This window comes from Pelophylax lessonae (assembly GCF_965119305.1).
Source record: "Pelophylax lessonae genome assembly, chromosome: 1".
In the NCBI taxonomy this organism is placed as follows: Eukaryota; Metazoa; Chordata; class Amphibia; order Anura; family Ranidae; genus Pelophylax; species Pelophylax lessonae.
This window is the reverse complement of record NC_138768.1, coordinates 810678223-810822401: the sequence shown is the minus strand read 5'-3', so window position 1 is coordinate 810822401 and position 144179 is coordinate 810678223. Positions and strand designations below refer to the sequence as shown.

At 43.9% G+C, this 144179-nt stretch overlaps 1 protein-coding gene across 1 annotated transcript; it reads right to left on the bottom strand.

Moving 5' to 3' along the window:
• Positions 1–62987: 62987 nt before the first annotated feature.
• On the bottom strand, positions 62988–119730 carry NELFA (negative elongation factor complex member A). Its single transcript, XM_082261781.1, has 11 exons — positions 119146–119730; positions 81999–82170; positions 81750–81911; positions 71211–71300; positions 69981–70111; positions 69780–69849; positions 69023–69111; positions 68736–68847; positions 66629–66894; positions 65645–65744; positions 62988–63619 (listed from the first exon to the last, which is right to left on the bottom strand). The coding sequence occupies exons 1-11, from the start codon at positions 119353–119355 to the stop codon at positions 63435–63437; spliced, it is 1587 nt and encodes a 528-aa protein (XP_082117907.1). The 5' UTR covers positions 119356–119730; the 3' UTR covers positions 62988–63434.
• Between the last annotated feature and the right edge of the window lie 24449 nt (positions 119731–144179).

Genomic DNA, 144179 nt, shown 5'->3' with positions numbered 1-144179 from the left:
TATACACACACTCATCATAGGTTGAACTGGATGGATTGGTGTCTTTTTTCAACCTCACTAACTATGTAACTATATGTAAGTGTGCAGGCTGTAGCTAACCTTGACCAGAAACGGTGGCCTCCAATATCCAGAACAGTGGGGGAGCCCTGCAGTTTACTTCAATAAATCTGTGCAAAGAGACGGAAGGCAATGAAGACGAAGCGATAGCTGGATATTAAAGCAACTAGCAATTTCAGAAGGAGCTTAAAGCGGAGTTCCACCCAAAAGTGGAACTTCCGCTTTAGGTGGTTCTAACCCCCTGACATGCCACATTTGGCATGTCGTCATTTTTTTTGGGGGGGAGCGGGTACCTAGTTTTGACAGGTACCCGCTCCTACTTCCGCTCGGAGCGCCGCGGCGCCCTCAGCGGAAGTTCTCCTCTCCCCCTCCCTCCCTGCAATCTTCTGGGACATGTCAGAGGTCCCAGAAGATTGCCGGCCAATCATGACGCGTAGCGCAACTCGCGCATGTGCAGTGCGTACCCGGCTGTGAAGCCGTAAACTGTCACAGCCGGGTGCCCACACCAGTGATGCCGGCGCCACAGAGCAGAGAGGGAGAAGAGCGAGGCTTCGGGCGGCCGCATCGCTGGACCGTTGGACAGGTGAGTGTGTGAGGCTGGAACTCCGCTTTAAGCAATAGTGGTCCACATATTTCATTTAAAGTGAACCTGTTCTTTGGCCATCAAGAGCAAAGCAACAGGTGTACTTTAATGCCACCCTTCCCAGCAGCACGTCCTTACCCTCCCCCCCATTTTTTTTACTGGAATGTGCACATGATTTGGAGTCAGGATTGAAACCTGCATAGGTCGGAGGACTGTCTTTCTATCCCCATGGAACAGTGCTGGATGTTTGAGTGGCCAGGCTGTTGTGTGGGAGGAATGGAAGACAAATTTTGCTCCATACCTAAAAGTAACGGGGAGGTAAAGTGGAGGCAAAGTAAAGGGAAGATAGGTTTAAGCTGCATTAAAGCTGAATTCCAAGAATTCAGCTACTTTGTAAAAACTTCAGGCACACCATTAGTTAAGTCTAAGGAGGTGCCTGCCACTTCGCAGACTTATCTCTATTATTCACATCTGAAAGGTTTATTGTTCTCCAGGAAGATAGCTTCCTTATAGCTGCAATGCTGCTCACTTTGGTCTCAGTTCCTTCAACAGTAGAGTCGCTAAAACTGCTATGCCTGCTATTCCCCTCCTTCTGTCCATTCACAGAAGCCTTTGTATTATGTGAGCTCATTCACAAAATACAAAAAGACTTCTGTGAATGGGTAGCAGAGTTAAGGGACAGGCATAGCAGCTCTAGTTCTCTTTGCACACAGCCAGAATGAGTTTAGGGGGCATTTAAAGAGGTTTAATTATGATATATGCTGGGAATTGTGTTTCAATAAAATGTAAAATAAGTAAAAATAAAAAGTATAGTGTGCTGGAGTCTTGAAGTTCTACAGAAGAAGAACAGTCTCTCTTTTTTTCAGGCCCTGTTCACATTTAGCAGGAATGCGTGTTCTTGCTCGTGACTTTTTTTATGCACGCTTTACACGTGTTTCTGCATGTTGCGCATAGGGCAGGCCATTCACTTGAATGAGCTTCCCTATGCCAGTTTGTTGCACATTAGAAGCTCATGTACTAAATTTTGGCACTGAGCCAGGCAATGTTTTTTTAATTTTGTTACGAGAATGAGATAGTAGGATCAACCATAAACCATTCAATAAGCCCCAGTGCAAGGGCCATTTGACTCCATAGTGTGCAATCGGGTAATAGGTCAATATCAAAATAGACCTTGCAAAAATGAAAAACTGTTTTAGGTTAAGTACATAGTCAGTTCAGGTCCGCAGTGAATAGAGCAGTGGGCAAAAATAATGTACTGTATATCAAAGGTAGGTAGAACCAGTATCAAGGAAACTAAACAGACCAACCAGTCCAAGTCAACAAAAATGGCACAAGGCCGCATTCTTTTGGGGTACTTTCGGGGGCTAACGTCTTAGCTAGCCTTTTCCAAATAAAGAGTCTCAGTAATACTGAGTGTAGGTCAGTAAGAACGAACTGTATGTTGTGTTCTTTAGGATGCACGTCAAAGAGTCTTTTAAAAATATCCCCACTCCCTGCTGACACCACCAATTGTAAGGTCCACATCCTTATCGGAACTCCAATCTCATTGTGTGGCCCCGTGTCCTCTTACACTCTCTGAGAATGAATTGTTTTTTTTCCTACGCTGGGATCACCATTGAGATGTTTGTAAATCGTTACCATGTCCCCTCTCGAGCGTCTCTTCTCCATCGAGAATACATTTTGTGCTTGCAGTCGTTCCTTGAGGTGCTCCAGTCCCCTTATTAATTTTGTTGCACTTTATCGGGGCCTGGCTGTCTCTTCTGGATTTTTACAGCCTGATGATGCACTGCAGTGAATAAGCAATGTACTGTAGATGACCCCAAAGCTCCCTGGATAGACTGATATGAAAGTATCCCAGGCTGCAGGCATTTTCACCTTGCTAAGAAAGGAGGAAATTCCCTTTTTTTTTTTAAAAGGTATTTGTTTTAGGTTGGGAAGCATCTACAGAGACCAGTGCATTGTTCCATCAAGTTGTTTTCAAGCTGTAATGGCTCATATATAATTCATTGCTGCATGTTTTTAGGGCCGTTTTACAAGACTCGGCTGACAGATGAACAACACTTGCTGAAGGTTGGTTACGTAACAGAAGTATAAATAGCTGCATTAGATATGCCGCCAGTATAAGGCCTTTTCTTTATTCCATAATGTCTTCCTGGCTGAAGGTTTTTTTTATTAATTGCACAGAGAAGCTGGCAGTGCGCCATTCCCAGGAAACAGACATAAAAGGCAATCTGTAATGACTGTGGCATCAAGTAGGTAGCAGCTTTCATCACAACCAAACACCCCCGTGATAGTCACCCTTCCATATATATGGCCAGAACCAGTAAAACATCACTTGTAATAAAGCTAAAATGTTGAACTATGTAGCTAAGAGATGGAGTCAAAGAATATCCTGGAAGTTTCAATGCACCACTGTTCTGTTTTATAAAAAGAAAAAGAAAAACGCATGCAACAACACCACATTTGAATTCTTACAAAATCCTAAATTTTAGGATGTGTAAATGGCAGACCATTACAGCTGTATTAAAAATGGAAAACTTCCTATCAAATAGTTACCATAATCTTCCTTTCCTAATGGGGAGGCGGGGTTAACTCAGCATATGTATGAGTTAACCCCGCCTCCCCTCCAGTCCTATAGAACTATAGGACCCCACTCTCATAAATTTTTGCCCAGAGCCAGAGGCTGCTTTCTGTACCTAACCTACTCATGACACTGGGAGGGAACTCCTGCTGCCATGGAGTCTATCAGGAAAGGAAAAATTACGGTAAGTATTTGATAGGAAATTTTCAGTTTTCCTGACAGACTCCATGGCAGCATACGTATGGGAAATAACAAGCCATAGACACCATGGGCAAGCAATGCTGAACCAAAGGCTCTAATTTGTACCGTCAACAGACAGGACCTTCAACCCAAAATTAATAGAGGATAGAGAAGCAGGCTCTACACAATAATGAGCCATAAATGGATTGATTGAGAACCACATGGCCGCCCTACAGATTACATTGGGAACCACATGCTGCAAAGCCGCCCAAGATGTAGACACACTTCTGGTCAAGTGAGCTGTCACCGCCTCCAAATGAGCCAAGCCCTTAGCTCTGAGAGCCTGTCCAATGACCTAGACCAGGGATCCTCAAACTACGGCCCTCCAGCTGTTGCGGAACTACACATCCCATGAGGCATTGTATAACTCATTCACAGACATGACTGAACATGATGGGAATTGTAGTTCCTGAACAACTGGAGGGCCATAGTTTGAAGACCCCTGACCTAGACAATCCATAACACATTCATCCAAGATGAGACATGTTTACCTTGTTCTTTCTGGCAAAAAGTATAAACAGGTGTTTTGAAAGCCTAAAGAAAGCTGTAGCTTGTAGATATGACTTCACAGTATCTGAGCAACAGTGATGAGCCGAACACCCCCCTGTTCGGTTCGCACCAGAACACCATGAACAGGGGAAAAGTTAATTCGAACAATCAAACTCCATTGAAGTCTATGGGACTCGAACGTCAAAAACCAAAAGTCCTCATTTTAAAGGTTTAAATGCAAGTTATTGCCCAAAAAAGTGTATGGGGGTCCGGGTACTGACCTGGGGGGACATGTACCACTGCAAACATTTTTTTTTATAAACGGTCGTTTTTAAAGGAGCAGTGATTTTAATGATGCTTCAAGTGAAACTATAAAAATGAAAAATCCCTTTCAATATCATGCCTGGGGGGTCCCCTTAATGTTCCTGTAAAGTAGCACATTTGTGCCACGTATGTAGCATTTTGCAGCAATACTGACATTTCTAAAGGAAACAATGTAATTTAAACTTGCTCGTGGCTGTAATGTATTGTCAGCTCCAGATAACAAAAATGGAAAAAAAACAGCGTGGGGTCCTCCCTAGTCCATACCAGCCCCTTCGGGACTGGTATGGATTTTAACCACTTTACCACCGGAGGATTTTGCTGTCTTACGTCCAGGCCACTTTTTGCGATTCGGCACTGTGCAAATTTAACTGACAATTGTGCGGTCGTGCAATGCCATACCCAAACGAAATACATCCTTTTTTTCCCCACAAACAGAGCTTTCTTTTGGTGGTATTTGATCACCTGTGCGATTTTTACTTTTTGCGCTATAAGCCAAAAAAGAGCGTAAATTTTGAAAAAATAACAATATTTTTCACATTTTTTTTACATGAAATTCCCCCCCCCCCCCCCCCCAAAAAATGTAAAAATCAAATTTTTAAAAAATTTTTGGCCAATTTGTTTTCTGCTACCTATGTTTGGTAAAAAAAAAATCGCAATAAGCGTATTTTGATTGGTTTGCGCAAAAGTTATTGCGTTTACTAACTAAGGGAAAGATTTCTGTCATTTTTGGTGTTTTTTTTTAACGAGTAATGGCGGCGATCTGCGATTTTTTTTGCGGGACTGCGACATTGCGGCAGACAGATTGGACCCCTGACTGACGTTATTGACGCTTTTGGGGGTACCAGTGACATTACTACAGTAATCAGTGCTATAAATATGCACTGTTACTGTAAAAATGACACTGGCAGGGAAGGGGTTAATTTTATTGGAGAGGGAGGGGTTAATGTATGCCTGGTTCTTACTAACGTGTGTGGGGGGAGGTGACTGAGTGACACAGGAACAGATCGCATGTTCAGCTCTGCTTAACCCTGCAATCTGTCACTGTCTGTCACTTAGGAGATCCCCCCGCTTTGTTTACACAAGCGGGCGGATCTCCAAACTCGATTCCCCGACGATCGGGGAAGAGCAGCGGCGATCGCCGCTGCTCCTCCCCTGGCCCGACTCCCGCTGTGACTGAGAACAGCGGGAGCGAGCCTTCGGTGGCGCGCGGGCGCCGCCCACAAGGGGAGGAGTCCAGCGACGTAGGTCTACGTTGCTGGACGGGAACGAGCCACTGAGCCGCAGTAGAGGGCCTTTGGTGTTGGTGGTGCCTAAACACCGTAACCCCTCACAGTTACTCTTGCTGGGCACAGGGACAGGTCCTGCTGTTAAAATCTTTTTTCCAAAATATCTTTATTGAAAAATCTTTTTTCCAAAATATCTTTATTGAGAATCAAAAAGGTAACATACAGCAAATTCATAAGAATAATGAGTTTGCAACAACAGAGGTAAAGAAAAACAAGAAGGTATGCGTATGGTGAAACAAAACTCGATTCCTGAACGGGAGTATCATAACTTGGACATGGGTGAGAAGAATCAAGTTATAGTGAATTCCATGTGAAGGCAGAAGTTGCTTATTGGGTGCACAGACGTTGAATTAGCTATATGAGAAATCTCTCGGTGGTGGGGGAGTTCTGCCGGATATCTGCCCCCAGCCCCAGGATAGAGCATTAATATGTCTTATTGTGGGGGAAGGGATGGGGGGAGAGGCTGCCGTTAAAAATTAGATACGAAATTTAAATTGAATGAACTTGTCATACAGGTGCAGAAAAATTGGGCCTTTGGTGTTGGTGGTGCCTGAACACCGTAACCCCTCACAGTTACTCTTGCTGGGCACAGAGACAGGCCCTGCCATTAAAAATTAGATATGAAATTGAAATCGCATGAACTTGTCATACAGGTGCAGAAAAATTGGGCCTTTGGTGTTGGTGGTGCCTGAACACCGTAACCCCTCAGAGTTACTCTTGCTGGGTACAGGGACAGGGACTGCTGTAAAAAACTACATACAACATTTTAATTGTATGCACCTGTCATACAAGTGCAGAAAAAGTAGGCCTTGGGCATTGGTAGTGACCTAAACCAAAAACATTTTTGGAAGCTAGCAGAATCAAGATTGAGGAAAAGAATAGGCATCATATGCGGTCTTCAAGGGATAGCAGACCCCTAGAAAATTCAATCAGTTACATCAGCATTAGGGGCTTGATAACAGCTGTTGATCTTGTTGGACTTATTCATTTTGATAAAAGTCAGCTGGTCAACAGAGTCTGTGGACAGACGCACTCTTTTGTCCATCACAAAACCTCCAGCAGCACTGAATGTCCGTTCAGAAAACACGCTGGAAGCAGGCCAGGACAGGACAGGCTCTATTGCATATTGAGCAAGTTCTGGCCAGTGTTCCATCCTCAAGACCCAGTAACCCAGTGGATGCTCAGTTGGAAAGGTCTCCAAATCTGTTCTTGCCTCTAGATAATCCTGCACCCTATGATGGAGACGCTGCCAATGGTTTGCTTAAACCTAACAGCCCTGGGTGCTGAGGACTAAAGAACTGTTTAAAGCAGGGGTCCTCATGCTACGGCCCGCGGGCCGCATGCGGCCCGCCAGGGTCCTGAACCTGGCCCGCCGGCCGGGATGTATCATTAATGTTTTTTTCTTAATCACCTAATTAGAGCCAGAGGCTCTAATAGGCTTCAGAAAAGGGTGGACCCAGGGGGGCAGAGAAGTGCGCCCTAGCCCACCCATTTGTGTGACAATAGCGAATGAAAATTCGCTATTGTCACACGGATCCTCCTCCCGGCCAATCAGGAAGCGGGTCTCGGAAAGGAGAACCCATGCCATTGAGCGAGGAGGAGGCGGGAGGACTCGAGGAGACACGGGAGATTGATGAGAAGCCGCCGCTGCAGGTAAGTGCACTGACTGGTCTCTCTGAATTGAAGGGGGCACGGTCCGCTGGTCTCTCTGCATTGAATGGGGGCACGCTGGTCTCTCTGCATTGAATGGGGGCACGCTGGTCTCTCTGCATTGAATGGGGGCACGCTGGTCTCTCTGCATTGAATGAGGGCACGCTGGTCTCTCTGCATTGAATGTGGGCACGCTGGTCTCTCTGCATTGAATGAGGGCACGCTGGTCTCTCTGCATTGAATGAGGGCACGCTGGTCTCTCTGCATTGAATGAGGGCACGCTGGTCTCTCGGCATTGAATGAGAGCACGCTGGTCTCTCTGCATTGAATGGGGGCATGCTGGTCTCTCTGCATTGAAGGGGGCACGTTGGTCTCTCTGCATTGAAAGGGGGCACACTGGTCTCTCTGCATTAAAAGGGGGCGCGCTGTGGTCACTCTGCATTAATGGGGCACGCTGTGGTCACTCTGCATTGATGGGAGCACGCTGTGGTCACTCTGCATTGATGGGAGCACGCTGTGGTCACTCTGCATTGATGGGGGCACACTGTGGTCACTCTGCATTGAATGTGGGCAAGCTGGTCTCTCTGCATTGAATGAGGGCATGCTGGTCACTCTGCATTGAATGAGGGCACGCTGGTCTCTCTGCATTGAATGAGGGCACGCTGGTCTCTCTGCATTAAATGGGGGCACGCTGGTCTCTCTGCATTAAATGGGGGCACGCTGGTCTCTCTGCATTGAATGGGGGCACGCTGTGGTCACTCTGCATTGATGGGGGCACGCTGTGGTCACTCTGCATTGATGGGGGCACGCTGTAGTCAATCTGCATTGATGGGGGCACGCTGCGGTCATTCTGCATTGAAGGGGGCACACTATACCTTGCTTACTGAAGGCCCCTTTCACACTTTTGTGATCTCAAAGTCACGCAATTTTTTACAGCATTTTTTGCCGCAAAGCAATGCCTATTACATTTTTCTGTTTGCGCCCCCCCAAACATTTTGAGCACCACCCGCCACTATGTAAACACAGGTATAATAAAATATTTACTCACTTTTGTGAGATACTGTGTGTGTGTGTGTATATATATATATATATATATATATATATATATATATATTGATATTGATATTGATTTTGATATATTGATATCAATATATGGTCTATACTGAAACGAACAATAGTGACTGAATGGCCTGATATATACTCAAGTGTCCTATACATCTATAGAGATATCAATGTATGGTCTATACAGAACCGATCGATAGATACTGAATGGCCTGATATATACTCAAGTGGCCTATATACAGTATCTCAGAAAAATGAGTACACCCCTCACATTTTTGTAAATATTTTATTCTATCTTTTCATATGACAACACTGAAGAAATGACACTTTGCTACAATGTAAAGTAGTGAGTGTACAGCTTGTATACCAGTGTAAATTTGCTGTCCCTTCAAAATAACTCAACACACAGCCATTATTCTCTAAACCGCTGGCAACAAAAGTGAGTACACCCCTAAATGAAAATGTCCAAATTGGGCCCAATTAGCAATTTTTCCCTCCCCAATGTCATGTGACTCGTTAGTGTTACAAGGTATCAGGTGTGAATGGGGAGCAGGTGTGTTAAATTTGGTGTTATCGCTCTCACTCTCATACTGGTCACTGGAAGTTCAACATGGCACCTCATGGCAAAGAACTCTCTGAGCCTAGGCTATAAGAAGATTGCCAAGACCCTGAAACTGAGCTGCAACATGGTGGACACAACCTAAACCCTATTGAGCATCTGTGGGGCATCCTCAAACAGAAGGTGGAAGAGAGCAAGGTTTCTAACATCCACCAACTTCATGATGTTGCCATGGAGGAGTGGAGGAGGACTCCAGTGGCAACCGGTGAAGCTCTGATGAACTCCATGCCCAAGAGGGTTAGGGCAGTGCAGGAAAATAATAGTGGCCACACAAAATATTGACAGTTTGGGCCCAATTTGGAGATTTTCACTTAGAGGTGTACCTACTTTTGTTGCCAGCGGTTTAGACATTAATGGCTGTGTGTTGAGTTATTTTGCAGGGACAGCAAATTTACAGTTATACAAGCTGTACACTCACTACTTTACATTGTAACAAAGTGTAATTTCTTCAGTGTTGTCACATGAAAAGATATAATAAAATATTTACAAAAATGTGGGGAGTTTACTCAATTTTGTGAGATACTGTAATACATACATTTCTCAATTACCCATGTATCCCTTAAAGCGCTTGTTACTCTAAAAAAAAAAAAGAAAAAATGGTTCCTGTTCCTTTAAACACTTCTGGACCGGAAGGTTTTACCCCCTTAATGACCAGGCCATTTTTTGATATATGGCACTGCGTTACTTTAACTGACAATTGCACGGTCGTGCAACGCTGTATCCAAATAAAATTTGTTTTCTGCGCTATAAACCAAAAAAAAAAAAAAAAGCAAAAAAAAAAAATATTTTTAACTTTCTGCTATATAAAACATTCCCAAGAAAAATTAAAAATCAAATTTTTTTCATAATTTTAGGTCAATTTGTTTTCTGCTACATATTTTTGGTAAAAAAAATCCCAATAAGAGTATATTGATTGGTTTGCGCAAACGTTATCGCGTCTACAAAGTAGGAGAAAGATTTATGTCATTTTTTTTTTTTTACTAGTAATGGTGGATATCAGCGAATTTTAGCGTGACCTTTCTGCTTTCTGCTATATAGAACATTCCCAAGAAAAATTAAAAATCTAATTTTTTTCATAATTTTAGGTCAATTTGTTTTCTGCTACATATTTTTGGTAAAAAAAATCCCAATAAGAGTATATTGATTTGTTTGCACAAACGTTATCGCGTCTACAAAGTAGGAGAAAGATTTGTAATTTTTTTTTTTTTTACTAGTAATGGTGGATATCAGCGAATTTTAGCGTGACCGCGACATTGCGGCGCACAGATCGGACACCTAACTTACATTTTTTGACACTTTTGGGGGAACTAGTGACATTACTACAGTAATCAGTGCTAAAAATATGCACCGTTACTGTACTAATGACACTAGCAGGGAAGGCGATAAACACCAGGGGCGATCAAAGGGTTAAATGTGTCCCTAGGGGGTGCTTTCTAACTGTGTGTGGGATGGGCTTGCTGCATGAACACCGAGATCTGGGTTTCTAAAAAGGAGGAACACAGATTCCCTGTGTTCATAACTGACAGAACACTGGTCTGCCATGTTTACAACGTCAGACTGCCGTTCTGTTTCCATGGGGAGCGATCGCGGATGCCTGGCGGCAAGTGGGTCCTGCCGGACCCAATGATTGGCTCCCCCTGTGGCCCTCTAGCGGTCCTGCGAAGCGACGTACATGTACATCATTTCACGGGACAGAGCCGACCTACCGCAATAAAACTACGGTGGCAGGTCGGTAAGTGGTTAAAGCATGTCACCTGAAATACCTGGCTGATCCTGCCTGGTTCTGCCCTCCCCCCTGTAATCTGACCACGGTTTATCATGGCTGCTGAGTCCTGACACCGTGGTCAGTTTATGTGCCGCCATCATCCGCAGCTCTCCTGTTTTTCCTTTGTCTGTTACCCCCCCCCCCCCACCTGTGTGCTCTGTGTTAGTGCCCCCTCCCCTCCTGCTGCTGAAATTACATTTATTCTTTTCATAAATCCGCTGTGTCTTGTTATGCTTTGTGCTCCTGTCTCTGTGATTTATTAAACAAATGCCTATACCTGATTTCAGAGCGCTGCTCAGTGCTCACGTGATCGGCGCTCTGAAATCAGGTATAGACAACATTTTTTTTACTTAAACATAGATACAGGAGCACACAGGGCCGCTGATAGGGGGGGACCACCGGTCCTTCTGTAGGGGGCCCTGGCCCTGTCACTTATCAGGGGGGCCCGGCCGGCAGCTTCAGACTTCATGTAGAATGTGACTGTGTACAGTCAGTTAGTGTACATAATATACTGTTCCCTGCCAGAGTCCTGGGTATTCATATTCCCTGCTGGGCTGAGGGGGGGCCCCATCTGTTCACCTCTAGAGCCGGGAGATCGCTGCAGCCTCTGGGGACTATTTTTTCATTTTCGGGCGTCCCCACGGACTTGCACACACTTTCTTGTAATGTGAGGAAGTCCCGGCTCTGTAAGTCCCCGCTGCTGGCCTGCACACTGCCTGACTCCTTTAGCAAGTAAGTGCTGAGGGAACCAGGCAGAAGAGTGCTGGCAGGCTAGGGGCAGCTAGCTGGAGCCTGGAACTGGAAACGATCCGTGCAGGGCAGGCACACAGATGAGTCCTTGTGTGATCTCCACTCAGCAGCTTGTCCAGCAGTGCAGACACAGAGGGATCTGGCATAAGTCACACAGGAAAGGTACAGTCTCATGACATGACACAGCACACACCTTTCCCCATACCCTGGTATATTGCCTATTTTAATATATATATTATATTATATATATTTATATAGCAGGGAGCAGCCAAATATGGTCATCATTATCATCATGATGACAGTCACACTCACACAGTACAGGTGCTTTGAGCCACGTACTGTGTGATTATCATGATGACAATGAAGATCATCATTGAAGAAAGAACAGTGAAATGCATAGATTTTTTTTTTTTTTTTTTAAAGGGTATGTTTATTAAACTTTTGTAGACATTGCAGCAACAACAAACACTCAGGCTCGGTTCACACTTGTGCGATGCAGGAAGGCTGCGAATTTGCAGCCTGTTCCCGCATCGCATCCGCGCATCTGGCAGTTCACACTGCCATATGCGATACGCAGGGGGTGTCAATTAAATGTTAACGACACCCCCAGTTTGATCGCATATCGCAGTGCGATCTGACAGTACGCACAGAATCGGATCGCACAAGTGTGAACCACTGTGCGATCCGATCCTGATGCTGCTGAAAAAAAGGGTCATGTGCGAGTTTGGTGCGGATACAGTGCGAATTCAGCCATACAAAGTGTATGGCTGAATTCGCATCTGCACATCAGATCACATGTAAAGAAGGAGCAGTGCGCTCCAAATTACATGCGATCTCCGCAGCCGCAATAATGTGAACCGGGACTTAGTAAGTGGTAAAACAAAGCTTGCAAAACAGGGCAGTGCACCGAGGCGCAGCTCAGACAAATACAAACAAAAGAAAGAAAGAAGAGAGATCCATTTATCCATGACAACAATGCTTAATGAAAGACCAAAATGGTCCAGCCGGCCATATATGGTTCGAATCCCCGGCAGGTGCTGCAGGAACCAGCCGAGATTCAAACCATCTATGGACAGGCTGATTGTACCCAAGTTGATCCACTTGATAGACTTGCATACAACCAGCCTGTCAGATTTCACATGCAATTATTGCTAGCAGCTAGCAAGTAATCATTGTGTTCTCCTAAAGGGGACCAGGTGGCAGAATCATTGTTTTCTCCTGACTATGGTTGCAGGAAATAAAATCGCATTATCTATGGCCTGCGTTAGGCCCCTATCACATTGGATGGACTCCGCTTTGTTCAGCGGAGGATCTCTCTACTGATCAGAGCAGAGTGGGCAGATGACAGGTCCATGTCCACTCAGTTTATGCAGAGCAGACATGGACAGAGCCCACTCTACTCTATGGGCAGTGGGGTGTAAATGGACTCCATTGTCTATTTACACCCGACCACCTAGATGGAGCAGGACAGACCCCCTTAGGGTTTTTTTATCGGACCAGATCAGAGGTAGGCAAGTGTAAACAGACACAAGTAGGTTTACATCCGCTGCTCCATAGAGGTAAATTGAGGGTCTGATTGGGTCCACCCAGGGCTGCCAATAAAGGGGGTACCATCGGGCCTCCTGTAAAGTTACTTATCAGGGGGGCCTGACCGTCAGCTTCCGACTTTGTTTCGAAGATAACTATCCCTGGAAGACAAAGCTGCATTTTTTTAAGGCAGGTGGGCGGGGTCATGGGTGGGGTAAGGGGCGGGCTTTTGGGGGCCCCATCAGATAGACTGTACGGGGCCCCGTGATTTCTAACAGCTGCCCTGGGAGCACATAGTATAACAAGACACAGGGGATTATATAAAGATATCACAGTGGGTTAACAACCCCTTTAAGCCCCATCCCCCTATATATTTTCCAGTTTTCTTTTCCTCCTTTTTTTTTTTTTTTTAATATAGAGAGAAAAAGGAAGAAAAAAAAAAAGTACACCACACTGCCCATTTACATCTAACCAGGGTTTCCACATTTATTTGTATTTCTTTAAATGTCCTTTCTTTGTATATACAAACTTCTCCTTCAATATCGTATCAATAACAACCTTTACCGACTCTATACTACTCAGAGGAGCTTGTGCCAACCATCTCTGTGCAATCAACTTCCTTGCTTGAAATTGGCACCTTGACATTGCTATCTGTTTATTGCCTGTCCCCACATTCCTTTCCACATAACCCAAAAACCAAATTATTGGTATCAAGGACCTCCCTCCAATACTTATACAGTTTTGGGCATCTCCAAACCATATTGATAAGGTCCCCCATTGGGTCTCCACACCTTGGGCACTTAGCATCAGGCCTTTGTCCAAATATAAACAACTTCTGAGGAGTATATTATGCTCTATGCACTAAAAATAATTATGAGATTGTTTGTGAGGGGGAGACTGAGACTGCCAGCCCTAGTTCTAATATACAGTGCATTTCCACTGGTCCTCTGTTATATTCCTTTGGTTCTACTCCCACTTTTTCTTACTAGGGAGATCTCCACTGCCTTCTATCGCCGCTTTGCAGCTATTCCCAAAAATATCAGATATCAATCCTCTAGAGGCACTTGCATGAATTATTTTACTGAGAAGAGATATCTTACTCCACTCCAACATCTTTTCTTTAAACTGTGCACCCACGGCATGTCTAATTTGCAAATACTTGCACAAGGACTGATTTGGAATGGCATACTCATCTCTTAACACTTGAAATGACTTCAAAGTCCTATTACCATATTTGATCAAGACGGTGAATGCCACACCTTTTCCATTCCTTGATCTTTCCTATTGCATATAGTTCTTGCAAATTTTTATTATCCACACTTTAGTGTCAACGTAGGACATAAAAAACAAAAAACAAAAACATTCTGCCTTTATGGCTTCTACTGTTGTATTATGACACGTACTGGATAACATCATACCCTCCCTGGATTCACCTCCTACTGACAGATTACATCCCCATAGATGTTGCAGCTGTGCTGCTAAAAAACAGCTCCATGAATGTGGTAACGCTACAGCCCCCTCCTCTTTTGGTAACTAGTATACGTTAACATTATCTAGATAAACCTTTCTTCCATATTAACTCTCTAACAACAGTATCTATTTTTTGAAACCACTGTTTGGGTACCCAAATTGAAGTTGTGCAGCACATACAAACATTGTGGCATCCATATCATCTTTATTAAGTTACAGCGTCCTGCTACCAATATGGGGAGTCCGCCCCAAATTATTCATTTCTGCCTAAATCTAGTTATCAATAGGGCTATATTATTGATGATATATTGTCTGGGATCCCTTGTTACATAAATCCCCAAATACTACCTCTAGCTGAGAAATCCCAGAGGACAAAGGACTTTCCAGGGGTTCTACTGGCAAAAGTACAGATTTTTCCCAGTTTATGCCCAATCTGGAGAACTGCCCAAAATCCTTTATTATATTCATCACTGCCGTCAAAGAGTGTGCATCTCCTAAAAATAGTAATACAGCATCTGCGTATAACGCAATTTTTTCCTGTCCCCTTGCCCTCTGAAATCACCGTACATTCAAGGAAGAGCTAACAGTCACAGCTAATGGTTCCATTGCGAGGGCGAAAAGAAGGGGCGACAAGGGGCACCCCTTTCTCGTCCCCCTCACTAATGGAAACATCTCAGAACTCTCACTATTTATTTTCACTTTTGCTTTTTGTATCTCGTACAACAGCCTCACTCAATTAAAGAAAAAATAAAGGGCCAAACTGGAACTACGCCAAGACCTGCCAAAAGTAACGCTATTCTAGGGCAGGATAGACCTTGACCCTTCATTAACCATAGAAATCTGTAAATTTAGATATAACCGCCTTATGTTTACACTAGTTTCTGTATAACTTTTTTTAATAGCCAACACCTATGCTAAAAATTTTACGTCTGTACAGAATAGGGAAATTGGCCTATACGAAGATGCTTTAAGCAAATCTTTTCCCTCCCTGGGCAAAATTATAATATTAGATTCTTTCATGGACTCAGGTATTCTTCCCTTCCCACCGCCGCCCAGTCAAATACCTTTAGCAGCTCTGCAAGTAGCATCTTCCCATAGTATTTATATATCTCTGCCAACAGGCCATCTAGCCCTGGAGATTTCTGATTTGCCATTTCCACCACCGCTATTTGCAGCTCTTCCAAGGTCATAGGGGAATCCAATCCTTCTCCCACATTTCCCCTTCTACATCCTCCTGCATTAAACTATACAGTCCCTCATAATATTTTCTGAACGTAACCTCAATCTTATTTGTGTGTGTAGTGACTCTGCCTGTATCTGTCATAATAGCGGGTATTATAGTAGGGGATGAGTTTACTCTGACCAGTAGGGCCAGCATATGTCCCACACTCTCACTCTCCCCGAAAAAGCGCTGTTTCTTTAATAACCGCTTATTCTCTGCTTTCATTAAGACAATTTTTATACTCCTGTTGCTTATCTGACCAGTCTGAAAGCACCATAGGGTTTGGGTTATTTATATATTGTTTTTCTTCTACTATCACTTCTAATATCACCTTCTCGCTAATGGACACCTCCCAATCCTCAAGGCCCGTACACACGTACCGATCGTCGGCATACAAACGTCGGTGGACGAAGGATCTGCCGATTGTACGCGTGTTAGTATGGTGCCTCCAACAGATGTCTGCGCACAATCCGCGGACAAAAGTCTTTCTTGCAAACATGAAAATTTTTGTATGCCGACACCAGAACGGACGATTGTTCGCCTGTCAGTACACAATTCGGCCGACACACAGCTACAAATCCCAACACGCATGATCAAACCAAATGAGTTCCCGGAAGAATTTTCTCTAGTAAACTCAACATTTTATTCAGAAAGAACTTTCGGCTCGCGGAAGTCCAAGAAATAGGTGAAATGCGGAGCACATGCTCATCTTGATAAATGTGAGAAGAAGGAAGATGCTGCTCATAATGCCATACTTTTCTAATAAAAAGGCATGTGTTCTGTTATGATGAAGATAATGTTTGTCTATTCTATCTGTTCTATCAAATTTTATAATTAAATAATTTGAACTCTTCACCATTATTTTTGTATTTTCACACCAAAGATCTAACTATTGATATGACCCTTTATTCTTGTATGAATTAATGTCTAAAACATATTTTTCAGGTTATGCACAATATTAAACATGTTAACAAATTCAGATAGGCCATTTTGTATTTTCAATTTCTTTATTTTTTGGATCTCAGCAAAAAAAACCAAAGCAAACATCAATACTTTCCGTATAATAAACTAAACATAAAAAAGGTCCATTTGGACAAAATTAAACTAGAAACTGGCAAACAGGGGTAAAATAAATAATAGGGGGTTACAAAAATTAAAGTTGCTGGTAACTGTAATCAGGTTGCCATGAGGGCAGGTTTGGATCCTGCTGGCCATATTGCCACTGGCCATGTGGCATTTGGCGAGGTGGTGGTGTTGTGGAGGTGGAGGTGGAGGTGGAGGGCACGGGTGCTCCTGGCATGCATGGCTGTGCTCAGTAAGTATGCCGTTTTCAGCCTTTTGCAGCACATCAAGAATAATTTTTCTGGCATACTGACACTGCCTGAGGTCCACCTTATCTAAAATTTTGGCAGTCATATTCCCGAAGGACTCATTTGCCTCCGGTTTCCTACGGAGGGCTATGGTGGCCTCCTGTATGAATTCATCTGTGATGTCGTCGATGTGTTTCCTCTTTTGCCTCCGTTTGGCAGGAGGAGGTGGTGGTGGAAAGAGTTCCGCAGGCTCCTCAGGCTCCTCAGGCTCCACAGGCTCCCCAGGCTCCTGGCTGCAACCTGGCTCCTCCTCAGTGACACTTCCCTGTTGATGAAATGAACAATTGATTAGAATGTTATAGTGTATATAAAAATGCATGTTTGTTATATTATTGTGAACAAATAGCAGACTTTACATACAGTGGCGTATCTAGGGTCTCCAGTGCCCTTGTTGAGGAGCTGTATTTGGCAACAACCCCCCCCCCCCCCAAGATCAATGTAAAACTGTAACCCACCCCCCCAAAAAAAAATTAAAGGGCATTAAAAGTTTCTAATTTGCCCCTTGTTTGCCCAGTGTAGAGCTCTGTAGTGGGCAATCATTGTCTCAGGTGTGAAAAAGAAAGAGAGGGTTGAGAGATAGAGAGAGGGAGAGAAAGAGGGGGTGTGAGAGAGAGAGGGGCCTGAACTTGCAGAGGGCTTGATGTAGGGCATTGAGGGTGAAGCAGTGCAGGGAAACAGGAATAAGGAAGCCACCTGCCTTGCTGACCCAGAGTGAGAGACCAGAGACATGGAAGCAAGGATGGATGGATCATTTGCAGGAGCTGTTAGTTTTGTATTAAAAAAGGTTGAGCCAGAGGAATGCTGAGGCTACAGCACTGTTTGTAAGACCGGAGGTGTGCTGGGGATGCAGTGAGAGGCAGTCTCAGTCTCCTGGTCTTTTGGCTCAGCTGCTCTCAATGTTTTACACCTGCATGAAGCAGCTCTCAATGTTTTACACCTGCATGAATCCACCTGCAAACTGGGGGTTCTGGGGTGTGCAGGCTGAGTGGATTGTTAAAATAAACAATAAAACAATGCCAATGTTTTTGTGACCCACCCCCCTTGGCCTGCGCCCCTGGCGGTTGCCTGTCATGCCAACCCCTTGCTATGCCCGTTTACATAAAGGGTCAATTATGGTTTAGCTTATAATTTTGTTACATGATTACATTTTAGCAGACAATATATTGTGAAATGCCATACCTGAGTAAAACTCTCCTCCAGGAAATCCTCATCCTGGCTTGGATCTACAGACACTGAGCCCTCTGCCGAAGTAGAAGGCAGTGTTGAAATTGACGGCCTGGATTCCATGGTGTCTGCCAGGAATCGCATGTTATCATAGTACCACAGCCGTGGTACATATACATTCCGTGCCCCTGCTCCAGACTGGGTGGAATCTTCAATTTTTTTTAACTCCCGCCTGTAGGCAGTGCGAATACTGTTTATTTTTTTGCGTATATACTCAAAATTTGCCCCAGGACAGACGGGCTTGTAGAAGGCCACCAAATGTTCCATGGCCTGTTTTCTGAGTTTTCTATTTTTATAATCTGCGGACTTGACTTGCCACAAACACGGCAGTTGCCTGAACTCATCAATGAAGCTGATGAGAAAGTTGTGGGTGGTGAAATTGTCCACCATATTGCAGGACAGTATATGCCTGCAAGACACAAAACAACACAAAACATATTAAAATAGCATGTATTTTGGCACATAATAAAGATATTCCTAATAAAAGCTGTATAGGGCCCAAAACACACACTTTCTATTAAAAGAGTCGTACCTTTGTTTGTGGGGAAAAGTCGTGATTCGCCGCTCGATCGTGCACCAACTCTCGATATGTCCGCTAGCGAATCGTCGGCCGAACGATCTGGCGTCCTTTAAATACAGCGCAGGCGTCAACTCCTCCTCCAGTGGCGGGCTTGTGCAGGGGTGTGTACGTGCCGAAGATCAGGCCTACATGCGGCACTCACACCTGAGGCAGTGGAATAATCATTGTTTAATTAGGAACCATGTCTCAACAATCTGGGAGCTCAATTAGTGGGGGCCGAAGTGATTGGGCCACCCGAAAATCAAGGGCTACACCCATGTCAAAGCCAGAAATGGTGGAGATGGTCTCCATTTTAGAAAAAATGGATTACGATGGAAAGTTGGCAAATTACGATCGGCCCAATGCCAGGAAAGATGGCATCATGGACAAGGTGGTGGCCTGTTTGGTCAAAAAATTCGGTGTCGAGCGATCGAAAGATCAGATTCGGAAACGGTGGTCTGACCTCAAACACCGTGAGCAGGATCAGCTTTCCCAAATCCATCGGATTTTGAAAAAAAGTAAGTTTTATTTTTTTATTTTTTTTTAATCATGCAATATGTTTTTTATAATTTTGTGTATGTTGTATTAACATGTCTAGATTATAATGTCTATGTAAAAAGTTAGATTACTCATTTTAGTTGTCATGTCGTGATTTGATCGATCTATTGTTGATGTTTTAGTATATGACATTAAAAGTCAGGAAGCCATAGTTAAAAATATATGTATTGTGTTGCAACGAACGTTCTTTCCTGCACGAATCTTCTCAGCAAACATTCCTATTAATCACAGATTATTATTCAAACCTTTAAATAGGAGAAAAACGTAAACTCCGTGCCAAACTATGGGAAAGGAGGAGGAGAGGTTTGGCAGCTCCATCGGCAGTTGTGGAAGAAGAGGAGGACATGGGCCCAGATGGTGGCACAGATTCCACTAAAGGTAATTGGTTCCTATGCACTGTCAAACATTAATGTACCATATTTTTCGTAGATAACCATGTACATGTCTTCATATTTGTTACTAAAAGAGCTATCAAGCAGGGCACCATGTCCTAACAAATGTACCTCTTGTGACTTTTATGATATAGCCAATGTTTTGTATTATGTAGATGAAGACATTATGCCTGAGGTGATTCTGGTGGAGCCTACAAGTGACCAGACACCAGAACAACAAGAAGGTTGGTAGTCACAGATTTTTGTGTAGTGGGATCATAGAAATATGTGTATTTGCAATGATTGTTTAACCTTATATTCTTGTATTCCCTTACAAATTTACATTGCAGATGTTGCGTCATGCCAGGATGTGGCATCCCCAGCCAGGTCTGAACCAATATCTCCTGGCAACTTGCCAAGCAGCATGGAAGCCACTTCAGAAACTGTGGAGGAACCAGGACCAAGTGTCCAAGAGCCAATTGTGTGCCCACGTAGGTTTTTTCAGAATGATTTTTATCAGTGTTATTTTTAGCCTCCAATTTACAACACTAGTTCCCTATGGGAGCCTCTTTATTTGAATGGAAGTCGCACCGTAAGTCGGATCAGGATGCTCTGACTTGCGGGGCCACTTGCGTTGTGAAGATTTTTGAGGGGGAACTACACCAAAAAATTGAAGAACCCACCGTGGGTGTCCCCCCAAGTTCACAACCAGGCCTTTTGTGTGTGGTATTGAGTTTGAGGGTATGCCCACAACAAAAAGACAGCGTGGGTTACCCCCAAAACCCCTACCAGACCCTTATACAAGCATGCAGCTTGTCAGGCCAGGAAAGAGAACGAGCAAGCGGACCAAACACCCCCTGGACCACAGCAGGACACATGCCCTCAACATGGGGGGGTTTTGTTGCTTTGGGCCAGGGGGCCTCTGCACCGCACACCCAAAAGCACCTTACTCCCATGTAGAGGAGGACAAGAGCCTCATCCCCACAACCCTGTCTGGTGGTTTTGGGGGGTCATGCGGCCAGGGGGTTCCTAGGACTTTGGAAGCAACCTTTAACAAATGGTGGCCCCCAGATCCCAGACCCCAATCACTATGTGAATGGGTATGGGGTACATAGTACCCCTACACATTAACCACATAAATGGAAGTGTATGTGAATAACGACAGGAGACGTTTATGAAATGTTCTTAAAGATCTTCGTCCGGTCTTCTCCACTCTGCTCTTTGGATCTTCTCCTCTCCAGTCTTCTGCTGTCCAATCTTCTGCTCTTATGTTGTCTGCTCTTTTGCCCTAGGCTCTTCTTCTTCCTCCTGTCCTCCTCCAATGCTGTTGCCGTGCATTCTGCCCGTCTCTGGTCTCTGCATCTTAATATATATACATTACAACCATGCCCTCACAATGACGTCATCATGCGTTCACACCCCTAATGAATATATAGTAAGCTCAGGAGACCGGCAGAATCATCAGCAACAGCATTGGAGGAGGTCAGGAGGAAGATGAAGAGCCTAGGGCAAAAGAGCATAAGAACAGGGTAGGTATTAACTCGAGAGGAATTTAAAGATTACCTGCACACCAAATGTTTCTATATTATGACCTCATGTAGGTGATTCACATTGACTCCGTTGTATTTTATTTTCCAGATCATGTATTACATAGTTGCACATTGGCCAAATTGACCCGTGAGGCTCTTCAATGCTGCTCAGACCTCGAGCAAATAAAAGAGACTGCAACGGCATTGCAAGGAAAGATGCGTGATTTTGTGGACATGCTTGCCAAATTTAAAAAAAAATTAATTTTAAATTTTTTACTGTTTGTTTTGGGATGTTCCTATTTTTATATCATATTTTATGCCAGTTTTATGACACTCAGATGTTAAAGAGTGTACCCAAGTTTGGGAAAAGCACTTTCCAACACCCTAACCCTAACCCTAACCCTAACCCTAACCCTAACCCTGTGAATGTTTGATACTAAAATATTTTTACATTCAACAATGTGTGTTCAATTCTTTATTAGACTTTCGTTGGGGGGTCGAGGTCTAAAGCTGTGTAAAGAAGCACTAAATGTATGATGGCTGTCCTATTCACATATTTACATGTTAATGAAAGCATTTGGGACACTGCCATATGCAAGTTGCTGGAGGTGTCAATGAAATGTTAAAGATACCCCCAGTTTTAACGCATATCACAGTGCGATCTGACATTTCACACAGGATCGGATCACACAAGTTTGAACGACTGTGCGATCCTATCCTGATGCGGCTGAATAAATGCATCATGTGCGACTTTTGTGCGAGTGCAGTGCAAATTGAGCCATACAAACTGTATAGCTGATTTTCGCATGAACATCTGATCGCATGTAATAAAGGAGCAGTGCGCTACGATATTACATGCCATCAGATGTGCAGTGTGAATTGAGACATACACTTTGTATGGCTACATTCGCACTGAACACGCATACAAGTCGCACATGACCCTTTATTTCTGATGTATCTGGATTGGATCGCACAGTGCTTAACACTTGTGGAATACAATCCTGTGGAAAAAGTAAGTGGCGGGTCACCCTTATGCAATGCTGGAAGGCTGCAAAGTCGCAGACTTCCCGCATCGCATAAGTGTGACTCAACACTCAAGGTACTAGCAGTCCTAGGATTCAATATGGCATTGATATTGCCAGTAGCAATCAGTGTAGGGAGATCAGTGTAATCTATAGTGTATTGCTTGTTCGTTGCTCTAGTTCACTTTCCATTACCTATATATATATAACACTTTGAGATGAACAATGATCAAGTTTCACATAACACTGACATATCCTAACATTGGTGGGCAGTGAGAAGGATGTCATAAATGAACACAACATAACAGGTGTAGGTACTTTGTTAATACCCTAATGTATTATCTGAAATATATAGTATGGGCAACTTCTGGACAATGAACACCAATATAAGGTGACATTAGATGAACCTTGGGTGTGACCTAGTTCTCAATGTGACAGGGTTTGTGTACATTTTGTGGGGTGCAGAAGGCCCTTGTATTTACACCACTGGCTAAAAAATAACACATGGCCATCATCACTTTGGATCAGCTGGTGAGAGACTACAGTCAAGAAACACACTGATGAATGTATTAACCCTTCCAAAGTCACACATATATAACACATGATTAACCCAAATAATTGTGTTTGGCATATGTGCCCAAATGATTATAATCCACAATACAGAATCATTGCAATTTTTGTTTAATGTGTTGAAAAATAATATATCTCTGACATTTATCTTGTGTGTCCAATCTTTAACAAGATTAATGTGTTTGTGACAGTGATTGCTGCCAGGACACAGCTCCTCTCCCCACGAAATAGTCCAGATATTCCTGGCGGATCTGACGGGCCCTGTGTGATGCCAATGCTGACCGTCCAACTTCCATTGACGGCATGGACTCCACTTGGTTAGAAGGTTGGGCCTCTCCACTTGTACCTGGCATAGCAGGGTCAGTATCCAGTTGCTGCAATACATAATTTTGTGCATTCCTGCGTAGGAAGTTGTGCAAAATGCAGCAACACAAGACCACATTATCCACTTTGTACAGTGCCAGGTTTATGGACGTCAGGAATATCCGGAACCGGTTGGCCATTATCCCGAAGGCATTCTCCACAACTCTGCGAGCTCTGGACAACCGGTAGTTGTAAATCCTTTGGTCTGGGGTGAGGTTCCTCTGAGGGTAGGGCTTCATGAGATGCTCCCCAAGCGCAAAAGCCTCATCTGCGATAAACACAAAGCTCATACCCTCAACAGTTTGCTCCCTGGATGGCAGGTTCAGAGTGCCGTTCTTTAGACGACGAGCGAACTCCGTCTGATCAATAACTCCCCCATCCGAATTGCGGCCATTTTTGCCAATATCCAAAAAAATAAACTCATAGTTTGCATTAACTATGGCTAGCATGACTATACTAAAAAAACCTTTATAATTATAATAAAATGTGCCGGAATTCGGAGGGGGAACAATGCGGACGTGCTTCCCATCAATAGCACCCCCACAATTGGGAAAATTCCACTTCTCCAGAAATTGATCAGAAATCTCCAGCCATTGCTCTGCGTTTGAAGGAAACTGTGGGGAAAAAATATAAAAAAATAAAAAAAATAAAATTAGTGCTTGAGCACATCACATTATTAATTACACACACAGTTGTCTGTTAAATGCTTATGCAACTTGCTAAAAAAATATACAACAGGAAGGCAAAGGTTTGGATATGGGGATGTAACATCTACATACATTTATTTTCAACCTCCTATTGTTCTTATATTGTAAAGGGCCATACACACTAGAAGATTCTCTGAAGACTTTTTCGTGCAGATTTACCTTTTCTATGTAGTGCAAGGGCCTACCAGATTGCATAGGATTTGAAAGTGTTTGTTGGACCTCATATTATTTGGTTTTGGTAAATCGGAAGGATAAATTGTTCTGACAATCTTCTAGTGTGTATGGCCCATTATACTCACCAGCTAGAGCTGAGATTTACAAACTACGGCCCTCCAGCTGTTGCAGAACTACACATCCCATGAGGCCTTGTAATTCTCTGACATTCACAGACATGACTAGGCATGATGGAAATTGAAGTTCGTGAACAACTGGTGGGCCATAGTTTGAAGACCTCTGAACTTGAGCTTTGGTATATGCTGACTTTGAGATTTAGCATGTGGGTGGGGGATGGGTAAGTAAAACTGGGCATTTATACATCAATAAGGGCTTGTGGTCAGTGAAGGTTTTAACATCATTACATAAACATACAGAATCATAGGTGGGAATGGATGGACTGATGTATTTTAGATAAATCATTAACTAGGTACTAAAACATTGGCCAAGGAATAATTGTTTGAGGGAAAGCAATAAAATGACCCAAATTCAAAATACTGTTAACAGGCAATGCGTTTAGGGACACATAGGAGAGAATGGTGGGGTGGTTAGTGGGTAATTTTACAAATGGTTAAAGATAATCTACATCTTTACTACTATGTGCATGCGGACAGAGGGTAGTTTACAAATAATGGCCTGTGTCAATTGCTGTACATCCAAAAACATCATAATTCGGGTGAAACTAGTAATACATGTAATGTAATGTAAAAAATCAAACATACCTTGATATAGTCCTTCTGCAAGACCTTGATGATGGCAGAGCAGGTCTCAGGGATGATGATACCAAGTGCTTGGGGGGAGATGCCTGTGGTGAACTTCAGATCCTGCAGGCTTCTCCCTGTTGCAAGATACCTCAACGTCGCAATTAACCTTTGCTCAGGAGTAATTGCAAGCCGCATACAAGTATCCTGCTTCAGAATATAGGGGGACACCAGGGCAAGAAGACGGTAAAAGATGGGATCCGTCATCCTCAAATAATTCCTGAAGTCATCAGGATTATTTTCCTGGAGCTCCCTCAGCAAGGACATATGAGAAAATTGATCACGGTTAAGCAACCAATTTTTCGTCCAGGAGGTCCGCTTCTTCTTCCTATTGCTCGTACGTCGTCTCAGAGCCAAAACTCCAACACTAACGACAGCAACGGACGAATTCACGGTCGCCATAATAAATTCTCGAACGATGTCTCGGAAAATAGCGAAATGTCGTCAACCAAACAAATGCTACCGAAATCAGCGCGAGATGCCCAGAAGGGTCACGGCCAAACACTCACTTCCTCTTTTGTAGCGGCGAACGTGCGTGGAACGTAGTGACGTCATTTTCTGTCGGAAGACAAATGTCCTGGGCAAGTTTAGAGCACTTTTCAACAGACAAACAACAAACACACCAGCCGCGAACATTTGTAGGACGTTCTGTCGGCCGACGATCGGTACGTGTGTACGGGGCTTTAGTCTGCCTCTTGATTTTTCACACTTTTTGTATTAATACTCCCTGAAGAAATGCTATTAGGGTATCCCATATCACCCCAGTGGGGGGGGGGGGGGGCTGTACCAGTATTCATTTCAAAGAATTCTCTCAAGGATCCTAATACCCCTTCCCTCTCCCCCACCACCTCCAACCAAAAAGGATTTATTTTCCACTCTCCTGTGAGACGAATTCCCACTTGGGACACAGACGTCACCAATGGAGAATAGTCGGAGAGACCCTTGGGCATATAATTTATATTCCTTACCAGTCGCAATGCCTCCACATTACTCAGAACCATATCAATCCTGGAGAGTGTGGAATGAGTTCTTGAAAAACCGGAGTATTGTTGCACTTTTGGATTTCTTAGTCTCCATATATCCAACAGCCCCACCTCCCCAAATATTTGTGATATCAGGCCGTCAAATACAGTGCCTTGCGAAAGTATTCAGCCCCCTTGAACTTTTCGACCTTTTGCCACATTTCAGGCTTCAAACATAAAGATATAAAACTTTAATTTTTTGTGAAGAATCAACAACAAGTGGGACACAATCATGAAGTGGAACGAAATTTATTGGATATTTCAAACTTTTTTAACACATAAAAAACTGAAAAATTGGGCGTGCAAATTTATTCAGCCCCCTTAAGTTAATACTTTGTAGCGCCACCTTTTGCTGCGATTACAGCTGTAAGTCGCTTGGGGTATGTCTCTATCAGTTTTGCACATCGAGAGACTGAAATTTTTGCCCATTCCTCCTTGCAAAACAGCTCGAGCTCAGTGAGGTTGGATGGAGAGCGTTTGTGAACAGCAGTTTTCAGTTCTTTCCACAGATTCACGATTGGATTCAGGTCTGGACTTTGACTTGGCCATTCTAACACCTGGATATGTTTATTTGTGAACCATTCCATTGTAGATTTTGCTTTATGTTTTGGATCATTGTCTTGTTGGAAGACAAATCTCTGTCCCAGTCTCAGGTCTTTTGCAGACTCCATCAGGTTTTCTTCCAGAATGGTCCTGTATTTGGCTCCATCCATCTTCCCATCAATTTTAACCATCTTCCCTGTCCCTGCTGAAGAAAAGCAGGCCCAAACCATGACGCTGCCACCACCATGTTTGACAGTGGGGATGGTGTGTTCAGGGTGATGAGCTGTGTTGCTTTTACGCCAAACATAACGTTTTGCTTTGTTGCCAAAAAGTTCGATTTTGGTTTCATCTGACCAGAGCACCTTCTTCCACATGTTTGGTGTGTCTCCCAGGTGGCTTGTGGCAAACTTTAAAAGACTCTTTTAATGGATATCTTTAAGAAATGCTATAAGTAAGGTGCAGTTAGTACTGTGTCAATACACAAGACGAATCACACTCAGCAGCGCTATACCCAAAGCAATCCACTCTGAGTATCCAAAAAAATATATTAAAATTAAACAACCATCATATCAATGCAAGCATCCAAGTGATATACACAGAACAGTCTCTATTAATCCCCAGTGCAGTCTTTACTGGCAGAGTAACATGGAGTCCTTGATAACAAATCAAATGTATTGTGGTACTTCAATCAAGTTGGAAAAGGATGGATCCACCACCACACCTCCAGTGCTCCCCTCTAGATTTAACACTCACCAGATCAACAAAGATCAGAAGCCTCTATATCACTGCCTCTCGGTTGTCTCTCCAAACCACTGGTTATAAGATAACGATCACTGCACGCTGTAGCTTCCTGTTTCCTTTGCTCAGACTCTCCAATAGCATGTGATCCAATTGACCAATGGGAAAAGACAAGAGTAGGGCTTGGATAGTGTGATATTGTTTAAACTTTTATTGCTCAATACCAATACATCCCCCCCCCCAGTTTAAAAATGCTTACATTCAAGTAAATGATATTCAGCGTATAAACTAGTGGAATACCGCCAGTATGCTGCCCAATCCCGCCGCTACGTCCGCTCCCCGCAGATCTCCAACCTCTCCTGTGGAGGACTCGGCTTCACGGTAAGGACATCCGGCTTCTGGCGTCTCCACGGTAGCGGCGTGCTGGCGTTCTGACGCGTTTCATCATAAGCGACTTCAACAGAGGACGTCAGCACGCTCCCCTGACGTTCAATTTATCCTCCCCCGAGTCCGGCCTCCCAGACTCGATAGGCAGGTATACATGTCAGGGCGGCGCCTCGCAGCATCCATCCCGGCATGTAATCAGATCAGCGGCACTGTGATGTACGACCACATACACTGCAATATCCACATGCGATCTTCGTTTTTTTCATGATTCATTTTTTCACAATTTGTTTATTCAGGCATACTCCTGCATGGTACCACACATGCATCCATGCCATTATACGAACCAATTAGTACTTAATAGCTTATACGCTCAATAAATACATAAGACAAATCAGATAAATACACAATAATTCCAATTATTGCACCAATATCTAAAATTCACATTAAATGAATTAATCATAATATTATAAATACCTACGCTAAAAAAAATCCTAAAAATGCATGATAAAATAGATACTAAAATTACTATCCTGTGAGTATGCACTTGCCGACAAGCCTTGCATCGTCTACAAGTGAATACTCACTATAGAGGGCTTACATCCTTCACATCAAATGCAAATGGGAGATCATTTGAGATCAAGGAATTAATTTCCTGCCTGTCAACCCCTGACATGTATACCTGCCTATCGAGTCTGGGAGGCCGGACTCGGGGGAGGATAAATTGAACGTCAGGGGAGCGTGCTGACGTCCTCTGTTGAAGTCGCTTAAGATGAAACGCGTCAGAACGCCAGCACACCGCTACCGTGGAGACGCCAGAAGTCGGATGTCCTTACCGTGAAGCCGAGTCCTCCACAGCAGAGGTTGGAGATCTGCGGGGAGCGGACGTAACGGTGGGATTGGGCAGCATACTGGCGGTATTCCACTAGTTTATACGCTGAATATCATTTACTTAAATGTAAGCATTTTTAAACTGGGGGGGGGGGGGAAGTATTGGTATTGAGCAATAAAAGTTTAAACGATATCACACTATCCGAGCCCTACTCTTGTCTTTTCCCATTGGTCAATTGGATCACATGCTATTGGAGAGTCTGAGCAAAGGAAACGGGAAGCTACAGCGTGCAGTGATCGTTATCTTATAACCAGTGGTTTGGAGAGACAACCGAGAGGCAGTGATATAGAGGCTTCTGATCTTTGTTGATCTGGTGAGTGTTAAATCTAGAGGGGGGAACTGGAGGTGTGGTGGTGGATCCATCCTTTTCCAAGTTGATTGAAGTACCACAATACATTCGATCTGTTATCATGGACTCCATGTTACTCTGCCAGTAAAGACTGCACTGGGGATTAATAGAGACTGTTCTGTGTATATCACGTGGACGCTTGCATTCATATGATGGTTGTTTAATTTTAATATATTTTTTTGGATACTCAGAGTGGATTGCTTTGAGTATAGTGCTGCTGAGTGTGATTTGTCTTGTGTATTGACACAGTACTAACTGCACCTTACTTATAGCTATTGTTCATTTACAGCGGCTGCTGATCAGATGTATATTTATTTATTGTTTTATATATTTATAGATTTATTGTTGCACCTTCATTGTGTTGCACATAAGTATCTGAAGAGGGTACTTATTATTTCACAGTGACCACCAGCGCTGGGCGTGTGTTTGACAGATATTGCATCATCAACCACAATTTTTACAATCTTTAAGAAATGGCTTTCTTCTTGCCACCCTTCCATAAAGGCCAGATTTGTGCAGTATACGACTGATTGTTGTCCTATGGACAGAGTCTCCCACCTCAGCTGTAGATCTCTGCAGTTCATCCAGAGTGATCATGGGCCTCTTGGCTGCATCTCTGATCAGTCTTCTCCTTGTATGAGCTGAAAGTTTGGAGGGACGGCCAGGTCTTCATAGATTTGCAGTGGTCTGATACTCCTTCCATTTCAATATTATCACTTGCACAGTGCTCCTTGGGATGTTTAAAGCTTGGGAAATCTTTTTGTATCCAAATCCGGCTTTAAACTTCTCCACAACAGTATCTAGGACCTGCCTGGTGTGTTCCTTATTCTTCATGATGCTCTCTGCGCTTTAAACGGACCTCTGAGACTATCACAGTGCAGGTGCATTTATACGGAGACTTGATTACACACAGGTGGATTCTCTTTATCATCATTAGTCATTTAGGTCAACATTGGCTCATTCAGAGATCTTCACTGAACTTCTGGAGAGAGTTTGCTGCACTGAAAGTAAAGGGGCTGAATAATTTTGCACGACAATTTTTCAGTTTTTTATTTGCTAACAAAGTTTGAAATCCAATAAATTTTGTTCCACTTCATGATTGTGTCCCACTTGTTGATGATTCTTCACAAAAATTACAGTTTTATATCTTTATGTTTGAAGCCTGAAATGTGGCAAAAAGTCAAGGGGGCCGAATACTTTCGCAAGGCACTGTACGTTATCTGCCAGTGTACCCAGTGGGAACCTGTCCACTCTCCTATCCATAACCATATTAAAATCTCCCATTACTATTACCAGGATCTCAAGTTTATCTGATATGAATTTCATCAAATGATATAAAACTTCTGCCTTAAATAGTGGATATATATATATATATATATATATATATATATATATATATATATATAGGCCAAAACGCATAACCTACTTTCAATAGAACAATAGAAAAAGATATATGGGCCTTTCTCATTGATAATATTGATATTGAATATCACCCCTGATCCCACCAAGATGCTCACTCCCCTAGAATATGAGTTGTAGACCAAATGGTATTGGATCTGGAAATTCCTACATCTCAACTGAAAAACTGTATCCTTAGAAAGGTGTGTCTCCTGTGGGCAGAATACCTCTGTATTATACGATTTCACTGTAGAAAAGACAGCCATTCTCTTTAAAGGGTCCCCCTGACATTCCAGGAGCATATATTTAACACTTTAGGCTGCATAAAAAAAAAAAAATCCTCTTCTTTATATGTGCCATCCATCACATTAATAGACCCCCCTACCAAAATACAAACTTCTGTCCTCCCTGTCATAAAACCTCTATCTTCACTCTGCTTATTCTTCTTACTATGCATGTATCTCTGTGATAAAAAGAGAAAACCCCTAAAATTTGTGTACCTAATATAATGTAATATTTTTGTAAATAATAAACCTGGAAAAACAAAACACCCCCACACCCACCCCCATCACATTTTTGTGTCCCAGATGGCCAGCAGAATTGCCTCGATTCTGCCCACGATCCCAAATCACGGCAAATTGCGGGACCCCCGTGGGATTCCAATCATTTCCAATAGCACCCCAAACGCAGCGCGATTTTCCTGCAATTGTTACCCGACGAATCGTGGTAAAATAGTGCAAATAGAATCGCGGGACATCTGTCATCCAAAAGAAGTACAAGAACTTCTTTTGGGCGACAGGCATCCTGCAATTCTATTTGCGCGATTTTACCACAAATCATCAGGTGACAATCGCGGCTAGATCATGCCACGTTTGGGGTGCCATTGGAAGCGAAGGGAATCGGGTGTCCTCCGATTTGCTGTGATTCGGGATTGCTGGCAGATTTGCGGCAATTCTGCCCATGATACGGGACTCCAAGATATGTACGGAGCCTTACTGACAAAAGACAATCTTCCTACAAAAAAAACAAACCATCCACTCCTTCTCTGCTCCTCATTAGGCCTATACAAGAGGCATCTAAAGTGGTCATTCTATTTAACCAAAGTGAGATATACAGTACATTTCCTTAGTGCATAAATTCCCAAACATTTAACTGATCTAACAAAACGAAAGAAAAGAAAAAACAAAACTAAAAAAGAAAAAACAAAACTAAAAAAGAAAAAAAATATTTAAACACAAGAGGAAAAACACAACCATTGTTCCCCTATCCCATATGTCGGTCCCCGCTCCCTACTCCCAATCCAAACCAAAAATGAGACTATTAAAAGTAAAAAGATTAATCAATTATGTAGCCTAAGTGCCACACATGTTCTCAATATATACATTTTTAATTTGTCCACTCTTTTCTAATTTTTTTCAAGCCACGCCACCACCTCTGCTGGGTCTCCCCCAGGCCCACTACTCGCAACCGTGAAGGATAAAGCATGGCGTATGTCACCTTTAATTGTTGTAGTTTGCGTTTGACTACTATAAACAGCCCTCTTTTTATAAAGTTCTGGACAAAATCCTGGAAACATGGAAATTCTAGCTCTGTTGTAAATTATATCTTTGATCTCTCTGACCTTTCGGAGTATGGTAGCCTTGTCCTTATAATAAATCATTTTTAATAGAATGGACCTGGGCTGACCCCCTGATAGTGGCGGTCTAGAGCAGGGTTTCTCAACTCCGGTCCTCAGGGCACACTAACAGGCCAGATTTTAAGTATTACCTTGGGGAGATGCAGACTAGAATACTGCAATCACTAAGCAGCAAATTATATCACCTGTGATGTATTTCTGTTTTCTTGCAAACCTGGCTTGTTAGTGTGCCCTGAGGAGCGGAGTTGAGAAACACTGGTCTAGAGGGTACTCTATGTGCTCTCTTAATTGAAAAAAACGTTGAAAAGAGTCCTTTCCAAAAATCTCTTTAAGCCAGTTCTTTAAGAATTCTATAGGACTAGAACCTTCCCATTGCCCTGGGAGGCCCACATTACTCATACAGTATTGTTCCTGTACAATTTTCCATGTCCTCAATCTTAAACACATATGTATTCACTTTTTCTTTAATTATCTTTATCTCTTGTTTCATTGGGTTCATATCATCCTCCACTGCACTGATTCTCCCCTCTAGAGCTGTTGTCCATTCTCAAACTTTTTGTAAATCATGTCTCAAAAACATTTCAAATAAACAGGACATACATGTATTGATTGTTTGCAGGACTTCTTTCAGGGATGGTTCTATTTCTGTCTGTGTACTTTCTGTCAAAGCACCAATTTCAGCTTGATCCATCCCTACTGCGGTCATCCCTTGTCCATGGTTCTTCCTTGCTAGGGATTCCCCTGCCTGGACCTTGGCTTGTTGCTGTTGTGTGGATTGCACTCCCTTCACAGGTGTATTAGTAGGTGCATGTGCATACCGTTCCAATTTGGCCACCACCTGGCTTCCCTTGTCTTTACCGGAATGCTGTGGCTGTGTGGTGGTGCCATTATGCTGCGCCAATTTCTCTCCCTTTTTCAGTGTCATGAGGCCATGTCCCCTGTGGGCTCCGGTGTGCCACAGTACCGCTGTGGCATCCTGATGCTTAGAGGGTTCCAGGACCACCCCTGCAGCTCCTCGATATTCCAAGGGCGCTCACCAGCCCTCCCCTCCAGGCAAGGGCCACGGGTCCCATGCGCTCTGAGGAATCCAACCAGCTCTCCTCTAGGTCACTCCTCTGATCCTCCTCTCCTCACACAGAGACACAGATACACAGAGGCTGGATGCCTACGATACTCTGCCCAGCAGACACTCTCACTGATGGCTGGGGCTCTCACCACCAAGGCTTACAGCCGATACAATTTTAGGAGTAGGAGTAGGAGCAGAGCTACACACATCTGCTCACCTCAGCATCTGACCACACCCCCGATAGAGACGTCTTTAACGCAGACAGACGTAGCCCATTCCACTCCAATTCCCGAGAGGGAATCAAGAAAAAGAAGGGGATCCCATTTGGGAAAACCTCCACTTAGTCTGAGGTCTGACCCGAGTTGCTCCTTTGAAGAATTGTGGGACCTGGATACACTGGAGAAGGCCGATAAGGCCGACACTTGTACTCTGGGGAAGCTGATCGATAGGGCCATGTCTAAATTGGACTGGAGGAAGTCCAGAATATTTTGAACTTCTGGATCATTACATGACCCGGCAGCAGAAGACATGTATTGCACGAACTTCAACCAGATTCTCCCATAAACTTTGTGCTCACTCTTCTAGTATTTATGAGAGTAGATGACTCTGGAGGAGCAGCCAAAGGCCTCGAATCTCCCCCTCTCAATAACCAGACCATCAGACATAACCATGCTGGACATGGATGTAGAATTGCACCCTGTGACAGAAGGTCTAGCCTGAGGAGAAGGGGCACTGGGTTCAGGTAGCTGAGCTGTACTTGCAAGGGGAACCATTGCCTGTTTGGCCAATAAGACATCACTGCCACTACTTCCACAACTTCAGTTCTGAGTCCTCACAGAAACCGGAGGATAACTAGAGCTGGAGCAAACGCACAGGTCCCACTAAATTTTCAATAATTGGTAAGGAAATCTTTCCCGAGGGCATGGAGATACCAGCCCCATAAATACTACTTCTCAAGCTTATTGCGTGGGGAGGCAAACAGATCAACTTCTGGACTGACTCCCACGGACATCCCAAATCCTCCACATGGAGAAACCATTAGTTGTTGTCCAATTGGACTCTGAAAAGAAAGTTCACTAGAATATGCAGGACTCCGGGGACATAAGCTGCTGAGATGTCAGCTAGATTCTTCTGAGCGCAAGACATAATTGGCTCCACTTCCTGTAATAGAGAAAAGCCTGCAAGTCCCACTTGTCTCTATTTTTAGGAGACCGCCATAGTGTTGTCTAGCCTAAGAAAATTGACGCTACCTTTGTCATAGTGAAATGCTTGTAGGGTGCAGAAGGCTGACCGTAGCTACAGAATGTTCAACACAATCTTGTGAAAAAAGTGAAAGCCCCACCTGCCTTGAGCTATGCCCGACAGGCAGTAAGCCCCCCAATCCCATATTGCTGGCAACAGATGTGATTGTGAGTCAAGAAATTGGGGCAATGGAATGGAAATTGAGTATGTTTCTCCGTTGTAGCAACCAGGGGACTCTCTTCTCATAAGTGAGGTTTATGTAGATGACCTGAATTCTGTTTCCTGGCTCCCACTGCTGAAGAAACCCCTTCTGGAAGGGCCACATCCTCTGGAGCGTCCACAGAACCATCAGTCCTGTAGACACCAAAGTGCCGATAATTTCAGACACGGAGAGGCTTGCAGGTGGGAAGAAGACAGGGTCCGGAGTAATCTGTTCCAGATCACCAGGATCGAGAGGCAAAGCAATGGTCCTCTCAATTATATGGAACTGAGACCTAAGGAACATAAGAGACTGAGTGGGATCCAGGTGGCTCTTTTCCAAATTCAGCAGCCAGCCAGATTCGAGCATTGAAAAAGACCTGAGCTCTGTGCACCACCAGCTGCCCTTCTGTCTTCGGACAGTAGGAGAAGAACATCCAAGTAATGATGCATGCGTATGACCCTTGTTCTGATAAAGACTGTAACAACTTTGAGAAACACGCAGGGCGATGTTAAAAGCCTGAATGGTAGACAAGTGACCTGGAGCTGGTTTTGACCTACAGCAAACTGAAGGAACTTGCAGAAGTCTTCTACAATGGGCACATGAAAGTAAGCATCTTTAGGCCTATGGAAACAAGCCAGTTGCCTGGCTGAACCCCCTATGAATTGGTGACAATGTCTCCATCTTGACTTCTCCTTTTTGATGACAATTGTTTTAGGTACGTGAGGTCTATAACCAACCTCCACAAGCCATTCTTCTCCATGACCATAAAGAGGGCGAGTACATACTCTGAAAAAACTTGCATTCTGGGACTGGCAAAGCAGCACTTTGTGACACCAGTGACTTTACATTATAGAAGAGTATATGCTTCTTTTCCTTGGAGTGACCCAGATCCGTGGAAATAAATCGGAGATAGAGGAGTTCTGAAGGACCATGCGTGTCCTGAAGAGACCGCTTTGACAGTCCAATAGTCTGGGATTGAGGCCTAAACTCAGTAGCTTCTTGAGCTACCCGAGGTCAGATTTTTAGCGGAATTCTGAAGGGATATCTGGCCCCTTTACCAGCTCTTCCTAAAATCCCTACCTGGCCTGTAAAAACGTGCGACCCTCTCATGCTCTGAACTTTACTGTATCCTCTTCTAGCCTAGCAGGTTCCGGTACTGAGGCAAAAAACCCTGACTTGCCATATGCAGCTTGAGCTATCATGCTAAGCAGCTTGTTGCCAAAAGATGAAGCTCCCTCTAAACAGATCTTACACCATGTCGGTTAGAGGCGGGATCAGCAAGCCAAGGCCACAGCCATAATGCTCACTTCGCCATAACTAACGGGAGCATAAGCTGCGCCACTATGCGGATGATATCAATTGAAGCCTCACAATGGAAATCCAATGCCAGCTTCGGCTCCTAAACTAAAAAGTTTCTGGCCTCTTCATCTGAAAGTGCCCTTGAATACATCCACATTCTCCTTCCACATTTTCATTGCTTTAGACATGGCCGCGAGAGCCAGGGCCGACTTGCAGGCCATTCACTGCATCCAGTGAGTGACATACCTTGCTAGTCCACAAGGTTTAGGAGTGTGTCTATGGGAATGTTTGATCATTCTTCCAGAAGTGCATTTGTGAGGTTAGGCACTGATGTGGACGAGAATGCCTGGCTCTCAGTCTCCACTCTAATTTATCCCAAAGGTGTTCTATCGGGCTAAGGTCAGGACTCTGTGCAGGCCATTCAAGTTCCTCCACCCCAAACTCACTCATCCATGTCTTTATGGACCTTGCTTTGTGCACTGACGTTGGAACAGAAAGGGGCCATCCCCAAATTGTTCCCAATAAGTTGGGAGCATGAAATTGTCCAAAATGGCCAACCCAATATGGAACCCTATGGACTAAGACTGGGATGCCATTAAAGATTATGTGCTTGTGAAGAGTATAAAACTCCTGATTGACCAAGACACAGCAGCGGCGCCATTGGCTTCCGCTGCTGTTAATTAAAATCAGCCAATCAGGAGAGACAGGGATACACAGAGCTGCAGCTCAGGTTGAGTGCCCCCATAACAAGCTGCTTGCTGTGGGAGCACTAAACAGAAGGGAGGGGCCAGGAGTTCCAGCCAGGGACCCGAAAAGAGGAGGATCTGGGCTGTTCTGTGCAAAATCTTTACACAGACCAGGTAAGTATAACGTTTGTTATTTTAATAGAAAAAAAAAACAAGACTTTACAATCACTTTATTGTATTCTGGCTATTGGAATGCATTAACACTCAAATGCTAGACATGTCTAGCATTTAGCATTTTTTCTGCCTTGGTGTGCAAGTTCTTTCAAATTAAAGTATAACTAAAAGGCAAAACTTTTTTTTTTTTTGTTTTGTATAGAGTGGAGGATTGGAACCCCTGTCATGTTTTTATCACTGTCTGTGCCCGTTTTAAATAAAACTATTTGTTCTATTAACTTTGTTCAGTTATCATTGAAAGTGAAATTAAATGAAAATACCAAATTTTGTGTTATCTTGAGTAAATGAAATCGTACAATTTTTCTTTTTCAACTATGTATTTATATTTTTGAATATACAGAGCCTAGGCGAGGATTGTTCACCACTCTGCTTTGTAATGTTTATTCCTTATTCTTCAAAAAAAAGTTTATGGAAAACAGAAAATTAAATTGTCCACTGGGGACACTAGTTCTGGTGACCTGGGGTGCCCCAAGAGATTCTCTTAATTTTCAGGGATTTCTTCTCACTTCCTGTTTTGAAAATGGGACAGAAAGTGAAGGGAAATCTCTGCAATGGGACACAGATGCCAAAAGTAAAACTTACAGGGGTTACAACCCTCCCTTACTTGATTCGTCATTAATCACAGTTTTTTATTTGATGTATATATTTATTGGAAGACAATCTATTTCTATACTTCACGACATATTGATTGTAAGATATTTACAATAAATTTTGAATGTGTTTACAATGGTATGTTTAGCTTTTTGATTGCAGGGAGTAGAGGGCACTGCACATATTTTTTGTTTTAATTGTTCTAAGAGAACAAAGTCATTCAAAGACAGGTTCAGATGGTCTCTATTCATTTATTTTGTCCAATTAGCAAGTCTGGAAAATACTATAGATTTGGCAGCAACTGCCTGTTGCAGGGCTGGACTTGCTAGTGCAAAGAGGCCTTTAAGAAGGCTTCAAAACACCTATCAACAAAATCCTTAAAAGAAGGAAAACCAGGATTACGCTTGTCCTCATGTAGTGCACAACCAGTTTGCACGTGGATTGAAAAGCCTTTTTTGATTTTGCCACGTCAATCAGTGTGCTGACAGTGAAGGACATTTGGAAAGAAGCTGTAGCTTGTGAATTGTAAAATACAGGGGTTGAAAAATCCTCTGTGTCCCCATCACTTTTTTCTATTTGTTTCTAAAAGAAGCAGTGTAGCGGTTTGGCCCCAGGAAACTGGTTTTAAGAGTGCCAAAGTGAGTTCAGACATAGTGGCAGAAGCAGAGTAGAGGATCAGTGGCAGAATCAGAGTAGGGGAGCAGTAAGATCACGAGAGGTCAAATCTTATATTGATCAGGCTAGGACAGACAGTATGCAGAAATTTGTCTTAACCACTTTGGGAGGTAAAAAGACCAGGGAATTCTCACTGGAAAGTCCTAAGAGATACCAGATAAGCGACTTACAGTGTAGAAATGCTTTGCAAAGCTTACTTGCTTGTACTAGCAGATGCAGATCTAGAAGACTCTCCCAGTGGTGGATGCTACTCTTCACAGACTAGCCAGACATGTTATTCTGAGAATTCAGTGGTATTTAAAGATCCTATGGATCACCGCATAGATGGGGATCCTATGAAGCTCTACGTGACTCCAGGCCTACTCTGTTTTGACTTGACCTTTTTTTCTAAAATCTTAAAGACATGGATTGAAAACATAGAAAATGCTGTTAAATAAAAAAAAAAAAAAAAAAAAAAAAATGATTGTCACAGCATTGAACGAGGTGAAATTAGCTTCATATTTTTTGGCTGCATCCTCAGTATGGGCCATTCTATGACAGCAAAGCGAATGCTATTGCTTAGACACTGGGTCATGGATTCTTCTTCCAAACAAGCTTTGTGCTCAGTTCCATTTAATGGTTTATTTGGTAAACCGCTCAAAAGAAGCCATAAACAGGATTTTCTAGGGGAAAATTTGATCTTATTCCTCAGGGCAGGCGGAGCTGTCAGCAGCAGCATCTTTATGCAAACAGGAGGTATTAAAAAGGATTTTGAGACTCTGCAGTGCTTAAAGGATTGGTTTTCTCTCAATCTCAATGGACAGGAACCCAAGATCTTTCCTTTGGAATGTTAATGAAAAAGCAGAGCAATCCTTCAAGTCCTGAGAAAAATAATTCTAAAGGTAACAGGGCTCTGGCACCCCTAGCGGGTGCCAGATTGTCCCTGTTTCTCTTGCTTTGGACATAGGAGACTACAGAAGCTTGGGTGGTAGCGATAACAAACATACTGTATAGAGTTCTCCTTCCCACCTTCCCAGAATCAGTGGGTCGAACCATGGTTCTCAAGATTTAGGGAAAGAAAAAGGTTCTGAAATACTATTATTCCAGTGTCAGTATGTGAACAGACCCCAGGGTGCTAGTCCCAGATCTTTCTTGTAAAATTAAAGCCCCCAGGAGGTTTGAGGCAAATCCTTGACTTGAAGGATCTGAACGAGTTTATCTATGTCGACAGCTTTCATATGGAGTCCTTGTAAAAAATAATGGCAGTAGTGCAGAAAAAAAATTGGGCGATTTTGATGGATCTTGCAAATGCTTACCTTCACAAACCAACTGCTACCAGTTACCAGATATTTTTTTTGCATTTTCAGATCTTCAGTCAACACTGCCAGTTTACTTGGCTCCCTTTTGGATTATCCGCAGCCCTGCGATCATTTTCAAAGGTCTTTGCGTCAGTGATAGCCCTTCTCACTTAAGAGTATAACATTATCTAGACCAGGGGTTCTCAACTCCAGTCCTCAGGGCACACTAACAGGCCAGAATTTAGGTATTACCTTGTGGAGATGCAGACTAGAATACTGAAATCACTGAGCAGCAAATGGTATCACCTGTGATGTATTTCAGTTTTCTTGCAAACCTGGCCTGTTAGTGTGCCCTGAGGACCGGAGTTGAGAAACACTGATCTAGACAATGTTCTGGATTTAGAGAACTCCTGTCAGGACTTGTGTCAAACTGACAAGTTTTGGTTTGGTTGGCTGGTGAGCTACCACAAGAGTAAATGATCTCCACAGCAGAGAATGGAATATTTGGGCATCTGATTATTCAATAGGACTAAAGCGAGTTTTAACAAGGTGACAATTGAGATTATGTTCTCAGTAAGTCCCCTACTATGTGATAATTCAGGCAAATGAGTCACAGAAGATTGTATACTCCTGTATGATGACAGCAGGCTCCAGCTCGGTGGCATGAGGCACCTTTAAAAAACAGGCTTTCTTCAATGAGATTGCCCATTGCCGGACCAAAGCCGATGCACTCGAACAGACAGTATCTTCAACCAGATGGATTAAACTCTAACAGATGGTATCTTCAACTAATTTACAAGAAATGGGGAGTACCGGAAAAAAATGTATTCACTACCCTGGATCCCTGGAAAACGGAAAATTGTATACTCACCTTTCCGTAATTTTCCTTTCCTGGCGCATCTTCATGGCAGCACACACTGGGTTGCGACTCCGCCCCCTCACAACTGATAGGACTGGATAGCTATAAAAATCTAAAGAGGGACACCTCCCAGCATTCTCCGTAACTATCCTCTACAAAGAAAAAGGGAGGGTTATTTTGTGCTGCCATGAAGATGCGCCAGGAAAGGAAAATTACGGAAAGGGGAGTATACAATTTTCCATTTTCCTGTCGCATCATGGCAGCACACTGAGACATAACTCGCTTATGGGCGGGTGCTTGCAATATATTTATTATATTCACAAGAAATGGTTGAGTTAGCTTGAATAACAGCTTTTCCAAACTCGGCCGTAGTTAATTGTGCCGGGTCTACTCTGTAATGTGTCATGAATGTGGATCGGGATGACCAGGTTGCTGTCTTGCATATGGTCTCTAGAGATACTCTACAGCAGTGTTTCTCAACTCCGGTCCTCAGGGCACACTAACAGGCCAGATTTTAAGTATTACCTTGGGGAGATACAGACTAGAATACTGCAATCACTGAGCAGCAAATGATATCAGCTGTGATGTATTTCAGTTTTCTTGCAAACCTGGCATGTTAATGTGCCCTGAGGACCGGAGTTGAGAAACACTGCTCTACAGTACACTGCCCATGAGGTAGAGATTGCCCTGGTAGAGTGAGCCTTCAACCCTTCCGGTATTGGCAGGTGTTGGGTTAAGTACGCTTTCTTGATAGCCTTAATTATCCATGATGCTATCGTGCGTGACAATGCCACCTGGCCTTTCTTAATGCCGTGAGGGATAATAAATAGGCTTTCCGTCTTTCGTAATGTATCAGTAGCCGCTACATACGAAGTGATGGTTGTTTTAATGTCCAGAGGGTGTGGTTCCCCTTGGCTAGTAAGGATCTCAAGTAGACTTATTTCTGGGTTGAAGTGGAATGTAGATGCTACTTTGGGAATACATTTTTCCAAAGGTCTTAGTACCACTCTGTCTGGATAAATGATCAGATGCGGTTCTTTCGTCATGAGCGCTTGTAATTCGGACACCCTCTTTGCCGAAGTTATGGCAACTAGGAATGATACTTTTAGTGTTAAGTCCCGCAAGGAAATTGACACTGTAGGGAAAAAAGGAGATTTAGACAGAGCCTCTAGAACTATTGAGAAGTCCCATGTAGGAAAAGTTGGCTTCCTTGGTGGTTTAATTTTTAGGCATGCTTTTATAAACTGGATGACTAAAGGGTCCAAGGCCCACTTGGTTCCCGTCATAGCGGATAACGCCGAAACTTGGACCTTGATAGTGCTAGATGCTAGGCCTTTGTCTAACCCTGTCTGAAGAAACTCCAGGATTTGTGACACTGTAGGTGTGGCCGCATCCCATGACTGCTGCTGTGTCATGGGATGCGGCCACAAACTCTATTGTAGGTGTTATCAATCGATCTCTTCCTTGCTTGCTGCAATGTTGTTACTACCTTAAGGGAGCAACCTTGGTTTAGGAACCTTTCCCTTTCAACTTCCAAGCCATCGGGTGTAGCCTTTCTGGTGCTGGGTGCAGATATTTTCCTTGCGAGAGCAGATCCGGAGTTGTCGGGAGAGGCAATGGTTCTTCTATACTCAGCTGAAGGATGGTTGTGAACCATGGTCTTCGAGGCCAATAAGGTATTACCGCAATTACCATTGACGTTGATCTCGAGTCTGGCTAGGAATCTCGCTACTAGTGGGATTGGTGGGAAAATATACCCTAGACGGAAGCTCCAGTGTGCGTGCAGACAGTCTATCCCTGCTGCCGTTGGGTATGCAGCCCTCGAGAGGAACTTTGCACATTTGGTATTTATTGGGGTACCCCACTTCTGTGTCAGATGAGTAAAGGCTCGACTTGCTCAATGACCATTCGTTGTTCGAGAGAAATTTCCGGCTGAGGTTGTCGGCTAGCAGGTTCTGAGCTGCTGGAATATATACTGCCCTCAGATCTGCTAGATATATCTGTGCCCAATCCAGGATGAGACGTACTTCCTCCCTTGTTGATAATTATCGGTTGTAGCATTTCTGTGCCATTCCATTGTGCCAAAAAAGAGTTTTGAAATGTCCTTGTGTGCCATTGAGCCCATTGGACCATGGGGAAAGGTGGCTGACATGGAACCCAACGGGCTGAGACACGCCCTTACCGGTAGATAAGTGGTCGCTAACAACTTTTTCATCTTGCGTGTTAGGAGAGCTATTTTTTCTTGAGGGAGTTCCACACTGTTGGAGACAGTATCCAACTCTGCTCCTAGGAAAAACATTTTCTGAGTTGGTTTGAGGTTGCTCTTTCCCCAATTTATCAACCAACCGAACTGTAGGAGCGTGTGAATTAGAATCTCTCTATGTAAGAGGAGTGTCTGGTGGTTGTGGGCGAGGAGCAGAATGTCGTCCAGATAATGATGTATCCTCAAGCCCTTTTCCCTTAGATGGGCTACCATTGACAACAGGATTTTTGAAAAGGTTCTGGGTGCAGTCGATATTCTGAACGGTAAGCTTTCGGAATTGGAAATGATGTTGGATTATTGCGAAGCGAAGATATCTTTGAAATGCAGGGTGGATGGGGATGTGCAAAAAGGCGTAGAGTAAATCGACTAGCAGCATCCAATCTCCAACGCTTATCGTCAGCAAAATCGACTCCAGACTTTCCATCTTGAAGGATTCCACAATTATCTTGTTGTTGAGTTTTTTTAGGTCTAGAACAGGTCATAAATCTCCTGTCTTCTTTTTTTACTGAAAAGAGCAGAGAATAAAACCCTTTCTCTCTTTCGTCGTGAGAGACTTCTACGAATGCTTGTTTGTATAGTAATTCCTGGATTTGGTTGAGTGTCTTTTTGACAGAGAAGTCGGGAGTCTGGTGGTTTAGAAGTGATCCCTGGGTGTCTGATATTTGAATCAGATGTCCATCTGTAACCCATCTGGATCGTGGATAACGTCCACCGGTCTTTTATGTGACCAAGAGAGCTAAGAAAGAGAGTCTCCTGGTTCCTACAGCTGATTCATGTAATCTTTGACCCTTTATGGGTCTGTGGCTGAGGTGAGAGACCAATTTATCTGGTGGTGGGATATATGCACAGCGGTGTTGTGGAATTTTTTGTAGGATCTCTTCATCACTTTGCTGGAGCTCCCCTTTTTTTCACCTTATTATTGGACACTTATGGACTTATTTCACGGCATATTTTATATTATTTAATGGCACCATTATTATCACCTGCATCTAATATCTTGATTTAAGTATTTTTCTGGCGCAGCACTCTTCAAGCATTTTATGTGATCCGCCCAAACCTGCGTGAATAACCTCAGTCTGCCACTAGCTATCGCAGGCTGGGCGGGCGCACCTTCAAAAGGACTTCTGTTGATCCCCTGTGACAGAAGGTCTTGACTTTTGTAACCCTAAAAAAGAAGTTTGAGAGTTCCTCCAGTTACGGTTGAACTCCTTTCCCGGTCTGTAAGATCTCACCTCCCTATATTTTTCTGGAAGATTACGTCTAAAGGGTTGTGACCTTTGCCGTTTTGGTCTTCTGTCAGAGGGAATGAGGCCCGACTTGCCCCCTGTAACCTTTGAGATGGCTGAATAGAGTTTTGTTCCGAATAGATTTGTGCCATCATAAGGTATTTTGCACCAATTTGTTTTTGAGGCCACATCTGCAGCCCACGGTTTCAGCAATAAGGCTCTTCTTGCTATGACCGAGGTATGGTTCTTGATGAAGATCGTATGTCCACCGATGCTTCCGCTACGAAATCTCCCGCTAGGGTGAGTTCCTGAAGAGCGCTACCAATTTTTCCTTGCTCGGTCCCTGCTGAAAGTAGTTTCTCAACGTTGGCTGTCCAAATGGGTATTGCTTTCCCTACTGCTGCCAGAGCAATCGCTGGTCTGCAGGAGCCACCCGCTGAGGAGTAGGCTTTTTTGAATTCAAGGTCGATTTTACGATCAAACATATCTCTGAAGTTTACTGCGTCCTTAATTGTCAAAGTCACGTGCCTAGCTAGACGCATTAAGGATGCATCTACTACGGGTGCCGAGATCAGAGGATTCACATTGGGCTCTCTTAGTGGATATAGTTTCGCTAGTCTATTGTTAAGGCTATATTTCTTCTCTGTTTTCTACCACTCGTCTTTTATTAAATCCTTGAGTTCATCGATGAACGGAAAGGTCTCTGGTTCTTTCCTCAAATGCGGGAAGTACTTATGCAGTTTGTGGGCGGTCTCCTTTGACTCTTCCCAACCGATCGCCTCCTTTACTGATTTAGCAAATGGATCTACCAAGACAAAGTCGAACCCGGATGCTGTCTGAAATTCTCCCTCTTCGGAAGACTCTTTGGAGTTCGGGGGCTTAGTGATACCATTGCTGAGGTGCCCTGGATTGGTCTATCCGTTTCAGTGGCTGATACCTGCAAGATGGATTCTTTCATGGACTCCTTGATCATATTAGATACTTCTCTAGCATCTGCATCTTTCTCCCTGGTCGCTTCCTCGAAGCACGTGGGACACACTAGTTTGTCTGGAAGTGCTGTGGCTCCGCACAACCAGCAAGCTGTGGCTGGTGGATGGCGGCTAGAGGCATGTGATCGGTGGGCCGAAGATGTCTTCCTATGCGAGTGATGATGGAAGATCTTGACGGACTTCTCCTGGAGCGTCTGTGTCCTGAAGATGAGTGTCCCCTCCTTCTGGAGTTAAATGATCTAACAGATCTGATGGGGCTGCATAGAATGATATGGTATCTTTTAATATTCTTCACTACTTACCTAACATAGCGCCCCTTACCTTTCCGGCTGAGGATGGTCTGCTAGGGCAAAGGCCTCCATGGAGGGAGATAAAGTAATACCTGGGAAGGTTGAAACTATAGTAACCCCTATAGCATGTAATAGCAGAGCATAATAGTAACACAGCACAGGAAAGGCAAGTATAAGGATAAAAGGTTCCTACCAGTGGGATGGTGTGGTTGGAGGAGATAGGCAGGGTGCAGAGTAGTTGTAATGCTGTCCAGGGGAGTCCTGTCATTTTTTTCAGGTTGTTTCCTGGTTTAAATAAAGCGCCGCCCACGGAGAAAGTGACATCCCTTCCACACATGCCCAGAAGCGAGATGCAGCAGCCGGCGCCATCTTGGGTACTGGCAAAACGAGGATGTTTTCTGCATCACTTCCGGCTGCACATGCTCAGTACAGAAGCAGCGGCCATCTTGGATACCTGAGGCCATGGAACTACTAAGCTCAGCCAGACTGCTGGGTAAAAAAAAGGAAAAGGAGACCAAGTGAATAAATAAATAGGAAGAAAAGAGGGAGTGAGGAAATAAGAGAATGACTGGAGGTCGCTGCACTATCTCTAAGCCTATTTAAGGCTTGAATGGCACTAAGCATCAAAGGCTCCTGAGACCATCAGAGTGGGGTTCCCTCCATGAAGCTCTTGTTAGAGACTGTACAGGCAGGGACTTCCACCTAGGAGAGGCCAACCTGGCTGGGGTGAAGGCAGTAAGGGGGACTGGTCCAGTCCTTTGTTAATGAGGGAAAAAAAGGAGAATGCTGGGAGGTGTCCCTTTTTAGATTTTTATAGCTATCCAGTCCTATCAGTTGTGAGGGGGCGGAGTCACAACCCAGTGTGTGCTGCCATGATGCGACAGAAAAATGCTTTTCTTCCTGGGTTCCCCCCCATACCTGCTTTTTCAATCTCCAAGAAGTGGTCCAGGATGTCTTTTCAAACCAGAAGAATTTCACGCTGGCTTATATGTTTCCACCAACAGCACTGATTTTTAAACCTCTCCTGAAGATCAGCAGAGAGCCTTGGAGACCAATTGTCATGGTAATATTTTGGCTGAGGGGGCCTTGGTATACTCTGTTGAAGCAGAAGGTGATAGTACCTCCTTACTATCTACTGTGCAAGAAGACTCTTTTTCACAAACATTGGCAGCATCCAAATCCTCGCAGATTGAACCTGGCTGTATGGTTATTAAAAGACAGAGACTCCAGTCTGGCTTCTTCAGTGAGGGACACGATGCTTCAACCATAAAAACCTATCACCTGGTGTGGAAGAGGTTCTGTCCCTTGGCAAAAGAAAGGAATATCATTATATTAATTCTGAAAATGGCAGATATTCTAGACTTTCTACAAACAGCTTTAGACTTGGCTACAATACATTGAGGGAACAGTTCTCAGCATTGTCAGCTCCGAGCAGGGGTAGATGGGTCAAAGAGTTATTGGTGCAACTGTTTCTCTGTGCTGCCATGGGCCTCCTTGGAAGCCCCTTTTTTCTTCTTCAGGATTTACTGCTGGTGTTGGAGGTCCATGAGAGTCCTCCTTTTTATGTGCTGGAAATATAAAATGTTCAATAGAACATAACTTACAGCTGCATCGAGTAAAGGAAATAATTTTGTTTAGGACAACCTTGGTCCAAACAAACTATTTAAAGTCATAATATTCCCAAAATCAGGCTTCAGAGTGTTACTAAACCCAGTACCCTGCATTCATTGTAGTAGGTCTCCCACAGTACACAGCAGATAGAAAAGCAATTATTTAATTAAATACAAACTGCAAAACACATTTTCATATGAGCAGTTAATAGCAGTCTTGTGACTTCTATAAGTGTCTGGCTGAGCCCTGGTTAAAGCTTGTAGGAGGAGTTTTCATTCTCATCTGATGGGCCTATGGTACTGCATGACCCCTGAACCTCTGTCTGGACAGTGGTGATTGGCCCTGTGCTGATCACATGCACCCCCCCTCCCCAAAAAAAAAACCCTCTCCAACACCAGACTGAACATGCACAGAGTGCATCCAAGGCTCTGTTCTACCAGCAGATAGTTAAGGGATAGTAAATTAAGGGAAGGATCAGAGAAGACAGGATCAAACAGCCTATTTACACAATGCAGAGGATTAACGCTCAGGTTCCACAATGAGTATAACAAGCATGTTTTACTGAATATACAGACTGATTTTACGGTTGTGGGTTTAGGAACACTTTAAGCTTAGTAAAATTTTGGTGTAAAGGGTTTCTCATCCAAAATCTTTAAAAAAAAAAAAAAAAAAAAAAACAACAACAAATCTGACTGGAGTACACCTTTAAAGGCTGAAAGAACTATGGGATCAATTCACTAAGAGTAAAATAACAGCCAAAAAAATGCGATGAATCAGTTTTGAAAGTGCAATTTACTAAGAATTTTGCATTAAAAACCGAATGCTGTATTTGTTTGATTTAGCAGTAATTACTGCATCTTTTTCATGTGGTTATTTACCGCACTGAGCTTGTTGGATGCTGGCTGCCGAATCCTTAACGGATGACTTATGTTTCCTGCTGACAGGTGAATGTTAAAAAAAACAAAACACATGCAGACAATTAAAAAGCATGCAGCCGGGCAGGTAAGGAAAGACCCCTACAACCAAGGACCAGGGTTATGGGGATGAGGCCACCCCCCCCCCCCCATGTTGAGGGCACATAGCCTGTTATGTTTCAGGGGGGGTGTTCGGTCCTCCTTGCTCCTTTCTGACCTGCATGCTCGGATAAGGGCTGGCGTGTATTTTGAGGGGACCCCACGCCAAGTTTTTTTTTTTTTATTTTGGTGTGGGGTTCCCCTTAAAATCCATACCAGACCCAAAGGGAAAGGAAACCTACTGACAGCTGAGTCATCCATTGTAAAGGAGGCAGCAGCCAGCTTCCTGACCCGCTCCTTAGCATCTAGCTATTTGGCAAAAAATCCCAGATTTACTGACACATTTTTCATTTTGCGGGTAAATACTGCATAATCGTTACTTTTTTTTGTTGTGAATTGGACTTTATTAACCACATGCGATAATTTATGCAAATAGACTGTTATTGCATACGGTAAACATTTGTGAATTAACCCCTATACATTTGCTGCTTTACAGATCCACAAAATTTAAATGAAGCAGCTAATAAAAGAGCATTGTGGAGATAAAATAACATCCCTGAATATTTCTAGTGACTGACAGCATGTTATCTTTTAATATTTGGGCAATGCAAACTGACAATATAATGAAAAATACAGGTCCAGAGATCTGAGGTTATATGCAAATCTCAACTTTCCCTGTAAGGACTGAGCACATCCAACCCTAAGGTCACACCTCACATTAGGGAGCCAATCGGGAGAGCTTAGGATAAATAAAAGAGATGAGGTCAAGATTGGCTTTTGCAAAATGAGGATGTAAAACTTTAGCTTTCTCAAAAGAGGTCAACACCATCCACAAATAAATACTGTATGTAAAGGTTGCAAATTATCTGAAGACATAAAAAGAAGGCGGAAACATGGTAAACTGGCACGTTTCTGTCCAGTAAAAAAGACAATTTAGCTGTTCCTGTATTTCCTGTAATACACCTAAGTGACACTTTTTTTTTTTTTTGGAGTATGGGGGCTTTTCATATACTTTAGTTACGACACTTCAGAGGAATGAACAGAAACATTTTTGTTCCTTTAGGAATTCGGTTCACAAAATTGTGTACCACTGCTAGCAAGAGGCATCATATAGCACCGAGTTCACAAAGTGTCAGGAAACATGGTCCTAATTTCCCCTTTTAGGATGTAGACTTATGGGGGAAAAAGAAAGGAAAGTGAACTCAAACATATGCAAGAATAGAAACTCCTGCATACACTGCCAAAATCACAAATGCCTTATATGCCTCAGTATAACAGGAACATAAAAAAACAGAAGTTTTTGTTTACGCTTCCCCCTCCCCAGTTAACATTGTTTTATTACTTCTCCATCCTGCCACTAGATGGGTTTTTTTACCCCCACTTGACGGCAGCCTTCTCACCATGAGGGCCAGAGTATTTTTGGGTGGACATGTAGTTTTAAATGGACTTTACATACAAAACAATTCAAAGCCCAAGTTCAGCTAACACTGATTGGACACAAACAAAAACTGCTATCTTTAGGATACCAACACAGAATGTAATTGTTTTATTTTGCCCATTTTAAGTGTCTACATAATGTTGCTGAGTGTGCATTTAATCTTTCCATGCAAATAGGATTTTTGTACTCGCTGTAAATTCTTTAAGTCCATTGGGCGATAGACGAAATATTTACCCTTCGGCTTATAATGTTGCTAATAAGATTGGAGACTGGCAAATGATTGAAAAGAAAAAAAAAAAAAAAAACTGTAGGCCAGCCCAATATACATCCCTTACCCTCTTCTCTTGTCCCCCTCAGCATAGCCAATTTTCTGGCTGTGCTGGAAGTATAGCCTGCCTGTCCTTCAATGGCCAAGGCACCCCTTCAAAGCCATTCACTGGAGATAGAAGTGTACTGCTCTTTCTCCAGCCCTAGCTCTCTAATCCCCTTAAGCAGCCGAGAACAGAGGTCAAGTGATCACTTATAAAAAGAAAGTGTGTATATGTTTTGCCTTTAATTTCTATTTTAAATGGAATGGGATGTTTTAAAAAGGTAAGAGTTCACATATCCCTTAAAGGTAAATTTCCTTTAGTGAACTAGAATCAGGCAGAGCAAGTCTGTCCATCCAGTTGTTCATGTCTGGAATGGCAGACAAAGCTAGAACAAAGTCCTGCCCAGGGAAGGATGTGATCTACCTCCCGCCACCAGTGCATTGTCAAGCTGAATCTGGATTGGATGACCCCCTGTAAGGATAGTTCAACTTTGTAGGAACAGCCAAGTCACCCAAAGTTCAAAGATGTTGATTGGGAAATGAGATTCCAACAAACCATTCCCCTGTAGTGAAAGGGTGCCCAGGAATCCTCCCCATGCCCAACATGCTCAATTGGGAGCAGCGGTCCTATAGTGGAGCTATGATTGGAAGCCTTCAGAGCTGCCTTAAGAACACCATCTTTGGTCATACTCTCTGGTAAGCAGTATATCCTCATTGGGTGGTGGACTGTCGCATATAGGCGATTGACACACGGACAGTGGCAAGATTAATTATTTTTTTAGCAGTTTTTGCATCAGGATCTTCATCTTTTCTCTGTGGACTTTTACAGTCATAATATGGACTTTAGCACCATTGTTTATATTTATCATGGGCACTTTATAGTATATTAGATATTTATAATACACATATCTACTGGATTATTGTTTAACGCTGCACTTACACTATGCTGGCAGCCATCATGAGAATCCTCCAATAGACTAGAAGGAAGAACTAATTTCAAAACTGGAGTCCTGAGTCGTTAAGCTAGAGCACCAGTGTAGTACAAATCAGCCTGGGGAAAAGGCAGATGCAAAATGGAAGAATCGGTACAGCTTTAGGCGTTTTGAACAGTCCCACCAAGTAACAGACTGACCCTCTAGTTTTTGAGTGATGTGCACTAAATTATTAAGAGGTGAAAGGGTTTTCCTCAATTTAAGAGTAATAGCAAAAGTCTGCAACTCCTTGGGGGGGGGGGGGGGGGGGGAGTCTAGGCCCATCAAGTCAAAAGCATGAGCGTCACAGAATCTTAAGGCCCGTACACACGATACGAAAATCAGAAGTAAAATTTCATCCGACAAACGAGCTGCCGATTTTCGGATTGTTAGTATAGTGCTTTCGACAGCCGATTACAAATTTTTGGACGACAAAATCTGAATGTGCAGGCTATAAAATTTTTATCGTATGACAACATAACGTCCAATTTTCATTTAATTAGTACAGTTTGCCGCTAAGATCACAGGCAAATACTAGAATCTGCAGGATAGGGCACTAAAGCATGCTTGTGGCTTCTACAAAGTCAGCAAATTACTGGATCTGTTAGGTCATAAAGACTATGGTTTAAAAAAACAAACCTTAACAGCCAAAAGGGCACTGGAGTGCTACAAATCAGAGACAAACTTCTAGCAGTGATGGAGAGAAGAGTTTTGACAGAAGAAGAAGGAAAAAAAAAAAAACAAATTTAAGTGCTCATGGACACTGCAAAAAAAAAAAAAAAAAAAAAAACACAAACACAGCTTTAAGGCTACGTTCACATGTGGGCATAGCGGATCATGGGCAGAATCATCGCAGGCCGCCCAAAAAGGTACAGGAGCATCTTTTGGGCATCATTCATCCTGCGATTCTGTGTGCACGATGTTACCGCAATTCGGCAGGCAGAAATCGCAGCAACATCAAAGCGTTTGGGGTGCCATTGCAAAATCACAGGCATCCCGCGATTTGCAGTGATTCTGCCTTTGATTCCCCCTACGCCCACATGTGACCGTAGCCTTACAGGCATTTGAGCTTTTATTTCAGCGTGAAGAAGCTTGTACTTTCTTGGGCTCTTTTGAATGTTTTTATTGAACACCTTTGCACATGTGTTTTTCACAAACCCTCCCAATTCAGATTTACTTTTTCATCCACATTCCTGCATTTTTGGGCGCTAAGGAGCTTTCCAGCAAAAAAAAAAAAAAAAACAAGTTGGGGGGGTTCTGCCTGTAAACTCCTGAAAAAGGCAAAGTGTACATGGACACATTGGCTAACCGAGGAGGAGGTTCCAGGCAGAAAAAAAATGAATTTTTGTAAAATCTTACCTGTAAAATTCCTTTCTCTGAGTCCTCCGACAGTCGCAGCCTCCTCTAAGTCATCACTATTGGGTATTGACTTCCGCTCCGCAGGAGTAGCTAGGCATAAGACTTAGTCAAAAAGAACAAAGGCATTTGCATACACACACCCATGGGGGCTGTCCCACTAGGTCAATACCCCCCTGCAGTGACCACTCCCAACTCAGTTTGGTAGCACAGCAGTAGGAATTAAGACAACAACCCCAAAAGAGGGTTGGAGGACTCAGAGAAAGGAATTTTACAGGTAAGATTTTACAAAAATTCTGTTTTCTCTTACGTCCTCCGACAGTCGCCACCTCCTCTAAGTCATCACTATTGGGATGTCCCAAAGCAGTGTATACATGAGGGGTGGGAGACGCAACGTAGAAAAGGTAACGCAGTACCCACATCAGAGAAAGGAACCTTACACGCATAGTAAGAGAACCTTCTGGGCAACCGGAAAATGCTCAACAGGAGCAACAGCCCAGGAAAGCAAACACCAACAGCCAGGGACCCATAAAAAAAAAAACAAAAAAAACAAGGGTCCTTCATTGCACTGCCGCACTGAGAACTTTGGAGGCCAAAGGAGGCATCAGCTGATACCAGAAAATCTACCTTGTAGAATTTGGAAAAAGTGTGCACCGACGACCAAGTCGCAGCCTTGCACACCTGGGCCACCGAGGCCCGATGCCAATAGGCCCAGGACGCACTCACAGATCTGGTAGAGTGCGCTTTAACAGGGAAGGGTGGAACCCGTTCCTTCAAGGCATAAGCCTGTTCAATGGTCTGTCTGATCCATTTGGCAATAGTCGCTGCAGACACAGCCATGCCCTTCCGAGGTCCCTCAGGAAGGACAAAGAGGGAATCAGTTTTCCGAAAGGATACCGTAGACGGCAGGTAAGCCCTGATCGCCCTGACAACATCCAAGGAATGCAGAGCAACCTCCTTATGATGCTTAGGCTTCGTACAAAGCGAAGGAAGGACAATGTCCTCATTAATGTGGAACTCAGAGACCATCTTATTAATGTGGAACTCAGAGACCACCTTAGGAAGAAAGGAGGGATGCGGATGCAAAACCACCTTATCCTTGTGAATCACCAAGTACAGAGAACGGCAAGATAACGCTGCCAGTTCCGACACCCTGTGAGCCGAAGTGATCGCCACCAAGAAGGCAACCTTCTTAGACAGCAGAGGCAACGATATCTCCCAGATGTTTTCAAAGGGAGCACGCTGTAACACGGACAGAACCAAGTTCAAGTACCATGGAGGTAAGGGCTCCTTCCTGGGAGGAGCCAAATGTCGCACACCTTGAATGAAGGTGCGAACCAGGGAATGAGACGCCACAGGGCGTTGGAAAAGAATAGCCAGTGTGGCCAGCGCCAGGCACTGGTCCACCCCAGACTGGAGGAAGGTCAACACACTCGTCACCGGGTACGAGCGAGGGGAGAACCCCCCTAGACTCACACCAGGCGAAATAAGCCTTCCAGGTACGGTAATAGATCTTACCAGAGGAGGTTTTCCTAGCCTTGACAGGGGTAGGGATGACCTCAGGGGAGAGACCCCTGTCCCTCAGGACCTGGGTCTCAACAGCCAGGCCGTTAAAGCCAGCGACTGTAAAGGAGGATGGAAGATCGGACCCTGAGACAGTAGATCTTCCCGCATTGGCAGCCGCCACTGCCAGGTGAACAACGTCGGCGTACCAGGACCAGCGTGGCCAGTCCGGCGCCACCAGAATCACCAGGTGCGGTTCCGAGGCTAAGCTGCGGATGAACCTGGATAGCAACTGAAATCGGAGGAAAGGCATACATCAGACGATACTGATGCCAAGGGGCCACCAACGCATCCGAGGCGTCTGCCAGAGAATCTCGCATTCTTACCATGAACCCCTTTCCACCTTTTGGTTTAGCCGAGATGTGAACAGATCCATGTCCGGGGATCCCCTCTTCGCACACAGCATTTGGAAGACCTCCGGGTGCAGGGACCATTCCCCCTGGTCCAGGGTCTGGCGGCTCAGATAGTCAGCCTGCCAGTTCTCCACACCCAGAATGTGAACTGCTGAGATTGCCGGGACATGAGTCTCGGCCCAATACAGAATGTCGGTCACCTTTCGGGCCGCCCGGGCACTCCTGGTGCCCCCTTGGTGGTTGATGTAAGCCACCAAGGTAGCATTGTCCGTCTGTACCCAAACAGGACGGCCCCGATGTCGGTCCGACCACTGGAAGAGACAGTTTTATCGCTCGCAATTCCAGCACATTTATCGGGAGGGAGGACTCCTCCGACCAAGTGCCCTGGGTAGACAGGTTGCCCAGGACTCCACCCCAGCCCGACAGGCTGGCATCCGTGGTAATCACCGTCCACAACAACGGACGGAAGGACTTGCCTTCTGACACCGTCGGGGACTGGAGCCATCACAGAAGAGCCAATCTGGTCTGACGACTCAATGAGACACTCAGGTCCAGGGACTGAGGTAGGCGGTCCCACCTGGCCAGGATCTCCACCTGGAGAGCCCGCGTGTGAAACTGAGCAAAGGGTATCGCCTCGAAGGCCGACACCATCAACCCCAGGCCCCGCATACAGGTCCTGAGTGCCGAGGATGGATTGTCCCTGAGGGACCTGATCTCGTCCTGCAAGGTCCGGAGCTTGTCCTTCGGCAAGAACACCTTTGCCTGAGCAGAGTCCAGAATCATTCCCAGATAGGGAAGACAAACCGATGGAGACAACGTCGATTTCTGAACGTTGATGGTCCATCCGAACTCCTGTAGTATCTGCACCGTGGTGGACAGATCGCGCAGTAGGTCCTGGCTGACACTTGATCTCAGAAGGAGATCGTCCAGGTACCCCAAGACCGCACTGCCCTGTGCCCTTAACAGGCCCAGAACCGGCGCCAGCACTTTAGTAAACACCCTTGGAGCCAAAGCGAGACCGAAAGGTAACGCCACAAACTGATAGTGGTCCTCTGCGATAGCAAACCGAAGGTACCACCGATGACCCTCGAAAATGGGGATGTGCAGGTACGCATCTTTCAGATCTATCGAGGCCAGGAATTCCAGGGAGAGACTCCATACGGAACTTCAGAACGCGCACGATGCGGTTCATTGCTTTCAGGTCCAGAATAGGACGCACTTTGCCCTCCTTCCTGGGCACAGTGAACAGATTGGAATAAAATCCCCGAAACCTGTCCAGATGAGGCACCGGGACGATCACCCCCTGAGCAAGAAGGTCCTGCACCACTTGATGCAGGTCCTGCAGACACCCAGGAGGCAAATGAAGATTCGAGGGAAAAAAATATCTGTCCGCCTGCCGGGAAAGGAATTCGATTGACCCGCCGAGCCGGCATTGCCGGACTTCTGCTTGCCCTCCCAGGGCTTCTTCTGGCTGCCCTGGGCCTTGAAGGGCTTGCCCTTGGATTGGTTCAGAAAGGCACGAAAGGACCCCTGAGTGGATCAAGACGCAGAACCCCGCTTGCCACGAAAGGACTTGTTCTTTGGGTTCTGGGGCAGCAAAGTGCTCTTGCCCCCTGTGATGCCTTTCACCAGGGTATCCAGCACCTCGCCAAAAAGGCGAGAACCAGCATAGGGAAAATCAGCAACTGTTTCCCGCGAGGACTGGTCAGCCGACCAGCTCTTCAGCCAAATCAGTCGCCGGTTAAGTACCGAGACACTAGATAGGCGTGCTACTAAAGGGGCCTCATTTAAGGCCGCATCACACAAATACATGATTCCTTGGTGAATTTGATCCACCATATCCAGCCGGGCAGGTGGAACAGCATCAGACACGAGGTTGCACCTAAGCACCTTAGTCCAATCAGCCACCGCCTGAGCCGCGAAAACGGGTCTGAGCATCGAGCCCGCCACCGTATAGGAATGGCGGGCTAGAGACTCCAACCGCCGGTCCGTGGGATCCCGAAAAACCGGAGTATCCTCAGAAGGAACCAAGGTAGCCTTGTTTAGCACGGCCACAGTGTGATCCACCTGTGGAGGCACACACCATCGTAATTCAATAGCCGGTGCAAAGGGATAAAGCAATTTGAACCGACTAGGTACCAGGAAGGGACGTTTTAAAGTGCGCCACATTTCATTAACAGTGTAATGAAACTCAGCGGGGCAGGGAAAAACCTGCGCCAACTTGCGGGTCCTGTGTGTCCCAAATGAGGACACAATGCCCGGAGGACTGGGCTCATCCTCCAAATGCAGTGTTTCCTTAACAGAAACTATCAATTCATCCATGGTTGCACGCTCTTCGGGCGACCCCGGGGAAGAAGTATCAACCCCCTCCACCTCCGCCTCCCCCTCAGACCCCAGCGGGTCTAAGGATGAGCGAGACTCTGAAAAGGGCAAGCTCGCCGCAGCAGCCATATCACCATCTGAATCAGAGGAGAGAGACAATCTGGGCCTCTTCCTAGCAGCACGTTAAGCCATAAGCACCTCCATATTGGACACCAAGGTCACCACTACAGCGGCCAAATCAGGTCGCAGAGGGGCCACAGGAGAACTGGGGTCCCCCACCAGAGCTGGGGGGGAATTTGCTGTTCTGAGAATCCATTGCCCAAGATGAAACAGCGCAATAAATTTGGTACTGCCCATTTAAGACCGCTGCGGAGTGCGCAGCCCACCGCTACAGATACAGTGAGAAAAGACCCCAAACAGGAGAAGGAAAAACTGAGCCAGAAAGGACAATACAGAAGGTAATGAGAGAGATAGCCTACAGAGCCCCGCAGAGTGTTATCACCGATGTCGCTGCTTCAGAGGAAAAGGAAGTGCTGTCAGAGGAGGCTGAACTATAAGCTGCATGACTCAGGGAAAATGGCTGCCCCATAGGACTGAATAGAGGGCTCAGACAAAATGGCCGCCGAACATGCGGTCGTAACGATCGTTCTGCCGGCCCCGGATGGCGCCAAAACAGCATGTAGCATTGCCCATAGTGAAGCCAGACATGCTTGCCCATATCTAAAATGACGGACCGCGCGGTTTTACCTCGCTGCGGCCGCTACACACACAGTCTGCACCCCCACAAACACCGAAGTGACACAGGGAAAGGGGGCCCCAAAAAAACACACAGCACCGCAGCGCATGTACAAGCGATCCCCGCAGGGATCGCATCAGGGGGTCACACAGGCACAGACATGGGGACACACAGCAACACAGGACTGCCACCCCAGACAGAGGCCCCACACAGAAGTACTTACCTGTACCAGATGGCGTGGGGAGCCTCACAGAACGGAAAGCCGCAGTCCTCCTCTGACGGGGAATGCCATTAGCCAGGGACATTACACTGCAGTAACGCAGATGTGTCCAGTGAGGTAGCCACCTCACGGCTGCATTCCTGCTGCGAGCAGGGATGGGTCGTTCATAATGCCAGGACAAACCACGGCTGAACGCTCGATGGCGGGCTGGGGGTCAATCTGACCCTCTGCCATGGAGAACCAGGGCGGTCAGTCCGAATCCCAGCACCGCATGAATCCATCTTCTTCCGAAGAGTCGACTAAAAACTAAAGCTGACAAAATAAACAGCTAGTAAAGTAAGAAAAAACTGACATTTTCAAAAGAAAATCAAATAAAAAAAAAAAAAAAGATTAGATAGGCTGAGACTGTAGCCCCAGCACAGGGAAGACTAACTACTCCTGACGCTAGGCAGAAAGAAACTGAGTTGGGAGTGGTCACTGCAGGGGGGTATTGACCTAGTGGGACAGCCCCCATGGGTGTGTATATGCAAATGCCTTTGTTCTTTTTGACTAGGTATTATGCCTAGCTACTCCTGCGGAGCGGAAGTCAATACCCAATAGTGATGACTTAGAGGAGGCAGCGACTGTCGGAGGACGTAAGAGAAAAAATGAGTTAAAAAGCCTGTGGGAGCAGCTTCTTTGAGCTGCAGTATGCATGAGCCCCACAAAGAAAAACCATGAAGCTAGCAAAAGTTTTACAAAACAAAGCTGAACTAGGAATGCAATTATGCCAGGGTCCAATCATCCTGTAAGCAGCACTATAACCTGAAGGCTAAAAAGATTTGCCAAGTCCCCTAAAAGGGAAAAGGCTGGAAAGAATGTTGATCTTTCCCACAGGTTAAAAAACACACACACTTCTAAATGAGATCTAATAATGACAAACAAGAAATGTTGCCCAAAGAAACCAGATTTTTTTTTTTTGTTTATCCAGTTGCAAGTTACTTCTTTTACAATTCACATACCGTTTAAAAGGCATCACTCATGTCCAGACAAAAAAAAATGATGGAAATACCATAATAACTGTGTAAGGTTCTCCCCCTCCTCTAGCACCTCAGATGTTACCATTAACCTAGGTCTTGGTTGTACCACACTACTAAAGAGACATCTTGCAAATATTTTACAGCACAACTAAGCAACTGCAGCTGTGTCAGCACCCAATGGCCAGCACAGGGATACTCACACACTGCTCAATTAAAAAAAAAAAAAAATCCTGCACTTTTGCCATAGATTGAACAAATCAAGGTTGATGAGATACTTTACCAGCAAACATTAATACTTCAATATGCTTCTGTATGACCAAACCCACTTTCCCGCAAAAGTAAAAAATCCAAATTTGATTAGGAACTTTTCATGTAACAGGCTAGACTTGAACCAATTATGATGCCAGTTATACATGTATCAAAGTATATATATATATTTTTTTTTTTTTTTTTTTTAATAAAAAAGGGAACCAGCAAGGTTGTGTCTAATACACACAGGGAAATTTTCAAAAATTGGAGCAGAATCTGGAGTCACCGTGAATGGCAATCAGCCCCCTAGCTTTCTTTCCTTAACCACTTTCCCACGAATTGACGTACCTGTATGTCGGCTCAGAGAAGTGGTTGTACAGGGATGATGGCTGCGGCTGCAGGCAACAACCCGGTACCGTTCTTTAGAGCCGGTGTTCAGAAGATAACAGCCGATGCGGCTCAGGAGCTGCTTGACCGTTATCCCAGCGACCACCACTGGGAGTCCCGAACAAATCCGGATTCAGCTTGGTTTGGGTATTCGATACATTAACCCAGAAGCGGTGTCATGACGGCGCCACTTCCGGTTTACTCAGCGGTTAAAAAGGCACCAGATTTAAAAAAACTCAGTATTCAAAAATGCAGATTTCGGCATTTTGAATACTTTGCAGCGCAGTGGACCCCCGATCCCTCAATAAACAGCACCTGTCACTGCCTATTACTGTGACAAGGGATGTTTACATTGTTTGTAACAGCAATAAATGTGATCAGATTTAATAATCATAATAAAAAAAACAAAAAAAAACGCAAAAATAAGTTGCGCCCGCAAATGAAAACAGTGTTCAAACCACACGTGTATCGCTGCGATCGCCAGAGCAATAATTCTAAAAAAGACCTACGCTGTGAAGAACTTTACCGTAGTTTGTCGCCATTCCACGAGTGCACAATTTTAAACCATACCATGTTAGGTATCCATTTACTCACCATGACATCATCCTTTACAAATATACTGTTAAGCTTTTTTTAAATGCAGTGAAATTAATTTTTTCCAAAAAAAAATGCATTTGAAAGACCGCTGCACAAATGCCACGAGACAAAAAATATTGCAACGACCGCCATTTTATTCTCCAGAGTCTTTGTTAAAAAAAATATATATATTGGGGGTTCCAAGTAATTTTCTAGCTAAAAATACTGATTTTAACTTGGAAACGTGTCAGAAATAGTCTTGGTCCTCAAGTGGTTAAAGCAATATTAAACCCAAAACATAGTATTACAGCTTACCAATCATTGAAGATGAGGGCTGCATTAAATTTTTTTTTAGGCTTGTTCTGTGTTTTTACCTGGTGATCTGACCAGTAACCAATCTCTTGTATTAGAATGCAGCCACTCTGGATGAAGGAGCACAGGGAGACAGCAGGACCAGGTCTTTTTTCTCACACTTGCTATATATCTATCATTTTTTTATGTCAGTTTTTTCTCGCAGTCATTTTTCAAATGCAATTTTTTGGGAAAAAAAAATAACCTTTAATGAATTAAAAACCAAAAAATAATAATATATACCCCAATTTTTGGGTAGAATATGGAAGCTGACGTTACGCTGAGTAAAGAGATACCCTAACAGATCAGGCTTGAAAAATGTGCGCACTCGTGGAGTGCTGCCAAACTACAGTACCTAAAATTCTCCATAGATAACACCTTAAAGTCTACAGGCTACCAGTTTAGCCTTACAGAGATCTAGTGCTAGAATTATTGGTCTCGCTCCGAAATTTGTAGCGATACCTCACGTGGTGGTGCGAACACTGTTTGCATATGTGGGCATGACCTATGTATGCATGCACTACTGCATGCAAGCGCACAGGGGCACTTTAAAATTTGATTTTATTACTTTTTTACACTGTCCTTTTAAACAATTTTTTTTCCCCTTTTATTGCTAATCCCAAGGAATGTAAACATCCCCTTCTGATAACAATACATTCTGACAGGTCCTCTTTATAGAGAGATCTAGGGCTAAAGGACCCCAAATCTCTCCTCTTCCCCTAAAAGCAAAAAAAGCTTTTTTTTTCTTTTTAAATAAGTCCTCCTAGGGCATAGAGAGGAGTGGAAGCCATATTTTCTACGCTCATCTTTATGCCAAGCCACTGCATCGGTTTTCAGGTTTCCCAATAGGGGGGTGACCCAGTGGCGAATGCACCGCTCGGAGCGCTATTTATAAGACTGGCTACTGAGGGATACTGGGGTTATGACATGTAGCTGCACCCATAAGTCTGGTATTTCACGTCAAAATCATGATGTATTTTCCCAGTTAGGCACTCAGCAAGTGCTTAATCAGAGTGGGGAGGGGAGTGTTAGATGTACTAGCAGATTTAGATACACTAACACCACTATGAAGCCAAATTCCTGTTCACACTGCAGTTTTTTTGTTTGTTTTTATTATTACTATTAATCTTTTGGGATAAAGGTTTTACATGAATAAAAGCCGATCATTGTAAGCACCTGTCAGAGGTAAATGATTAGGCTCTACCCTGTAATGGATACGTTTGCAGGAGAGATTGCTCTATTGAAAAACAGGCTTACTAACCAGGTGAAAAGAAATAAAAGAAAGCCTAAAAAAAACGCAGCCATTCCATCTGTGAATTGGTAAGCTGCAATAAATTAAAGGCTTACTTTTGGTTTTAATACTGCTTTAACTGAACAAGAGGAAGTTAGAATCTCTATGGTTACAATGCACTGCTGCTCCAATTTTAGTAAACTCCCCCCAAAGTCTGAACAACTGCATGCCCTCTGTTCAGAACTGCAATGTTTCAGACAAGTTTGCAAAATGGGCAGGCTTCAATAAAGTTGGCTTTGTACTGGCCCCATGGCTGTAGAGGTGAATGCATTTTGGACCACTTATTTAAATAGGAAGCAGACTCCCCTGCAGTCTGCCTAGTTTGTAATTGTGTGCTAAAACCTTCTCTATCTGGGCAGAAGGGAGCATGAAAGACTGTGCAAAATAAGTACACTTTCAAGGGCTGCATATTTCCCTTATTTGTCCTTTTTAATCCTCACCAGTACACAGGATTTCAGTAGCAAGTGGCAGAATGCAGGCGAAGTCTATTTGCAGACTCCTAATCCAGCAAAATCCAGGAGCTGTTGCTTAGAATATCTCTGCTACCACATGGTGTTATCTCAACACCAAGATGATTTTTAGTGTCCTTTGTATTGTCATTATTGATTAGGATTACTGAGTTGTTTTTTTTTTTTTCCATTTTTAACAAGATTTTTGTAACTACCTTTGGACCGAACTGGGAAAGGTTAAAATGAATGGCAGGCGATGCCCGTTTATCCTGCCAGAAGTGAGCCAACTTCCTGTGCTTTACTGAAATCCCAAGCCATACCCAGTTCACTTTTGTAGACTATGGCAGGCCTGGATAAAAAATATCACCCAGAACCAGATTAAAAACATAGGAGCAATAGTTTAGAGTTTATCTATCAAAATTAAAAAAAAAAAGAAATATATTATAAGCTACACTTCTATATTACAAAGCCTGCAATATGGAAATAAATACCCTTTAGATGTGCAAATTTCACAGGAACACTATACAGATGTACGGATAAGTATATAGCTGATTATGCCCAGCACAGCTAATCGCATCTGCAGGAATGCCTTGTGTATGATCCAAGGTCACTGAGGCTCTGAATGCAGTACCAGGCAGCATGACCTCCCTGGGCCTGGCTGCTCCAAGCCTTCATTACTAAATCCAATCAAGCTCCCATAGAATCCACCAGCACCATTCTCTCCACTCACCACACTCACAAAAAGGCAAAAAATCCCTTGCTATGTGTCATATACAGGACACGGAAAGAGTTTGTGTGAGCCAATAGAGGGGGCTGATCTGTGCGTTTCTCAAGCTGGCCACACACTAGATTAAAACTAGAAGATTATTAGAAAACGTTTCAAGAAACATTTAAATTTCTTGTGGTCCAAAAGACACAGAATGGAACTTCCCAAACAAATTTCTAACAATGAATGGTTTCGTTAGAGAAAATTACAATTTTGAATTTGGCATGAATGTAAAGTACTTTCGAACGATATTCACTAAGCCATCATAAGGTACTGGATAAGAATTTTTGTATAGCCACCTAAACAAAGGATCATTCGTTCGCTTCATTTTGTAAAAAGTCTAAAATTCTGTCCCTCCCTTGTGCCTGTTTTGAGCAGAATTTCTGTATACATAAATTATACTGCTGACCCAGTCGCCAGGTTTCAATCAAAAAGGCAATCAGGACTTGGCTCAGCCCTGAACTACAGATTCCCCCTTATAAGTAAAAGAGGAGAAAGGAAAGTGTTCTGTTGTCCAAATCAGGAGCAAGCAGTCTAGAGGTTTCTTTATAAATACAGTTTAGTGATTGTTGCGCGCTGACGCCCCCCCCCCCCCCCCCGACAGAAATTGTGCTATTGACTGGATCACTAGGTAAAATTAAAAGGGGGGGGGGGAAGCCTGAAAAGAAAACAAATGCAGTCACCATATTCAAGGACTGGTAAATATTTTACATTTGTGTTCTTTGGTTTAGATACATCCAAATTCTCTAACCCTTACATACTCTGATGCTTCTTACATCCCTGCTTCATGCCTTTGTAGAATGTACTCTGAGCTGGGCATGCGTGGGGAGTCAAGTCATTCCAGGCCAGACAATCAATATAGCAGAAGAGGTCTGTACTCTGTATATAAAAGGTTACTGCCGGTGGGTGGATCGCCATCGGGGAATCGCTAGAAGGTGGAGAGTATAGATGTCTTTAGTTCTGCTTTAACAGTTCAGTCTGTGGCAGTTGAGGAAACTGATATGAACATACAGAAGCAGACCGATCAATCAAGATTCACTGGTGGAAATTTAATCGAACAAGGAGCAGGCAGAATCTGGAGCAGCTGTGCATGGAAACCTGTTAGCATCTATCGTCAGCTTTCAGTTAGGCTCTGAAAATGAAAGAAGCGGATTGGTTGCCAAGCACAGCTGCTCCAGACTCTGGCTGCTCTACTTTTGCTGAATTCCCCGCACTGTGCAGAGTTAAATTCTCTAATCTGCATGTGAACTGTTAACAGATTCGCTCAAATCTAAGTTACAGGAAAATTAAACCAAGATTAAACCAAGACCCTGATCTATATTCAATACTTTAGCAGACAAAAATTTACATTGCAAATACTGCAGATAAAAAAAAAAAAAAATGTAATGCTGAAAATTGTACACTGCCATTTCTCAAAACTTAGAAAATGAAGGTGGATCCACAGGATTTTCATGAGAAAAGGTGAAGACAACAAAACTGGGCAATTTGCTCCTGATTGTATAGCTAGTTTTAAAATTGGGGATACAAAAACTGAGCATTTTTCTGTGTCCGGACCCTGTTGAGTTTTCGGGAATAGATTAAGTGTAGTCACCACTGATATATCCCATCCTGGATTCTAGTCATGGCAGACAATGCGTCCATCCAGGGAGATGTCTGATTGTTGTACTGATGCCCATCTACAAGTCTGAGTTTTTGGTCCACAGTTCCAAGCCTGCAGTCTCTAAGAGACGTTCGTTAGGGGCTTGTATTTTTTTAGCTTGGTCCAATTTCCAGTAGAATAGTTCATTTCGAAAACCGTATCCACCATCATGGTGGTGCTGCCTGTGCCGTCTCCTTTCTGGATGACTTCGGTGTACTCACTGAGTTTGATCTGGATGACATCACCCTGCTCTGGGCATGGATTTTCTGCACAAACCAAGACATATATATTAGTAAGAAATTAAACAAGAGCCTGGAAACTAAAAACGTAATTCTTCTGCATTTAAACCTCAAAAACAGGTAGTCAATACAATTTTACAGATCCAATCCTTTCCTAGGTTAAATAAGGCCTTGCAGTTTCCCCTTCACATTTTAGATGGAATGGAGTTGGGAATGGTTAAGACTCCTGTTAGAGCTGCACGATTAATCGTATGAAAATCGCGATCTCGATTCACCCCCCCTGACGATCTAAACCTGACATATGCTCGATTCTTTGCATAGCTGAGGGAGCAGAGAAAACAGCTGTGGAAAACTCCCAGTAACTAAACAAAATGATTACATTGTATCGTTCCTCCTGCAAACTCCTATCAGCATTTAAGTCTCCCAGTAACTATAAACAAAAATGATTACATTGTATTTTTTCCTTCCCTCTGCCAGGGAGAAAGGAAGTTTAACCTCTTAAAGACTAGAACTTTTTCTGACACTTGTTGCTTGCAAGTTAAAATAATTTTTTTTTGCTAGAAAAGTACTTAGAACACCCAAACATTTTATATATTTTTTTAGCAGAGACCCTACAGAATAAAATGGCGATTGTTGTAATATTTTATGTCACACTGTATTTGCGCAGCAGTCTTTCAAACGCAATTAATAGACTTCAAAGAATAAAAAAAAAAAAACGTAACAGTAAAGTTACCAATTTTTTTTTTGTTACACAGAGAATCGTGATCTTTATTCCAAGCTAAAAAATCGTGATTCTCATTTTGGCCAGAATCGTGCAGCTCTAACTCCTGTCAGTTTATTTTTTTTGTGTCTCCATGGGGTGATGGTGTTTAGCTTCCAGTCCCATAGACACAGCAGGATGTTAGAGGAAAATGCTCTAAAACAAGGTTTTTTTTTTTTTTTTAACATGCATTAAAAGAAAACCCATGAGCAATTTCTAACTTTCTAAATAAACAGATGTTCTAAATAAATAGATGTTCTTTTAAAGGCTAAGTTCTCTAAGAAATAAATACACACTTTTTTCCCCAGGTAAAAAAAATGTGCTTTGATTTTTTTAAGCCTGTAAAGCATTTCACCAGTGATCAGCAGATCGCTAATGCCATGCAGGTCTCTTGTAGATCTGTCAGTATCTGCATGCCTGTACATTCCGCACGGGCAAGCAGATACACTGACGAAAAAAATGCTGAACCACCACAGCGTTCCACATAGACAGCTACAAGCCGACAGTCGCAGAGGATGTTTGGGATTGTACTTCATCCACACAGAGCTGTGCGAGTGAATGATGTGGCCTTGTGGGCGTTGTCAAAAAGGGACAGCTAGTTTGTACTGGGAACTTCTCCCTGTACTACAGTCACAGGAAGGAGGGGGGGGGGGGGGTTTGAAGATTGGGCAGCGGCTTCAGCATTGGGAACATGTTACATAGTCCACCCTAACACGGGGTGGACTATGTAACATGTTCCCAAAGATTAACTTATCCTTTAAAAAACAGGCACCATTAATTTATTTGCTAATCAAAAGATACCTCTTCTATATACCCTGGTTTTATTGTCATTAAAGCTGCGCAACATACATCACTTTGAATACATACATGCCATTTTCCATATTGTTAGTTTTTTTTTTTTTTTAGGCAATCCAAATGTAGGAAACAAAATGACTGAATGTCAGTTTTTAAAATATCCTTTTATTCTCAAAAAATCTATTTGTACACTGTTGAGATTTTCATAAGCACAAAACTGCAATATTAAAACAAATACATGAGAAGAAAAAAAAAACAAAAAACAACTGAAGCACAAGTGGGCAGATAAATAGCCATCAGTCTCAGGGCTAAGTACAACCTCCAGAGCCAAGTTTCACCCTTGCTTTGCCTGTATAATGACCGCACCTATACTTGTCACCAAGGTGCTTTCAATGGATAGGAAAACAGCAATCTGAGATGCCAAACAGGAGCAGTTTCCTGCAATATGATCTGCCATTCACCAAGACTGCTGGTATAAATAGGACTCTGGAACCTACCTCTTGATCCTGCCATAAATCCCAGTATTAGAGCCTTCTCTGGCCTTGTGAGCTTGTTTGCGGTCTTGAACATTTCTTGAGCGGCAAACATTTGTTCCCTCTGTCAATAAAAATGATTAAACAAACATCAGGTTGCAGCAAAAATCTGAATCACATTTTCATACAATTAAAATGAAAACAAACCCAGACAAATACAAAGAAGAATATGAATGCGAATCAAGCAAGAATAGTGGGGCCAGTCTGTAGTGTTTGCTTCGGGCATTGGATCCTGCCGTTAGGCACACATCTTGGCATGTTGAGCAATGTGTAATTATATATATATATATATATATATATATATATATATATATATATATATATATATATATATACATACATACATACATACACACACACACACACACACACACACACACACACACTGTATATACATACATACATACACAGGTCTAGGGCCATGGTCTATTTTTATAGTTCCGAGACCCTGACAGGTGAAGCCACGTCTTCCAGTAGGCCCAGCATTGTGGATAAGGTAAGACAGGATTTCCCTGTATGTTGGGACCAGTTCCTGGCTTTTAATCACACAATCTGCAGTGCTTCGCAAACTATGAAGTTTTACAAAGGATTGGTGAGTTTTTTGGGTTATATTGTTGCACTCTAGGGGTAACCCCTAGCAAGATTTTTGCCAGCCGCCAATCACCTGAAGGCAGACGTCATTAAAATGACTGTACAATTAAGTTAAGATAATTGCTTATGCCAAACTGTGTCCCACAACATCCGGTGCAAAAAACCTCTGCTCAAAAAAATAGTCCAGCTGTTATTTGCTAAAGATGAATATGCCATCTTCAGCGATCTTGCAGCCAACAGCACTAGAGAAAGCTCAGCGTTCTTGCAGCCAACAGCACTAGAGAAAGCTCTGAACCATCTCATGGAATGGGTTTTGTCAGCACAGATATTCTTAGATAAAGAAACAAAACAACTTACTGTAAGAGACAAGCTTTTCCTGGGCGGAGGCTGTGTCTGTGTGGTAGTGATCTGAGGTGCCTGTGCTGCAGGTGTTACCACCTGAGTTACAGCAGGTGTCAGTGGAGAGGTAGGGGTGGCTGCAGGAGTTGGTGTGGTGGCTGGAGTATTGGGGTTGCTGTGATACATCGGCGTCCGTTGTTTGAACTGTGTGGCAAGAGTGTTGTTGGGAGGTGCAGGTTCCTCTGCTTGTCTTGTGGTTTGTAATGCTTCCCGAACTGAACCAGCTGTGTAGATAGAAAGACAAATCAATTTAACCTCAAAACCAAACTGTGCATGTGCTTCCTTCCTATTCCCTATCGGACCATCTTGAGAAGTTTAGCAATGGTTTAATAAACTGGTCTACAGATACCAGAGAGTACCCATTGTCAGGCCATACAATGCCAACTACTGTCAACCTTGCCATACTATTACAGACCTGCCATTTTCCTAAACTCAGCCAACATTCTAAGACTCGAAAACCACATTAACCATCTCTTAATCTGAAGCACACAGGAATCATTTTAGTAATTAGATTGTCCACAAGTGGATTAAGGGGATTTGTGTCCATGGACAAATGCAACTCACTTCCACATGCACTTGGGATCAGTTTAAAGGCACTTCAGAGATCACTCATTTAGTTTAGGTTCACATCTATGCGGGCTGCGCTTGATGCATTTTTCAGGGACATTTTTAAACCCTTGTTTATGCATTTTTGCATGCAGTTAAATGCATTTTAAGTTTTGTTCCCCCACCTCTTAAACACACTGTAGATAGGTGTATATACTAAGTAATGGGCTGGTCGCCGCATCCTTAACTGATGAATCATCAGCTGCATGCTCTCAACACTGGGCGTGGTCATCTGGTGACATCAGCCGGAGAACCCACCCCTTGTGATGTCACATGCTGTCACGGGGCAGGTTCTCAGAGTGACATCACTGGATGGCGACGCCCCATGGCTATATAAGAAATGGCTGACAGCGGGACCTGACACAACGGAGGCAGCCAGCATCGGAAGAAGACCATGTTTTGTTATTTTTAGCAGGTTATCTGTGGCGGACAAAGAAGACATCACCGAAGAGCTAAGAGGGAGAGCAAAAACACCGGAGGGAGAAGACATAATTTTTAATAAAGGACTTGTCAAAAACAGTAGAAAAGAGGTTGGTGGCACTTCCTGGAATAAAAACACTTCATAAAAAGCAGCGACATGACACACATGGTGTACTGGTCAGCAAACGCGTTTCACACTCCTGTGCCAAATTCATTGCAGGTCGCCTCCAGTAAGCTCGTTCCCTATAAGCACAAGCTGACAGGTGTGATCAAAGAGATGGGGTCCCCACACACCAGCGATCCTCAACCCTGACAGCCCAAGTCAATTTGGAACAGCAATGTTTATAAAAACACTTAAAGAAAAAAAAAAAAAAAAAAAAAAAAAGGGGGACAAAATAAACCCATCAGAAGAAATACTAACAAATGACCCATACACTCCATGAAAAAAATGGCCCAATGCCATTTTTTTCCCGGCAATTTTTTTTTCACATTCCCCGCTGACAGCTGATGACTCATCGGTTAGGGTAGGGACCCGGCAGCTGGCTTCCCGGCCTGCTCCTTAGCAACCAGCTATATACAGTGTTTAAAAAGGGAAAAAAAAAAAAAAAAGAAGAATCAAAAATCTCATCACAAACACAACATTTGCATTTCTGGTTCGATTCCATTGAAGTCTATTACACGCAAAACGTGGGAAAAGAAGTCCCCAACCCTTTAAAAAAAAAAAAAAAAAACGCACCAGCTTCAAAAGCGCATTGATGTGAACGTGTACCATAGGAAACCATATTAAAAATGAACTGTGGTGTGTTTCTGCAAATGCACTTAACACAGAGGTGTGAACTTGGGGTTAAGCCTGGTACACAGATTACTTGTAAAGCCAAAAAAAAAAAAAAAATCTCAGCTCTGGTCAGAGCTGCTGTACTTACTATGTGAAGTACAGCGACCTCCCCCACTGAGCTGTTGTGTTCTGACAGGCATGAAGGGTTTAAATTACTCTTAAATATCATAGTGTTGGTTTCGGACTATGATAAAATGTGCGTACCTTGTGGTGTCTCAGATGCTGGAATATAGGAGGAAGATGGTACCACACTGGGAGTAGCTGGCAAGTAACTGGTAGAGGGCAGTGCACTTTCGCTGTTCAGCGTGCCAAGTTTCTGCAATGAACACATACAGTTTAGTATACGTTTTATTATCCTCTATCCAAAACCTTTAGTTTTAAATGAAAAAGCTAACCCGAGGTCAGTATTTTTAAAAAGTGAAAGATAACTTGCAATCCCATCAAACCTCTCACTTATCATAATGGTATTGCAATAATAGAAACCAACGCACTTGTGTAGACACCAGACCAGCAGCATAATCCGGGGTTGCGCTTTCCACAACCGTCTCTTCTTTCTGAGGCTTTTCTGGAACATCTGTTTCTGTAAAAAAAAAAAAAAAAAATCAGGGATTAAACAACTTATGAGAACCAAAGCATGCAAGGTTTAGGCATTCAGATGACTCAAGTAGCAAACACGACAATCTACCTTGTAGAAACTCAGTACTTTTAAAACACCCAGGCACAGCAATAAAACTCAATAAAAGTTCAAACTCTATGCAACACAAAAAAAAAAAAAAAAAAAAAAAAAAAAGAAAGGATACTTTTTTTTTTATTTCCTAGTCTATTAGTCTATGCACCCCCCCCCCCCCCATAAAATCAGTTGACCCGACCCTCAGCTGGTCCCTCAGCTGTGAGATGGCAGCTCTTTTAGAAAGAATAAAGGCACTGCTAGAATAGAAAGAAGACGGATGTTGGACCAGAACACATAGGTTGTGCTGATATAGACATTGGTCATTTGCGTCAAAACATCAATGGCTCTAAAAAAGTAAATTCTTGGCAAATAAAAGTACACTACAAGCCATAATAACCCAATAAAAAAAATAACGGATCCTCTAACTGCCACCATAATGGTGTTAAACACTTAGCCACAATCCTATTAAAAGAGATTGCACATTTTAGAATCACAATGTACCATAGGACCAAACAATGAGCTCTATGGGTAACATGGGAGATTAACATTGGAGCAGCAATAATAAAATGAGTACTCACCAACAGTCTTCCTTCTTCTCTTGGCCTCTCGACCTGCTCCCACCATGTCCAATTCAGATATATCCAGGAGCTGTAAGCAAACACGTGCATTAAACTTTTGATGTGCCACTTGTACTTGCAGTAAGTAGCTGAGGAAGTACTGAAACGCCTGTTCTGAGGTAGTGTAAACTATATTTGAATCCGTTCAGGACATTTACCCACCTTCACTCCCCTCTCTCTGCGGAGCGGCGTCCTGGAAGGTGCAATGGGGGTTCGGTTGGCAGTTGGGCTGAACACACTGGGGGTTGTAGGGCTTCTAAAGGGCGCCTGCTTTGGTATACCTTTGAGTGGAGCTGTAAAACGTTTACAAAAAAATTGTAGTTTTATTTAAGAGTAGTACATGTGGACAATTCGTAGATTACAAAAATTCACATAAAAAAAAAAAAAAAAAATTCACATAAAAAAAAAAAAAAAAGTAAATTTTGTGCTCTGAAATTAATTAAATGCACATTCGTTTCACATGGACTTTTTTTTTTCTGAGAAGAGCAGGGAAGGGTTAGGACATCCAAAAAGTCTTTTTGAATAAAGTGCCTTTATACCCAGTTAAGAATCCCACCTCTGACAAGGATCATCAAACAGACGTCCTCACACAGACGTTTCCACTCAACTACTTTCACTGACCAATTAAAATTTTCTTTAGCATTCACAGAAGTGAGATACCGTTATTTCCCAAATGGGAAAACTTTGCATCAAAAACCTTACAAAAAAGAAAAAAAAAAAAGTTCTGTTTAGTTTGGGGTTTCGCCTTAAAGTGGTTGTATGGGTTTGTTTTTTTTACAACAACCACAAACAAGTTATACTTACCTGCTCTGTGCAAAGATTTTGCACAGAGCCGCCCCGATCCTCCTCTTCTGGGGTGCTCTGGTGGTGCTCCTGGCCTCCACTCTTCATCGGGTGCCCCCACAGAAAGCCGCTTTGGGGTGCAATCCCGAGTCCTGCTACTGCGTCCATTGACCCTGCCCCCATGTGACTGGATTTGATTGACAGCAGCGGGATACAATGGGGGGGGTTTCCGCAACAAATAAGGTTTTTCACCTTAATGCATAAAATGCATGAAGGGTGAAGAACTGAGACCTTACAATCCCTTTAAGCTTCCCCGAGTTTAAACAAAAATGACCAATGCCATGTTCCCATCTGCAACTGAACAGAAGCAAGGTAAACAATGGAATAGACAGATGTCTATAGCAAATAAACTGATTCAGATTGCATAGTTAACTCTTTAAAATTCACAGCTCTTAAAAAAGCATAGACCTTTACAGAATGCTTTTTAAAGACAATAATTTTTTTTGGGGGGGGGAAGCCCGGAACTCCTCTTTAATGTTCCTAGTCATCTACCATTGTAGAAAAGATGAGATTTACCTTCTCTAGGTACTGAGACCCTAACATACTCACTAGTTGTGTCCAATTTTTTGACTAGACCTCTTCCTTTTGCATGAAATGGAACTCCGGCAGTCTTCTTAAGCTGCTGTGCTGTTTCGGTCGCTAAAAAAGCAAAAAACACACATTTGTCAAGTCTCCATTGCTTAAAACTATCAAACTTTGTGAAGCAGAATAAAATAAAAAAAAAAAAAAAAAAAAAACAAACTGTCTAGTCAGAGCTAAACAACTGGTGCCACATATGCTGATCTAATAATGTACACAATAGTCCCCTAAACCGTCTCTTTAGGTCTGAACTATTAGAATGCATATTAACCCCTTCTAGAATTGAGAAAACTAGTCTAAAATCTCATCTGGCCACAATTATTGGATTTTTTGTAAGAACTTAAATAAAATCCTTCTCTCTGAAATTCATTGACAGACGCAGCTCCATATCTTCATTACCATTGGTTATGCTCCTCCAATCAGGAATAGGCACTAGGCAGGAAAAAAAAAAAAAAAAAAAAAAAAACACACCCATGGGGTATCCCTGCAGGCATAACCACACACACTGCAGTTTTGTTGCAAGCAGTATTTAGAAGACAAAACCCCATACACTCAAAAGTAGAGGGGCAGGTGCTGCGTCTGTCAATGAACTTCAGAGAAAAGGATTTTACGGTAAGTTCTTATAAAAAGAAAAAATCTAATTTTCTCCATCGTTTGACAGGCGCAGCTCCATATCTTCATTACCATTGGGATGTCCCAAAGCAGTATTGACATGAGGGGTGGGAGAACGCAATTCCCCAAAAACTAAACTTAGGCAACCAGGTAAAAAAAAAAAAAAAAACTGGAGCTCACCCAGAACATACACACCCTCAAAAGAGAACAAAAAAAGATTCTCTTTAAAAACAGCGGCCTGCAAAACCTTGCGGCCAAAAGAGGCATCCGAAGATGCCAACACATCTACTTTGTAGAACTTCGTAAAAGTATGCACAAAAGACCAAGTTCCCGCCTTGCAAACTTCTATGACAGAAGCTTGAAGGCGAAAAGCCCAAGAAGCATTCAACGCCCTAGTAGAATGCGCCTTCACAGGGAAAGGAGGAACCTGACTTCAGCGAATAAGCCTGAACCACCGTCTGCCTGATCCATCTGGATTAGGCTGCAGCAGATGCAACCAATCCTTTACGAGGTCCCTCGGTAAGGACAAAAAAACGTCTGATTTTCTAAAAGACTCAGTGGCCTCCAGGTAACCCTGATCGCCTGAACCACAGCCAAAGAATGCAAAGCAATTTCCTTAGAATGCTTAGGCTTGGGACCGAGTGAAGGCAACAATGTCTTCATTCAAATGAAAATCAGAAACCACATTAGGAAGAAAAGACTGATTAGGTCGAAGCACCACTTTTATCTCTGTGGATCACCAGATAACGTGAGCAGCAAGACAACGCCGCCAATTCAGAGACTCTGCGAGCAGAAGTTATAGCCACCAGAAAGGCAACCTTCTGAGACAATGAAAAGCAGAGAAATCTCCCCAATGTACTCAAAAGGAGGCTTTTGAAGAACCAATAATACCAAAATTGAGATCCCACGGAGGTAGCGGGACCATTTCAGACGAGCCAAATGGCGTACTCCCTGAATAAAAAGTACGAATCAAGGCATGCGTGGCTAACGGGCATTGGAAATATATAGCCAAAGCCAACACTTGGCCTTTGATAGTGCCCAAAGCCAACTGCTGTTCAACCCCTTTGTTGAAACACTAGCAACAGAAAACAAGCGAGGGTGCACCTTCAGCGATTCACACCATGAAATGTACGATTTCCATGTACGATGATTTACGTCTTCCTGGAAGTCTACTTCCTAGCTTTCAACAGCGTAGGAATCACAGAGTCAGAAAGACCTCCCATCTCTCAACAACTGGCTGTCAACAGCCATGCCGTTAAAGCCAGCGACGCTAAAGCAGGATGGAAGATCGGGCCTTGAGACAGCAGATCTTTCGAGAGGAAGTCTCCAGTAGCATTGACCATCAACCTTAACAGGCCTGCGTACCAAGACCAGCGAGGCCAGTCTGGGGCCCCAGAATAACCAGAATCCTTTCCATCTCTAGCCTGCGTAGAAGTGGTGGCAGAAGTGTTAACGGAGGAAAAGTATAAAATCAGCCGATACTGACCCCAGTGTGTCTGATGTCGGCCAGAGGATTTCCAGACCTGGCTACTAACCTCTGCACCTTCTTGTCGAGAAGCAAACAGATCGACCTCGGGCATCCCGCACTGAACACAAAGATAAAACACCTCCAGGTGTAGGGACCACTCCCCTTGGTCCAACACCTGACGACTCAGGTAATCCGCTTGCCAGTTTTCCTCCACACCTGGGATGTGCACCGCAGAAAGAGCTGGAACAAACTGTTCTGCCTAGGCCAGAATCTCGGCTACCAAGACACTCTTGGTGCCCCCTGGTGATTGATTAAAGCCACAGCCGTGGCATTGTCCAATTGAATCCGAACCAGACAATCCTACAGACGAGTCGCTTTATCGCTCTGAGCTCCAGGTTCCCTGGGCACAGAGCTTCCACAGCACCCCGCCCCCAGCCTAACAGGCTGGCGTCCATGGTTACCCCTGTCCAAAATGGGAGAAGGACTTGCCCTAGCATAGTGCTGGTGACTGAAGCCACCACAACAGAGCAGATTGTGTGTTGTGGCTCAACGGAATCACAGTGGCCAAGGACTTTGGATCCTTCTTCCACTTGACAAGAATCTCCTTTTGTAAAGGTCTTGTATGGAACTTAGCAAACGGAACCGTCTTAAAGGTTGATACCATCAGACCCAATAACCGCATGCAGATCTCAGAGAGGGCAGATCGGTACCAACAGTAACCGAAATCGCCTCCTGCAACTTTTGCAGCTTGTCCGGGGAAGAAAGACCCTCGCCAAGGCAGAGTCCACAGTCAGGCCCAGATAATCTAGCCTCAAAGAATCAGGGCAGATTTCTTGAAATTGATGGTCCACCCGAACTCCTGCAGGTTTTGGACAGGGATCGTGAGGTCACCCATCAGGACTGAATGAGAGCCTTCTCTCAATAGGAGATCGTCAAAGTACCCCAGCATTGCAATCCCCCATTGGCGCAGCAATTCCAACACAGGGGCCAGTACCTTGGTAAAAACCCTGGGGGCGGAGGCAAGGGTAACAAATTGATAATGCTCTTCTGCGATTGCAAAGAGAAGAATAAAAGTACGTGGGGATGTGTAGATATGCGTCCTTGATATCTATTGAGGCCAAAAATTCTCCATGGTGTAGTGCTATGCTGTATCTTGGCCTAGGACAACAAGGCCCAGGCCTAGGGCGGCACTTTGCAGGGGGGGGGGGGGGCATCAAAAAAGCTGTCCCTGCATGAAAAAAACAGCCTCCTCCTGGCTCCTGCACAAAAAGAGTCCCCACAACTTGCCAGGCTTATGGGCCTGACTGGGCTGGGTGGCAGGGCCTAGGAGGAAAATTGATCTGGCGCCCCCATAAAGCAGACGGTCTGCTGCCAGTATGATACTACTGGCCAGTGGCTGATGACTGGCAGCCGCACTTAATAAAAACTGGCGGCCGCCAATACTAGTAAGTGTGGCACTGGCAGCAGGTCTTAGCAGCCTAATGCTCCGCCTACCCTCCTCTGCGGCATACCAGGCTTTTGTAGTCTTCCGGATGAGAAGTAAAGCTGGAACATATACTTTTTTTGCTCATGGTTTTTGCAACCTGCTGATTTGTCTTTTGTCTATAGGAACATCTTAATGTCAGTTAATCCTGTTTTATTTAGCAAAATGTATTGTAATTAAACATACACAGGTAAAAGATCTTTCAGTCTGTGTGTTGACAAATTTGGGGTAATTTTTGGCCTGATTCTTAATGCTTTGACTATTAAACTTGTTTGTGAATGTCACATGACCACCTTCATATGGAACTGTAGTTGGGCAGGTCCCCATCCCCAGTGTTCCTCCTGGGATAAGTGGCACTGACTATATCCAATAATCCACAAATATGGATTTAGCCCAACCCCATCTGCTGACCCAATGTGATGTCATTTAGGGGTATTTAAGCAGGTGAATATAAGCACTTCCACCACATAAAAGTGCTTTTGTTATCCCTTAGCACTGACCTTTATTTATTTTCAGGTACTTATATAGCGCTGTCAATTTACGCAGCGCTTTACATATACGTTGTACATTCACATCAGTCCCTGCCCTCAAGGAGCTTACAATCTAAGGTCCCTAACTCACATACATACACAGTAGCGCAAATTTTTTTTTTTTTATACAGGATCCAATTAACTTACCAGCATGTCTTTGGAGTGTGGGAGGAAACCGGAGTACCCGGAGGAAACCCACGCAGGCACAGGGAGAACATGCAAACACCAAGCAGGTAGTGTCGTGGTTGGGATTCAAACCAGCGACCCTCTTGCTGCTAGGTGAATGTGCTAACCACTACACCACTGTGCCGTCCCACCACTGCGCCGCCCCTTGTTCTGACATCAGTTTGGAATGTTTCAGTGATCATTCAGAATTCATTGACAGGTGCACTTAACCGCCTTCTGACCTGCATTTACCTGTGTTTAATGCAGATTTTGCATTCCAATAGACTTGCATAAATATAGAAAAGATACTTGAAGCAAGCAAAAGCCTCTCAACACAGCTTAGGGTCCATTCACACCAATCGCTGCACTAGTGAAGCCTAAAGAGAAAGGGGTGTGGTTTGCAGATGACAGGGGGGGTCTTAAACAGGAAGGGGTGTGGTCATGACAGGAAGGGGTGGGTCATATTTAAATTGGGGGTGCACGAGCTTAGTCAGACCTAGGGCAGCACTAAAGCTAAATACACCACTGGTGTAGTGACACCAATACCGTGCGGATGGATACCATCCGAAACTTCTGTACTTGCACAAAGCGATTCAGGGCCTTGAGGTCCAGGATGGGATGCACCTTGCCCTCCTTTCTGGGCACGGTCAACAGGTTTGAATAAAACCCTCGAAAGAGTTCCTTTGAGGGAACTGGCACAATCACTCTTTGCGACCGCAAATAGTGTACCGCTCCTCGCAAGTCACTTAACCGGTCAGGAGATAGGTGAAGATTGGACGGGAAAAACCTGTCCGACGGTCGAGACCAAAATTCCATCTTGTACCCAGAGTGCATCAGTTTGTGAACTAGTCCTGAATCAAGGAGGTCCATGGTTCCGGAAAGAAGCGAAGACTCCCCCCCCCCACCCAAGAGGCAAAAAAAGCCATTTACGAGCAGAGAAGGAAGGCCCCCACTTCGAAGGTGGCACCTTACCCTTAGGTGATTGAGGATGAGTACTCCTTCCCCCAGTGAGACCTTTGATCATTTCATCCAGATGGGATCCAAACCACCTTTTTGAGAAGCCAGCTTTTTTAGCCACACCTTGCGTCTAACAGCAATCCCCACTGCCAACACCCTGGCCACTAGTGGAGCCACATCCAGGGAGGTATCGCACATAAAAAACCAGGGCTTGAGCCAGCTGGTCAATTAGTTCCAAGTACCGCAGGGGGGAGCCGTTCAGTTTCCAAATTTTGCTTTTAATAGCTTCACCCATTCAGTAACCCTCTGACACCAGAATGATCACAAAAGTAGTTTTCAATATAGAACCCGCCATCGCGTGTAAGTGGAGGGATAGGACTCCACCCATCTATTCACGGGGTCCACAAAAGTTGGTGATTCCTCCACTGGAACCACAGTAGACTTATTTAACCTGGAAACTGGGTGATCCACCTTCGGTGGTACAGTCCACCTAGTGGATACTGCATCTGCAAAAGGGTAACAACATTTAAACCGCTTAGGCACCACCAGCAAGTGCTTGATGCGCCGCATTGTTCATCCACAATGGCATGAAACCTATCAGGACAAGGGAAAACCTTGCCCGATTTCTGGGATTTGCGGGTGCCAAAATATACCTGCGTATCTGATGCTGTAGATTCATCAGCCAATTTTAGAGTTTCCTGCACTGAAACTATAAGAGCTTCCACCAAGGCGCGTTCCTGCGCTGCAGCTGAGGACAGGTCCTCTTCACCGTCAGAATGCGAAGACACCGACCTCTGTAGGGTGGGGTGCGTCTGCTGGGGCCATATCTGCCTCAGAGTCTGAAGACACTGCCAATGGAGGCAAAGGCAGAGGGCGTTTGCAGCTGGCAACACTTGTAATTCCAAAATCTACTTTGACATCAGGTTTTGTAAAAATGCTGTGAGATCGGGCTGTGACTGACCCAGAAGGGTCCGCAGCAGTACCCAAGGCGTCTAGGAGAAATTTTCTCCTGGGATTCCATTTTACACTGGAAAAAAAAAAAAAAAAAAAAAAAGCGCATTGTCACTTTAAGAGTCGCCAAATCGCAATCTCACCACTGAGCGGGCTACCAAACCCCAGGCTAGTACAATCTAATAAGAGTGTACACACCAGATAACCGTTACCGAACTACTCATGAGACTGCCAGCATGCTTTGTGAAAACATAAGTGAAACTAATCTACACAGGAAAAAAAAAAAAAGGAACAGCTTGTGTCTTTGCTAGACTTAAAGTGCCATGCCGCTCGCCTATCCAGCGATCGTGGACCACAGGAAAATGGCCGCCCCATGCAATCCTATGGTGAACAGAAAATGGCTACAAATGGGAAAAATAACATTTATCTACAGCAAAATGGCAGCCCCCATGGCACGCCATGCGGTCTCCAGGACCCCCAAAAAGGGTCCCAGAACATCAGGCATCGGAGGGTCCCTAGGAAGAGACCCCACCAGGACCAACCACTCCCATCAAAAAAAGGCGCCATAGCGGCCACAATATTCCCGCCCCAATGGTAGGAATCTGCACAGGGTTGGGGGGTTTGGGCCTAGTCCTCCTGAGAGGCCAGGGGAACAGAGGGTCCAACCATTCCAGGGATAGGACCCACGTGAGACCGCTAAAGGTTTTGGGGAGACAATTACTCACCATACCACGATACCAGGTGGGCATCAATCCAAAACAGATCACCTTCCACCCGGGATGGGGTGCTGTCAGCCAGGGGGTACGCCACGACTCAGGGCATTCCACGTCGATCGTGTCCCAGCAAGATGGTTCACTCGCAGGCTCGTCCCCATTCGTTGGGGCACTGTCGTAGCGAGGTCTAGTTCTGGACTATAACCTGCTCACACGCTCGCTGGCCAGGCTGGGAGACCTTAAGGATCTAGATGGTCCAGTCCGAAACCCCAGCCAGCTGTTGCTTGTAGTTCTCCAGGAACTAACTAGTGAAAAAAAATTTAAACATTCCCTATTTACAGCTAAGACCGAAGTCCCAGCAGGGAGCTAGGTCCTATTCCTAAACTAGGCAGAAACAAACTGCAATCGGAAACAGTGTGTGGGGTTATGCCTGCAGGGACAGCCCCATGGGCGTGGTAACGTTTTTTTCTCCTGCCTAGTGTCTATTCCCGATTGGAGGAGCATAACCAATGGTAATGAAGATATGGAGCTGCGTCTGTTGATGAATGATAGAGAAAATAAAGAAGTTAGAGTAGATCTGTCATAAGTATAGAGACTGCCATTGTTTGGCTTCTGAAAATGAGAGTTGCTGGCTATATAGCTATATCAGGCTACAGTACTCCAGAGATTCTATACTCTATAGTATAGAACGCTATACTTTTTGTGACTCCGTGACTTACATTTCAGAAGCCAAATTATCAGCTAGACAGTGAGCTAACATTTCTAAAATGGCAGATTTTTATATTGAGAGGTTAAACTGCTTGGTGCCAGGATCCATCTCCCTCTGCTTCAACAGTAAAGCCCCGTACACACGTACCGATGGTCGGCTTACAAATGTTCCTCTTTTCTCCCCGGGATGTCGGTGTCTGCTGAAAAGTGCAAAGACAGCACAAGGACAGCACAAGAATTTTGTCCGCCGACTGCAGAAGTGATGTCATGTAATGGTTAACTTTCCCTGTGTTTTCTATTTTCTGAGCATGCCCAGTCTTGCAAATCTGCGGTCTGTCGGACGAATTGTGTACTGACAGGCGAACAATCGTCCGTTCTGGTGTCGGCATACAAATATTTTCATGTTTGCACGAAAGACTTTTGTCCGCGGATTGTGCGCAGACATCTGTCGGAGGCACCATACTAACACGCGTACAATCGGCAGATCCTTCGTCCACCGACGTTTGTATGCCGACGATCGGTACGTGTGTACGGGCCTTAATGGTCAGAGGAAGTCAGACTTGTGTAGCAAAGACATGGTTGTGAAAAATTACTTTGTGGGGCAATTACTGACAAAATTACCATCACTGAGTCAATGTGTTCAGCAGCTCCCAGTGTGCCTACTGTGATGACAGCAAGTATATACTTGTGCGCACATTTCAATATGCACTCCCTCGCCAGCACAAATAAAAGCCTAGTGTGGAAGTACATAACAAAATTATGGAGCAGATCTCGAATAAACTAATTGAAGGGGCCAAAAATAAACCTACCATGAAAAAAAAAACAGACACCATTTAAAAGCCTCTTATTGAAGCTGGAGTATGACTTTAGAGCCTTATGCTACATACAGGGCAGAAAAGTACTGTTAAAAAAGGGAGTGTCAAGTCACCTTAGGCTGGGTTCACACATGTCTGGCTGCAGATAGCAGTCCAATGTGTTTCTATTCACTGGTTCAAGTGCGATTAAGGTGTGAATTTTTGCCTGAATTTACACCAGAACTGGACCTAAAAACACACAGTGCTCCTTTTCAAAACCGCACCGTGGCCCCCCGAGACATGTGTGAACCGGCTCCATTGAAAGCTAGGTCACATTCACGTTATGCGAATTGGATGCAGTTAAAAATGCATCCAATTCGCAATGTGAACCCAGCCTTAAAACACTTTTAAAAGCAGAAGCTACAAGTTGCCTGCTGTAAGCTTTCATTAGCCTCTTCTGGGCAGCCAGCTGATTTTGGTTTGTTTCCCAGGTTCTCCGACGATGGAGCCAACAACCACCCAAAAATAAGCCTAGAAGCATGTAGAACTATTTCCAAAGTATAATAAAAAAAAATGTATAACACTGTTAAATTATTTAAAGTGCAGGGTGTAATGGTTTGCCAATGTAATCTTCTTAGAGAAGTTGAGGAATCTAGAGAAAAAAAAAAAAAAACCCCACTCACCCACCTAGATGGCTGCAGCACCGATCCAAGCTGCAGCTGTCCTGCACCAGCTCTGCCCTGAGAACTGAGCGAAACACCGCTGATTGCTCAGTTCTCTGGTCTGTTCTGAGCAGAGAGAAGCGACTGTCCGTCATTGGCTCCCTGTTCTGCCCCTCCAGAGCTGTGAAGGGGCAGAGTGGTTGGCTCAGGCTCTCAGCAGCTCGCTGAGAGATTGAGCCAGCTGCCTGTCCATTTGGGATCTTTTCCGAGCCTGGAGTGGCTAAGTGACGTCAGCAGACTTTAGTCCGCTGTCACCTGGAAACAGGTCACAGGAGTGCAGAAAGCTTTTGCTATACTTCTCCTTTAATCATTTTCTCTTGCTTAAACTGTTGTTAAAGCCAAAGTGCAACCAAAAGCAAGAACAGAAAAAATGAGCACAAGGAACATAAAACTTAGGGAATAGAAGGTGTCCATTGTACCAATTCCTCTTAGTAATAATCAACCTTCGTCCTGCCCCCATCCCCCACAATCTTCTGATGCGGCAGGGGTTAATATAACTAAGGGGCTGTCACTGGTTCTCAATCGACAGGGCCTGACTCTGCCCACCCTTTTCCATCCAGCTCCTCCATTCCTAGAAACCGTACTACAGATTCTAATGGAGTGGGATAAAAGAATGGGAGGACGGGGGGGATGATTGAAAGCTCTGCTACCTTCATTTACACATCCTGTTTTATTCATAAATGCTGTAGTACGGCTTCTATGAATGGTGCAGCTGGGAGGAAAGGCTGGGCATAGACTGACACTCTGATGACAGCCTGTGACAATCCCTTAGTTGTATTAATTTCCACCGTATCTGAAGATTACAGCAGCAGGGGGGTTCAGAACGGAAAAGGATTTTTACTAATAGAGGAATTAGTACAATGATCACATCCTAATAAGTTATGCCCTTGTGCTGATTTTTCTGGTTTTACTTTTGGCGGCATTTAGGCTGTTTTAGATAAAAGGTTATTAAAGCCTTTCTCAACCTTTTCAACACAAAGGAACCTTTATAAAGGACTTCGCAGTCTCAGGGAACCCCTGCTAAAAATTACTATATCTACAACTTATGACACGGTGTGATGGTCAGGGAGAAGAATTCCCCCTTAACAGGTAGCTGGTTAAAAAATAAAACACCACACAACAATGGTGTCAGAGGGAACTTATTTGAGAGGCAGAAAAAGCTCATTGCTCAAGGAACCTCTATCAACATCTGGAGGAACCCTAAGGTTCCACTAAACCCTAGCTGAGAAACCCTGCTCCAGAATTATCAAGGGATTCAAAAGTTAGCCTATTAGAAAAACTATAGCAATTTCAACAAATCATACACACAAATGCTCGTAGTCAACAGGAAAAAAAAAAAAAAAAAAAAAGGCGCAAAGCTAACTGAATCTATATGTTAAAGAACAGAAAGCATGGCTCCAACTTACATTTCTGTAAAAGCTCTGCTCTGAGCGTGGCACTTTTTGGTTTTCGCTTTAGCTGAAAATGTTTGACTGGAGGAGTAAGCGGACCAGCCAGCATGGTGAGGGCATTCTTATTTAGGTACTGGCACTCCAGGGGCAGCATGGCGGAGGCCTCACATTCACTTACTGGATAAACAGAAGGACACAGTTACCTTTCAGAAAACACAGCAGCAGATCTGTCAGACAAAGCAGAAAATAACTCAACTACATCACCTTTCTCTCGGAGCTCTCCCAAAATATCCTGCACATTAGGATTTTGCTCCTCAAGATCAAGGTTTAGTGAGCCTGTGTCTGGGAAGGATTTTAGGATGTCTGCCACCATAAGAATCCAAGGATCAGAGTCCAGCGTGGCCAGCTGGATGATTTCAGTCAATGCCATCTTCATCTGTAAAAAAAAAAAAAAAAGTTATACATAAAAGTTATCCACTTGAGTATAGTCAACCTTTAAGTGACATTAAGCGATATCCTTACTTTCCCAAAAGTAATCCACACACATGCACGCTACTTAATGATCCTGTAGCCCATTTTTCACATATCTTCTCCTTTTCCACCTTACTTTTGTAGGTTTTTTAATGAACAGTGTATGCTAGCAGCGATCATGTGCACTGCTGTATGCACACTACAAATCCCAGTGTCAATTTATAGATCATCTTGGGAGTGACCAAGAGAGAAGGTGGCTATGTTCCTACATACAGTGGGACCATGGAACATGAACTACCCTCAAACAGGCAGTTGAATCACAGCAGCAAATATAAAAAGGAATTAAGAGGCGGCCGAGATCAATAGAAGGTACTTTTTATAAGTTAACCACTTCTGGGCTGGAAGGATTTGCCCCCTTAATGACCAGGCCATTTATTGCGATTCGGCACTGCGTTACTTTAACGGAAAATTGCGCGGTCGTGCGATGCTGTACCCAAATACAATTGATGTCCTTTTTTTCCCACAAATAGAGCTTTCTTTTGGTGGTATTAGATCACCTCTGGTTTTTAGATTTTGCGCTATAAACAAAAAAGAGCGACAATTTTGAAAAAAAGCCATATTTTTTTTACTTTCGGCTATAAAACATTCCCAATAAAAAATATATTTGTCAGTTTAGGCCAATTTGTATTCTGCTGCATATATTTTTGGTAAAAAAATACCAAAAAGCATATTTTAATTGGTTTGCGCAAAAGTTATAGCGTTTACAAACTACGGGATAGATTTTTGGACTTTATTTTTTTTATTAGTAATGGCGGCGATCAGTGATTTTTAGCGGGACTTCGACATTGCGGCGGACAGATCGGACCCTTGACACTTTTTGGGGACCAGTAACACTTTTGGGGACCAGTAACACCAATACAGTAATCAGTGCTAAATAATATGCAGTTACTGTATAAATGACACTGGCAGGGGAGGGGTTAATACAGGGGGTGATCAAAGGGGTTAAATGTATGCTTACTGACTGTGTGTGTGTGGGGGGGGTGGGTTCTGACAGATCACAGTTTCAGCTTAGCTGAATCTGCTGATCTGTCCCTGCCTGTCAGAGATCTGCCTGCTTTGTTTACATAAGCAGGCGGGTCTTCTCTCGGTTTCCCAGACGATCGCAGGAGAGCAGCGGCAATCGCCGCCGCTCCTCCCACAGCCCGCCTCCCGCGTGTGCCCCACCTAAACCCCATGCACTTCAGTCACGTACTACGTGACTGGGCGCAGCCGAGCCGCCCTGCCGCAGTAAAAAGGCGGCGGCGGGTGGCCGGCAAGTGGTTAAGAAAACATACTTGAATAGATTTTTTTTATTAAAAAACAGAGCTTAGTGTCACTTTAGGCTGTCCATGCAATCCAAGCAGGTGAATGGAGGATCCCCTCTCCAGAACATTGTATTCTATGCTCTATCAGATGCACCAAATTTAGAAGGTTTTTCCAAAAGGTCCCCTTAACAGAAGTTAAAAGATCAACTTCTGTCATGTGGGGACACATGCAGATCAAACAGCTGGTCCCTGCTGAAGCGGCCAAAATTCAATCAGTGTATGACCCGTGTTAGTTTAAAGCAGGAACTATACTTACCTCGGCTCTAGCGATGTGGTGTCCCTCAACTCCCCAACCAGCCGCTGACATCTTTAGGCAGCTGTTTTCCGGGTCTCAAATTGCGGATTGCTTTCATTGGCTGGGCGGGGATGATGTCAAGTCAGATTCGGCATTGCTGAAAATTGTACAGTTAGCTGCACATATGTGGCTCACTGTAGAAGGGCAGACAGGCAAGTAACTTTAATGCAGAAGAGACATAGCATGCCTCTTCTGCATTAGAAATCCTGCCTGTTCACCCATTCTCATGTTGCAGCCTAAAGTTTCACTTTAATCTGTTGTCAATAAAGCTTAACAATATACAATGAACAAAAAAGTCAACCCAACAAGGTAAATAACCACGAGAGGATATTATAATGGAGTGTTTTTGAAGACAAACATCTATGTACAGTGCTATATTTATTATGGAGTCATGTGACTTGTTTATGACAATATAGATTTCAACTTTCTTGCTATTTCATCATGCACTGGTGCAACAAATTAATAGGCTCAAATCCCTGAAGGACACAACAAGATGGCAAACAAGAGGAGATCCATGAACGGCAGTCATGTGCTCTGCTGGGTAGATGTCCTTCACATCAGCTCAGCCAAACAGTTAGGAAAACACACACAACCTCACGTTAAAATTGATGCAGTCAATTTATGGAATTGTTTCCCCCCCCCCCCCCCCCCAGAGCCTTCTTTTGGTGGCATTTGAGCACCACTGGGTTTATTTTTTGCACTATAAAACCGAAAAAAGCAACAATTTAGAAAAAAAAAAAAATTCTTCATAAATTTATGTATTCTGCTACATATTTTTGGTAAAAAAAGAAAAAAAAAATTGATTGGGTCGTGCAAAGGTTATAGCATCTACAAAACCATATATTTTTTTTTCCTGGTGGCAAACAGCGAGGACTGCGATATTGCAGCGGACAATCTGACACCAACTGACACTCTGTGGGAACCAATGACACGAATACAGTGATCAGTGCTAAAAATATGCACTGTCACCAATAATGACACTGGCTGGAAAGGAGTTAAACATCCAGTGTGATCAAAGGGTTAAGTGCGTGCCCAACTAGTGTTTTTCTGTACTATGTGTGCTACAGGGCAACACTCTTACTTTTGACAACCCCAATACTAAAATCACTCCAACCTCATGCATCAAACCTGTGGTATATTTTAGAGTCAGCCTCATTATCTGCCCACTCTTACCTTCTAGCTCAGCCTCTCTCAACCAGTGTGCCGCGGCACACTGGTGTGCCGCCAGAGGTCCTCAGGTGTGCCGCAGGATCATGGGAGAGAAGGGCTGTCAGATGAGCCAGATTTCCCAATCCCCTGCCGAATTGTACATCGGCACTGTGAGTCAGCTCAGTCAGCCTCAAAAGTGAAAGTAAAGTAAAGAGGAGTGTGCCTTGCTCTCTGCTTCCCCCTACAGTGCAGTACCCGGCTAAACAAGGAAGGTACTGTGCTACAATGTTTTACAGAGCTTTATACATGTGTCTGTGTGTATGTATGTGTGTACATTTGTGTGTGTGTACATTTTGTAGGGCTTGTTTGTGATAGCAAAGGGAAATCCATGATGAGATTGCTTTACAGATGCATTTAACAGGTGGTAAAGAGGCAATATGTTGCCTCCTCACTACCGGTTTTAGGCCCGTAAATGCAGCATTACCACACCCCAACAGTGCAATGCACACAGTTGCGGGCTGGTTGCAGTGCAGCCCCTTTCACCCTGAGTATACCTCCAGCTGAAGCCACAGCATGTGTACCCCCCTCAGTTGCTGCCTCTGCAGCTAAAGGAGGAGAAGTTGGGAGTGGTAAAAACAGCTCAACCTGAAATGTGAACAAGTCCTTGGTTCACAGCTGTGTGGTTGCGTGCTGTGTGTAGGGCAGCCCATTCATTTCAATGGCCTTCCCTATCCGCAGAAATGCAGTAAAAGAAGTCCCCGACCCTTTTTCTCAAATTGCGCCGCACCAAAAGCACCCTATGTTTGCCAATCTGTGGGATACCAGTAAGAGTTAATGGCACCTCTAAAGATCAGAGCATTTGTCTGTGTGTCAGGAACGAGCGTGATTTGTTACGCGACACACAGTAATGTGAATCAAGCCTTGGACAGGGGTGCCTCAAGACTGAAAATACTTTTCAAGGGTGCCCCGACTGGAAAAAGGTTGAGAAACACTGTTCTAGCTAATACTCTAATAGTGAAGAAAAATACCCTGTACTCCTGCCTATGGGGAGGACTTAACTTACATACCTTCCTTCCGCAGCTTGCCGATTGGTCATTCAGAAGCTTGAACATATACATTGGAGCAAATATAAAGGGGCTTCAGCCCTGTGTCACAAATTTGAGCTCATTCATGGCTTCTTTTTAGCCGCTGTTAGAGGATTAGCAAGAAATGTATAAGCAACAGAGGAAAGTGGCTTCACTAAAGTGATCTAGTTGCCCTGCCATCCATGAGCAAAGTACAGTTCTATTTAGAAAAAGAATATACTGTACACACACACACACACACACACACACTAAAGCTGCACAATCAATCGTTAAAAAAAAAAAAAAAAAAATCGTGATCTTAATCCAGCATTTCCACAATTCGTGTAAAAGTGCAGAGCAGTTCCCCGCTCACAGCTGTCAAAAAAAAAAGTCGGAAATGTTTATCAACATTGCTAAGCGCTGAAAGACAGAAAAAGATACATTGTATCTTCCTATTTGTCCTTCGGTTTATTAATTTACAGATCAAAAAGGGATAAACTTTAGCCTGCAAATCAAGTCAGTTTAAAAGCAACCATGTGAAGAGAAATATATTTTTTTTTTTATTAAAATTGTTCCTCTGTTTAACTTCATTAACCCTTAATTTACTCTAATCAGCCTTAACTCCTTATTCACCTCCATTTATTTTCCTGGTGATTTTTTTTTTTTTTATTATTTACTTCCATTTTATAAGAAATTAAAACCGTTATTTCCTTTGTGCATTAATATTTTTACACCTTTAACATATTTACATGTTTGTTTCATATTGAAAAAGCGCAAAATAAAAAAAAAAAAAATTGTAAAATAACTTTTTAAATGATTTGTACCATTGTGGGGAAAAAAAAAAAAAAAAACACCCCAATATAACAATGTTAATTTCTTTATTTATTACATTTCTTTAAATTTGATTGAAGCAAAGAGTATGATGTCCTATTTTATTGCCATCTTGTTTGATAACCTAATGTTCAGGGTTGCAAATCTTTAAATAAAAAAAAAAAAAAAGTTCAGAATCGTGAGCTTTAATTTTAATAAAAAAAAATTGGGACTCAGAATCGTGCAGCTCTAACACACACACACCACTATTTTTTTTTGACCACTGGCAGGTTAAGTGGATAACATTGATCACCTTTAACCAGGCAGGTCTTCTGTCAGTTTCTCTGATGATCGTGGGAGGCTGGCAGCAATCGCCGCAGCTCCTCTTGCGGCCTGCCTCCCACTCTTGCAGTGCCGCCGAGACCAGGTGCACAGAATCACGTAGATCTACGTGATTTTGTGCAGTCTAGCCGCCCTGCCGCAGTATATTTTGTGGGGCGGTCGGCAATTGGTTAAACCAAAACTAAAAGCAGAAAAGATATGAACATCACAGTTTGTGTATGGGGCAGAGTAGCTACAGAGCAGTCAGGGTGCCCATGCTGACGTGTCCACAGCCAAAAGCTAATGTGAACATAAGAAACTAACCGCAGAGCAATGGAAGGTGGTGGTGTGGTCTGATTATCTTATACATCATCTGGAAGTCCGGAAGCGTCCAAATGAGGATTATTTTTTCCTGACAATGAAATTAAAGTGATTGAAAAGTCATTTTTAAATAACAGGTTACACGTACCTGCCCTGTGAAGTCGTTTTGGCACAGAGCAGCCCTGATCCTCCTCTTCTTGGGTCCCTCTTCACTCCTCCTAGCCCCTCCCTCCTATTGAGTGCCCCCACAGCAAGCAGTTTGCTATGGGGGCACCCAAGCCGAGCTGCAGCTCTGTGCACATTCAGACATGGAGCTGCCATTTGGCCCCGCCCCCTCTGGCCCCAAATGGCACCACTGCTTTGTCTCAGCTAATCAGGAGGGAAAGTCCCAGATGGCCAAGGGACTCGTGGACATCACTGGATAGCGATGGGGCTCTAGAAGGTAAGTATTAGGGGGTGCTGGGGCGGCTGCTACACACAGAATGTTTTTAGAATGCATGAAGATAAAAAAACCTTCTAGCTAGCTTTACATCTCCTTTAATGTCTAAGTGCTTGAAGCACCTAAATGCGTTATTACAAGCATTTTTTTTTCCCCTGCCAAAACACTGCTGCCAGGAGGCGGAAAGGAGTCTAGGAGGCAAAACGCCCTGTGCGCATAAAGCCTAAAAAACACCCCAAACTGGTATTTTAATTTATAGACAACTGCTGACAGGCTATTTAAAGCGTTTGTATCCTCATGGAAAAACAAAAAAAAAAAAACAAAAAAAAAAACACAAACCTGCAGGAGAAAGGCATAATGAGCTAGTATGCATCGCATACTAGCTCATTGTGAAATACTTACCTTAGAATGAAGCCCTGACACGGTCGTCTGGACAACGCTGAGAGCACTGTCATGTTCGCAGGAGTTTCACTTTCCAGCAAGGAGCCAACAAGGAACGCTGAAGGTCCGCCAGACCTTCAGAGCGCATGCGCAGCTGACGTCAGTGGCTGCATGCAGGTTGAATATCTCCTAAACCGTGCAGGTTTAGAACATATTAATTGTACCTACAGGTAAGCCTTATTATAGGCTTACCTGTAGGTAAAAGTCAAATAGCGGAGTATACTACCGCTTTAAAGCTTTTAGTGAAATTGTTTGGACCAAGCTGGTCCAAACAAACTATTTCCTTCACCAACAGATGCTAGCGGCTGGGGGCACTTTAATCACTGTATATAGTCTCAGCTTTATACAGCAGACTAAAAGCTGGAGATCAACTTTAACACCAAGTGCAATAATGAGCTTTTTTCCTTAGCTACATTCCGGTGTTGCAATGGTCCCACTACAAATATGGAATTCTACAAGTAGGACACAGACCACCTTTTTAATGAATGCAGCAGGTGAAATGTGTCTTGGGATGCCACAGACATATACTTGGACAGTTATTAGAGCAGGGATCTTCAAACATAAGCCCTCCAGCTGTTGCAGAACTACACGTCCCATGAGACATTGTAAATCGCTGTCATTCGCAGACATGACTAGGCATGATGGGAATTGAAGTTCTTGAACAACTGGAGGGCCATAGTTTGAAGACCCCTGCATTAGAAGATGGAAGATAAATCAACTGGAACTAAAGTCATACATACTAAGAGAAATTCAAGCGGTCAGCAGTGTACAGCCCCTGGGCCTTTGGTTTTGGTCTATATTATACTGTAATCCAAATCCAATTAAAAACATTAGGAAAATCGATTTAATAAATATAAAAAGAGAACCAGATTACCTTTTTAAAGCAAAAGCTGGAAATCTGGCATAACCAATCCTCTCAAATGGAGGGAAGATTGAGAGGGAACTTTCATCAAGATGATTTAGAGTATAATTTAACCATTTTTCTGTATAGGTCTACTTTTCATCTGTGTCCTTTCACACTGCAATTCAGTGCATAACCTTCCATTCCATAAACTACAGGAAAAAGCTGGCACAACCTTCCTTCCATTCTATAAATTAGATAAAAATCAGGCATGATTCGGATGTAAACTGGTGTGAAATGAAAAGCGACGACTTTGCCAAGTTTTACAAATATACCATTAAAGTGTGATAAACAGTAGAACAAGCCTCTACTTGCAGCAAATACTGGAGGGGTAAATATTTGTATATGCTGCTTTTGTTCAATCTAAGTATATCTGGATGTAGAACAGCCATTACAAATAATCATTCAAGCTGTAAAGTAGGTCATGAAAGCTGAATGTGTGCTTGTATAACAAGGTTTACAGCAACAGAAAAATGTGCAACAAGTACAAAATGTTCAGATATTTTCAGCACTTCTTAAAAGAAAATATATATATATATTTTTTAGATTCATACTTGCGTAGGTGGATGCTGCATCTGTCCCCCAGTGCCTCCAACACTGAGAACTGGGCGATCAAACACCGCCGATTGCTCGGTTCTCACAGCTCCCGGAGCAGAGAGCTGTCTCACTGCTCTTGCCCCCTCCTCACTCACTGGAGCACTGGGCTGTGGAGGGGGTGGGAGCGGCCAGTTCAGCCTCTCAGGGAGGAGAGTGCCGGTCCAAGCATGTGGGTGTATCCCGACTACATGGTCTCGATGACGCCTGAGCCTGGACCGGATCTGTGACAGCAGACTTCAGCTCGCTCTCTGCTGAAAACGGGTCCCAGGAGTGCAAAACCAACTGCACTCTGTGATTCACAGAAGTACAGTCAAATAAAGCCTGTCAGGATTATTGAGGATTAAATAAAAAAAAATTGAATTATTAAAAGCTACATGTATATTCAGAGATAGATATATATATATATATATCTATATATATATATATATAGAACAGTGCAGCATCCATTTTGTTAGGAGTTCATGTTCTTTTACAAGAGGTCTCTTACATGGTTTCAACAGAAAATTCTGTCTACCTATGTAGTCATAAATAAGTGGTACATGGACATCTCATCAGATAAGGGTCATTTTAGCCAGACACCAACAGTTACTGGTGGCCAGTCTCGCTTGTATTCTTATCTGTATTTTAACAAAGGACAATAGTCCAGTGTATTCTATCAGACATTTAAACTATATAAGTTTTAAAGACGCATTATATCGTGTGTAAGAAAATATGAGTAATAATTATACGTATATGTGTACATATATTTAGGAATGTTATATCATATTTTGGTTTTATATTCTTGCTACAGTTTTAATCTTATTTAGAGTGAATACTAATTACCTCATTTTAGAGAAGTTTGTGTTAAGTGTTTATGGTGATCATAAATACTATATTTCAGACACTCAGTCTGAAGTGTTTGACAGAATCCAAATAATTAATGGATTTTCACTAGCCATAGGTCGAAAAGGTCATCAGATAATAGTGGTAATTAATTATTCTATACACTGAATTTAATAAGCAGTACAATAGTGCCCCCTTTGGAGATGCTACTAAATGCAGTCTCGGGGTAACTCAGTATTTTCCAATATAAATATTGTATTAAAAATATAATCTTATAAATGGCTTACCAGATCCAATAATTGCCAGGGTACATGATGGAGATATTAGATGGACATTTATGTATGTACTGAGAGTATGGACAAGTTTATATGTTGTTTTATGATTATTTTTCAATATAAAGAAATCATCATTTAGTTTTAATATCCAAAATATTGGATAATTAGTAAAGATGTTGCCAATGACATCACCAGCTTATGTATAAAATGTCCCAACCAATGGGGATAATGTTCCTCCCTCTGGGTTTAACTTATGGTAATTTTAATAGTCCTTTGTTCAATACCATATAAAAAAGGAGAACCCAGATGTGAGACATTACACTACTGACAAAACACATTACACCTACAACACACACGCTACTCACATCCATCTATATACTCATCTACACATACTCCATCTTGCTCCATCATTTATCTGAAACTTTGAGGGACGCCAAACGAAACTCCTCCCTAACTGGCCACCATTTTAAGAAGGCATCCATCTTAAGGACTCTGGTAATGACCATTTGAAGCTAGCAGCCATCTTAAGTGTGGTAAATATACCTGGCTGTTTATTTGATTTTATTCAATATTGTTTATTTCCTTCCTTATATGTTTTATATTGCATATTTAAGGGTAATAAGATTACAATCCCAGCCGTATAAACCATAGTAGATTTTTCTCTAAAAAACTGATTTTTGTTTTTATACATTTTTATTAATATCAGATTTAGCGCAATATTTGCGATTTTAGTCTGCCGTTTTGCATAGCTTATTCTCGCTCCATCTGCAGTGGAGTGACTGCGGCTGCGCAATTCACAGACAATTGTGGTCTGATTATATAGAATACTTACCTCTGGTTTATGCTATACCTGGGGGAAAAGGTAATTTTGTTTTATTTTTACTTTCATCATTGAGCTACATTTCACATTGCATTTATCGTATGAAGTTTGTATTTTATGCAAGGTTATCTTTTTGTGTCATTTTAAGTTTGATCATTTATTGTGAATACATGTCTTGTGAATAAATATTTTTATATATTCCATACTGTAGACTGTACTCCCTAAGATTGGTATATGCTTTTAAAAAGAAAATCAATTAAAAATAATTAGTTACATATTGATTTGTGGAAATAAGTTGAGATTCTCCTACCTTACAGATCTTTGCTTATTGAGGTAAATAGACACTGTTATATTCCGAGCAGTATACATATTCTGACAAGCCGGTTCCCTACTGCGCATGCGCAAAGTGTGCTGCACTTTGTGAATGGCCTGGTGGCAGGAGAAGGAGGGGGCGAACTTCTGTAGAGATAAGCAGACTTTCCCCTTTTGGGTGGAGCTCCACTTAAAGTGGTATTAAAAGGTTCAGCTTTTAAAAAAGATAAAAATATAAATGTTATAACTACCTGCCCTGTTCAGTGATTTTGCTTGATTTAGCCCGATCAGCTTGTTCTTGGGGCCGCCGATTCTCCTGGCTTGCCTCCCTTGACCAGTGCCCCCAAAAGCAAGCCGCTTGCTATGGGGGCACTACTGGTGCATGCACGCTCCCACAACTTTTTTTCTGCCAGTAAATACCTTATATAACCAATTTCCTCTTTCTTGTCTGGTAATTAGCCTAGGCTAATGACATCATTCACAGCTCTCTCTCGTGAGAGTTTTCCAGCAAACTCGAAGGCTTGTCATAGAAGAGCCTATGGGAGCTGCAATACTGGAAGGGGCTGGATGAGGGCGGAAATAACAGGAGACTGCAGAGCTCCATGTGTATTCTTCAAGAGGAGAAATGGGCAGGCAAGCAGTGTTTTGCGAGTGTGTGTGTGAGAGTGTCTATATATGTATGTGTGCCTGTGTAAATCCAGGAAGTGAACAGGCAGCAGCTTCAGCTGCCCACGGGTAAAATGGCTGCTGCCAGGACTTAGTGAAGGGAGATTTCTGCAGCATATTTGGCAAGTACAGAATCACAGTATATATAAAATAACGTGCAAAGTGGTTGGAGGGAAGCTTCAGAGTGGCAGATATGTTTTTATAACAAATTATGTGAGCAGACTACAGTTCCTCTTTAAGCTCACCTGGTAATACTGCAAACACTTTCTGTCCCTACATACACTCATTCCACTGTATCTGGGAAGGAAGTGGTGGTTGTTACCCAGGCTGGATTACAAACATGTCTGCCTTTGCTCTCCATCACATGGTGGGTTGAAGGGAGTAGTAGTTTTACAAAAAAGGATAGGTTTAACAGGTTTTGTATTCTTTTCAGCTCCGTGACAAAGACACTGCATTTCTGGCAAGATCAATAGGCATTTTCTCTGGGAGCTGAAAATGTGGTTGTATTTTTTTTTTTTTTTTTTCGGGCTAAGTACTGGTTAAACTGCATTACATAATATTTTTGCTCTTGGGTATCTTTCTGTTACAAAGTGAAACTCACCAGCTTATTTAGGCTACATGTAGATTAACCCATGTGCATCACATCCCAGTGTTTTTGGGCACCCAGCAGTAGTGTGCAGCCCTGCTGCCAGAAGCCTGTCAAAATTTAAAAAGGAACTCCAGGTTTTCCTCCAAAAAAAAAAGAAAAAAAAAAAAAGAAAAATCCGGCACTGTATGTGAGTGAATCCCAGCCACACTGTCCGTTTGTGAATAACTTACCTCCTTTAGCTGTATACAGCAGGTTTCTGTGATGAATTTTAAAGTTCTGACTTCCTGTTTCCTTCTTTCCATTCCTGATACTACATGTCCCATGATTCTTTGTAGTTTCAGGGTGGGCTATGGGAGTCACTTTCACCAGTTCTGGGAGTTGATGTGGGTGGGTCCTAGGGTTACTGTGGGTGTTTTTCTGGGCCTTCATGTGGCTTGTGAAAGGTGTAAATATGTGTCATATCTCCTCCTGTGTCATTCCCGTCTTGCAGCATGCCAAAGAATAATGGCTTACTGCAAGGGCTATGGGGGGTTATTATGAAAGGGTTTCCTTCATATGCAAATTAATCACTTCACAGAGAACAGAGCTCTGGGAGGGCAGGATCTGAGGGGCCAGACTCTCCCCGTTCAGACTGGTCGGCATATTTAACTGGGCAGGATTGAATTCTAATTGTGATCCATTCAATCCTGTCCAGCAGCACGGCTAGCTTTTAGAGTGTATGAACATGCTTCCTTCTTGAATAATGCTGTGATCTGTGAGGGGGGACTTGGGAGGTTTGGACTCTTCCTGTAGGTGCGATTGTGCGGGACTGAATGCCAATTAGAATGTATTCAATCCCACCCACCAGAGCTGTGAAGAAAGTTGCATCGTTGGAGTCCCTGAAAGAATATAGTATAGAGGAGCGTTATAGACTTTGGTTGAAAAAAGGTGTACATCTGCATTGATTAAAACAGATAGCCAAATTATATGAGCATCCTCTTATAATAAGTGAATTCATAAGTGCTTAAAAACGTATTAAAGAAAATCTCTCATATCAAAAACATTCATATGGCAACACCTTATAAACTTAATGGCATAAAACAAATCCAAAATGCATTAAGTATAAATTGTTGAGGTTATATGAATAGCTTTTTGATGATGGATTTCCTAGAATATGTTTAAAGTGGAGTTCCACCCATTTTTAATAAGTTGGATTACATAGATGTATGTAATCCCCTTTAAACGACTTTTACCAATGGAAACGTTTTCTTTTTGCTAGTAAATACCTTATTTTCTGCTTTATTCATCCTCTCCTCACTTCCGGGTCTGGTCGGCAATTACGTCATTCGGCGATTCGCAGGGTGTGCTGGGATGTATCTCAGGGCATGAAATCTCGCATTATTACACAGGAGATGAGCTGTACTGCGTGCTCTGCCCCGCCTCCTCTCAGTGAGCTCAGTGAGGATATAATGCTTTCAGTCCTTGCTCACAGAGGAGGCGGGGCGCAGCAGAGCATGGCCTCAATACAATACATACAGTACAGCTCACTGAGAGGAGGCGGGGCGGAGGCGGGGCAGATCATGCAGTACAGCTCATCTCCTGTGTAATAATGCAAGATTTCATGCTCTGAGATACATCCCAGCACACCCTGGGAATCGCAGAAAGACGTAATCGCCGACCTGACCCCGGAAGTGAGGAGAGGATGAATAAAGCAGAAAATAAAAGGTATTTACTAGCAAAAAAAAAAGTTTCCATTGGCAAAAGTCGTTTTAATGGGACTACATACATCTAAAGTTACTAAAATGGGTGGAACTACACTTCAAGTATGAAAAATGTTCACTTATTAGCAGAGGATGGTCATATAATTAGGAAATCTGTTTTAAGCAGTGTAGATATACACTTTTTTTTCAATTAGCACTTATTGTGTTAACACAATTTGTATTTGCAGCAGCTTAGAGGTCAATTTAAATTAGGTCACTTATTTTATTTATCACTTTGGCAGTGCACATCATCTCCCATTATAGACTCCGGTCACTGCAGGAATTGGCTGTGGAAGGGACAGAGCCTATCAGCAGAATATACAGGGTCACATGATACAAAGCCACAACTAAACCCAGAATATCAGGGGATCTGCAGACATCAGGGCAAAATGGTACAGAGGTATGATCTAGGATTGATCAGTCCATTCAGTTCTAGTGAAAAGAAAGTTGGAGTTCAGCTTTCAGTATGCAGTCAGGAGAATGCCCGGCACACAGGGATTGTGCATTTCAGGTATGCATTTCAGGTATACGGCCCTAATCGGTACCAGTCGGTACAGCATGGCTAGACTTTGCATCACGGCTCCTGCTGTTTTTCAGGCACATGACACACGGGCCTTACACAGCACTATACAGAAAACCACAGACAACAAAACTAAGCAAAAACAGACTAAACAAGAAGAAACTCAGCTGTTTCCTCAATTTTTGCAAACCACTTTGCATGTGTAAAATTGACCCGTGTGCTTTCATGCACAACATAACACAGGTGGCTCTAGAATATTCAGTGTCCCGGACATCTATCAGTATCTCACTAAAGTGAGTACACCCCTCACATTTTTGTAAATATATTATATCTTTTCATGTGACAACACTGAAGAAATTACACTTTGCTACAAAGTAAAGTAGTGAGTATAAAGCTTGTACAACAGTGTAAATTTGCTGTCCCCTCAAAATAACTCCATGCAGCCATTAATGTGTAAACCGCTGGCAACAAAAGTGAGTACACCCCTAAGTGAAAATGTCCAAATTGGGCCCAATCAGCCATTTTTCCTCCCCGTTGTCATGTGACTCGTTATTGTTACTAGGTCTCAGGTGTGAATGGGGAGCAGGTGTGTTAAATTTGGTGTTATCGCTCTCACTCTCTCATACTGGTCACTGGAAGTTCAACATGGCACCTCATGGCAAAGAAAGCCCACAAACAGTATGCTGAAGACAAGTAGACTAAGGACATGGATTAAAGGAACAACGTGGTCCTGTGGTCTGATGAGACCAAGATAAACTTATTTGGTTCAGATGGTGTCAGGCGTGTGTGGCAGCAACCAGGTAAGGAGTACAAAGACAAGTGTGTCCTGCCTACAGTGAAGCATGGTGGTGGGAGTGTCATGGTCTGGGGCTGCATGAGTGCTGCCGGCACTGGGGAGCTACAGTTCATTGAGGGAACCATGAATGCCAACATGTACTGTGACATACTATACTAAAGCAGCGCATGATCCCCTCCCTTCAGAGACTGGGCCGCAGGGCAGTATTCAAGCATGATAATGACCCCAAACACACCTCCAAGACGACCACTGCCTTGCTAAAGAAGCTGAGGGTAAAAAGGTAATGGACTGGCCAACCATGTCTCCAGACCTAAACCCTGTTGAGCATTTGTGGGGCATCCTCAAAACGGAAAATATAGGAGCGCAAGGCCTCTAACATCCACCAGCTCCGTGATGTCGTCATGGCGCAGTGGAAGAGGACTCCAGTAGCAACCTGTGAAACTCTGGTGAACTTCATGCCCAAGAGGGTTAAGGCAATGCTGGAAAATAATGGCGGCCACACAAAATCTTTAGACGTTGGGCCCAATTTTGACATTTTCACTTAAAGGTGTACTCACTTTTGTTGCCAGCGGTTTAGACTAATGGCTGTGTTGAGTTATTTTGAGGGGACAGCAAATTTACACTTATACAAACTGTACACTCACTACTTTGCGCAAACCGACGTAGGTCTACATTGGTTGCCCGCAGGAAGCTAAGGGGCAAGCGCGCGCCCCCACTCGACAGCAGAGAAGCCGATGCACGGGTCAAGCGGCTCAGATTGCCGCCTGACACCCGCGATCGCTCCCTGCTGTGGGAGAAGGTCGGTTGTTGTAAACACAGCTGACTGCACTTCTACCTGAAATGATCACAGAGCTCATGTGATCCTTCTACAGGGAGTGCAGAATTATTAGGCAAATGAGTATTTTTGAGGATAAATTTTATTATTGAACCACCATGTTCTCAATGAACCCAAAAAACTCATTAATATCAAAGCTGACTATTTTTGGAAGTAGTTTTTAGTTTTAGCTATTTTAGGGGGATATCTGTGTTTGCAGATGACTATTACTGTGCATAATTATTAGGCAACTTAACAAAAATCAAATATACAGTATACCCATTTCAATTATTTATTTTTACCAGTGAAACCAATATAACATCTCAATATTCACAAATATACATTTCGGACATTCAAAAACAAAACAAAAACAAATCAGTGACCAATATAGCCACCTTTCTTTGCAAGGACACTCAAAAGCCTGCCATCCATGGATTCTGTCAGTGTTTTGATCTGTTCACCATCAACATTGCATGCAGCAGCAACCACAGCCTCCCAGACACTGTTCAGAGAGGTGTACTGTTTTCCCTCCTTGTAAATCTCACATTTGATGATGGACCACAGGTTCTCAATGGGGTTCAGATCAGGTGAACAAGGAGGCCATGTCATTAGCTTTTCTTCTTTTATACCCTTTCTTGCCAGCCACGCTGTGGAGTACTTGGACGCGTGTGATGGAGCATTGTCCTGCATGAAAATCATGTTTTTCTTGAAGGATGCAGACTTCTTCCTGTACCATTGCTTGAAGAAGGTGTCTTCCAGAAAATGGCAGTAGGACTGGGAGTTGAGCTTGACTCCATCCTCAACCCGAAAAGGCCCCACAAGCTCATCTTTGATGATACCAGCCCAAACCAGTACTCCACCTCGCTGGCGTCTGAGTCAGACTGGCGCTCTCTGCCCTTTACCAATCCAGCCACGGGCCCATCCATCTGGCCCATCAAGACTCACTCATTTCATCAGTCCATAAAACCTTTGAAAAATCAGTCTTGAGATATTTCTTGGCGTTTCGGCTTGTGTCTTGTTCAGTGGTGGTCGTCTTTCAGCCTTTCTTACCTTGGCCATGTCTCCGAGTATTGCACACCTTGTGCTTTTGGGCACTCCGGTGATGTTGCAGCTCTGAAATATGGCCAAACTGGTGGCAAGTGGCATCTTGGCAGCTGCACGCTTGACTTTTCTCAGTTCATGGGCTGTTATTTTGCGCCTTGGTTTTTCCACACGCTTCTTGCGACCCTGTTGAATATTTTGAATGAAATGCTTGATTGTTCGATGATCATGTTTCAGAAGCTTTGCAATTGTAAGAGTGCTGCATCCCTCTGCAAGATATCTCACTATTTTTGACTTTTCTGAGCCTGTCAAGTCCTTCTTTTGACCCATTTTGCCCAAGGAAAGGAAATTGCCTAATAATTATGCACACCTGATATAGGGTGTTGATGTCATTAGACCACACCCCTTCTCATTACAGAGATGCACATCACCTAATATACTTAATTGGTAGTAGGCTTTCGAGCCTATACAGCTTGGAGTAAGACAACATGCATAAAGAGGATGATGTGGTCAAAATACTCATTTGCCTAATAATTCTGCACTCCCTGTATATAGGATCACATGTCTCTATAGTCAGTTCCCAAGCCACGCCCCCCCGTTAGAATCGCTCCCCTAGGCTCACATTTAAACCATTGATCACCCATAGGGTTAACCCCTTCCCTGCCAGTGTCATATTTTAAGCACTGATTACTGTAGTAATGTCACTGGTACCCCCAAAAAGTGTCAAAAAGGTCAGTTAAGGGTCCGATCAGTCCGCCGCCATGTCGCAAAAAAAAAAAAAAAAAAAGAAGAAACACCACACAAAAATTACAAATCTTTCCCGTATTTTTAGTAGATGCGATAACTTTTGCGCAAGCCAAATCAAAATACGCTTATTGCAATTTTTTTTTACCAAAAATATGCAGCAGAAAACAAAATTGGCCTAAAAGGTTATAAAATTTTGATTTCCACTTTTTTTTTTTTTGAGAATGTTATATAGCAGATTGTGAAAAAAATTATTTTTCCAAAATTGTCGCTCTGTTTATAGTGTTAAAAAAAAAAATGCAGTGCCGAATCACAAAATAGGGTCTGGTCATTAAGGGGGCAAATCCTTCCGGTCTTAAAGTGGTTAATGTAGAATTTAGGAAGCAGCCAATTCAATCTATTTGGCCAATAGGCAGCTTTTAGGCACATAAATAGAAAAACTGATCCTGTGTTCCACATAGAAAGTTACAAGAACCCTGGAATCCTGGCAACATCCACAATATTTTTGGTGCTTGCAGAAAATGTTCCTAGCATTAAAAATGAAAACTAATGCAGCCGCCACATCTAAAAAAAGATGGGTAAACAGCAAAATACTCCGATCAGTCATAACATTAGGACCACTCACCATGACTCATTGAAGCATGGACTCCACTGAAACTCTAAAAAAGGTATACTGTGGTATCTAGCACCAAGCTGTCAGTAGCTGATCCTTTATGTTTAGTAGTAAGGTGGGGACTCCATGGATCAGACTTGTTCCTCCAGCACATCCACAGATGCTGGATTGGATTGATAACGGGAAAATCTGGAGGCCAAGTCAACACCTTAAACTTTGGTTTGAGGAATGCAACAATTTCTTGAATATGTCAGGCCACCACCTTCCATTGCTCTGTGGTCCAGTTCTGATGCTCACGTGCCAGTTTAAAGCGTTTTCGGCTGTGGGCACTCCGACAAGCCGCACATGTGCAACCATAGGAAGTGGCTTCCTATGGTGGCATAAGAAGGAGAAGTAGCCGAGAGTAATTTTACAAATCAATCACTTTAAAGGTTGCCATTCATAAAACACACAATGTTGGGCCTTGTAGTTTTGTGAATACCTTGGCCTTAGTCTTGGGCAACTAATGCGGTTATGAGAACTGTACCATTCTGCTAGTACAAAAACTAACAAGGCAAGCATGACATGTATTAGACCTGATTTCTACTGCAAAATGCTGGACTGTTGCATGTGAAATATTACATACATGCTTGAAGACCTTAAGCGGTTCTGTAATCCTGGCATGATGGGGGTGAAGAAGCAGCAACACTCTTCCACAATACTCCATTGTCATAATGTGCAACTAGGGCTGAAACAACTAATCGATTAATCGGCAACTAATTGTGGATTATGAAAATGGTTGTCAACTATTTTCGTAATCGATTAATCGGTCAGCCGATTAGTTGTCCTGCATACAGAATGCATTATTTGTTCACATATCAGAAAATACAGTGCAACGCACATACAGCTTAGTACACCACGCATACATGTATGCAGATGGTAAAGAACTTGTGACTGTGTGAGGAGCAATGCCTCATGGGAAATTTAGTCCTGGGCAAGAGAAGGAACCTACTGATTCTAAAGGCAGAGGTTTTTTTAACCTTGCTATAGGGACAATACAGTACTATACTTTGCTGCTTCCTTTAGGGGCACTTTAAAGACAGGAGGGGCCAGAAGTGCCGGGGGGGGGGGGGGGAGGGAGGATAATCAGTGCTGCTCTGTGCAAAATCATTACACAGAGAGGGAAAGTATGGCAAGATTGTAAAAAACTTTGGTGTAACCCAAACAAAGAAGCTGTGCAAACGGTGATATCTGACAATAAATGACACAATCAACAAAATATGTGCATAGAAAATTAGTGTAAAACAGTTTTTTTGGGAATTGCTTCCACAGTGCAAGCTGCAATAAAAACGCATAGATAAACGGAAAAAAAAAAACTGCGCTCAACACTCAGACACACAAGAAAGTGCTTGTGTGCATATAACCTGATATTAACCATATAAAAGGTATTATTCCAAGTAAAACAAATGTGTGATAAATAAATGTCCTTTCAAATAGGTGAGTATAAGTGTTAGTCCTTAAAGTGCTCAGTGCAAAAGGATCTCTCAGCAGAACCGAATGTACTTCAACTTGATGTGAGGGACCTCCACCCTTAAAAATCCACCCAGTGCTCAGATTAGGTACTCCTTACGAGAGCTAGTTGACCCCTTAGTTATAGGGGGTCTCATACAGCATTGATCTCCACACAGATCTCCAGGCTATCCTTGTGATATCCTCATTGTTGGTCAGGCTCAGCTAGCATAGGAGACTCCGGGGTCAATGGTACCGTCTTTGTCATGCAGTTCCTGTAGTGAGGCGGCAGCCACCCCGTGCCTCTCCCGGCTGCTGGATAGCCTGGAGATCTGGGAGGCTTCTGTAGATCTGAAGGCACCAATGGAGCCCGCACTGTCAGACACCTTGAAGAAAAAAAAAGTACGCACCAGGGAGTGTGGGCCAAAAGGTCGTTGGCAAAGGTTGTTACCAAAGGGTAACGCCACAAACTGATAATGCTCCTCTCCCACAGCAAAGTGGAGAAAACGCTGGTGACTGGCACATATTGGAATGTGAAGATAGGCATCCTTGATGTCGATAGAGGCTATGAAATGCAACCACCGTTCGAATGGACTCTAGTCTGATTTTCTGTATACGCACAAAGTTTAGCGCCTTGAGGTCCAGGATTGGACAGGCTTTGCCCTCCTTCCTGAGGACTAGAGATGCAGCGAAACGAAAATTCTGGGCCGAAACAAACCGAAAATTCAGGAAGCCCTTGGCCGAAAATGACTTTTTTCCCCAAAATGATTTTAAAATATTTTTTTTCTAGTACATTGGGGAATAAGAGATATTGGAGAAAATAAGGGGATGCCTGGGATGCTAGAGAGGCACTAGTCTTAGCAGTACCAGAAAACAAAAATTCTGTCTGGAAGAGAAAGATAAGGAACAGGGAGAGAATACAGAGACAGTGTCTATGTATTCTCTCCCTGTTCCCTATCTTTCTCTTCCAGACAGAATCTTTGTTTTATGGCACTGCTGAGACTAGTGCCTCTCTAGCATCCCAGGCATCCCCTTATTTTCTCCAATATCTCTCTTTTGTTCCCAACTCTTCTTTAATAGACAGCACTCTGAGGGCAAGAAAATAATAAAAAGTTAACAGAGTTACAGATATAAGTGACTGCTAGAGGAAGAGAGCAAACTCCTTGTGGCATACATCAGATCCTTTAGTGACAGTTATCTGCTGGCACTCACTTACAGTAAAGAACGTCTGCGGTCGTGTCCGGAGCTAAGCAGCATGGCTTTGAGCCCTTGTCAGTCGACCCGGAGGAACAAAATTCTTTTAAGCCGAGAAGGAAGGTCCCCATCTACAACTAGTTTCCTTGCCCTTAGTAGCCTGCGGAAGAAATTTACTTTTTCTCTCCCCTCCCCCGTGAGACCTTTAATGATGTCATCCAGGGTAGCTCCAAACAGGTGATCTCCTTGAAAGGGAAGATCAGTCAAGGCTTTTTTAACGTTTGGTCTGCAGACCAGCATTCGGGCCAATAGACACGCCAAAGGACCACCGTCAAAACAGAGAGGAGCCATCAGAGGTGCTGTATCCTAAAAAGGCGTCCGATAAACTGCAGCCCCTGGACCGCCAGCTCAGCAAAGGCAGGGGGGAGCTGTTCTCCCTCCAGGTCATGGCGTAGGAGATTAACCCACTCAGTCAGAGCTTGCGACACCAGGGCAATGGTACCAGCCTCATTGTAGAACCAGCTAAGGTGTACATAGTGCGGGCCACAGCCTAGCCTTCCGGTCAGCCGGGTCCTTAAAGGCCAGGGACTCATCAACCGGAATCATGGTTGCCTTGTTTTAATCTGGAAACCGGAGGGTCCATTCTTAAGAAGGGACTCCTCGAAGTGGGCAACTCCTAGTAAAGCGCTTAGAACCCCACAGGGACGCTTTGGTCGTCCCGACTTTAGCAGCAATTCTGTCAAAATAAGCAAGGAAAGGAAACGCCTTTGCCGCTCTGGATAGCTTATGAGTGCCAAAGGGTACCTTCGCCTCCATCGCAGCTTTAGCTGCGTCCTCCATTTTCAGGGTCCCACGCACAGATAAAATCAGTGCATCCACCAGCGCCTTTTTATGCGCAGTAGCAGACATTGAGGAATGCATGCAGGAAGGAGGGGAAGTCGGGGGTCTGACTGTCCCAAGGAGAGGCCCACATCCACCCCAAAACCCACCACGGGCAGGGGGGGTGGCAGCTACTCACCATACCAGGAACCAGGTGGGCACCGCTCCAGACAGATCTTCCTCTCCATCGAAGTGGGGTCGGCCAGGAGGAACGCTGAGACTCAGGCCAAGGCGCGGTCTTATGCCACCTCGCGAGACGTTTAACTCGCAGGGCCAGCCCCGTCCAGTCAGGCTATGTCACGGCCAACCTAGTGCAGGGCTGAGGCTTGCATGCGCTCGCTGGCCAGACTGGGATGACCACTAGATCATCGAGCCCGTCACCCAGTCCGACAGCTGATAGTAGATCTCACAGGAAAAATCCAGGAGGAAAACATTTTCTTTCTAAAACTTTTTGCAAGGACCAAAGATCCCAGCAAGGAACTAGGAAGGGAAAAAAAAAAAAAAAAAACCACACTAGTGACTATAGCAGGGAGAGGGAGTATACCCCATGGCACTGCCCATGGGTGTAGCAAGAAGTTTTTCCTGCCTGGAGTCCTACTCCTGTAGGGGGCAGTATAACCCAATGGTCAAGAATGACAGGAACTGTGTCCGTCAATGAACGAAAAAGAAAGTGGTTTACTGAATACCTTGGGAGGGAAGTGCATGATAACCCCACCCCACCCACCATACTCTTAGGAGGGCAGACGACAGACATTGAGTTTGATTTTCAAATTATTATTGAGCTAATTAGGGTGTAAAACTATCACTGAAGACTACGGGGAGGCTGGAACATTTAGATGAGGACCCCTCAAGACTGTAGTACTTTAACCTCTGGTGAACCACATGTGTTTGCCAGCAGGGCAGGTGGGCCTTTAATAACCATATGCTGTACAAATGCACCCATGGGGACTGACGGCTCTCAGTCTGTTTATGATCAGGGATGGACTCCTGATGTGTACATAATAAGACATACAACGGATGGGCAAACTATTACAGAATTTAGGAGGCAGCAAATTCAATCTATTTGGCCAATAGGCAGCTTTTAGGCACAAATAGAATAACTGATTCTGTGTACTGATTCTGTGTACCACATAGGAAGTTACAAGGACACTGGAATCCTGGCAAGATCCACAATATTTCTGTGCTTGCAAAAATTTTTTCCTAGTATTAAAAATAATGCAGTCACCACATCTAAAAAGACGGGTAAAAAGGTAAAATACACCGATCAGCCATAACATTAGGACCACTCACCATGACCCACTGAAGCATGGACTCCACTAAAACTCTAAAAAGGTATACTGTGGCATCTAGCACCAAGCGGTGCGCCCCAGAACCAGTGCACAAAAATCACATACAGGTACATGATTTCGAGCAGGAGGGCTGCCCAGCCGCAGTATATCTTCGTGGGCGGTCCATAACCGGCTAGAGGTGATGGTCTGGATAGGGACCACAGTTGTAGTGGTCTGTGGAATAAACTGGTAAACATTGAAAATCATTGCTGTGTTGCTGTTTATTTATTTTTTTTGTAAGTACCAGCGTAAATTAGGTCTAACATTTTTAAATTCGGTTTTAGTTATGGCACACTTTACTGTTCTACACAGGACAGATAAAAGCATTGTAATTAGGTTTGCCCTGATTTTGTCATTTGCTACACTTTTAGGTTACAATGTAAAACTAGTTCTCTTTAACCGGTATAACAAAGTCCTTGAGTGCTCTGGCAACTAATAAAACTAATAAAGGAAAGCTGGCACAAAAACAAACTACACTTTCAACAAACAGAAGATTATGTAGTCACCCTCGAGGCACAGAAAATCATCAGACCTCCAGCTGTGTTTCTTCCTTCCCAATTACACTTCTCTAGCCTGATGATCACCCATTTCTGGGCTAATGACGAATCCCATCTCATATTTCTCTGAAAACTGAAATGTGTCAATTGCCTTGTTAAAAAAAAAAAAAAAAAAAAAAAAAAAAAAAAAAAGGTGACAGAAGATCAATTAAACACGGAGTATCCACCCGCTATCTTGACGCAGTCAACCTTAATGGTGGCCATACACACTGCAATTCTTTTTTTATCCAATCCATTTAATCAAAACAATGAAGCAGCCATAACTTCCCTCCTGATCAGTTTTCAATTAGATTCAAACTAAGCGGAAAGGCCAGAGTAGAAAACTATCAATCGTTTTACATTGATTGGGATAATTACTCATGAATGCGATCATATTTTAATTGATCCACTTCTAAAATTACATGATGGAGACTGATGCACTCAACTTATGATTTACATTAAAGTGGTTGTAAACCTCAGACATGAAATATGAACAAAGCATATCCCTCTGTAGTGTGTACTTGTCTTAACCCAGAGCACTAAGGCCCCATTTACACTTGTGCGACTTATGTGACTTTGGACCCTAAAGTCCTACCCCGTGTTTCCAGATAACCATATCTGTGCCCGAGCATGCAGCACGGAATTTTAGGAAAGAAGGAGGAAGGGGGTGAAACCGGTGTATTGTTGTGTACCTGTGTAATGTTGAGTACTGTGGCATAACATAATAGTGTTGTGTACTGCTGAGAAATTGTGTGCGACTGAGTAAAGCCCCATACACACACGCAGATCGTCGTCATACAAACGTCAGCGGACGAAAGATCTGCCGATTGTATGCGTGTTAGTATGGTGCCTCCGACAGCTGTCTGCACACAATCCGCGGACAAGAGTCTTTCTTGCAAACATGAAAATTTTTGTCTGCGGACACCAGAACGGACAATTGTTTGCCTGTCAGTACAGAAATCAGCCGACAGACCGCAGATTTGCAAGACTGGGCATGCTCAGAAAATAAAAAACACAGGGAAAGTTAACCATTACATGACATCACTTCTGCAGTCAGCTGAAGTCTGCGGACAAAATTCTTGTGCTGTCCTTGTGCTGTCTTTGCACTTTTCAACAGACACCGACATCCCGGGGAGAAAAGACGAACATTTGTATGACGACGATCTGCGTGTGTGTATGGGGCTTAACTGTGGGCTGAAAAATTAGAGTCAGCAAGCTAGTTAACAGTTAAAAATCAGACAGTTAAAATTCCCAATCCCCATTAGATTAGTGGGTAGAGGGAAAGTGTCAAGAAGGCTGGTCCTGGGTTGGAACATCCCAATAAATACATCCTGTTGCGTGATGTTGGAGAAACCAGTCAGGGACCAGCATTGCTGGAGCAGAGCAACACCCCTAGCTGCCAGGGGGAAGAACTCCAGTGAGGGCGGGAGCGAGGCGAAGGGTAAGGAAAGATTCTGGTGGTAGGGGAACTCTATTAGTAGGACAGAAAGGACATTCTGTCACAAAGACCGTAAGCACCGAACAGTATGAGGTTTACTGGGAACTCAGGTTCAGCTCATCGCGGATCTGGAGGACAGATTATTGGGTGGGGCTGGGGAGGACCCAGCTGTCATGGCACAAGTGGGTACCAATGACAAAGTTAGAGGCAGGTGGAGAGTCCTAAAAAACGGTTTCAGGGACTTAGGAGCTAAAGTGAGGAGCAAGACCTCCAAGGTAGTATTCTTGGAAATACTACCTATACCTCAAGCCACGACAGAGGCATCGGGGGATTAGGGAAACTAACAAGTGGCTGAGGAACTGGTGTAGAGAGGAGTTTGAGTTCCTGGAGAACTGAGCAGAATTTTCAATCGGTTACCAGCTTTTTAGAAGGGACAGATTGCACCTAAATGGGGGAGGGTGCAGCCCTACTGGGGGAGAAGATGGCCGAAAAGTTAGAGGAGCTTTTAAACTAGGCGATTGGGGGGGGGGGGGGGTCCAGATATAGAGCTAGCCATCAGGAGACAAGGTTCAGCAGGCAAATATTGAGGGCATTAGGAGGTAGGGTGACCAGAGATTCAAGTCCAAAAGGTAGGCAAGTTGACAAATCCAAAATGCAGCCTCATAATATCTAACAAGGCGACCAGACAAAAATTACGAGGTTTGTATACTAATGCTAGAAGTTTGGCTAACAAGAAGGGAGAACTGGAGCTGCTAATGCATGAGGATTTCGATTTTGTGGGAATTTCAGAAACTTGGTTTGACAGCTCTCAATGTTGGCTGGCAACCATTCAGGGGTATTCCCTTTATAGCAGAGATAGGGAGGGTAAAAAAAGGGGGAGGGGTATGCCTATATATCAAGAACGATGTGCAAGTGAATATGAGGGACCCTATCACTAATGGAGCTAGGGAGGAGGTGGAATCCCTATGGGTATAGCTTCAAAGGGAAGATACTAAAAGGTAAAAGTAATATTGGACATATGCTATAGACCACCTATCCAAAAGGAGGGGGGGGGGAAGCGGACCTCCTAGCACAGCTTAGAATGGCAGCAAGGATGGGAAATGTCATTATAATGGGGGATTTTACTTATTCAGATATAGACTGGGCAAAAGAAACCACACATTCGTCAAATGCCTCATACACACGCACCGATTGTTGGCCGACCGATCGGCCGTCTTTTGTCCAGTGTTGTGTTGGTTGAAATGTGCTCTAGACTGCACACGAATTTTGTCGGCCAACAACAACCAACTGCAGAAGTAATGTCATGTGCTGGTTTACTTTTTGTGTGTTTTTTCTTCTCTGAGCATGCCCAGTCTTGCTCATCACATTTTTGTCTGCCGAAATCTGTACTGACTGACGAACAATTGGCCGTTCTGGTGACGGCCAACAAAAATTATAGCATGCACACCAGATTTTATTTGGCCGAAAAGTCGCAGTTGGTTGTCGGAAGCATCATACTAACAAGCCGACAATCGGCCGATTGGACGTTGGCCGAAAATTCACGGCCAACAATCGTTGCGTGTGTACGAGGCATAAGGCTCGCCATTTCCTAAATGTTTAGCAGTACAATTTCATGGGTCAGATGGTGAACGCACAAACAAGAAAATGCGTTACTAGACTAAATGTATTACTAAAGGGGCAACTTAGGAAACAGTGACCACGGGTCAATTAGTTTCAGCATAAATCACAGAAATAGGAAAAATAAGGGTAACACAAAGACACTGAACTTCAAAAGGGCCAACTTCCCTAAACTTCACTCTATGCTAGATGATATTTAATGGGATAGAATCCTGGGAACAAAAAACACTGAGAAAAAAGGAGTGCTTTAATACTTAAGGGTATTGGCCAGTGCATTCCGATAGGGAATACGCATAAGAGCTAAAAATAAACCCTGGGTGGCTAAACTCTAAATGTAAAAATGCATATAAATATAAAAATAAAAGAAAAAGGCCTTCAAGAAATACAAAGCCGAGGGGGTCATTAGCAGCATTCCAGAATTACAAAGAATGCAATCAGAAATGTAAGAGCACAAACAAGGCGGCTAAGACAGAACACGAAAGCGGAGTACGAAAACGTACATAGCGGAGGAGAGTTAAAAAAAAAAAAAAAAAAACCCCCAAGAAATTCTTTAAGTATATAAATATTAAGAAAGTGAGGCTAGCAAAAGAAATGGGGGGGGGGGGGGGGGGGGGAATACAGTAACCTAGACTGTAATGTTAAAGTTAATAAAACCAACAGTTGCAGCGGCTGGGAGCGCTATACAAGCATTATGTAGCTATAAACCATATACAGCGCTTGTTTGTATCAGCGCTGGTATGATGTGCAGTATAGAAAATAGACATCCTACATTTTTCCTTAATCCGCTGGATGGTACTGCAGTGTGGAGACATGAATGAAGCCTCATTATATATAACTGAAGCCAAAGGTTTTTAGTTGTTTTGTATAGAGTGGAGTAGGATTAGAAGATCCGTCAGGTTTTTATTGCTGTCTGTGTCCCTATTAGGGAGACCCATCCTCTAGAATTGTTCTGTTTACCATTATTACCAAAAGTAAAAGAAATGACCACCAGAACAGGAATAAAAGGGAAACCAGTTCTGGTCAGTGGTGTATTTAGGTTTTGTGCTGCCCTAGGCCTGACTAAACTTGGGCAACCCCTAATTAAAATATGACCCACCCCTTCCTGTAAAGGCCACACCCATTCCTGTTTATGACCCGCCCTGTCATCTGTAAACCACAGACCACAACCACAGTCTATCAGTGCCCATCAGCGGGGCCACCAGTGCAGCCCATCAGCACCCCCTCATTAGTGCAGCCCCTTCATCAGTGGGGATCAGTTCAGCCTCATGGATTAGTAAGATTACTCCTTTCTTTTAAGAGATTTAGACTTGTGTTTGCTGCCACTGATTGTAATCATAGGATTATTTCACTTATTTGTATAATGACTAGGAAGTCCAGAGTCATTATACAAATAAGTGAAATAATCAGTGGCAAACACAAGTCCACATATCCTAAAAGAAAGGAGTAATCTTACTAATCCAGTGACATATTGTGATAGCACATATAGAGGTGAGCAGGTCCAAAATATTATTGCCATCATATAAAAGTCTTAATTGTATATGATGCAATTCAGTATGCTCGCTCAAGGACAAGGATGTTTAAAGAAATTAAATTTTATTATTGACATGATGCCTGCCATACCTGGGGGCGGAGGAGGGTAGGAGGAGAATAGTCCACACTTCTTCGCATTGGGGGCCGTCGTGCCAGTTGTATCAAGTGTGGTCGGCGGCCTGCCCGAATGTCCTCACCGGCTGGCATCATTATACCGGCAGGTAGCAGTGTGACTGCTTTATGGGGGTGCCAGACTGACTTGGCTCCTGGACCCTGCCCTCAGGCCCAATTAACCCCAGAAGACTGGCACTATACAAAAAAAAAAAAAAAAAAAAAAAGTGTAGCGCAAGCTGGCGGGGAACCTTTTCGTGCAGGAGCCAGGAGGAGGCTGTTTTTTTTTCGTGCGGGTTGCAGCTTTTTTGCTGCCTCATGCAAAGTGCCCCCCTAGGCCTGGGCCTTGTCGGCCTAGGCCAAGATATAGCACTGGTTCTGGTGACAACCAGGCATTTCCCCTCACTTTCTGTTTAGGCTATGGGACAGGAAATTTCTCCCCAAAGGGACACAGATGGCAAAAAAGTGCCCACTAGCAGGGGACCGCTTTTCACAGCGCAGTTAAGCGGCTGCTGTCAGGTTTTTAGGAGGCGGCCCGACTACTTGAATGGTACGCATTAAATTTGTTGCAGCCATGATGACACAAAGCAATGCGACCCCAGCATGTGAACAGAGCCCTCAGGCTGTATTGTAGACTTAAGGTGGATGGTAAATCTGTGGTTTAACCACCTGTTTTTAACACCCGTGTGAAAGAAGTCTTAAGGCTCATTTACACTGGTGTTGCCTGCAGTAGATGGCTTTTTAGAGGGTTTCTGACAGGTGGTGAGGTGTTAGGTCACCTAACCACATTTTAACACCCCCCCCCCCCAAAAAAAAACAAAACAAAACCCTAAAACACCTTGAAGCTAACTGCAATTCTCTACTGTTACCACAGCACGCGTACGCCTGTCTGCTGCCTTTGCAGGGTAAACTTATTGTAAAGCTGTGTGTATTGGCATGGTATACATACAAATGGTATTGCACAGAGTGGCTCTTTACCTCCTCTTCTGGAGTCCTCTGCTAGTGTTCCCATAGCAAACTGCTTCCTATGGGGGCACTCAGGGGTGCCTACTCCTGAGCCCCATTCTGTGCCCATTAACTCACACAGCATGGCTCAGCCCTGTCCCTCCCAACTTGCTGTGATTGAGCATCAGAAGCCAATGGCAGTCCAAAGAAGGAGGGAGCAGCTGCTCTTGTGCACAGAACCAGAGTGAGATTATCTCAGGTATATATTTTTTACCCTAAGAGCCCTTCCACAATGAGGCACTTAAAAAACGGACCAACTGCTGAGCGCTTTTAAAGGCACTTTTCTGGCATTAGAGGTGTGTTTTAACCCCCCCCCCCCCCAGAACCATTTTGAGGCAATTTTGAAGCACTTTTCAGGTGCCTCCAATTCATTCCAATAGCGAGGGACGTTTTTGAGTCGCTTTTCCAAGCTCTCCAAAGATGCCGCTTGTGGGATTTTTTTCACCGATCCACCAGCGCACCGCCAGTGTGAAAGCTTTAGATTTTATGATTTTAATAGGAATAGGTTCTCTGGAGCTTTTCAGATGCATTTTTTTAGCGCCAAAACGCTTGAAAAGCATCTCAGTGTGAAATGGCTCTGAAGCAGAGAATGCGGGAAGGTAAAACAACCTTGTACCTTTAGGGCCCCTTTACGCCTGATGTGTTTTTGCCTAAAAAAAAAAAAAAAAAAAAAGAAAAAAAATTTACAAGAAAAAAGTTTTCCAATTAACTCCTATGGGACTCTTCACACCACTGCTCGGTGGCTGCCGTGAGTTTTGAAAAGTCCTGCTTGCAGCATCTTTGATGTGGTTATCAAAACCGTACCAAAAATGCAACTCCCATTAAAATGAATAGAAATATACAAAAACGCTCCTGGTCACTTTAACCCCCTTTCTGCTCAGGCCAATCTTGAATGACAATTGCGCAGTCATGCAACACTACCCATATGATATTTGTATCATTTTTTGAGACAGAGCTCTCTTTTATGGCATTCCCTCAATTCGTATAGTGCAGAGCTGTTCTCTGCTCACTCACAGCTGTCAAAAAAAGGAAGAACCTCCAAACGATTATTAACAATATTAGGCTGCAAGATAACTATAAAGTCCCGGTTCATACTTGTGCGATGCGGGAAGGCTGCGAATTCGCTGCCTGTTCCCGCATCGCAAACGCACATCTGGCAGTTCACACTGCCATATGCGATACGCAGGGGTGTCAATTAAATGTTGACACCCCCAGTTTGATCGCATATCGCAGTGCGATCTGACAGTTCGCACAGGATCCGATCGCACAAGTGTGAACCACTGTGCGATCCGATTCTGATGCGGCTGAAAAAATGCCTCATGTGCGACTTTTGTGTGGGTGCAGTGCGAATTCAGCCATACAAAGTGTATGGCTGAATTCGCACTGAGCATCCGATCGCATGTAATGAAGGAGCAGTGCGCTCCGATATTACATGCGATCGCCGCACACGTGGAAGTGTGAACCGGCACTCAACACAATGTTTTACAACATATATATATATTTGATCTTTTAGATCAAAAGGAATTAACTTCCATCTGTGAGGGCAGTTTAACCTCCTAAAAACTAAACCTTTTCCTAACACTTGTTGCTCACAAGTTAAAAAAATCAGTAGTTTTGGCTAGAAAATTACTTTGAACCACCAAATAAAAAAAAAAAAATAAATAAAAAAAAAAAAAAAAGGATATATTTTTTTGGCAGAGACCCTTGAGAATAAAATGGTGATCAATACAATCTTTTATCTCACACTGTATTTGCGCAGCGGTCTTTCAAACGCAGTTTTTTTGGGGAAAATACACTTTAATGAATGTAAAAAACGAAACAGTATAGTTGGCCAAATTTTTTTGTATAATGTGAAAGATGTTGTTACGCCAAGAATCGTGATCTTTATACTCAGGCTCCGTTCACATCTAGGCGTTTTTGGGGCGTTTTTCTGCTCTAGGATCAGCTCTCAAAACGCCCAACAAGACAAATCCTATTCATTTCAATGGCCCCTGTTCACATCTGAGCGTTTTGACGCTGTTTACAAAACGCCCAACGCTCAAAAAAGTACATGAGCTTCTTTTTGGGCAGATTACAGGCGTTTTCCATTGATCTCTATTCAATCTAAAAACGCCTGCACAAAAATCGCGGTAAAAATCGCCGTAAAATCGCGGTTAAAAACGCCGCAAAAATCGCGGTAAAAAACGCGCGAAAAACGCTACGCTCAGGTGTGAATGTAGCCTAAGCAAAAAAAAGTTGCGATTCTCATTTTATCCAGAATCGTGCAGCTGTTACTGGGTTTTTGTTTATTTATTTTTTTTAAGAAAAAAACAAAAATGTTTTAGTTTGGATTGCAAACAAGTAAAATACATTTTTCTCCTGCACAGATTGCTGCTGATGGGGCTGCACAGATAATCAGGGCGTTGATGAACAGTGTAAGCAATTTACTCACTGTTCCCTGTCAGACCAGCTGGTTATCGGATCTCCTTTCCTTGCCCAGAGACCGTGTGTGAAGAAAGGAGCTGATAACCGTCAAGCTTGCTTACACACGTGACCAAGGTAAAGGGCCAATTACAGTTGATCGGTAATTAGCGGTGTCCAAATAACACAGCTATCCCAGGGGGAGCGCAGGTGGGAGGACGTCCTCCCAGAACTGGAGGTCGGTGCTGTAGCCGTCTTTGGTTAAAGGATACGTTCACATTTCGGAAAATGTTCTCACTCCAACAGCCTCTCACCCCCCCCCACCCAACCCACTCACCATTTTGACAGCAGGCCAAGGATCTTCTCCCCTTACCCACCGTCACAATTTGAAAAGAAAACATCCGTGTGAGGCTCCGCCCACACAGCCACATCATTGATTCACAGAGTTCTGTGAATGAATGAATTACAAGTAACAATAGCCTATGTGTCTGTAGGCTTGGAGTTCTTCATGAACTACCAGGGTGCTGGTAGTAGTTCATTGTTTCATAGTACTTCAATAAATAAAAAATAAAAAAGTAAAAATGTATTTAATACAGGTACTTAACCACTTGCCGACTGCCGCACGACTATTTACGTCGGCAGTCAGCCCCTCACAGGCAAAGCGACGTAGGGATACGTCGCTAGCCTGTAAGGGTTTTGGGAGCGAGCACCACCGGATGCATGCTCCCGCTCGGTCACAGACCCCCCCGCGTGTGTGCCCGGCGGACCCGATGTCCACCGGGCACTTGCGATCGTCCGTGACAGCGAGAGAAAGGCAGGCGACTAAAGTAAACAAAGCCGCCTGTCAGTCTCCCCTGTGTAAGAATGGTGATCAAACGGTTCTACTATGTAGGACCGTTGATCATTGTTCTTACACTAGAAGCCACAGCCAATCACAGTTAGAATCACGCCCCTAGGGACACACTTAATCCCTCCCTCTCAAAAAAGTTAACCCCTTCACGGCCAGTGTCATTTTTACAGTAACAGTGCATATGTATAGCACTGATTACTGTAGTAATGTCACTGGTAACCCCAAAAGTGTCAAAAATGTCAGTCAAGGGTCCGATCTGTCCACTCCAATGTCGCAGTCGCAACAAAAATGACAAAAATCTTTCCCTTTGTTAGTAAACGCAATAACTTTTCGCAAACCAATCAAAATACGCTTTTTGCGAATTTTTTTACCAAACATATGGTAAAAAATAAATTGGCCTAAAATGTTAAAAAAATTTTGATGTTTACATTTTTTTGGGGGAATTTCATATAAAAAAAAAAAAAGTGAAAAATATTGTTATTTTTGCAAAATTGACGCTCTTTTTTTGTTTATAGCGCATGATAAAAAAAAAATAAAAAAATATCGCACAGGTGATCAAATACCACCAAAAGAAAGCTCCGTTTGTGGGGAAAAAAAAAAGACGCCAAATTCGTTTAGGTACAGCGTCGCACGACCGCGCAATTGTCCGTTAAATTCACGCAGTGCCGAATCGCAAAATAGGCCCTGGTCAGGAAGGGGGTAAAATCTTCCGGGGCTTAAGTGGTTAACCACTTCCAGCCCAAGGCCGTCATATGAGGTCCTGGACTTTGAGTGGAGATCTTTGAATGATGGGTGCAGCTACAGGCATCATCCAGATATTTTCTGCTGTCGATTCCCTGCACCATATAAACAAACATACTGGCTGTTCAGTCGCTTATTTTTAGAGGCGGGGAGAAGAGAAGCCCCCCCGGTGCCCTCCAGGTGCTTCTACCGGCTCACCCGTGCGATCGGCAAGCCAGAGAAGGAGTCTGCCAGCAGTGGAAGTTTACCATAGAAAATATGGCAGACCAGATGGTCCCCAGCAGTCCCTTGGACCTTCGGAGGCTTGGGCGCAACGTTATGACGTCACGTCTGGCCTGGCAGATGTAAACACTGCCGTATACTCAGCTGAAGTATATATTTTTTTAATCTCAGTCTTCCCAGCCCAGAGGAGAGATGTGGGGTCTTATAGACCCCCCCCCCCCCCATCTCTCCATAATGAGGAACTGACATGCCTTATTTCTTTTACAAAAGAGGTTTAAATTCCTTGTAATAGGATTAAAAGCCATAAAAAATTAAAGGGAAAGTGTAAAAATAAAAAATATAAAAAAGAAAATAAAGCGCCCCCTTCCCCACATGCAGAAGCGAACACATACGTGCGTTGCAACCACATATGTAAATGGAGTTTACTTTAAACCACACACGTGAGGTATCACCGCGAACGTTAGAGTGAGAGCAATAATTACAGCCCAAGACCTCCTCTTCAAACTGATAACCGTGAAATTTTTTTTAAAACGTTGCCCATAGAGATTTTTAAGTACTGAAGTTTGGTACCATTCCATAACTGTGCGCAATTTTAAAGCTTCACGTTAGATATCAATTTACTCGGCGTAACATCACTATCTCTCTATCCATCTCTATCTCTCTATCCATCTCTATCTCTCTATCCATCTCTATCTCTCTATCCATCTCTATCTCTCTATCCATCTCTATCTCATACAAAAAAATTTGGGCTACTTTTTTTTTTTTTTTAAAACGCGTTTAAAAAATTGCTGTGCAAATACCGTGCGACATCAAAAGTTGCAACAACCACCATTTTATTCTCTAGGGCAGTGGTCCTCAACCCTGGCCTACAGGGCCCACTAACAGGCCAGATTTTCAAGATAACTGAAATAAATCCCAGGTGATATCATTTGCTGCTCAGTGATTGCAGTACTCTAGTCTGCATCTCCCCAAGGTAATACTTAAAATCTGGCCTGTTAGTGGGCCCTGTAGGCCAGGGTTGAGGACCACTGCTCTAGGGTCTCTTCAAAAAAAAATAAAAAAAATAAAAAAAAATAAACACATGATGATTTTTTATATGCAGGAGAGGAGTGCCAAAATAGGCCTGGTATGGAAGTGGCAAATTGGCTCCTCTCTAAATTGGCCCTAGTGTACGCATGAATGAGAGTTAGGGACCTTCGTTTGTAAGCTCCATTTACCTGCAGAAAAAAAAATGTGCATTTGCTTTTCTTTTTCTTCCTTTTTCTGTAGAAAAGGTAACCTCATCATTTAACCACTTGCCTACTGGGTACTTTTACCCCTTTCCTGCTCAGGCCAATTTTCAGATTTCAGTGATGTTGCACTTTGAATGACAATTGTGGCGTCATGCAACACTGTACCCATATGACATTTTTATCACACAAAATTTCTTTTGGTGGTATTTAACCACCACTGGGTTGTTTATTTTTTGCTAAACAACAAAAAAAAAAAAAATGTTTTTTCATAGTCGATTATAAAATTTTAGAAATGGGGAATTTGCTGCGCATCAGATAAATATACCTTTTAAAATATGTTAAAATATTAAAAGAATAAATAGTGAAATCTTAACAGAGCTGCCAACACCTGACCCTGAATCAGAACACCAGATCATAAAAAGTATAGCATGTAGATGGTGTAGCGCTTTAAACAGTGATAATAGGATGAACCGCACAGTCCATGAGTTCACACATATCAAACTTTGGATATTGATAGTCCTTCAAAAGTAAAATATGTGGTCCGAAAGAAAGGTATAAACACTCCAAACTCCAATAGCCCAGTGCAGAGTGACCACCAAGGAATGAGATTGGACTCTTACCACAATGCAGTGATCCCCATTACAGGGATTGTATTCCGCTTGTGTCAGATCCAAAGCCACAACCAGGTCCTGCACTGGCTTCCGCACCACTCAAGACCAATGAGTATATAAAAGAAGGGGAACAACTCCCATAGTGAGTATCTCAAAATACTTTAATAAAGTAAAGTAACAGAGCAACTCACATGTAATTTGCGGTTAGAGTGTTCAAAGGACTCGGTATCCTACCGAGAAAATGGCTGCTGCGTCCCCTTGTCGGCCGCAGTGTGATGTGCCGCAGGCTACTCCTACGCGTTTCGTCAGAGAGTGACGTTGTGCTATAGATTATAAAATTTTGCAAACAGGTATTTTTCTCCTGCACTGATGGGCGCCGATGAGGCTGCACTGATACTCAAGACACTGATAATCTGCATGAGGAAAGGAATGTTGATAACTGGCTTGTGTTTACATCATGATCAGCTGTCATTGGACACAGCTGATCATGTGGTTAAAAAAAAAGGGCCAGTCAGGCCCTTTTACCCTGATCTGTGATCAGCTGTGCTCAAAGAAAATTTAGCGTCTCATCCAATTAGAATGCTCCTATTTCTGGCAATAGGCTGCACTTTGACCTGTCAAATCGCTCCGATGTGAACAGAGGCTAAAACATGTCTGGGTGCCATCTAATTAGAATTGCACTGCAAACACGGTTTGGTGCAAACTGATGCAGTTGTTGTGTGGCAAAACAAAAAAAAAAAAAAACAAAAAAAAAAAAAAAAAAAGAGAAAAGGAAGCACACCTGGCTCAGTGCTCTAATTTGGTACCCAAGTCTCTTTGGCGCGACAAACATACATACATAGAGCAGCCATTTGAACTGAAGCAAGTTGCACAATAACATTGATGAGCAGAACGCGCGATCCCACTTCATGACGCGCATGTGGGGGCTTATTTGTACTTTAACCACTTGCCGTCTTCTCACGTTGAGCCTACTGCGGCAAAGTGGTTCGTTATCGTCTGACGACGTAGACCTACTTCGTCAGACACTCCCCTTTCTCCGCACGCCACCAGAGGCTCGCTCCCGCTGTATTCAGTCACAGCGGGAGTCGGGCCAGGGGAGGAGCAGCGGCGATTGCAGCTGCTCTTCCCCGATCGTTGGGGAATCGAGTGTGGAGATCCGCCCGCCTGTGTTAACAAAGCGGGCGGATCTCCTAAGTGACAGGCAGGGTCAGGTTGAACCTGCGATCTGTCCTTGTGTCACACAGTCACCTCCCCCCCACACGTTAGTAAGCACCAGGCATACATTAACCCCTCCCTCTCCAATGAAATTAACCCCTTCCCTGCCAGTGTCATTTTTACAGTAACAGTGCATATGTATAGCACTGATTACTGTAGTAATGTCACTGGTACCCCCAAAAGTGTCAAAAATGTCAGTCAAGGGTCCGGTCTGTCCGCCGCAATGTCGCAGTCCTGCAAAAAAAAAAAAGAAAACTCAGATCGCCGCCAGTACGCGTTAAAAAAAAAAAAAAAAAAAAAAACACACCAAAAATGACAGAAATCTTTCCCTTAGTTAGTAAATGCAATAACTTTTGCGCAAACCAATCAAAATACGCTTATTGTGATTTTTTTTTTTACCAAACATAGGTAGCAGAAAACAAATTGGCCAAAAATGTAAAAAAATTTTGATTTTTACATTTTTTGGGGGGGAATTTCATATAAAAAAAAAATGTGAAAAATATTGTTATTTTTTCAAAATTTTCGCTCTTTTTTTGTTTATAGCGCAAAAAGTAGAAAATCGCACAGGTGATCAAATACCACCTAAAGAAAGCTCTGTTTGTGGGAAAAAAGGACGTCAATTTCATTTGGGTACGGCGTCACACGACCGCGCAATTGTCAGTTAAAGTCGCACAGCGCCGAATCGCAAAAAGTGGCCCAGACGTAAGACAGCAAAATCCTCCGGTGGTAAAGTGGTTAAATAAGTAAAAAAAGTTTGCACAAACGGCACACCACTGTCGCAATTTAGCACACAGGCGAGCGCAAACCAGCCTTAAATCCATGGAACGCATCACGACGTGCGTCACCGCGTGCGCTGACACTCCATACACAGCACCTTCAACAGGCGACTCGCATTTTGATGCGTTTCCTTTGGTTTTAATGGAAATTGATCCCAATGTGTGGTTGTCAGCCATAGACAGATAATAACGTCTGGACGGGTAGCTATGCAATGTCTGAATCAGCACCTAAAGCAACAGCCGCCTCTGACAGGCCGCTAGACTGTAAGCTCTGCGGCCCAGGGTCACGTGACAGGCCGTGTCGGAAGTCTCACCTCGTCCACGGTGCGGCGCGGGAGGTGCAGCATTCCCAGCAGCAGCTTCAGCTTGACGGCGGAGGAGAGATTGTGGAAACACAGCCGCACGTTGTCAATGACGGTGGCGGTGAGCAGTGAGGCGATGCTGGGGGGAGCCCAGAGCTCGTCCGCCGAGCCCAGCTTGTTATGAAGCCACAGGCCGGTGTCGCTCTCCCTCATCGACGCCATCTTGAGAAAAGAAAAACATCGCGAGCAGGCATTTTATGAGGACACCTAAAAAAAAAAAAAAAAAAAAGCTGCGAGGCCCCCCTCTGGCGCTGTGAGGCTGAATGGTGCCTGCGCTGAGTTCTCGCGATACCTGTGTGCAGGGGAACGGCCGTGGCCGGTGCTCCTGTAGGTGATGGCTTCGTGTCTCTTCCCATACCTATACTGTTAGAAAGAGAGCCATTTGAAAAGAGGAGAAGGCGAGAGCTGCCTGAACCGATGGCTAGTATCTCCATCATTGTCTGCCCACATCAAAGATGGCCGACGGACGCTAGAGCGCGGCTTCCCTACATGGCAATTCCCACCAGCACCATGACGACGCGATTTTCCTCTTTGTATAAGTGCCCACAAGGGCCAAAAATATTCAATGTAAATATTCAAAATGATTGAACATGTAGAATTCTTACTGCAGCAAAGAAATACTGAGAGCCATTCACATTCAATAAAGTGTTTGCAAAACCTTTCTGGTGGTGTGGTCTTTATAAAAAGTCCTAATTTTGTAAAATTTTAATTTAGGGCTCACATAGCTCCCAACTGTCCCTGATTTCGAGGGATTGTCCCTGATTTGGAACAAAGTCCCTCCGTCCCTCTTTCCTCCTCATTTGTCCCTCATTTTGGTCCGATCTATATAGTTGTATATAAAATGCACTTTTTATCTTTCAAAAAGCATTTCCCAGTGCTAAACCTTTCATCTAATTTCTAAATTGCTGCATTTGTAAATTCCAAAAGCCAGTAAAAAAGGAAAGGTAGGGGTAAAAAAGTACTTGTGGGTTTAACCAATCATTTTTTTTGTACAATTCTCTGTTAAGGGGGCGTGTCAGGGGGTGTGCCCTATGCCTACATACTTTTGCTAAAAGGTGTCCCTCGTTCGCATCTCAAAAAGTTGGGAGGTATGGGCTCAGCCACTCAGGAACTGTCCAATTCACATCCAATCTGGGTGCAAAGCGATTTCAGCCTATTCATTTGACTGCAACAAAAGTTGTGCATGCATTACTTTACAAAACGCAGAGCAACCACATTGTATGGTACTTCTGACTGTACCAGGCAATCCAGTGCAAACAAACGCATTACGTTTACGACCTGTATAGTAACTAAGTAGAACTACTTCACTACTGTACTTTAGTACCGAAAGGCGGTATCTGTACTTTCCTAGAGTAGAATTTTTTTCTCCTACTTCCACTTTTACTTCACTACATTTTTTCAATGATTTCAATACTTCTACTCCGATATTTTTTTTTGTGCTGCATAGTTACTCGTTACAATTCTAAAAATTACCACTGCCAGAACAGTAGATGGCAGGTTTCATGAAGCTCAAAACATGTGTATTATCAGCGCATACGAAAATAAATGGTACTGTATGTATAAATAAAAGCTGAATTTGAAATAATAAAAAACAATAGGATGTTCAAACTTTTGACTTCTTTCTTTAATAACTACATAACACAGTACTTGTACTTTTACTTTCAGTACTTGAGTAGCAAAATTAAAAAAAAACTACTTGCAATACTTAAGTACAAAAAATGTTGAATACTTTAGTACTTCTACTCAAGTCACTTTTTGATCGAGCACTTCCACTTCTACTTAAGTCACTTTTTGATCGAGCACTTGTACTTTTACTCAAGTATGGGTTTTTCGAGTACTTTATACAACTCTGGCGACCTGCATTTGGGGTGGTATTAGTATTGCACTGACAACCTCTGCAGAGCATTTTAAAAATGCGGTGCAGAAAATGCATGCGAAACATGTTTCTCCGGCACATAGTTACACAGTTAGATAGTCAAGTTGAATAAAGACACAAGTCCATCTAGTTCAACCAAAAAACAACAACAACCACACAATCCCATATTCACAATCCTATACTCACAGTTGATCCAGAGGAAGGTGAAAAACCCCAGCAAAGCACGATCCAATTTGCTTCAGAATGGGAAAAAAATTCCTTCCTGATCCCCCGAGAGGCAATCAGATATTTCATGGATCAACTATTCCCATAAACATTAGTATCCACCTATGTCGTGTACGTTTAGGAAAGAATCCAGGCCTTTTTTAACCACTTAAAGACTGCCCCACGTACATTTACTGTTGTAAGGCTGCCTTTAAGCGAAAAATAACGTCCCTTCATGTGATTTTATAAAAGGGCTCTAGGGGGCGCCCTCCACTGTGATTGAACACAGTGGGAGCCAATCAGCGGGTCCGGCGGCGATGGCCATCTGCCACCCACGATCATTCAGGAGAATGACAGAATGGCGGTCTGCCTATGTAAACAAGGCAGACCGCTGTTCTGTCAGACAGGAAGAGAGAACACAAGATCTCTCCCTTCCTACAGTCAGTCTATTCCCCACACAGTTAGAAAGCACTTCTAGGAGCACACTCAACCCCTTGATTGCCCCTGATGTTGACCCCTTCCCTACAAGTGTCATTTATACAGTAACATAGTGCATATTTTTAGCACTGATCACTGCATTGGTCCCCAAAAAGATTTGTCCACCGCAATGTCGCAGTCCTGTTAAAAATCACTAATTGCCGCCATTACTAATAAAAACAAAAAAAAATAAATAAAAAGTCCATAAATCTATCCCATTGTTCGTAAATGCTATAACTTTTGCTCAAACCACTCAATATACGCTTTTTGGGATTTTACCAAAAATATGTAGCAGAATACAAATAGACCTAAACTTATAAAGAAATTAGATTTTTTTTTAATTTTTTATTGGATGTGTTTTATAGCAGAAAGTAAAAAATATTGTTTTTTTTTTCAAAATTGTCGCTCTTTTTTTGTTTATAACGCAAAAAATAAAAACCGCAGAGGTGATCAAATACCACCAAAGAAAGCTCTATTTGTGGGAAAATTTTATTTGGGTACATCGTCGCATGATTGCGCAATTGTCAGCTAAAACAACAAAGGGGCCGTATCGCAAAAAATGGCTTGGTCATTAAGGGGGTAAAACCATACAGAGCTAAAGAGGTTAAAGCAATCTAGTGAGCTGGGCAGAACCACCTCTGGAGGGAGTCTATTCCACATTTTCACAGCTTTTACTCTGAGGAAGAGGCACCGCCTCGAAACGCGTCAGCCGTTCATCTTGACAAGATATTGGACTCCAACATTATGGACGTTGTTAGTCAGAGTTAATATGCTGGTTTACATCACTTGTTTGTGAGTAGACATTTTTAAAATTTTATTAATAAAAGCCTACTGAGGATAATGCGCTAGGCTGGTGAGCCCTTCTTTTGTGTATATGTTTACTGTGAAGAAACCTTTCCGTATTTGGAGATGAAATCTCTTTTCCTCTAGACGTGAAGTTTGCCCCCTTGTCCTCTGTGATGGCCTAAAAGTGAATAACTCAACACCAAGTTCACTATATGGACCCCTTATGTATTTATACATGTTGATCATATCCCCCTTAATCTCCTCTTCTCAAGAGAGAATAAATTCAGTTCCTCTAATCTTTCCTTATAGTTGAGCTCCTTCATGCCTTTTATCAGTTTGGTTGCATTTCCCTGCATTGTTCTGGAGTGAAGTTGCCCTAAAGCGCTTTCCTGGAAGATGGCTCTGCCATCCCTTAGTCATCAGCCATAATGGCATATGCCCAGATGTACCCACAGACTCAAGCTGGGCTTTGGATCCTGGGAGAGCCTGTCAACAAATCTGCACACATGCCAAGACAGAGATGTTTTCAGTCTTCCCTTGTTGCAATTTTTGCGCATGCACAACCCTGTGTGTGCACAGATACCCGGTGTAACGCTCCTGCGTTTTTTGTTAGTGAATGGATTTGCAGCTGCAGAATTATTACACTCAGTAGTCATGTAGAGAATGTGTTGAACAACATATCCAACTCTCAGGACTTCATCACTGTGTACAGCCTGTTATGCAAATATACATACACTCAATATGATGTTCCTGGAGTGATAGAATGTATATGATAGTATAGAGGTGAGAGACAGGCAATAGAATGGTGAGCACTTAGTAGTAGTATTCAGGAGAGTGGTAGGTGATGATAGTATGCAGATAGGTTTTAGCAATCATGTATAGTAACAGGTGGTAGGGGACAGCAGATGAAGTATGCAAGAGAGAGTAACCTAGTGCAATGATAGATGATGGTAGTCCCAAGAGCTAGCAATCTATGCAGATGATAGAAATAGCTTAGATAGTAATAGTCCCTTTAGTATGCAGTAGTAGATAGTGAAAGTTAGGTTTAGGAAGGAATCCCCTGCGGGGTACTTATCACTAGATGGGTTAGTAGTAGCAAGGTCCAAGAGTAATGGAGTAATCCGGTAGCGAGATACGGGATCGGTAGCGAGGTTCCGGTCTTGTTCAGGCAAGGGGAATAGCTTGAAGCTCCGGCAGCATTGGACAAGACAAGGCAACATGCGGTTTGAACGAGCAATGAGTGAGAGAAAGCCGGCGATTGAAATAGCCGCTCATAGCGGCGCCCGGCGATGACGTCATTGCCCTTAAAGGTGTATGCGTTCCATTTGGATAGCAAGATGGGACGCAATATTAAGAGAGAAATGTGGAAATAAGGGTACCAGAGGTACCAGAACATTACACCCGGAGGACTTGGCGCATGCGCAGATGTGCTGCAGGGCTCTCTCGGCATCTGAGTCCTGCAGCACATCTGTTCAGGGGACGGGAAGAAATTATCGCCTAGATGAGAATTTCAAAAGCAACAAAAATAAAACTTAAAATAAATAAATAAATAAATATATATAATGTTGGGTAGGTGTGGGGTGGCAGGCAGTAAACACACAGAGTTCCGATTTGAAAAGAACATTGTATTAAACAGTGGTGAACAGTACAGACAGGTCAGACGGGAAGTTCACTGTTCAGAGCCACTTACCACTTACAGGTATGCAGAGAATGGCAATCGTCAGAAGACTCAAGGATGATGACAGCATCTGTCTTCCTGAAGAGGAAGACATAGTCGGAAAACTTTCCCTATTGCTGCCACTATCCCTGTCAGACAGGGAACCATTTGCAGGAAGCACACCAAACTCAGGGGCCAGAGTCTTAAATAGACTCTGCCTAAACTAAGAGGGCTGCCATGGTCACATGGGGTGTGTGCATCCAGCCAGATCACTACCCGATTGATCGAGGAAATCATAGAGAAGCTCAGCTTCTCTCAACTTCCTGTTCCATTTGCATTGCCGCTGTGGATGAGCGCCACCTGCAGTGGAGAATATAGACTGCACCTGCCTACACTCCCCCTCTCTTTAAAGCGGAGTTCCGGCCTGGAAAAAAAGCATTTAGATAAAAATATCCCCGAGACAGTCAGGGCTAGTGCATTTCAGCAACGATAGCCTCTGAACTGTCCCCGGTTTCACTTACCTTTTAGAAGAAATACTTACAGTACCTTGAAAATGTCTTGTCCAGCGCTGCCATCTCAGATGTGGGCAGCTGAAGCCGGAGCGTCCTCTTTGGTGACGTCGGAGTCCCAGAATGCCCTGCACCGGCCCTGCTCGTCACTTCCGGTGCAGGCGCGTCATCCCTGCACAGCTTCTGGGCATGCCACTGGAGGGCTTCATTTTAAGTCTTTAATAATTTGCTAGTATGCAATGTATACTAGCACAATATGACATTACCTTAAAAGTGTAGCCAAGCTGGGACTACTGTGTATATACATATGGTATGAATATATATATAGGTATCCGAGTTGCTGTTTTGCCATTATCAGGGTGCCCCTATAGGAATTTGCGAGAAGGATCGGCTTCCCTCCGGAAATGGACGAATTGGATTGTGGGGGATATAGTCTGGAAGAGATTGTGAATTGTGTCATGGATAAGCGGGCATAACTATACTCCCAGGGAGCGATGGGGCCCATGGAGGATCATGGGGAGAGTATATACTTTGGGGCGGGGTCAAGTGCATGCTCTCTTGCTTCTGGGACTCGTGTTGGAGAGATAGAAGAGGGAGAGCTGTCGCTGGAAGACAGTCAGTGACGGCCTAGAGCAAGTGGAGCCCGTCCTCAGTGGAGTGGATGCCGGTGGTCACGGGGAAGTGACAGATCCAGAGAGCTGAGAAGGAGAGCAGATGGCACTAGACTGACTGTCTGGAACAGTAAGAGCTGAGTATCCCCTGTGACGCAGCATCGGAAGGAGAGGTTCTGTCTGTGGATGAGACAGTCACATATGGACACTGCTGTTACACAAAAGTGCCTGGTGACACCTGCAAACGCAAGTATAACTCTGCATCCAGAATACACGGACAGCAGTTAGCATTGCATAAACCCTTTTTATATCTGGATTGCAAATATCACATAGAAGAGTGATAAAGAGTTCCAACTGCCGGCGAAGAATTGCAAGGCCTTGCTAGAGTAGGAACTGCACTTCCCATATTGCTTAAAGGGGGCTCCCTGGTATAGGATACAATCTTATTAGTCATATTTAGTATACCTATCAACTTGAGTTCAGAGAGACAGAGCACATTTTGTGGTTATTACACCTGTGTCATAATTATAACAGTTATAGCTGATGATCATTTTAGTCACTCTTATTTGTTCATGTACTACTGGTAATCAAGCATTTACTTTCTGGGTGTCAGCCTTTCAAGCTCCTTTCTTATTATTGGGGCCTGGAGGAGTGACACCTTATTCACTGTTATTTAAACATTTTGCCAGTTCTTATGCAATTGTTTGCTTTACCTTTTTCCATTCCAGTAAGCAGTTAAACTGATACTTACTGTGTCAAGTGAATTCTTACAGAATCTTACAGAAAATGACTGAACCTATGGTGCCTAGTGAGTTGGACGTTTCTCAGGGTTAAGGGAGTGCAGAGGATGTTCCACTAACCAAGGTGGTCGTGCTACACAAGGGAACCAGATTTTTTTTTTGTAAGGCCCCTTTTACACATATGGACTGTTCGTCCGTTTTTCGTCCATCCGCTGACGGATGAAAAACGGACATCAATGCATTCCTATGGAAAAATGGATGTAAATAAATGATCATCCATTTACATCCGTTTTCATCCACTTCCATCAACATCTGTTTATTTGAACGGATGAAAGCCCTATTTTTAAAAAAACGAATCGGATGACAATGGGTGAAAACGGATGACAACGGATGAAAAACAGATGACAACGGATGAAAAATGGATGACAACGGATGAAAAACTGATGATAACTGTTCTGCCTCTCTATTCTAAGCATTCAAAGTGTGATTTCTCTAACTTACAGTTGTGATGAGATAGCGATAACCCTCAATCTTAGCTGAATTAACAGACAGTGACTCGATCCAGACGACACCTTGAAGATCTTGTGAGGTTGAATCCATAAACTGTGAGGATCTTACAACAATGAACATCGGATAGGTCAAAAGATCATAATGTGATCCACTCCATGAGACTGAGATGCATTAATGGGAAAAATGAACAAAGGGGTGGAGCTATCTATACAGGATAAACTGAGCTAAGGGGAGGGGAGAAACCAGGGGCAGGAGAATATACATAACAATTTAAAGGCATATCACAAAGCATGTGAAACATGACAACAAGGGATGAAAAATGGATGAAAAATTGATGACAAAGGATGAAAAATAGATGTGAAACTAATGTTGACTGAAAAAAAAAAACTGATGACAAAAAAAACTTGACTGAACTCATGAAATGAACAGTCTGTATGTGTGAAAGGGGCCTAAGAGTTGACTACCGATTTGAAGCGGAGTTCCAGCCTGTGGGAAAAAAAACTAAAAGTCAGCAGCTACAAGTACTGTAGCTGCTGACTTTTAATATAAGGACACTTACCTTTACAGGGAGCCCACAATATCGGCACCCGAAGCCGACCCATCCATTGGCTCCGGGTACAGGCGCCGGCATCCTTACTAAGGGAAGCAGTAAGTGAAGCCTTTTGGCTTCACAGCCTGTTTCCTACTGCGCGAGCGCGAGTCTTACTGCATTTACCATCTTTTTCATGGAAAATGGAGTCTCTGGTGGCTCTGAGTCATCCATCCCCAGCGATCTATTAGTACAGGGGTCCTCAAACTTTTTAAACAGGGGGCCAGTTCACTGTCCCACGGACACTGTTGGGAGTCGGACTATAGTTTGAAAAAAATATGAACAAATTCATATGCACATATTTTATTTGTAGTGCACAAAAAACAGGAAAAACAATACAAAATTTAAAACCATGGCCTCAAGAACTAAAGTGCAAGCAGTGCCTATATGAACCCCTCAGAGGTGAAGACCTGGCCCCCCCAATTAGTGAATGACTACAAGTCCCAGCATGAACCCGTGAGATCTAAGGGGTCAAATTTTTAAACCTCGGGGGCTCATGCTGGGACTTATAGCCCTTCACTAGTTGGGGGGCTGTCATATCCTCACCTCTGAGGGGTTCATGCTGGGACTAGTAGTTCTTCACTTTTTGGGGGGGGGGTCACATTCTTAGATTTCAGGGGCTCGTGTTGGGACTTGTAGTCCTTCACTAGTTAGGAGGGGGGTGTCACGTCCTCAGCTCTGAGAGGTTCATGCCGGAACTTGCAGTCCTTCACTTGGCCATGGCCTGTGGGTCCTGCTGGGAGCTAGCCATGGCCTGTGGGTCCTGCTGGCCACTGGCCTGTAAGTTCTGCTGGGAGCTATCCATGGCCTGTGGGTCCTGCTGGCCACTGGCCTGTAGGTTCTGCTGGAAACTGGCCATGGCCTATGGGTCCTGCTGGCCGCTGGCCTGTAAGTTCTGCTGGGAGCTAGCCATTGCCTGTGGGTCCTGCTGGCCACTGGCCTGTAGGTTCTACTGGAAACTGGCCATGGCCTATGGGTCCTGCTGGCTGCTGGCCTGTAGGTTCCCATGGCTAGCTCCAAGCAGGACCAACAGGCCATGGCCAGCTCCCAGCAGGACCAACAGGCCATGGCCAGCTCCCAGCAGGACCCATAGGCCATGACCAGCTCCCAGCAGGACCCACAGGCCATGGCCAACAGGGACCAACAGGCCATGGCCAGCTCCCAGGAGGGACCAACAGACCATGGCCAGCTATCAGCAGGACCCACAGGCCATGGCCAGCTCCCAGCAGGGACCAACAGGCCATGGCCAGCTCCCAGCAGGACCAACAGGCCCTGGCCAGCTCCCAGCAGGACCAACAGACCATGGCCAGCTATCAGCAGGACCCACAGGCCATGGCCAGCTCCCAGCAGGACCAACAGGCCATGGCCCGCTTCCAGCAGGACTCACAGGCCATGGCCAGCTCCCAGCAGGACCAACAGGCCATGGCCAGCTCCCAGCAGGACCCACAGGCCATGGCCAGCTCCCAGAAGGACCCACAGGCCATGGCCAGCTCCCAGCAGGACCCACAGGCCATGGCCAACAGGAACCCAAGGGCCATGGTCATCAGGACCCACAGGCCATGGTCAGCAGGACCCACAGGCCATGGCCAGCAGGACCCACAGGCCATGGCCAGCAGGACCCACAGGCCATTGCCAACAGGACCCACAGGCCATGGCCAGCAGGACCAACAGGCCATGGTCAGCAGGACCCACAAGCCTTGGCCAGCAGGACCCACAGGCGATGGCCAGCAGGACCCACAGGCCATGGCCAGCAGAATCAACAGGCCATGGTCAGCAGGACCAATAGGCCATGGTCAGCAGGACCCACAGGCCATGGTTAGCAGGACCCACAGGCCATGGCCAGCAGGACCCATAGGCCATGGTCAGCAGGACCCACAGGCCATGGCCAGCTCCCAGCAGGACCCAGAGGCCATAGCCACTACAGGACCTGACAGCCAGACAGTGTTGGGGGCTATTTCCTATTTTGAGGTTCCTGGGTGGGCAGGGCACTGGGGCATGGTAAATAGGGTGTATGTGTGTGTGTGTGGGGGGGGGGGGGTGGGAGATGGGATGTGGGGGTGAGCTGGGGGTGTGAGGGTGTCTCACCTCAGCGATGCCAATGACAGCTCAGCAGGTCATTGCTTGGCCTCCTGGGGGTGATGACCACTTCAAGCTGCAGCCAGCGCCCAGCCCGAGCCAGTCCCATGCGTCCCCTGGCAGGCTGGCGCTCTCTGCCTCCAGTCCGAAGACTCCAGGTCCAAAATAATCTGCTCTCTGTTGCAGCCATCCAGCGCCCAGCCTGATGCGCCATGCGCCGTGCCTCTGCCTGCCTTCAAAGTCTCCAGGAGTTGTAGCTTCCTGCTACGCGCCCCTGCTCAGTTCTCCCCACCCACCGCCACAAGGAACTTGAGCTACAACTCCCAGAATGCAGCGCGGCAGTAACACAGCCAGTTGGCGGTCGCCACAGCTGATTTCCTGCACACGCAAAAAAAAAAATTTCAGCAGACAGCGGCCGTTTTGATTATAGGTTAGGCGGCCTCAGTGGGCAGGCGGGCCAGGTTCAGGACTCTGGCAGGCAGGATGCGGCCCACGGGCCGTAGTTTGAGGACCCCTGTATTAGTACATGGGAGACTACTGGTATCCTGAATATCCTATATTGTGTAAGCTGTGGATCCATTTCATTCGTGTTTGACCCTCTTGCTATACGCCACTTGGGTCCACTAAATCTGGTGAGCATATACCTTATCCCTTTCCTGTGGGTGTTGGCTCTTCACTCGGGTTACACTGAATGATATGCACCGCTTTTGAAGATTCACAGTTCACCTTTTTGGACTCCTCATGACACTGTTCATTTTTTTACTTTTATCACTAGATGGACTTTTTGCATTCTCTTTTTTCATTTAGAAGAATGTTTATATAAGAGTTTACTACCTTTTAATACATAGGTGCTGGTGGTAGGGGACTCAATTATTAGAAGGACAGATAGTGTAATCTGTGACAAAGACCGTGTGTGCCGAACAGTCTGTTGTTTGCCGGGCGCTCGGGTTCGGCACATCGCGGATCGGGTGGACAGATTATTGGGTGGGGCTGGGGAAGACCCAGCTGTCATGGTACACGTGGGTACCAATGACATAGGCAGAGGAAGACGGAGAGTCCTAAACGATTTCAGGGACTTAGGCGCTAAGTTGAGGACTAGGACCTCCAAGGTAGTATTTTCCGAAATACTACCTGTACCTCGAGCCACACCAGAGAGGAGGCGGGAGATTAGGGAAGTTAACGAGTGGCTGAGGAGCTGGTGTAGTAAGGAGAGTTTCGGGTTCCTCTAGAACTGGGCTGACTTCTCAGTCGGTCACCGGCTCTTTGGTAGGGACGGATTGCACCTAAATGGGGTGGGTGCAGCCGTACTGGGTGCAAGGATGGCCAAAAAGTTAGAGGGGCTTTTAAACTAGGGAATGGGGGGGAGGGTACAGATGTAGAATTAGACAGTGGAAAGCAAGTTTCAGAGGGCAGAAATGGGGGCATTAGCGGTAGGGTGTTCGGAGCTCCTATACCCAGGGTGGGTATGGGGAAAAATCAGGAGAGCAGCCTAAAAACATCAAATGAGGATAAATGTAACCGATCAAAATTAAGAGGTTTGTATACCAATGCCAGAAGCCTGGCCAACAAGATGGGAGAGCTGGATCTGCTGATGTTTGAGGAGGACTTAGATTTTGTGGGGATAACTGAGACTTGGTTTGACAGCTCTCATGATTGGATGGCGACCATTCAGGGGTATTCCCTTTATCGCAGAGATAGAGAAGGTAAAAAAGGGGGAGGGGTATGTCTGTATATTAAGAACAGCATACAGGTAAATATGAGGGATGATATTAATAATGGAGCTATGGATGAGGCAGAATCCCTATGGGTAGAGCTTCAAAGGGATGGCACGGCGGGGAAGGTAATATTGGGCGTATGCTATAGGCCCCCCAACCAGAGGGAGGAGGGTGAGGCGGACCTCCTTTTACAGATAGGATTGGCAGCAAGGATGGGAAATGTCATTATAATGGGGGACTTTAATTTTCCAGATATAGACTGGGCAGAAGGAACCGCACACTCAGCCAAGGCTAGGCAGTTCCTAAATGTTTTGCAGGACAATTTTATGGGTCAGATGGTGAATGCACCGACAAGAAACAATGCGGTACTTGACCTACTGATTACCAACGATACAGACCTGATCACGGATATAGAAATACGGGACAACTTAGGAAACAGTGACCATAGGTCAATAAGTTTCAGTATTAATTACAGTAATAGGAAGCAGAGGGGTAATATAAGAACACTGAATTTCAAAAGAGCCAATTTCCCTAAACTGCGCTTGCTGCTAGAAAATATCAATTGGGATAGAACCCTGGGAACAAAGAACACGGAGGAAAAATGGGAGCGCTTCAAGAGCATACTAAACAGGGGGATTGGCCAGTGCATTCCAAAGGGAAATAAATTTAAAAGAGCAAAAATAAACCCTGGATGGCTAAACTCCAACATAAAAATGTATATTAGTGCTAAAGAAAAGGCCTTCAAAAAATACAAGACTGAGGGGTAGTGATGTCGCGAACCTAAAATTCGCCGTTCGCGAACGGCGAACGCGAACATCGGCAAATGTTCGCGAACCGGCGAACCGGGCGAACCGCCATAGACTTCAATAGGCAGGTGAATTTTAAAACACACAGGGACTCTTTCTGGCCACAATAGTGATGGAAAAGTTGTTTCAAGGGGACTAACACCTGGACTGTGGCATGCCGGAGAGGGATCACGCAAAAAAAAGTTCTTAAAAATTATAATTTTTTGATAGAGAGCCAATTATTGGAAAAATTAAAAAAAAATAAAAATAAAAAATTTCTTTGGATTTAGCATCTGGGGGGGTCTAAAAAGTGTACCTGTGAAGTTTCAGCTCTGTAGCATGTCCAGAACCCCTAAAAAACAGCATTTGTCTTATATTTTCAGGAATATGGCTTCTCTGCGGCTGGCTTTTTCTCTTGCAGGCATTTATCGGGCATTTTTTTAGGCAGGCATGTCATTTTTTGTATTTAGTGTCTGGGGGGTCTAAAAAGTGTACCTGTCAAGTTTCAGCTCTGTAGCATGTCCAGAACCCCTAAAAAACAGCATTTTTCTTATATTTTCAGGAATATGGCTTCTCTGCGGCTGGCTTTTCCTCTTGCAGGCATTTAGCGGGCATTTTTTTAGGCAGGCATGTCATTTTTTGTATTTAGTGTCTGGGGGGTCTAAAAAGTGTACCTGTCAAGTTTCAGCTCTGTAGCATGTCCAGAACCCCTAAAAAACAGCATTTTTCTTATATTTTCAGGAATATGGCTTCTCTGCGGCTGGCTTTTTTTCTTGCAGGCATTTAGCGGGCATTTTTTTAGGCAGGCATGTCATTTTTTGTATTCAGTGTCTGGGGGGTCTAAAAAGTGTACCTGTCAAGTTTCAGCTCTGTAGCATGTCCAGAACCCCTAAAAAACAGCATTTTTATTATATTTTCAGTAATACAGCTTCTCTGCGGCTGGCTTTTTCTCTTGCAGGCATTTATCGGGCATTTTTTTAGGCAGGCATGTCATTTTTTGTATTTAGTGTCTGGGGGGTCTAAAAAGTGTACCTGTCAAGTTTCAGCTCTGTAGCATGTCCAGAACCCCTAAAAAACAGCATTTTTATTATATTTTCAGTAATACGGCTTCTCTGCGGCTGGCTTTTTCTCTTGCAGGCATTTATCGGGCATTTTTTTAGGCAGGCATGTCATTTTTTGTATTCAGTGTCTGGGGGGTCTAAAAAGTGTACCTGTCAAGTTTCAGCTCTGTAGCATGTCCAGAACCCCTAAAAAACAGCATTTTTATTATATTTTCAGGAATACGGCTTCTCTGCGGCTGGCTTTTTCTCTTGCAGGCATTTATCGGGCATTTTTTTAGGCAGGCATGTCATTTTTTGTATTCAGTGTCTGGGGGGTCTAAAAAGTGTACCTGTCAAGTTTCAGCTCTGTAGCATGTCCAGAACCCCTAAAAAACAGCATTTTTATTATATTTTCAGGAATACGGCTTCTCTGCGGCTGGCTTTTTCTCTTGCATTCATTTATCGGGCATTTTTTTAGGCAGGCATGTCATTTTTTGTATTTAGTGTCTGGGGGGTCTAAAAAGTGTACCTGTCAAGTTTCAGCTCTGTAGCATGTCCAGAACCCCTAAAAAACAGCATTTTTCTTATATTTTCAGGAATACGGCTTCTCTGCGGCTGGCTTTTTCTCTTGCAGACATTTAGCGGGCATTTTTTTAGGCAGGCATGTCATTTTTTGTATTTAGTGTCTGGGGGGTCTAAAAAGTGTACCTGTCAAGTTTCAGCTCTGTAGCATGTCCAGAACCCCTAAAAAACAGCATTTATCTTATATTTTCAGGAATATGGCTTCTCTGCGGCTGGCTTTTTTTCTTGCAGGCATTTAGCGGGCATTTTTTTAGGCAGGCATGTCATTTTTTGTATTCAGTGTCTGGGGGGTCTAAAAAGTGTACCTGTCAAGTTTCAGCTCTGTAGCATGTCCAGAACCCCTAAAAAAAAGCATTTTTCTTATATTTTCAGGAATACGGCTTCTCTGCGGCTGGCTTTTTCTCTTGCAGACATTTAGCGGGCATTTTTTTAGGCAGGCATGTCATTTTTTGTATTTAGTGTCTGGGGGGTCTAAAAAGTGTACCTGTCAAGTTTCAGCTCTGTAGCATGTCCAGAACCCCTAAAAAACAGCATTTATCTTATATTTTCAGGAATATGGCTTCTCTGCGGCTGGCTTTTTTTCTTGCAGGCATTTAGCGGGCATTTTTTTAGGCAGGCATGTCATTTTTTGTATTCAGTGTCTGGGGGGTCTAAAAAGTGTACCTGTCAAGTTTCAGCTCTGTAGCATGTCCAGAACCCCTAAAAAAAAGCATTTTTCTTATATTTTCAGGAATACGGCTTCTCTGCGGCTGGCTTTTTCTCTTGCAGGCATATATATCAGTGGTGGGTGGGCAGTGGCACAGTACACTCTCTGTGGACCTGACAGCAGTCACTGGCACCCAGGCAACTGCAATTTTAAAAAATATATATTTTATTTTACTTTGCAAGCTGCTGTGCCACCTTATATATCAGTGGTGGGTGGGCAGTGGCACAGTACACTCTCTGTGGACCTGACAGCAGTCACTGGCACCCAGGCAACTGCAATTAAAAAAAATATATATTTTTTTTTACTTTGCAAGCTGCTGTGCCACCTTATATATCAGTGGTGGGTGGGCACACAGTGGCACTGCAGTGGGCACAGTACACTCTGTGGACCTGACAGTAACTGGCAGCCCAGGCAACTGCAATAATAAAAATATTTTTTTTTTCAATTTATTGCAACAAGATGCTGTGCCACCGTATATATATCAGTGGTGGGCAGTGCACTGCAGTGGGTACAGTGCACTCTGTGGACCTGACACAGCACTCACTGCAATTATGACAGAGGAAAAAAAAAATATTTTTTAAAATGCAAGGTACTGTGCCTGTGCCACCCGAAATGAGTGTGGTGTGCACACAGTACAGTCTGTGGTAGGTCTGTGGCCTCTCACACACAGCGGGCAGGCAACTGCAGTGTACAATAGATATATATAGATATATATATAAAGAAAAAACTCTATTACCTTACCAGCCCTTAAAAGGGCTTTTGGGGACACTATATATATATATATATATATATATATATATATATATATATATATATATATGTATATATATAAATAAAAAAAATCCTCAATTACCAGCCCTTAAAAGGGCTTTTGGGGACACTAGATAGATATAGATATATATATATAAGAAGAAACAACTCAATTACCAGCCCTTAAAAGGGCTTTTGGGGACGCTAGGTATATATATATATATATATATATATATATATATATATATAAAAAAAAAAAACACAAATACCAGCCCTTAGAAGGGCTTTTTGGGGTGCTGATATTACAGCAGTAGTGGACCAAGAACACTGCAAGACCAGGAACACTGACTAACTGTCCCTAGCTTAACAGCAGCAGCAGCAGCAGCAGCAGCAGCAGCAGCTCTCTCCCTACTCTCACTACACACACTGCTTCAGAATGATCTAAGATGGATGCTGCCCTTGCTTATTTATAGGAGGTGGGAGGGTGTGGGAGGGAGGTATGCTGATTGGCTGGAAATGTGTCTGCTGACTGTAAAGTTCAGGGTCAAAGTTTGCCTCAATGATGTCTTATGGGGGGCGGACCGAACATCGCATATGTTCGCCGGCAGCGGCGAACGCGAACATGCTAAGTTCGCCGGGAACTGTTCGCCGGCGAACAGTTCTATACATCTCTACTGAGGGGTCATTGGCGGCATTTAAGCATTACAAAGAGTGTAATAAGAAATGTAAAGATGAAATCAGGGCGGCTAAAATAGAACACGAGAGACATATAGCAGAGGAGAGTAAAAAGAACCCCAAGAAGTTCTTTAAGTATATAAACAGTAAGAAAGCGAGGCCAGAACACATTGGCCCCATAAAAGATGATAAAGGAAATATGGCCACTGAGGACAAAGAAAAGTCGGAAGTGTTAAATAATTTCTTCTCTTCAGTCTTCACAAAAGAATCGGGGGGCTACACGAACCCAGCTTGTAAGGCCGAACTAAATAATACACCTCAGGAAGTGCCGCCATGGCTAACAGAGGATAGACTTAGAGCTAAACTAGAGAAACTTAACATAAATAAATCCCCAAGACCGGATGGCTTGCACCCGAGGGTTCTTAATGAGCTCAGCCAGGTGATTGCCAGACCATTATTCTTGATCTTTAAGGATAGTTTAGAGACGGGTATGGTGCCAGCTGATTGGAAAAAAGCCAACGTGGTACCAATTTTTAAGAAGGGGCCGAGATATATCCCGGGTAACTATAGGCCGGTCAGCCTAACATCTGTAGTCTGCAAAATTTTGGAGGGGATGTTAAGGGACCACATACAAGACTTTAGTAATGAAAACGGTATTATAAGTAGTAATCAGCATTAGTGTTGAGCGAACACGGACTGTATTATTCGTGTTCGTACCGAATAATTGGATTTTTGTTACCCGGACACGGACACTTTACTGTATGTTCGGGTAAAAAATCCGTGTTCGGTCGTTTTATTTCCGGGTTTTGCATGTTTTGGCGCTCTTTTCATGGCGGGCTTTCAACAGCCAATCAACAATCGTTTAACTGGTGTGCCTTAAGCTATCCCAGCCATGCCTGCAAATGTATGAGTAGCTGTGATTGGCCGTCTGAAGCATGTGACCAAGTCTTTATAAGTTCGAGGCAGCCGCAGCGGTGTCATTCTGCTGCTTAGCTCAGGGACAGAGCACACATACGTGCTGGCTGCTGATTAGGGAAAGACAGGCAGGGAAAACAAATTGGTGTCCGGATAGAATTTAGGGTCAGGTCGGAGTGTTTAGGCAGGGCGAGTTGTAGGCATTTTAGGGATAGAGTCTGCTGAATTATAGGGTCAGTGTGTTCTACAAACTACAATCGATATTGCTGTGTGGGTTGGGGTCTGCACTTAATCCTGATCTACGATCTCTTCTCAATCCTGTTAGGGAGAGGCTGCTGCTGAATTATAGGGTCAGTGTGTTCTACAAACTACAATCGATATTGCTGTGTGGGGTGGGGTCTGCACTTAGTCCCGATCTACGATCTCTTCTCAATCCTGTTAGGGAGAGGCTGCTGCTGAATTTTAGAGAAAGTGTGTTCTACAAACTACAATCGATATTGCTGTGTGGTGTGGGATAGGAGATAGGCAGGTGTCAGTGATCCACATCCATTTTTCTGTGTGTGGGCTGCAGTGAACACAATCTTTTTGGGGTGCAGTGAACACAATCCTTTTGGGGTGCAGTGAACAAAATCTTTGTGGGGTACAGTGAACACAATCTTTGTGGGGTGCAGTGAAGACAATCCTTGTGGGGTGCAGTGAAGACAATCCTTGTGGGGTGCAGTGAACAAAATCTTTGGGGGGTACAGTGAACACAATCTTTGTGGGGTACAGTGAACACAATCTTTGTGGGGTGCAGTGAAGACAATCCTTGTGGGGTGCAGTGAAGACAATCCTTGTGGGGTGCAGTGAACAAAATCTTTGGGGGGTACAGTGAACACAATCTTTGTGGGGTACAGTGAACACAATCTTTGTGGGGTGCAGTGAATACAATCCTTTTGGGGTGCAGTGAACACAATCTTTGTGGGGTACAGTAAACACAATCTTTGTGGGGTGCAGTGAAGACAATCCTTTTGGGGTGCAGTGAACACAATCTTTGTGGGGTGCAGTGAACAAAATCTTTGTGGGGTACAGTGAACACAATCTTTGTGGGGTACAGTGAACAAAATCTTTGTGGGGTACAGTGAACACAATCTTTGTGGGGTGCAGTGAAGACAATCCTTGTGGGGTGCAGTGAAGACAATCCTTGTGGGGTGCAGTGAACAAAATCTTTGTGGGGTACAGTGAACACAATCTTTGTGGGGTGCAGTGAACAAAATCTTTGGGGGGTACAGTGAACACAATCTTTGTGGATTACAGTGAACACAATCTTTGTGGGGTGCAGTGAAGACAATCCTTTTGGGGTGCAGTGAACACAATCTTTGTGGGGTACAGTGAACACAATCTTTGTGGGGTGCAGTGAACAAAATCTTTGTGGGGTACAGTGAACACAATCTTTGTGGGGTACAGTGAACACAATCTTTGTGGGGTGCAGTGAACAAAATCTTTGTGGGGTACAGTGAACACAATCTTTGTGGGGTACAGTGAACACAATCTTTGTGGGGTGCAGCGAACACAATCTTTGTGGGGTACAGTAAACACAATCTTTGTGGGGTGCAGTGAAGACAATGCTTTTGGGGTGCAGTGAACACAATCTTTGTGGGGTACAGTGAACACAATCTTTGTGGGGTGCAGTGAAGACAATCCTTGTGGGGTGCAGTGAAGACAATCCTTGTGGGGTGCAGTGAACAAAATCTTTGGGGGGTACAGTGAACACAATCTTTGTGGGGTACAGTGAACACAATCTTTGTGGGGTGCAGTGAAGACAATCCTTTTGGGGTGCAGTGAACACAATCTTTGTGGGGTACAGTGAACACAATCTTTGTGGGGTGCAGTGAAGACAATCCTTTTGGGGTGCAGTGAACACAATCTTTGTGGGGTACAGTGAACACAATCTCATACTTCTGAAGATTTGAGGGTGCTGCCTGTTTCATCCTCCTCCTCCTCATCCATCCTTTTAGGGGTACAAACAATAGTAATTGGGGCCTAGTGTGCTTCTGTACGTGTGAAAAACATACACTTTTTTCTGATCATATTTCCTATTCCGCTATTCAATAAAAACCTTTGGGGATCAATTAAATTGCGGGATAGTCTGTGTCGGTACGTGTGAGATCCACCTTTCCAAGTTTTTTGGGGTTCATCTCATACTTCTGAAGCTTTGAGGGTGCTGCCTGTTCCATACTCCTCCTCCTCCTCATCCATCCTTTTAGGTGTACAAACAATAGTAATTGGGGCCTAGTGTGCTTCTGTACGTGTGAGATACATACACTTTTTTTGATTATATTTCCTATTCCGCTATTCAATAAAAACCTTTGGGGATCAATTAAATTGCGGAATAGTCTGTGTCGGTACGTGTGAGATCCACCTTTCCAAGTTTTTGGGGTTCATCTTATACTTCTGAAGCTTTGAGGGTGCTGCCTGTTCCATACTCCTCCTCCTCCTCATCCATCCTTTTCGGTGTACAAACAATAGTAATTGGGGCCTAGTGTGCTTCTGTACGTGTGAGATACATACACTTTTTTTGATCATATTTCCTATTCCGCTATTCAATAAAAACCTTTGGGGATCAATTAAATTGCGGGATAGTCTGTGTCGGTACGTGTGAGATCCACCTTTCCAAGTTTTTGGGGTTCATCTCATACTTCTGAAGCTTTGAGGGTGCTGCCTGTTCCATACTCCTCCTCCTCCTCATCCATCCTTTTAAGTGTACAAACAATAGTAATTGGGGCCTAGTGTGCTGCTTCTGTACGTGTGAGATACATACACTTTTTTTGATCATATTTCCTATTCCGCTATTCAATAAAAACCTTTGGAGATCAATTAAATTGCGGGATAGTCTGTGTCGGTACGTGTGAGATCCACCTTTCCAAGTTTTTGGGGTTCATCTGTGACGTGCCCACAAGGTGGAACTCCACCTTGCACATGCTGCAAAGACTGTGCGAGCAGCAGCAGGCCATAGTGGAGTTTCAGCTGCAGCACGCACGCGTGAGTCGCTCTGCGGAACAGCACCACTTCACCACCAATAACTGGGCCTCCATGCGAGACCTGTGTGCCTTGTTGCGCTGTTTTGAGTACTCCACCAATATGGCCAGTGGCAATGACGCCGTTCTCAGCTTAACTATCCCACTTCTATGCCTCCTTGAAAAAACAATTCGGGCGATGATGGAAGATGATGTGGCACAGGATGAGGAGGAGGAGGAGGAGGATGAAGAGGTAACATTTCAAAGGCTTTCAGGGCAGTCATTCGCAAGGGGCTCCGAGAGTGGAGGAGGAGCTGGAGGAGGAGATGGAACCATGTTCACAGCAGGGTGGCACCCAGGCCAGCTCATGGCCATCACTGGTGCGTGGCTGGGGGGATACAGAGGACACGGACGATACACCTCCCACAGAGGACAGCCTTTCTTTGCCTCTGGGCAGCCTGGCACACATGAGCGATTACATGCTGCAGTGTCTCCACAACGACCGCCGAGTTGCCCACATTCTAACTTGTGCTGATTACTGGGTGGCCACGCTGCTGGATCCCCGTTACAAGGACAACGTACCGTCCTTAATTCACTCACTGGAGCGCGATCGCAAGATGCGCGAGTACAAGCGCACGCTGGTAGATGCGATGCTGCTGGCATTCCCATCTGACAGCGGGGCCACAGTGGAAGCACAAGGCAGAGGAGGAGGAGGAGGAGGTCGCCAACGCAACCAGGGCACCGCCAGCACCTCAGAAGGCAGGGTTAGCATGGCCGAAATGTGGAAAAGCTTTGTCAGCACGCCACAACAAACAGCAGCACCAGCAGCTCAGATGGAACGTCTTAGCAGGAGGCAGCATTTTACCAACATGGTGGAGCAGTATGTGTGCACACGCCTACATGTAGTGAATGAGGGGTCTGCCCCCTTCAACTTCTGGGTCTCCAAATTGGGCACATGGCCTGAGCTTGCCCTTTACGCCTTGGAGGTGCTGGCGTGCCCTGCAGCCAGTGTATTATCTGAACGGGTATTTAGCACGGCTGGGGGCGTTATAACAGACAAGCGCAGCCGCCTGTCCAGAGACAATGTGGACAAGCTCACGTTCATTAAAATGAACCAGGCATGGATCCCACGGGACTTTTAGCAGAATAGCAATGGATACCGACCTTACCCACCCATTGTTCCATTTTTGCTCTTTCTCACTCTTTTGGGGTGTACCCTCATTTAAAATTTGTGAAAAGAAGCAGTGTTGGCTACCTCGTCCTCCTCCTCAGGGCCAGATTAACGTAGGGGCTATTGGAGCTGCAGCTCCAGGCCCCTACCTTTTATATAGGCCCCGGGTTGGCCATATTCACTGTGACCGCTCTTCTGTCACTTGCAAACACAGAAGTCTGGCTTCTATGCTCGCTTCCCCAGGTAGCACCCTCAGAACCTCCCCACACAGCGCGAAGGCCTGACAAGGAGGGACAGTTGCCGATGCATGGATGTGTTTATGGGCTTCAGAGACAGCATCCCATGTTGAATTAGGCATGCATGGCTGCACCCTTCCTCCTCTGGGTGCATGCCAAGGCACGGCCCTTAAGGCCCTTCAAAATCCTCAGCACCAAGACCATGATGCTCTTAATCCGGCCCTGGTCCTCCTCCACCGCCGCTTCCACCTACACTGCCCATAGGTGTGCGCAGCCTATTGCATTAGGGTGTGCACCCCAAAGTTGAAATACACATGCATGTGTTTGCCTACATGTACATGGCCCCGATACATTACTCTCCCTGCTGGCAAGGAGAAATAGAGCAGAGCAGGTCCGAGGGAGATCTTTCCCATCTCCTCACTGGCAAACAGAGCGATAATGCTATGTGCCCTAGGTGATTAGGGTGTGCCCAGGTACACCCGGCACACCCTGTGCGCACGCCTATGACACCGCCACATCCACCACCACCTCAACCTCCCTCCTACTCCATATGGGCCTCGTCCTTCAGAGATGAAGAACATTGTTTTATTTTTCTGTTTTTTTTTTGTTGTTTTAAGTTATTTCCCTATCCACATTTGTTTGCAGAGCACTTGCCATGCTCTTAACTACGTTTTGCTGCCATTTGCAGCACTCTAGCCCTTTCCATTGGTGTTTTAGAGCCATTTTAGTGCCTTAAAGTTGACTTCAATGGGGTTCGGTGTCCGGGAAAAGTTCGGTAAAAGTCCTGGACACGGACCCGGACTTTTTTTTAAAGTTCGGCCGAACCTGTCGAACACGGACATCTAGGTGTCCGCTCAACCCTAATCAGCATGGATTTATGAAAAATCGTTCTTGCCAAACCAATCTATTAACCTTCTACGATGAAGTGAGCAGCCACCTAGATAAAGGTAAGCCTGTGGATGTGGTGTATCTGGACTTTGCAAAGGCCTTTGACACCGTTCCCCACAAACGATTACTGTACAAACTAAGGAAGGTAGGTATGGATCATAAGGTGAGTACCTGGATAGAGAACTGGCTCCAGGGGAGAGTACAGAGGGTGGTGATTAATGGGGAGTACTCGGATTGGGCGGGTGTGGAAAGTGGGGTCCCCCCAGGGTTCTGTCCTGGGACCAATCCTGTTTAATTTGTTCATAAATGATCTAGAGGAGGGGATATCTAGTACAATCTCAGTATTTGCAGATGATACTAAACTAGGCATGCCAATATCTTCTATGCAGGATGTGGAAACCTTGCAAGCAGACCTGAACAAAATAACGGGGTGGGCAACTACATGGCAGATGAGGTTTAATGTTGATAAATGTAAAGTAATGCACTTGGGGGCCAAAAACCAGAAAGCAAGCTACTCACTAGGGGGGAACCTTTGGGTGAGTCTAGGATGGAAAAGGACTTGGGGGTACTGGTAGACAACAAGCTTGGCAGTGGCAGAGCCGCCGCAAGCAAAGCCAACAGAATACTGGGATGTATAAAAAAGGGGATTCACTCCAGAAATAAAGAGATTATTCTCCCACTCTGCAAGACTCTGGTCTGGCCACATCTGGAGTATGCTGTCCAGTTCTGGGCACCGGTCCTCAGGAAGGATGTGCTGGAATTGGAGAAAGTCCAGAGAAGGGCAACAAAAATAATTAGGGGAATGGAGGACATCAGCTATGAGGAAAGACTACAAGCACTGAACCTTTTCTCTCTGGAGAAAAGACGATTGAGGGGGGATATGATATCAATGTACAAATACTGTACTGGTGACCCGAGCATAAGGAACAAACTATTCAGAGAAAGGAGATACAATAAGACACATGGCCACTCACTAAAACTAGAGGAAAGGCGGTTTAACCTTAAAGTGCGTAAGGGGTTCTTCACTGTAAGAACGGTAAGGATGTGGAATTCTCTTCCACAAGCAGTCGTATCAGCAGGGAGCATTGATAGTTTCAAAAAACTATTAGATGGACACCTTAAAGACCACAACATACAGGGGTATACAATGTACGGTTAAAAGCAAACACACACACACGCATCATAGGTTGAACTGGATGGACTGATGTCTTTTTTCAACCTCACTAACTATGTAACTATGTAATTGGTGACAATGTATTCTATTATTTAGCGCTGCACTTTGTATTGTATTTCTTTTGTAACAACTTGATGTCAGTAGTTGTGCTGGCTGCTATTTCTTTGGGTTATCTGTTAGCGCAGTTGTATTCAAATTTTTTTTTTTTATGTAGTGCAAGGGCCTGCTTAATTGGATACGATTGTAAGTTGTTTAGTCTTGACCTCATATTTTATGGTTTTTGGTAAATCTAAAAGAAAATTGTATAAGAGAATTGAACATGTATGGGCAGCCTAAGTGGGGCAGGGTTTTACCATCCCCCAACTTTATGTGTGAACTAGCCCTAAGGATGCTGCAACCGAATGCAATTCATTCACAGCGCTCATTCACAAGTGCAGCAGGCACTGCTGCTCCTCTGAAAAGTGATATGGGTGTGTTTGACAGGTGTGGAGGAGGCGATATGTTGCCTCCTCACCATATGATTTAAACCCATGATTGCCATGCAACGCACATGGTTGCGACATGGTAGTATGGTAATTAGAAGTTTAAATCAAGTATGAGGAGATGACACTTTGCTGGTGATCTACGACCTCTCCCATGTTGTTCAGGCTGATCTCCACCTCTTTAAGGTTACCTACCACTGAAGTTTTGGATACCCCTTATAAGTGGTATTGATAATATTCTGTTTGCAAATGTAACATAAGGCTGGACAGCAGGATTGCGCTTGAGTATTATTAGCAGTGGCACCCCATTAAAAAATTCCCATAGCAATCTGGGGGGCGTAGCAAAACACATTTTTGGGTTTTTGAACCTGTACATAACAATGGGCTGCAGGATTTGAAAGTGCCCTAGGCAGCTAGTGCAAGGCATTCTAAGGCTATGGTTTATCTGGCCTAATGTTAAGTCTAAATGGTGTTTTATTCAGCTAGTAAGAGAACATGAAAGCAGACAGCTTCTGCTATTTCTTTAAATGTGTTCTCAATACTTATTGTTTTTAACCAGACAGACATTAGCAGTGAGATAAGAAGACATACACAAGAGAACAATTTATTGGGTGGAAAAGAAGATGTACAGTATCTCACAAAAGTGAGTACACCCCTCCCATTTTTGTAAATATTTTATTATATCTTTTCATGTGACAACACTGAAGAAATAACACTTTGCTACAATGTAAAATAGTGAGTGTACAGCTTGTATAACAGTGTAAACTCAGCACACAGCCATTAATGTCTAAACCGCTGGCAACAAAAGTGAGTACACCCCTAAGTGACTATGTCCA

Excerpts from the sequence above, each read along its gene's own strand:
- NELFA (XM_082261781.1), bottom strand. The coding sequence starts at position 119,355 with ATGGCGTCGATGAGGGAGAGCGACACCGGCCTGTGGCTTCATAACAAG. Across the intron at positions 69,112-69,779 it reads GAGAAGAAGGAAGACTGTTG|AAACAGATGTTCCAGAAAAG; the intron begins GTGAGTACTCAT and ends TTTTTTTTACAG. Across the intron at positions 65,745-66,628 it reads GGAAAAGCTTGTCTCTTACA|AGGGAACAAATGTTTGCCGC; the intron begins GTAAGTTGTTTT and ends TTTTATTGACAG.